This window comes from Nelumbo nucifera, chromosome 2 (assembly GCF_055504915.1).
Source record: "Nelumbo nucifera cultivar China Antique chromosome 2, China Antique-T2T, whole genome shotgun sequence".
Taxonomy (NCBI): domain Eukaryota; kingdom Viridiplantae; phylum Streptophyta; class Magnoliopsida; order Proteales; family Nelumbonaceae; genus Nelumbo; species Nelumbo nucifera.
The window spans coordinates 56,006,598-56,116,154 of record NC_142650.1 but is presented as its reverse complement, the minus strand read 5'-3'; the positions used below and the strand labels follow the sequence as shown (position 1 = coordinate 56,116,154).

Here is a 109,557-nt window from a genome sequence, read left to right as displayed (position 1 = left end):
CCCTATTTATAGCCGCCTTAACCAACCACTGGCAATCTAGATCAAATGGATCCGACGACTCCCAAGGGTGCGACTGTTCGTATTCCAAGGATGAAATTGGTTGAGTGCATTTTTTATGTCCACAGAATTTATAGATCATTTGACGTCCATGTGTACCCAAAATGTGACCTTGCCCCATAAGGTCAAGCCAATTGGTTTGTTTTAGTCTGACCTGATGATGCATAATCTACTCGCTCCCTCGTGTCTAGTGATATGGCTCGAACTGGATTCCAACCTAACAATGTCGAGCTGTATTGTCAAGCTAAGAGTAGCTATAAGGAAAGAAAAGTTAGAGTGCCTGGGTAGGTTTACCTAGGGAGACACTCCGATGCTTAAGTCATTAAGTAGGTCTAAGTGAGAATATGTGAGAGAGTGTGAGAGCTTATATGCACGTACCTTTCATAGTGATCCTGGGGTTTTTTATAGCTATTTGAGGTTTAGTTGCCATCAGGCAAAGTCTCTGAGTCTTCTGCGGAGTTGTTTCCACAGTTTGGGGCGTGTTGGAATATCAATTGGTAGATTCGTGTGGTGGTTATAGGTCGCCCGCGGGTCTTGTGGCGTATGGTTCGGCGAGCTGTTCCCATAGTTACGATAATGGTGCTTATGCGGGTGCAGCCCGCGGGACCGTTTTGGGCAAGCTAGAGTTGTCAACGGACCGAGCTCCCCCTAGCTAAGCCGCATACTTGCTGCTGACTGCCACGTGTCTCCTTGTCAAGCTGTCTTGCTGTGTTGGACGATGTGTTGCCAACAACATCCACATGTCGATAATTGTGTGGGGTGACCAAAATGCCCCTCACCATGACCCATTGGTTGGACCTCGACTAAACCAGAGACAGGGCCAAATAGGAACTAGAGACCAGGCTAAATCCATCCACCTTGTCGAAAACTCCTACCCCGAGTCGATAACCTTGGGCTCAGGAGTGGGGGCAATTGATGAGGGATAATTTGGCCTGACCAATGACATGATGACACATGGAGCAACCCATCGACTTGGTGACATCTCAGCACCCTTGGACACCTTAGCAGCCCAAGTCACCTCAGGCACCTCGGGTCACTTAGCTAGCACCGTGGTCCAAGTAGCTCGCCACACTCACCGACCTGTCGATGTGCCACATAGCCTCCTTCTAGAAGCGAGCCAGTTGTCTCCAATCTCTTCGAGATCACGTTGCAAATCAACGAGTCTTATCTCTATCTCGCCCAAATCAGATGGACCTTGATAAGCCTTATCAGCTTACGTGGATCCATCTTCGGGTGTGGAATGGACTCCAGATTAGACGGGCTGGTGATCTCAGGCACGTCTTGTGAGGCCTACAGTAGATCACCTATATAAAGACGTCACCTTCAGCCTCATAAGGTACGTGCGATTTAGCTCTCGCAATTTGCTATTCTAAGCTATCAACTCTCTCACAAATCTCCCACGCTAACTTAAGCATCAGAGTGCCTACACCGGGTAAAGTACCCAAGGATCTCTGATCTCTCTTTCTTGCAGTTTGACCCGGATATGTAGCAGTCCAACATCCGAGCTGCCTTCTAGTAGGGAGTGACCAGATCGTACTACATCATGAGTGTTTGGTGAAAAAACACTTATTTTAAATAGGGGTAGTATAGATACTTTTAAAATGATGTGATGGGCCAAGATAAGCCAAAAAGGAAATAAGCACTTAAAAATAAGCCCAAAATTTGAGCTTCTCAAATAAGTGTTTATTCTCAAAAGAAGCACTTATTTCGGGGTTATTTCCTAAATGCAAAGAAGTGCTTATTGGTGTGGTCCTGGCCCTTTAAGCACTCCCAACTTAGCCTAAAGATGGGGAAAATAAAATTTTAATTAAAAAATACTTAACAAAATACAAAATGGACAATGAATTGTAAAGAAAATATTAAAAGTTTAATTTCATTTGGATTTAATGAATATAGAATAAAAAAATAAATTTAAAATACAATGGAATATTGAAATTGGAATAAGATACAAAAAAACAATATAGTAAAATTAAAAGTAAAAATTTACAATGGTACTGTTAAAATAACAAATAAGTAACAACTTTTAAATAAAATTGAAAAAGCAAAATTTATAACTGATGTTGCTTGATCCTAGGTAGTGCAAGAATCAAGGTCATAGTCAAATAATCCTTGCCAACTAGGCGGAGCTGAGGTGGAAGGACGAAGCTGCGCAATGAGACCTGAAACCAAGAAAAGGTCAGAGGCCCAAGGAGTTATCCTCGGGTAGATACTCTGACGCTCAAGTTAGTGGAAAGCATTGGGCGATTGGGCCGAGCAGTTAGAGAACGATATTGGTCCGAGCAGAGTAACAGTATGGGAGTCAAAAGTTGGATCCTTTACCTTGAGCGAGAGATACCTTTTAATAGCCGATAATCCGTGTCCTGATCGGATGAGGCTTTTGGGGTTGTTAGGATGAGGTTACCCGCTAAGGTCTTCGGGATAAGACCTAATCCCCAGCGGAGTTGTCCCTAATCACGTGAAGATCTCTTATCTTGGTCGCGCTTACCCACATGGCGTGGCGCCAATGTGGTTGAAGAGATAAGGTGGGGCCGCGGTGACGCGGTGCTGACGTGGTCGAGGAGATAAGCTGGGTCGCAAAGGTGACGCGGCGCTGACGTGGCCGAAGAGATAAGGTGGCCACGTAGGTGACTCGTGCCGTCTGCAGCCAGCTCAACCATAACCCGAACACCACTCCCCCAGTTCCGAAGTCGAGGAGTGAAGTGCTCGGCCACGGTGTGGCATGGAAGAGTTCTTTGGTTCTCGGCTGAGGAACTTGAAGTTGAAGTTTGGTTGAGCATTTAATTCGGACTACGCGGCTCAAGGTCAGACTAGCTTTTTTGGATGAACCGGTTCGTTCAAGGCATGTCCCATTTCTGAAATGGGTTGTCAGATGCGTCATTTTGCTTCCCGAGGTTCTATGTGTGCGAAGGGCGGTAGTGCTAATTGGCCTTCCCGAGCTTGTTAGAGCGGCGCTTGATCTTTGCCATCGATCTTGCTTTGATCTGGATTGTTGAGAATTCTATAAATAGGGAGGAAGAGCATTTCCCCTTTGCCATTTGCAAAAGAAGTCACTTGGAGAGCTCAACGAGGAGTTGTCTTCGGTGCTCGGTGTTTGCTTCAGTTTCGCGACCTTAGCCCACAAAACTCAGTAAGATGTCTTCCCTGTCCTTCCGTTCTTCCTCTTCCTCTATTTCCTCTTCTTCTGATTTCCCTTCTTCCTATTATAAGTCCGAGCTGAGGTCTTTCACTGAGGTTGCCGTTGTCGATGTTCCTGAGGTTGATGACCAGGGGGCCAAGGCCGAAGACTTTGAGGGGGTGGATTCTGCTAGGGTTGCTAAGGCTGAGGAGGCTGAGGCAGGGCTATTGACTATGGAGGTCGAGCTTCCTGCGCGGGCTGGTTGTCGATTTGGGACCACTCCGTGTTGTTTGAACCCTGGGGACATGGCTTGGATCCAGGTTTTGTACTGCATCCCCGAGGAATACGAGCTGAGGTGTCCAAGGGATGGTGAGAGGCCCACACATGCCCGATTGGGCGAGCTCTGTGTGTATGAGAAAAGTCTAGAGTCCAGGCTGAGGTTCCCTTTGCACGGCAGGGTAGTCAGGGTGTTTGAGTGGTACCAAGTATTTCCGGTGCAACTGATGCCGAACTCTTTAAGTTCTTGATTGGCCTTATGTCTTACTATTTTATCTACGATATCGAGCTCACCCTTACAATGGTTACCTACTTCTTGCAACTGAAGCATCACCAGTAAGGGTACTACTACTTCTTGGCTAGGTGGCGCATTAAGGTGCTAGTCGGGACCTCGTCCTCGGTGAAGCATTGGAAGGAGAGATTCTTCTTTGTGTGTTGTCCTGGGGGCTCGCCTTTGCCAACCGCACTCCAGGTGTTGAGGACTAAGGTGTTGCAGCTTGCTTGAGCCCGACTTACTAAGGAGGAGAGGACGGCGATAGGCATGATTGAGGAGATCAACGTGATGCGCTACATGTCCTTCTCGATGTTGATCTACATTGGGCTGATGAGCAAGGAGGCCATTCTGTTTCATCGCTTCGGTTCTTTATTTTCTGATCTCTTTCTTTTTTTGAGCTAATGATTTGTACTAATTGGATGCTTATTTTGGTGTAGGTGCTGAGATGGCAAGTCAAGAGGAGATCCTTTGCCGGATGAGGGCTGGGTAGGACAGGCGCAGCCGAGGTGCTCAGAGGGCCCAACCCTAGTCTGAGGCAGTGCTGCCAAGAGGGCTTCCTGACAGTAGAGGAGAGTTCGGCAACAGTTCGAAGAAGAGGTCGTGGTGGTCGACCCGAAGGAGGGTACCCAGGCCATCCCCCCTTCCCCATGAGTGAACGCCCAAAAGGCAATAATCCTTCTCTCCACATGCCATAGTGGAACAACCGTTCCGAAGATGAGCTCAAAATAGAGGGTGTGCCCGAGCAACTTCTCCACGGCATCTTGACACAAGCCATGAGGCGGGAGGCAGTGGAGTCCACGAGCGGTAAGTCCGTGCTTGTACTTAGTCTCTCATTTGTTTGGTTGAAATTGATTGTGTTGACACCTGGTTTGATAAAATTTTAATCATTTTGTTATCTTGTGTTAATATTTTATCATTCTTATATTAAATTTATTAATATTTTTTAAAATAAATGGCCAAATTTTTTACTAAAGCAAACCAGCCTCATATAGTTCATAAATTATGTTGGTGGCTTTGTCCAAATTACCAGCACATATTCGAGGTCTTATGCATCAAAGGTGCACAAATGTGTTCTATTGTGCTAAAAGATGTACCATTTTAAATTCCAGACTAACAAATGTTACCTTATATCTTGCAGTGCAACAAAGCTACAATAAAGCACCATGCATAGAAGGGATTGTCATTGAGGTATGTTATCCTTGTTTTATCTTTTATGGATGATTTATTTAGAGGTGCAACTAGAGTTAGGGTCAGGTTCAAAGTATCAATATAATACGATATGTCCTTAATGGTGTATTGGACTGTATTATAGACAATCCCATCTATATTATCTATGGAATTCGAACCTGAACTCTATTTGTGATTCATTATTTTTCTCTCATTGGCCTTTCTTATTTCAACATATTGATTTCTCTCTATTCTTATACCTTTTCATAAATGAATTCTGCATATTTTCACATCTAGGATTTACATATACAACACATATCATTGTCAAGAGTGAATCTCATATTACTTAGATCTTTAGATTCAAAAAAGTAAGGGATTAGAAACTTGAAAAATAAGGATTGGGTTGGGCTATACATATGAAAGAGTATACAATAATGATGTATTTGGCGAATCAAATACCATGGTCTAATAACAATTTGCATTAGTTGACTTTTTTATGAAAGGTTTCATTAACACCTAATCCATGTCGAGTAGGCTTTGTTGTTGTGAGAATTCTTAATTCATGAGTTGTTGGTAGGGACTTATGTCACCACAAACAAAGACTAAAGCAAGTGTTGGATTCAAAGCTGGTGTTAAAGATTACAGATTAACTTATTATACTCCTGAATATGAAACCAAAGATGCTGCCAGAGGGGTCAGTTTAAGGCCCGTCTACCCCTAAATCGGGTTAGGCCCTAAAACACCCCTTGTAGGGGGTGTATTGGAAGCCCACGATATGATATGTATCGACTGATATGATTCAATACATATTGAAATTTTGAACCTTGGTTAGGGTAGCTTGAATTAGAGCTAGTGTCAAAACATGGTCAGAATTGGTCATGTTAGAGTTGTGTCATTGAGGAATTCTAGATTAATTGGGTTATGATTGACCTCAACTTAGACTTATTCTGGCTTGACTTGCACTCTTGTTTGGATATGATAGAAAACATCACCGTTTATTTATATAATAGATATAATTTGATATGTTGAAGTGGTACCAGAGTAATATCATTCGGTCCATTTGTGTTGGTAGGAAATAGATCTGTTCATGGGCCGGGTAACCCGATGTGCTGGCCCGGCCTGGCCCGTTAGAAGTCGGACTTGGTTATAATTTTAGGCACCAGGATTAAAGCACCGGGCTCGACTTATTTTTTGGGTTGGGCTCGGGCTTTCTCAAAAAACCTGACTCGAGTGTAAACTTGACTTGATACTATATATAAAACAATAAAAATGTATTTTATTGTATAAAAAATATATATACAATATTTTGTTGTTGTTGTTTTTGTTGTTGTTGTTGTTGTTGTTCTTCTTCTTCTCTTTTTTTCCAAGTAATAGTGATATATTTATTATTTTTCTAGCTCCACCATACAGGTGGAGTAAGTGTCAGTTCGGAATTGATGCCAATTTACGAACAGGTATGGATATTATTGGTGGAGCTGTTTATAATTTTGAATTATTGTAGATCTGCAATTCAAATCAGAATTCTGAGGTAGAGTGCAGTCTAAAAATCCCTTTTTTTAAGGGCACTTGTCAAGTTGTCATCCACGTATAAAAGGGTAACAATGTATTTGTAATGTGATATTTTTGAAATGAAACCAAAGTAAATACGGGTATTTCCAGAGAAGGTTTGACCAATCAAAACCTCCTCTGAATTCTGATGAATACCACCTCATTGTTTATTCATGTGTGTATGCACGCATGGGTGTAGATTTGTTGACATTACGAGTAGAGATATGATCCTTATGCTATGTTTGGTTTGAAGGAAACAGTAGGGAAAAGAAAAAAAAGTTAGGAAAGCCTTGACAAATCTTGTATACGTTTCCCTAACTTTCCTTTCTTTTCCATACCTTTTCCTTCAAACCAAACATAGCCTTAATTTCTTGAAATGATGTACACAAATTTATTGAGGCATGGTTCGGAATAACTCCTAATTTGTAGCCCATGTCATAATATAATAAAAGATAGGGTATATTAATTTAGCAAAATAGCTTTTTTTTTGCTTTGTCATCTTAATGGTTTCATTATCCAAAATGCCCTTAATGCTGGATGCATCCTCTTGCAAGAGGGAGCCTTAGCCTCATATGTCTTAAAATTTCTCACTTATATCAACCCATCTGAAGGTTAATTCTTAGTTTTTGACCCTCACACCCCCCCACCCACCCAAAAAAAAAAAAAAAAAAGATTGAGTTATCATCATCCATATAGACTCATGACCAAGTTGTCTCTACTCTTGACATTGGGTTCTATAGTTGAAGCTACTTCTTAATGGTTTTATTGTTTATGAACTCCTTCATTGTTGAGCTGAATATAACATCTCGACTCAGGTTGATTGCTATTCCAATATTTATTTTGTTATGTGGACCGCCCTTTCCACTAGAAATGGAAAGCCATACGTCATTTGGTTGTACCTGGTTAGTCTCACCTAAATTTCAAAACGTGTCACTTGAGTATTAAAACTTCTGAAAATTGATAATTTAGCTTAAAACTGGTAATTGCTGTTAAGTGGTATATAAAAAGACATAAATACTCTTTAATGCCATTTAATTTTCTTTATCAACTAACTTGTCTTGTTTCTGCGGGGACAACACTCCACAATCACCTCCATAATTGTGGAGGATTCATTGTTTTAGTAAAAGAAAGGAAAGACTGAAATGCAAGCAGAAACTCAAACACCCAGAGAAGAAGACAAATGAACTAGAGAAGGAAAAAACATCAAATGATCTCTGCATTCTCATCATATAAGGCCCTAGTGAAAGTGATAGGCTACATCCGCATCTATGCTCGTAGTGGATTTTGCTGTAAACCCAAACTCATTTGCCCAAAACTAGGACAACTTATTCAGTCTATCCATGAGTCACAAGCTTGCAGTTGCAGTTGCAGTTGCAAAACCAATTCTGCTCCAGTTCCGACAACGATGAGGTGAAGCTGAAACTTGAACCATGAGAGCGCTTTAGTTCCCCCTCAATGCAAGTGTCTGATTTATCAAAACCAACAACCTGAAACGAAGAAATGATATTTATAGTTTGATTTGGATGTGGATGCATTCTCTATTCTCTTATTCAATGGCCAAACTTGAATTAAAACATGAAAAATCCAAACTTTTAATATTTTGAAGTAAATGGTAAAATGATTTAAAAATATTAAAAGGGTAGTTTTGATATTTTCAAAAATTTAAGTCACGCATATCGTTATGTGATGCAAATAACTAATGAGCTGTTAACGGCCGGTACTAAACTGACAGTTATCGAGAATTCAAGTGTTCAAATGGCATGTTTTGAAATTCAGGTACTAAAGTGAGACTAGACCCGAGGTACATATTACTAAGTCGAATATAACATCTTGATTCAAACGTTTGGTTTGAGACGCCTTTGTATCCATTAGAAATACAAAGCCATAAGGCTGCGTTTGGAAACGATGCAAATATATAGAGTATAAAGCGGTTTATATAAATTGTAAAATTGGGTTAATTTTGTATTGACAAATTTAACTTCTTACCAAACAGACTTTTAGCTTTAATGGATGCAAATATGAATTCCAATAAAGCATATGCTTTTTTTTTTTATCAAAAGCCCACTTGAATGCAAATTTACTTTTTTTTTTATTAATGTACTTTTACATCTTATTATCAATATAAATATGCATTGGTTTGTCATTTGTCAATGCATAAATGTAATGTTGCCAAACAATAGCAAAAGTAAACCACAGTGCAAATTTACCTTGAACCGGGATTTACACTCCATTTGCATTGTTTCCAAACGCAGCCTAAGTCATTTGATTAGAGCCATTAAGGTTCTATTTGATATCACTAGTACCATTTTGGGCTCAAACGTTTAAAGAGTCAAGGGCATTTCATGTTAAAATACTTTGACATGATACTTGTTTGATTGGTATTTATGCTAATGCATTGAATAATTGTTTTGAGCAACATTGTATTTGATATTTGCATTAGTACCTAAAACTTTTAAATGAAATGTTTATATTCATTGTGAAACTACTCTATATACTTATTTTCATCATTAATTAAGAATCATCATCAATTCATCATCCATGCTTTATCCCAACTACATGGGATTTGATCAATTATCCTGTTTCATAAGTTTGTTTTGAGTTGGGATTTTCTCCCAACAAAACTTGCCCCAATATGCTTCCAACATAAGGTTGTGTTTGGTACCATTGGCACTTCTATGCTTGCAATGTTTTAGGTTGATTAATATAAATCTTATGAGAATATATATATATATATATTTTTTTTTTCTACTACAAATGCTTTGAGTTATCAATGCAACACTGGTCACCATTGTTTCTTCTAAAGGGAATGTCAAATTTGGTGTTTCTACTATAAATGCCAATACCTAATTCAATTATTAACCTTCATTTGCACATCTCACCATAAGACTAAGACTCACCATGTCTAAAATGTGTGGACACAAATCATGTTGGAACGATTTTTTGTTAGAAACAGATCCAACTTCATTCCTTTTTGCTTAATGTCAAAATGGTTAAAATTTAGAAGATAAATGCTTTATGATGATTATCTCATTATTAACATGTAGGTGCAGATTTGATAGAGCCCGGATCTTTTGCAAGCAAAAGCTAGCTCCACTCACATGGTTCTAGAAGTATAGAATTAGAGAAAAGAACATTTGTTTAAGAGGTGGATTTATCATTATGTTTGGTTTGAAGGAAAGGTTTCCCTACCTTCCCTTCTTTTCCCTACTTTTTCCTTCAAGCCAAACACAGCCTAAAAAAAAAAACAAAAGTGTCTCCATCTTTGCTGCACCAGAATATATCTCTACACCGAAAAACTTTGGCTGTTTAGAAGAAATAGTATAGGGAGTTGGCTGTTTTGAGAGCCTCTGGTGCAATATTTACAATCAATATTTCAATGATGAAAAATAGTCAAAGTTATACTTTTTCGAAGAAAAATCTATAATGCTAAAAAGATATGATATTGGAAAAATTTTAACCAATCAAAATTCATTCATAAATTTTGATAAATACCATCTTCCACATTTATGATATCGGTTGATTGGTGACAAATTTTTCCAATACCATGCCTTTCCAATATCATAGTCGATCTCATCCCCCTTTTTCCAACAGCCAAAGTTTTTCTTCCTCTTTACACCGCCACCAGAGTGATAACTATTCAGGTCATTGGACTATCCTTTCAACTGAGCTGCCATTGGAGGAAACATTTTAGGGACTGTAAATTCAATCAAAATATCTACGTGGAGCTGACGCAGCATTTTAAGGGGCTTTGTAAAAAAAAGGGACTATGTCTCAATCAACCACTGAAGATCAACAGATTCATTAGATTAGAGGTGCAAACTGACCGAACGGTTTATGATCCAATTTATCGGATTTAAATATCCCTATTAGATTTTTCAAATCGGATTATATCACAAATAGAATCAGTTTCAAAATGGATCGAATTTGAACCATCCCTTATCTCATTTGGAAAAAATCCGATCCAAATAAATTGCATATATAGTAACTTGATTTTTATACTATTTATGTTATTTTATGAAAAGACGTGCATATTATTATTTTGTTTTAAAATATATATGATAAAATGGTTATGATTTTGTAAATGTTTGGCATCATTCTGCAACTGCAGCATGGTTTTCTCAGAAAATGGTGCTGATAATGTGTGAGTTGGAATTGTTGCTGCCAACTAGAACGTTTCCTGGAACAATAACAACTTTTTCTGTTTGGTATCAATGTTTCAGGAAACGTTCTCTGCATTTCTACCTATTATCTAGTGCCACATCACTGCCCTGTTGGCAGCAATGAGCTGCAGCTCCAAGAAATGCCAAATTTGGCGTTACTCCAAGTCATGCCTTCCCAATTTCCAAGGTGTGGCTTGGAGCACCATTTTTCCTATGTGGCGCTGATGTGGCATCGTTGCTCCAAGAAACAGCAACGATGCCAAACAGCCGCTTTAAGGGATGTTTGGAACCGTAGCCGTTTTTCAAAAAAAAAAAAAACGGTAGCACGTCGAATCCACATAGGCGTTTCAACAAACACCCATATATATGAATATTTGGTTCATGAATTTATTGAAAAATCAGGCATGCCTCATAAATCAGGACCCCACTGATGCATCTTTGGCATTTCATGCATCAGTGAACCGTTTCCCCCAACGGTTGACTGATGTGTATCCTACGTGGTGCTTACCTGTCAACACATACATGAAAAACGATGATGAAAATCACCTTATCAAACAGCATAATATTATTCACTGCCTACATGAAAAACGTTTTTTTATGAAAAACGGGTCTTAAAAGCATAAATGTTTTTTCTTGAAAATCAATCCTACAAAGCACCCATGCTTCCAAACACCGTCTTATTAATTATATAGTTTTAGTGAGTGATGAAAACTCTTTAACCGAATTGGATACTTATTGGATGTCCCATAATATGATTTGAATCGAATTCAAATAAGGGAAGAGAATACGTCGCATTCAAATTAAAATCACATGCATTTTCTATTGGATTGGGTTCAGTCGTTCGGATATACCTCATTTTAAATCCGATCTGATTCATTTGCATTCCTACATGCATTAAATGGTTAGGATTATGATTTTTGAACTATTATTAATCCAGACCGACAGACCATGCAGCCCAGTTCAGAAAATAGGTCACCAAATGGATGGTTGAACCGTTGATTCAGAAACAGGTCACCAAAACAGTTCCGGTTCTGGGTCGGTCTTAAAACATTGGTTAAGATTTTGACAATACCATATACCAACTCCATCGATCGGAAGTGGGCAAAGACATGTGATGACGCAATTAGTGTGGTGGGTTTTGCCCATAGACCAGATCCGAAATGCCTTCAAAACTGAATCCGGATTTTCCATAAAGTACAAAGATAGATAGAGATATCATAAGAAACTTCAAAAGCAAAACCTAGGCAAACTAGTTTCCTAATCCTCTCCTTTTAAAGTCTTTAACTCTTTTAGTGGGAAAGCGATTGTTTCAGTCGTTTGATTGTCATCCTAAAATTCCACGTGGGTTCATAGAGTTAACATCTGTCCCCATAGAATGCGTCTCAAAAGCGCGCCTTACATACATATCTCAGCGTGCATTGAAAATATCTTTCATACTTTTCATCGGAAGATATTCTTATATACGGTTGAGATGTGTTGCAGGACGTTTTTGAGGCGCATTCTGTGAGGTAGATTTGAACTCCAGTTTATATTTGCCACGTTAGCACCGACGCAGCTCGGACGTAGACCTCCATATTTGATTCCGGTGCCGTTAGAACTCAAGGTTGTGGTCCCCTTGATGATCGACACGTGTAGCAGAAACGACGGGATCACGGTTCCGGGATTGATGAAAAATCGTTCCCTTCGTTGCTGCCAGTACGCTAGACGACAAAAGCTTTTGAATCGTCTATGATACTCGGAGTTGGAGTGGGGCCCACTCCTCGTCAGCAAATCATCAGATCCTATCTGTTTATCTCATTATCTCCCGCGGTCCAACGGCCGCCAGCTGTTTCTCTCATTTTTAATTCTCGGAATTGTCCTTTGTCGTCAATGTACAATTACCAAGGAATCGCACAGCTTTCGGGATAACACAAAGGAAATTATGGTCATTTCATTCTTCTTCGAATACAAGTCGGACCGATAGTCTGATAGAAGCGGTTTTTCCCGCCGTCCCATCGACTCGGTAGTTATAAAACGGATTCCGTCTTTGACGCGGAAAACGCAACTCGCTTTTTTACAGTGTTTCACACGGCACCGGCGAAAAAGGAGGGGAGGAAGAACCCTTTGTTGTGCGAGAGTTTCGGTCCATTGCCGGTACGTAACAACAGATTTTGTTTATTTTCCACTTTTAATTTCATATCTGGTTGAATTTCTCAAGGTTTTCCGGTAAGATCTGATGTGTAGCCTCGTCAAACCTGAGAGGGATCAACGATGACCAAAGAAGGGAATGGAAAGGCCGTAGAGGGGGATTTTGTTTGGTAATTAAAGAAAAATTAAAAGGTGGTTCATTGCTGTTCTTCTCAGGGAGGCTTGTCTTTCCCCAAATACCCTATTCATCTAATCTGAATTGTGGTGTTTGGGGTTATGTAGTATTCGATACCAGTCACAGTCGCCGATTTTCAATGAAGTTCGTGGTTTCGTTGGGTTAGAGTTGTAGCTTTCTTCTAAATTCAGTTGGGGTTTGTTTCGTTTCTCTTTTGGTTTGATGAATTTCTTTTTCCATATTATGGATTTCAGATAAATAGCAACATTAGGTAGAAGAAAAATAAAATTGAAGAAAATGGAGGCCCGACCGTGCAAGGGGTCCGAATATATTGAATCTGCTGAGAAAGATGAGTCACTGATGGAGCTAGGATTTGGGGATTTTGGGTATGTGTAGTTCAATTCATTGCCTTTTTTTTTCCTTAACTGGTGGAGCTGCGATTTCAATGTCTTGGGCTTTCTAAGAATAAAAATGGGTCGCATAGGTGCACGCATTACAGAAGGCGATGCAAGATTAGAGCCCCTTGTTGCAACGAGATCTTCGATTGCAGGCATTGCCACAACGAAGCAAAGGTGATATTTTCGTTTTTCTAATGAAATTATTTTTTAGTTTGCATTTTGATTTCAGTGTTTGATTTTAATTTTGAGGTGACCTTTGAACAGAACTCAATCGATGTTGATCCACTTGATAGGCATGAAATTCCTCGCCATGAAGTTAAAAAGGTGAGCTTTTTTCTTTTTCTTTTTCTTTTCGTCAGTTGTTTTGTTTTTTATTCTTCCACCAGTCAGCAATAAAGCCCTTCACTACCATTGGTGGAAGTGGGTAGGGTTCACAGGGAACCTCTCGTTTTTACCTTTTGCTTTGAAAATGTTGTCTGTGTCTCCCAAAAAGGTTGCCGACTTGTCAAAAGATACCAATCTATGGATAAGGTTTATCTGTATTCTAATATCTTTACTGAAATTCATATTAACTCATTTTCCTTCTTATTTTTCTTTTTACGCTCTCCATCTAAGGCACACATACAGACAAGACGATTTTATGGTCATTTTCTATTCTTGTGGCTGTTAATTTTTATTTATCAAAGAAACCTTGATGCATCGTTTTCTCTATGTTCTTTCATTTTCAGGTCATATGTTCATTGTGTGGCACAGAACAAGATGTAAGCCATCTAAAAATTTACTCATAAACAACTAGAAGAAAAAGAGAACGAAAATTAGGATTGGAGATTGATCTTCATGGTTCTTTATCATTCAGGTTCAACAAAAATGCATCAACTGTGGGGTTTGCATGGGGAAGTACTTCTGTGAGAAATGCAAGTTCTTTGATGATGATGTAAGCTTTTGGAAGAATTTCTCAACACAAATTAAATTCCTTCTCCTTGTTTATACATCTAAATAGTTTTCTTATAGAACAAATTGGTTTCTTATTCCAGGTCTCGAAGCACCAATATCACTGTGAAGAATGTGGGATCTGCAGGTTGAACACCTGGCCTGTTTTGTTTCTTTTTCCCACTTTCCTTTCTAATTCAATTTGAAAAGAATTGTAGGCACAAGTTTTCATGTAATTCATTTCCTTTGTATTTGTCTTTTCAGAACTGGGGGACAGGAAAACTTTTTCCACTGCAGTAAATGTGGTAAGTAATAACATGCTTCTTGTTCCAGCATTAGCTAATTGGGGTTCTTTCTGCAGTTTTCATGTACACCATTTGACACTGCAATTTCAAAATTCCTATTTCAGGATGCTGTTATTCAATATTGTTGAAGGATTCACACCGTTGTGTTGAGAGAGCAATGCACCATAACTGCCCTATCTGCTTTGAGGTAAAGATTGAAATAAGAAAGCAGGACCCATGTTGTTTTTCTTTCAATTGATTGCATTTATAGATTTTACCAGTTCTGTACAATAATGCCCCAGCCTTAAATCATGCTTACCTATTAGAAACGCTTGTGGTATTACCATTGTGCAAGGCACAGGTGCCAAGTAAAAATTGAGCAAGACATTGGAAAATAGAATTGGTGCCTTATTATTGAATGCATACTTTCTCATGGCACCTTATATAGGAGTTTGAAGTGCTAAAAGCTGACTTAAGCTTTGAAGATCATTAACATCATCATTGTCATCTAAGCCTTATCCTAACTATATGGGGTCAGCTACATGAATCCTGTTTCACCACTCTGTTCTGTTTAATGTCTGTCAGCATGGTTAAATCCATTAATTCGGAGGGGGTACCAGTAAAACGAGTTCACTTCTGCTGCAATGCTTTATTGTGATCCCCAATAAAACATAGATATATTACCCTTTTGTTTTAAACTCAAAAATCCAGAGTGATTTGTTTTCTATTTGATTGCTGGCATTTCTGTTGCAAGATGCTGCAACTGTGGTCATAAACATATTAAAGGAATAATATTCTAGAAGGCTTAGATCTTTGATAATCTGGAGGCTCAGTTCTTCCATTTCGTTGTGCAGTACATCTTTGATTCAACTAAAGACATCACTGTCTTGCCATGTGGACACACAATACATTTGGATTGTCTCAATCAGATGAAGCAGCACTTGCAGTAAGTATTTTTAAAGAGAAGATCAGTTAATCTTAACCATGCACAGCTTTCTAAAGAAAAAGAAGTGGCTCATATTGAATGCCACCTTGCAGGTTTTCATGCCCAGTGTGCTCAAGATCAATTTGTAACATGTCCAAAGTGTGGGAAATGCTCGATCAGGAGGTATATTGATCTTATGCCAACTTAATTTGTTATTGTCATATGCATGCTTATATCTCCAATAGCTACTATCTTTTTCTGACTGTTTTTTTTTTAAACACTGAACCCAGATTGCTTCAACGCCTATGCCTGAAATTTACCAAAACAAGATGGTAAGAGGATGACAATAACTTAAGAATGTGCATTGATATTGATGATATATGGTGATCAGTCCCTAAATTTTCTTCTTTCTGTTTTGTAAATAAACAGGTGTGGATCTTGTGCAATGATTGTGGATCATCATCCAATGTAAATTTCCACATTGTGGCACACAAGTGTTTAAGCTGCAAATCTTACAATACCAAGCAGATCCGTGGAGGTCCTGCTTCATGCTCATCAAGCATTTCAGAGATGGTTAGATAAAGGCTGCATTTGCATGATCAGACCTTCCCATTAGGACTGTTCTAAAGATGGGTTTGTCTTCCTTTGACATGGATGGAAAAGCCATGATGAGTGTATTTGAATGGGCAAATATGAAAACAGGGAGGAGAAAATGAAAGTGTCCATTCCTTCAACATTGGCTATTCTTTATTTCACTTGTCGGGGAAGGGGGCAGAATTTGTCTTCTCAAAATGGTAAATTAATATCACTACCGAGTCACCAGGATAGCATATATAGCTTACACCCATTCTTATGTCATTGTGCGTGGTTTAAAAGTGTTCCCATACTGATCCAGATAGTTCACATGAGTTGCTTATTAAATTCTGGGAGGGCAAAATCCAAGGGAATAGAGGTAAATTTAATTTATTTGGTTCACTAGAGTTCATGCTTGGGCTCAAAGGAAAGGACTGATGCAAAAGAAGAAACCAGAGGAGGCTATAGAGCCAAACAACACAAATGGCAGAGAACATCCTATATGATGTTGGTTATCTCATTTATTTCGGGAAGAACCTGTGCATAGTTTACATTTTACCTTCCAAATGCATTCTTTCTTAACCTTCATTTCTTAGTTCTCTATGTTTGTGAATGCTACTTCTAGCACCTCTTTTTTTTTTTGTATCAGACATGAACACAAGCTCAGCATGGGAGTTTGACTTCTTTATTATCCTGTTTTCAACAATGTTTGCAAGCCGTTGTTTACCCAGATGGTTGGAGTAAGTGCTTGATCTGTCACCTGGAGAAAATTATGGGTTTGTTTTACCTGAAACGGGCTAAAAGTTCCTAAAAACCCTCCGACTAGGTAATAAAACCAACCTGAATCTGAATGATCAAATTGGTGAATTCTTTTAACTTCAAACCATTCACATGTCATAGTTAGAACCAATTGATTGAAATTAAAATTATATTTATATATAAGGGTTCGACTATGATAAAGGAAAAAGTGAAAAACTTGTAACCAATTAACCAGTTTCATAAAATTGGTAATCAATCAGGTCAGGTGGACCAATGATCCATCACCTGGAGAGAAAATCAGGTCATCTGTTGGGTTTCAACATCACCTCGAGCCTTATACTACTTTGGTGAGCTGAGCTCGAGCCTCATACTATTCGGCTTGGCTTAGCTTGAATCCACCCCTAATTCTGTCACTGGGTCGGGGGGTCACGAAGTCCATGGATAGACCTAGAATCGGAACCAATTATTAGTCAAGATAATCGGGTCTAACGAGATTATACTTGACAATAACAATTTAAAATTTTATTTATAATAGTGTAAGTGACATTAAAATAGCAAATTGTTTATGTGTTGACAAATAAGTGGTTTTAACCAAAACGATCTCATATGCTATATAAGAAATTTTAAGGTCTCCTGCTTGTAATGGAGACTTGGGATCGAATCCTATCCGCACCTGGGTTGGGGGATGGGCTATCCCTGTTGTGTAGCCCTTGGAGCAGAAAAAAAATACCTGACATAATCCATTTTGTAGGTCATACCTGACCCATTGGCAACCTTATTCAGTCCTACAAAATCCAAGGTCCCATTTGATTTTTGATGAAGGAAGATTTGGCCCGACCTCGCAAATCACGTCACGTGGCAAAAAAGGCAAGCAGCTCGGCACTCAAGACAGCATACCGAGGGTACAAACGCCAAAGGGAAGGGACCAGCAAGAGGCCCAAGCTCCCTATTTAGTGCCCGAGCTCCCTACTTAGAGTTCGAACTCCCTACTTAGTGATCGGACTCCCTGCGAGGAGCCCGAACTCTCCCCTTTTGACCCCGAGTCACACAAAGCAGGGACCCGAACTGGCCTGCCTTATGACAGTTCGGGGCCTCCCCTTATCCGAACTCGAGACTTTGCCTCACGCACCGCTCCAGGCACTTCGCTCCCGGAGCATTGAATTGGACGAACCACGCCGTACCTGACACCGAAGGAGTCCGTATCCAGGGGCGGCGCACCTGACTGACTTGGGATCTGACGCTTGACAGCCGCATTTCCAACGGCCACCTGCCACCGTCACCTGTCACCACTGCCTCCAGTTACAAAGACGGCTCCGACAAAAGGAGTAGTGACGGTTCTGTCCCAGCAGAGGCGATGATGCCCGAACTGGCAGAAGCACGGAAATACTCATTCCCGATCTAACAGGAGTCTAGGAGCGAGTGCGCGAGGTGGTTATAAAAGGCTCTCCACCCCCAAAGAGGATGTACGAAAACTTTGCGCTATCTGGTTTATCTTGCCTTTGAAGGATTCTAACTTAAGCTTCGGAGCCTCTACACCGGGTTCTCCCCGGAGCTTCTTCATCTCCCCCGTTTCAGGTCTCCCGCTACTCGATTCAGAGGCAAGGTCGTTGACAGCTAAGACCGGCCGGATTGCGCATCATCAATTGGCGCCGTCTGTGGGAACGCTTCAAAAAGCCTCCCTCCAAACTCTCATACCCCCTTTTTCTTCTTCAAAAAAGCCAACCCTCATGGCCTCTTCCAGCAATGCCGGACGTGGCACAGAGACAAACACCACCGGGGAACAGCTTCAAGTTCTCGTGGTGTGCGTTGGATAGTTCACCATCCCCCTTTCGGTGGATGGAACCCGCAGTTTGAATGCGCCACAAGCAGTGGCGCCCGTAAACCTTCCTGCCACAAGCATACCCTTTCCTCCCCCTATTGAGACAACCTTTACTGAACCGACTGCCGTCCCCCTGGCAACCAGCCAAAACCGGTTGGACGACATGCAAGCCCAAATGCAACAGTTCTAGCAACACTAGCTTCACCAACACTAAGTGTTGCACAACATCTCCCAATATCACTATCAACAGCAGTTCCCCCAACTGCCACTGAACCAATCACTACTTCCACCTCGCTACCCTGCTCCGAGGCCGGTCAAGGCCTCCCCGCAGGATGGGTGCCCCCACCAAGGAAAGGCCTCCAGGCCCCAGAACCCCCCTAATAGCCAGGCCTCGTCCCCAGGCCGAAGAGAGAAAAAAGTCATCCCCGCCTCGCAACTCGCAGGCGGGTCGGGAACCTCGCCCGCGAGGTCGGCACCTCGGCGCTCCAAGCCCGAGTTCCCACTCACGGAAAACCGATTCAGTGCATTGGCAGCAGCAGACTACCAGCATTCTGGGCCCATCGAGCTCGGCAACACGGAGAACAGCAGCGCCAGTACAAGGCCCACTCAACAGCGAAGGCGCCGGCGAAGTCGCAAAACCGCCACCCGTGTCCTGTCGGAGCTCAGAGGCAAAGAAGAGACTTGCCCAGAGATTTCAAGCTCCCACCTCTGGACAAGTATGACGGGACCTTCGACCCCAACGACCACGTTGGCGCCTTCCAGTCCCAAATGCACCTCGCTAGAGCCAGAGAATCATGCATGTGCGTGGCCTTCACCACCACCCTCAGGGGGGTAGCCCACACTTGGTACAGGAACCTGGCCCCCGGGTCGATAAAGTGCTAGGCTCAGTTCGTGCAGGTCTTCACCGCACATTTTGTCACCAGCAAACGGTGCCCCAGAGCAGAGGAAAGCATCTTCGGAGTAGTCCAAAGGGAAGGAGAATCCATACAGGGCTACATCAAGCGATTCAATGAAGCATGCTTGCAGATACCGCGGTTAGACCCCGCGGTGCAGCTCATGGCGGCAAAAAGAGGGGTAACGCACAAAGAATTCAAATGGCACATGGTAGCTAACCAGCCTGCAACCGTGGCTGAATTCCTCAAGCTCGCGGACAAGTTCATGAGGACAGAGGAAGAAATCAACCAACGAACCGAGGGCGGAAACGAGAAAAGAAAGAGGGAAGGCGAGCCCTCTAACCCAGTCGACTGGAAAAACCCGGCCCGAGAGCCGAAGCCAAACCAGTCGTTCTGAGCTCCCCTAGCAGTTCGGAGGGATTACACGCCACTGAACACAAGGCAGACCGAGATCTTAATGATGATCAAGGACGCCCCATACGTGAAGTGGCCACCTCGCCTAAAGGGAAATCCGAACGAAAGAAATAAGAATTTGTATTGTAGTTTCCATAGGGACCATGGTCACAGTACCGAGCAGTGCAATAATCTTCGGGACGAGATAGAGGGGCTCCTCCGTCGCGGATACTTGAGAAACTTTGTGCAGCACAACAATAATAACAATAAGGCAGATCGGCCAGGGGAGCACGAAAAGGATGCCCCCGAATCTAGCAACAGGCTTGCCGAACCATTGCAGCGACAGCCTCCGGTGGAGAGGCCAGTTCGGGGAACCATCCATGTAATTGTGGGAGGTTCGGTGGTAGCAAGGTGTACCTCAGTAGCAGCCCGGACTTCAGTTCGCAAAGCGACCCTCGAGGAGCGGAACCCTCCAAAGAGACCAAAGACCGGAGAACAAATCTTCTTCACAGAGGACGACACGCGAGGAGTCCGCTACCCCCACGATGACGCGCTTGTCATTAAACTAAGGATCAGCGACTTTGAGGTCAGATGCGTACTCGTAGATTCGGGCAGCTCGGCGAGCATCCTCTTTAAATCAGCGTTTGACCAGCTACAGCTACGGAGGAGCGAACTGAAGCCCGCGAACATTCCCCTGGTGGGTTTCAGCGGAGAGGAAGTCAGGCCCCTCGGAAAAATAACAGTACCTGTGGAAGTCGGTACATGGCCTTGTGCGGTTAGACTCAACCATGACTTCCTGGTGGTCGCGACCCCCTCCCCATACAATGCCATAATAGGGCGGCCTATCACGCATATCCTACGGGCGGTGGTCTCCACCTACTATTTGGCCATGAAGTTCCCTACGGACTTCGGTGTGGGGGTAGCGCGGGGCGACCAACTCGAGTCCCGCAAGTGTTATGTTGCCGCCCTGAAGGGAAAAACCAAGGTAGCCGGCGACCTCGATCTGGAGCGGCTTGCGGAGCAAGGCGAGGAACGAGCTTCGCCCATAAAGGAAACAGTCGCAATCCCGATTTCACCTACGGACCCAGCTCGCACACTCCAGATCGGTGCTTCCGTCGAAGAACCCCTACGGACCGAACTGGTGAGTTTTTTACTTCAAAATTTAGATATTTTTGCATGGTCCACGGCCGATATGCCCAGTATTGACCCTAGCCTTATAACTCACATACTTAACACTAACCCTGTAGTCAGACCCGTTAGACAGAAGAAACGCAACTTAGCCCCAGAACGCTAGAGGGCGGTCGACGAGGAGGTCGAGAAGCTCCTCGCAGCAGACTTCATAAGGGAAGTCCATTACCCGAGCGGGGTGGCCAACCCTGTGCTGGTAAAAACGGCGAGCGACAAGTGGCGCATGTGCATCGACTACACCGACCTGAACCGAGCTTGCCCGAAAGATTGCTTCCCCCACCCCAGAATTGACCGCCTAGTGGACGCGACCTCGGGACATGAGTTGCTAAGCTTCCTGGACGCCTACTCAGGCTACAACCAAATCCGGATGGACCGGTCCGATGAGGAAAAAACCAGCTTCATAACCGAATTCGGTCTGTACTGTTACAAGGTCATGCCCTTCGGATTAAAAAATGCCGGGGCGACCTTCCAAAGACTTGTAAATAAGCTGTTTCAACCCCTGATTGGCACGAAGATAGAGTGCTATGTAGACGACATGGTCGTCAAGACAGTTTTCACAAGAATTAATACAAGACTTAGATTCTGTCTTCCAAATCCTGCGTCAGTTTAGCATGAAATTGAACCCCAACAAATGTGTCTTTTGCGTCACCTCGGGCAAATTCCTAGGCTACATTGTTAATCAGTGCGGTATTGAGGCCAACCCAGACAAGATAAAAGCCATCTTAGATATGAGACCACCTCGAAAAATAAAAGAAGTTCAGAGGCTAAATGGCCGCATAGCCGCTCTAAGCTGCTTCATGTCCAAGTCAGCAGACCGCTGCCTACCTTTCTTCAAAGCAATCAAAGGCAAAGGGTTCGAGTGGACCCAAGACTGCCAGCTCGCGTTTGACGAGCTAAAAGGTTACCTCGCCAGTGTGTCAACCTTAGCTCGGCCCGAGGAGGGCGAGGTCTTAGAACTGTACCTCTCGGCAAGCGACGAGGTGGTCAGTTCGGTACTAATAAAGGAAACAGACCGGGTCTAGCGACCCATATATTATGTTAGTAAAAGTTTGCAAGGAGCAGAGACAAGGTACCCGCAGATAGAAAAGCTAGCATATGCACTGGTGATAGCAGCTCGGAAACTCCGCCCATACTTCCAGGCTCACACCGTCATCGTCCTGACCGACAAACCTCTGAGACAAGTTTTACTCAAACCCGAGGTTTTCGGTCGACTAACGAAATGGGCCATCGAACTCAGTGAGTACGATCTCCAGTACAAGCCAAGAACTGCCATTAAGGCCCAAGCCTTAGCAGATTTTATCGCAGAATGCACGTTTAGCCTCGAAGCCCCTGAGCCGGTCGAGCCCGAGATCCCTAGCTCAAGCGAGCTCGGAGCTCCCAAGCCAATCGAGTCCGAAACCCGTGAAGTAGCAGCTAGTGTAGCATCTCTCCTGGTTAGACCAAGCGCGAACTGGGATGAGGAGCCCTGGATCCTTCACATAGATGGCTCCTCGAACCAGCAAGGCAGCGGGGCTGGAATAGTGCTACGCGGCCCGAGCGGAACAAAGTTGGAATACGCACTACGCTTTGAGTTCGCGGCATCCAACAATGAGACGGAGTACGAGGCACTGATAGCCGGGCTGAACCTAGCGCACAAGGTCGGAGCAAAGCACGTAGTTATCTGCAGTGATTCCCAGCTCGTGGTCAACCAAGTTACAAGCAAATACGAAGCGCACGAGCTCACAATGATTGCATACTTAGCAAAGGTAAAGGAGGCTCTGCTCAACTTCCAATCACACTTCATCAAGCAAATCCCGAGGTCAGAGAACACTGAGGCCGACGCCCTGTCCCGACTAGCCAGCACGAGCCACAACGCCATGAGAACCGTGTACGTAGAGGACTTACCTCGGCCCAGCATTCTCGGTGGGGTAGAAGAGGTCGCTCCCGTCACTGAAGCAGAGCCGAGCTGGATCGACCCACTCGCGAGCTTCCTGCTAGACGGAACCCTCCCTGCGGACCGCAAAGCAGCCAAGAGGGTGCAGCGCCAGGCAGCCAAATACGTCATGATAGACGAACGGTTGTACCGGCAATCCTACACGCTCCCCTACCTGCGATGCTTGCACCCAGCCGAAGCCAAGCTGGTACTCCGCGACACCCATGAAGGCTTGTGCGGCGGACACCTGGGGGGCAGAGCCCTCGCCCAAAAAGCACTTCGACAAGGATACTACTGGCCAACGATGAAGTCAGAGGCCATCGAACTCGTCAGAAGATGCGACAAGTGTCAGAAGCATGCCAATATCCACCATCAGCCCGCTGCCGACCTCAAATACCTCACCAGTCCATGGCCCTTCGCCCAATGGGGCATCGACCTTCTGGGACCATTCCCACCAGCGACAGGCGGGAGAAAATTCCTAGTGGTGGCAGTAGATTATTTCACAAAGTGGATAGAAGCTGAACCTCTGGCAATAGTTACAGCCCGAAACATACAGAACTTCTTTTGGAAGAACATAGTATGTCGCTTCGGGCTACCTCAGGTACTGATCTCCGACAACGGCAAACAGTTCGAGGATATCAAATTCCAAGAATGGTGCCAAAGTATGGGAATTAGTCAGAACTTCACGTCGGTCGCACACCCGCTGGCAAATAGCCAAACAGAAGTAATGAACAAAGCCATCCTCCGCAGACTGAAAGCACGACTAGACCGAGCTAAAGGGTTGTGGGCAGATGAGCTACCAAGTGTTCTATGGGCTCACCGAACCACGAAAAAAACCGCCACTGGAGAGGCCCCCTTTAACCTCACCTACGGTACCGAGGCGGTAATCCAGACGGAAATCGAAGTACCTACGCTGCGACTAGAAGCATACGACAAACAGATAAACGAAGGCGAGTTACACACCAACCTCGACCTACTAGACGAGGTGAGAGACCTCGCGCACATCCGAACTGCGGCCTACCAGCAAAAGGTAGCTCGGTACTATAACGCCAGAGCAAAGAAGAGGAACTTCCGCGTCGGCGACCTGGTTCTCCGTAAGGTCATGGTGCCCGAACCCGGCGTAGGGAAACTTGGACCAAATTGGGAAGGACCCTATAGAGTAAAGAAAGCACTCGGGGGGCATACGAGCTTGAAACCCTAGAGGGAAAACAAGTACCCCAAGCCTGGAACATTGTCAATCTAAGGCGATACTATCTATAGACCACCAAGCGAAATGGGTAAAATCACCACCAAAGCCTACGGGCTAGGATGCCGAGCTAACGAAGGAATCTCAGCACAAGCAAGCAAAGAAAACAGTCCGCGCGAGTGCGGTTAACTCAGGCAGAAAACAGATCGAACAAATGGTCAGTTCGGCAAATATGCTCAGTTCGGGAGAGAATGCTCAGTTCGGCAAATATGCTCAGCACTTAAACAAATCCTTCCATTCCAAAAGGTAGAGCAGTACAAAAAAAAAGGTTTACAAGCCAGGAGCTATTTCATCATCGTCAGAAGGCACTTCGACAAAACCCGAAGGCCCCGCCTCGCCCTCGGAGTCTGGCTTGGCGTCAGCAGCGTTAGCCATCTCCTGAGTTATGCGCGAAGTGGATATGGCGCTAACATCAAGCTCGAGGTACGTATTCCGGATCATCCACCGGCTTAGTTTAAAACCCCTCCTATATGAATCCACCATCAGATCATCAAAACTCGGCGAAGCGATGTACTCTTCGACGACCTTCTTCTTGGCATCTTCGGTACCTTGGGAAAAGATCTGCGTCCTCTCCCTGATGTCCTCCTGAAGATACTTGACCTGATGCTGCAGATCCAGCCTCAAGTCTGCCATGTGCTTCACCACCACTCCCATGGCCTCGGCATCTCTCTGAGACCTCGCCTGCCTGATCCGGGAAAAACGAGCAGTCTCTTCGGCAGCGCGAGTAGTCTCTTCAGCAGCACGAGCAGTCTCTTCAGCAGCACGAGCGGCTTCCTCGGCTGCACGATGAGCCTCTTCGGCAGCTCATCCCTGCCTCGAGCTCCTCTCCACCTGAGCCGCCAAGGCGTGAATGGTAGAATTTACCTGCCAAAAGAGACCGAATGATCAAAAGAACCAACAAAACAAAAGCCAAAGAGCTAAAAAAGGAGAACACTTACCACCATAGCGTGGGTAACGGCACGACAGGCCACTTGATGCAGAGGGAGATCAGTCCATGCCACGACCTCCTCGGGGAAGATGGCCTCTTTACTCTTTTGAAGAGCATGGGTCGGCGTCAACACGCTCATGAAATCCCCCAGGGCCCCCGAGCCCGAGGGACCAGCTCGCGTATGAGCAGACCCGGAGTAAGCAGGAGCACTGGAGTATGTAGGAGCCCTTGTGTATGTTGTCTCAGCATAAGGGCCCCTGCTGGCTCCTACATCGGAGGGACCATCTCGGGCCCCCTAGGCAGATCTTCTGCCTGGTAGCCCGGCACCTCGGTGCGAGTTCGCTTGGCAACCCGCTTTCTCCTCTTCATACCTTGAAACAAGTGTCCACCTCGGGTCCCTCGTGAATCCATCACACCTGCGAAAAGAAGTTCGCCATCAGTAAAAAGCAAGAAAGACAGCAAGATAAGAGTCTCTAAGTGAAGGACCTACCCGAGCTCAGGCCGGCCGCAATGTGCTTGGCCTCCGTCAAATACTGTTCACACTTCAGCCCAAGCCGCGCCCATTGCCGGAGGCCCTTCGCCATCTCCTTGTCAAGCGTAACCCCGGAGTCGGGAGCGTCCATTCCCCACCCGGTCTGAAAAGGCCACCCCAGCACACTTCGCACCCCGAAATAGTCCCGCTTCCATGTTGGGACCTTGTTGGGGAGCTCGTGTAAAAGCTTAAAACCCGGGCGAGGAGACAGGTAGTAAGCCTGCCTACACCCGGGGAGAGGACCCGCTTGCTTCTTGAGCATCAAGATTGAAGAAAAAATCTCCAAGTCCAACGGAAAGCTCTCGTCACAGAAAAGGGAGATTGTCCCCACCAAGTTCCGAATGGAGTTCGGGTGAAGCTGGCCGACTGTCATGCCGAAGTGGTTCAAGACTTCGACGAAGAGGGGGTGGAAAGGCAATCGCAGCCCCGCGGCGAGCTGCTCCCAGAATATTACGATCTCATCAGGACCGTGTTCCCAAGGAAAGCTACCAGAAGGTATGAAATAAGCATACTCCTCGGGCAAGTTATAGTAAGTAATGAGGGATTGGAGCCCCTCGAGCGTCATGGTCGAAGGGCCGAATTTGTCTATCATCCGACCCCGACGAGAGGTGGACGCCAAACTACCCGAAGCGCCACGGCCTACAGGCTCGAACTCTTCCTCGAGCTCTACCTCCGGCTCGCTAAGGTTATCGGGGGATGCAACTTGGTTCATAGAACCTGCATCAGACCCGCTGAAATGACTATATGAGCCATCCGAGCTAGACATGATCCGATTAATTGAACTGAACCAAAAAACTGAATCAGTCAAAAATGGAAACTGATCAACCGGTTGATTCAATTCATTCTCGGTTCGAAGATTTTCGAAAACCAATATATAATATGAGTTTAGTTTCAAATAATACCCCATGTGGTTCGATTAACTGAATCCTGAACACCCTTTCTCATAGTATCTCTCATCTTTAGTAAAAGTGTGCCTTCCATGCAAAGGAATATCTGATGGGGCTATCACGATAATTATAAGAAAATGTTTAAATGGGCATGCCTCATCTCATGTGATGCTTTGTATACTCGTATGGGTTTTAAATGAATTCGGATCTCCTGTTCATGAGAATTCTGTTCATATTTATCACAGTCATATGTGGAAAACATCTCATCCTCTGCATAGTATTATGCAGGGGGAGATATTCCCAATTCACGAGGGGTAGTGTATTATGGGTAGGCGTGGGCAGAGTTCTTGTGGGCTGAAGATCCAGAGTCGTTTTAGACAGGTTGATGAGGACATCAATAGAGGTTTGCCATCTAAGTATGTGTTTGGTTGCAATATAAATAAAAAAGAATGCAAATTCCAGTTAAATTTTTTTTTTGGGGGGTGGGGGGGTTTACTTTATGCTGCTTCAAGTCTTATTTTATTTCATTTGTACTGCAATCCAGAAAAATAATACAAATTTTAAAAACAAAAAAAAAATCAAAATTTGCACCTAAATCATTTGCACTATATATTCAATTTTTGCACTTCAACCAAACACAGCCCTAAATTAGCTTGGGCGTTGGAGGTCTTTGACCTCCTCTAATTAGGGCTTGATATCTAACTAATTACGAGAAGATTACCAGGAAATTAGGTAGGTTAGTTTCTCGTGTGTCAAAACTGAATAGTATTTAATCTGATTTATATGTATCAGTGTTTAGATTGTGAGAAGTGAGATATCTAGGTTGCCTTCGGCTGATTTGCTTTCTGACTTTCTGGGGTTATCGCTATTCTGAATGCTGTTCGCTTTGCTGTGGACATGAAATGTAACTCTACTTTGAACTGCTCTGTACAAATTTGAACCTCTTGAATGGCTGGATTGTAGAAATTCGAACCTCTCTTCTAATATAAAATCTTATATTAGTCTCCAAAACACGGATGGCTTAGGGTTGATTCAGATTCACATATTCATGTAGCACCACTGGGACCCTTTTGCCACGTGTCATCAAATAACAGGAGCAATGTATTAGATGAATTGCACTTCGTGTAATATAGATCAGTTTTCTACCGTCCGGATCGATGATATGGCCAATTGTGGGTGTCGGTAGCCTCGGTGCCTCAGATCTTATTTTATAAAGAAAATCTATGATAGGAAAAGATATGATATAGAAAGAGATTTTAGTCTTTTAATCAATTAAATTTTTTGATAAATAACATTTGACTGATATTACATTTATGATTTTAGTTTATTGGTGAGTTGTTTATTGGATATAATTTTATAGTCAAACCTTATCAAAGAAATATTTATTTGAAAAATGTTATTTTAGACGTTTATTGTTTTTGTTGTTTGGTTGGGCGTTTCATGTAACATCTTATAAAGTTATTTTCCACCTCAGTTTAAAGTGTGCCACATAAGCATTTTGTTTTAAGAAATGCCTAGGTGTGACAGTTCAGCCACCATCAGCGCCATCAACACGCCATCTAAGTGTCTTGGGTTGGGTCCTTGTACTCTTTTTGTAAGGGGGGTATGCCAATGGCAATTATGTAAATAATAGTATGCATGTACAGTATTTTGATGTATCATTTTGTCATTCCCCCAAAAGCTTAACGTACTCTTTGAGGGGAGGTAGGTAGTCGAGTGAGCTCATAAGCGTGTAAAGGTTAAGCACGAGATCCCCTCGACACTGTACTGTGTGCTTGTGCTTACTACTAATTAATGCAATACAAGTTGTCTTTTGTCTAATTTGTGTGCACTCTTGTTTCCTTTTGTGTGTTGTTGCTTGCATTTGTAGGCTTTCTCGACCCCAATCGAGCGTCGCACGGGGCCCCGTCGATTAGCCCCGTGACAATTGATATCAGAGCCTCGTTGACACTAGCGGTTGTCAAGCCCAACGAGTCCATTTCGTGCCCCGCAACAACACCAGCTCGATGAAGAATCGTGACATGCAAGAGGAGATCCATGAAGGGATCTCACGGGTTTATGATGAGGACGAGCCTAGAGGTAGCTCTCCCAAAGACAAAGGCGTCAGCTCAAAGCATAGCAAGCGTGACAAGTCAGTTGACAAGCTTGCGACCACGGACAAGCGCATCATGCGCTGTGAAGCAGTGGTTGGCGAAACTCGTGACCGTGTGGACGAGCTTCAACTCAACCTTGAGACTGTAGCATCGGTCGTGGAAAGATTGGAGGACCAGTTTGGTGACAGCTCCAACAGGCCAGACAACCCACTAGAAGACCTGGTGAAGTGCCTACAGATCCAGCTCGAAGACTTGAAGGGCGAAGTGACCCTTCTGAAGAGGCTGATGGCCAGTACAGCCAGCACACCTACTGCTCCAGCCCCTCCAAAGATCAAAGTCCGCAAGCCTACCTCATATGCAGGGACCCGCGATGCCCGGGAGCTTGACAACTTCCTGTGGCAAATGGAACAATATTTCACCGCCGCCGAACTCGTTGAGGAGGCGGCCAAGGTGCGTATTGTTGTTATGTATCTTACTGATGTTGCTATGTTATGGTGGCGCAGGAGATGTGCCAATGCAGAGCGAGGATTATGCTCCATTAATACCTGGTCCGTGTTCAAGAGCGAGATAAAGCGCCAATTCTATCCAGAGAACGTGGAGTACCAAGCCCGTTGGAAGCTCAAGAACCTAAAACACACGGGCTCATTGCATGAGTACGTGAAGGAGTTCTCCGCACTATCGCTCGAGATCACGAACATGTCAGACAAGGACCTGCTCTTCAACTTTATGGACGGCCTACAACAATGGGCCGAGCTTAAACTCCAGAGACGAGGTGTGAAGGACCTCGCCACAGGCATGGCCGTTGCTGAACAACTGGTAGACAACAGGCGACCAAGCAAAGATGACCCCAAACCCAACTCATATCAGGGCGTAGGGAAGATAGGAGGTGATAGGAAACCTTACTACGCGCCCAAGGGAGACTCTAGGCCAAGTAAACCCAACACTTTTATGTTCTACAGGAGACCCGAAGGAGACTCGGGATACAGGGGTGGCCAGTTTGTGAAGAGAACACCTCCGGCACCATGCTTCATCTGTGAGGGAAAACATTGGACTAAGGATTGTCCTAGTCGGGGGAAGCTCAATGCCTTGCTTGCAAAGCTTAGTGATGATGAGCATAGCGAGGAGGAGAAGGAACTAGGGGAGACAAGAATGGGGGCTCTACGAAGACTCAATGCAATGAAGAAGAAGACGAGCCCGCAAGGAGCATCGAAGTTCAAGTCGAAGGGACTGATGTATGTAGACATTCTCTTGAATGGTAAGCCCACAAGAGCCATGGTGGATACGGGTGCTACCCACAACTTTATCTCTATGGATGAGGCATCCCGAGTAGAATTTGCACCTACCAAGGAAGTCGGATGGTTGAAGGCTATGAACTCTAATGCCAAACCCATACAAGGTGTAGCTCATGGGGTGGTCTTGTAACTTGGTGACTGGGAAGGGATGATAGACCTCTCAGTCGTGCCTATGGATGATTTTCAGGTTGTTCTCGGCATGGACTTCTTAACTCAAGTAAAGGCGGTGCCCATGCCCTTCCTCAACAAAGTGTGCATATTCGAAGATCAGGCTCCTTGCATGGTTCCAGTTGTGCTAGAGACCACGTCCACCCCCAAGATGCTCTCAGCATTGCAACTCAAGGATGGAGTGTGGAAAGGAGAGACCACTTACCTAGCCACATTGGTGGACTCCGACCTGCCTGACCCACCAACCGGGCATATCCCGCCAGCGATTACAATGGCACTAGAAGAATTCCAGGATGTCATGCCTCCCACATTGCCGAAGAAGCCTCCCCCAAGGAGAGAAGTTGATCACAAGATTGAGTTGGAGCCTGGAACCAAACCACCGGCACGTCCACTATACAGAATGTCTCCTCCTGAGCTGGCCGAGCTACGAAAGCAATTGAATGAGTTGTTGGATGCTGGATTAATTCAGCCTTCTAAGGCCCCTTTTGGAGCACCAGTCCTGTTTCAAAAGAAGCATGATAGATCTCTTCGGCTCTGTATTGACTACTGAGCTCTCAACAAGCTCACCATCAAGAACAAATATCCCATACCTTTGGTGGCCGACCTCTTTGACCAGCTCAGCAGGGCCAAGTACTTCACCAAGCTAGACCTGAGGTCGGGGTACTATCAAGTGTGTATAGCCGAAGGAGATGAACACAAAACAGCTTGTGTTACCCGATATGGGTCCTTTGAATTTTGTGTCATGCCCTTTGGGCTCACCAATGTTCCAGCCACCTTTTGTACATTGATGATCAGAATATTTCATCCCTACCTAGACCAATTTGTTGTTGTGTATATGGATGATATTGTAATTTACAGTAGAACCTTGGAGGAACATGTTGACCACCTCCGTACTGTTTTCCAGGTCTTGCGGGACAACAACCTGTTTGTTAAGAAGGAGAAATGTTCTTTCGCCATAGAAGAGGTGGCCTTCCTCGGACATATAATCCGAGCAGGCACAATCAGTATGGATCCAACTAAAGTCAAGGCCATTCAAGATTGGGCACCGCCCACCAGGGTCACCGAACTTCGCTCCTTCCTTGGCCTCGTGAACTACTATCGAAGATTCATCTCTGGATTCTCAGCACGAGCCACTGCCCTCACCAACTTACTGAAGAAGACTAGTATGTGGACCTGGAGTGAATGTTGCCAAACAGCTTTTGATGATTTGAAGAGAGTTGTCTCAGCAGAACCTGTCCTCGACTTACCTGATCCAAGCAAGCCGTATGAGCTACACACATATGCTTCTGTTTTTGCCATTGGTGGGGTCTTGATGCAAGAAGGACATCCCATCGCCTTTGAAAGCCGCAAATTGAATGATACAGAGAGGAGGTACACTGTGCAAGAGAATGAGATGACAGCCGTCGTCCACTGCCTCCGCACATGGCGACACTACCTGCATGGCTCCAAGTTCGTGGTCAAGACTGACAACATAGCTACTAGTTACTTTCAGTCACAGAAGAAGCTGAGCCCTAAGCAAGCTCGATGGCAAGATTTCTTAGCGGAGTTTGACATGACTCTAGAGTACAAGCCAGGGCCGATGAACAGGGTTGCTAATGCACTTAGCAGGAAGGCCGAGCTTGCAGCACTATCCACAGGTGAAGGTCCCTCTCAAAGCCAGATCAGACTGGACCTCATTAAGCTCATCAAGGAAGGACTCCAGAAGGACCCCATTGCTCAGAGCCTATTGACAGCGGCTTGTGAATGGAAGACTAGGCGATTTTGAGTTGAAGAAGGCCTTCTTTTGACAAAGAGAAGGCGGATATTTGTACCCAGAGTTGAAGACTTGAGGAAGACTCTCCTACATGAATGTCATGACAGCTTATGGGCAGGACACCCTGGGTGGCAGTATACCTTGGCACTTCTACAACATGCCTACTATTGGCCTCATATGGAGCAAGATGTTCGAGAATACACAAGGATATGTCTGATTTGCCAGCAAGACAAGCCCGAGCGTGCCAAGCCTCTTGGACTCCTACAACCTCTTCCAATTCCCTCACAACCTTGGGAGAGTGTTTCCATGGACTTCATCAGCGGTCTTCCTAAAGTGGGAGACTATGCATCCATCATTGTTGTTGTTGATAGATTTTCCAAGTATGCCACTTTCACCCCAGCACCAAAGCACCTTTCAGCTGAAGACACGACATACCTTTTCTTCAAGCACGTGGTGAAATATTGGGGAGTCCCACAGAACATTGTTAGTGATTGGGAACCCCAATTCACTAGTGCTTTCTGGACAGAGCTATTCAAGCTTCTTGGCTCGAACTTGAACTTCTCCAGCAGCAGCCATCCAGAGTCAGATGGGCAAACAGAGAGAATGAACTCCCTCCTTGAAGAGTACCTCCGCCATTTTGTATCAGCTACACAAAAGAATTGGGTTCGATTGCTGGACATTGCATAGTTCTCCGTCAACACACAGAAGAGCTCCTCCACCAATCAAAGTCCTTTTGAAGTCATCACCGGCCAACTACCAAGATGTCCGCACAGCATCGTCAACGACCATCAAGGAAGAAGCCCTCGAGCCTTCACTTTCACCACGGAATGGAAAGAATGCCTTGACATCACTCGAGCCTCCCTAGAGAAAGCCTCTAGAAGAATGAAGAAATGGGTCGATTTGGGTAGACGACCCGAGAACTTCCAAGTAGGTGACCTGGCCTTAGTAAAACTCCATACCCATTGCCTTAGGTTCTTTCGAAGAGTACACCCCGGGCTTGTGAGAAAATATGAGGGACCCTGTGAAATCCTAGCCAAAGTAGGAGCTTCAGCCTACAGACTCAAACTACCTCCAGGGCTAAAAGTACACTCTGTCTTTCATATAAGCCAACTTAAACCCTACCATGCCGATAGCTAAGATACCTCTCAAAACCAAAGTCAACGCCCACACCCATCCTACCAACCACCCAAGAACCGATCCCTCGACTCCATCCTCAACCATAGGTTGTCCCAATCCTCCCAAACATCAGAATGGGAGTACCTGGTGAAGTGGAAGGGACTTGCAGAAGAAGACACTTGGGAGCTTGCAGAAGACCCCCTTCCGTTCGCAGTGAAGTTGGACGAGTACCTGAGGAAGAATCTTCGAGGACGAAGATTGAATTGAGTGGGGGAGATTGTGACGGTTCAGCCACCATCAGCGCCATCAGCACACCATCTAAGTGTCTTGGGTTGGGTCCTTGTACTCTTTTTGTAAGGGGGGTATGCCAATGGAAATTATGTAAATAGTAGTATGCATGTACAGTATTTTGATGTATCATTTTGTCACTCCCCCAAAATCTTAACGTACTCTTTGAGGGGAGGTAGGTAGCCAAGTGTGCTCATAAGCGTGTAAAGGTTAAGCACGAGATCCCCTCGACACTGTACTGTGTGCTTGTGCTTACCACTGATTAATGCAATACAAGTTGCCTTTTGTCTAATTTGTTCCTTTTGTGTGTTGTTGCTTGCATTTGTAGGCTTTCTCGACCCCAATCGAGCGCCGCATGGGGCCCCGTCGATTAGCCCCGTGACATAGGTGCACGCGTTTGGGAGAAACAAGAATTTGAAGCTTTCCCAAACATCTCATGCATACAAATCTAAGTGTTTATGTATTACTTATTTGATAAATGTTGAAACCAAACAATGTTTTTATGCACAACAAACGCCAACGCCCATATGATATTGATGTAGCGGAACTTTTTTAATAAACGACAACAAAACCAAACATAGCCAATATTGTCCCTTTAATAATAGATCATTATATAACTTTACCCAAAAATTTAAAAACAAAACACTTTCCCAATAAAAAACATTTATCCAGATAAGTGCATTTATCCAAATAAATAATAAACAAGGCCTTAAAATTAAGAAGAGATTATGCATTCGGATGGTCAAAGTCATACTTAAATAATGGGGCCTTTTCATCTATAGGCTTCGTTCACTTTTCAATAAGTTACTTACCCGAGTAAATGCATTTACCTGGGTAAGTGTTTCCCCATATAGACTTACTCGAATAAGTGTATTTACCCATGTTCTTTTATTTTCCATATAAATAAGGCAATGACCATTGTAACCATAAAACTCCAATATTAAAAGGAACATTTTTGTCCCATTCAAGTGTTGGTAACTTTCCCCTAAGTGGGAAAAATTATTTACCCCAAGGGTATCACTCACCCAAAGTATAGAACATGGGTTTCTTGGTTAACCAACTCCCTTCCCCCCAAATCCAGAAAAAGAACGCCCCCTAAATTCTTTGCTTCATCGCTTCTTAACATGCGGCAAACGTTAAAGCTCTGTTTGTTTGCGATACAAAAGCCTCGCGTTTGTGAGCGTTTGTTTAAAATGTAAAAAAGTAATGATTATTAAAGTAAAATTGTATTTTCTAACATTTTTACTTTTGAATGCAATCTTGTGTTATTTTGATAATTATTTGATCAAAATTAATGCATTGAGCATAAGATAATCGAAGCATTTAATGATAGAACCACACTTTTGCAATTACTTTTGCAATTGCATTCATGAACCGAAATATGAGTAAATATGTAGGGTAGGTACATGTTTGCATTTGCATTGCAAGCAAACGCAGCCTAAACTGTTAAAAGCTTGGGAGACGTTAGAAAATAAAAACTGTTAAGCTTGAATGGTCGAAGCGTTCAGTGCAGTTGAGCTCAGCCGAGCCACCGCCGGACGCCGGCGTGTCTGCACAACTAACGCGGGTAAAATAAATGAGTGAATCCCGACCGCCAATTGAGAATCTACAATGATACCAACCTGAACACGGCATAGCACGGGTTTACGCCCTTCTTATGTGCGAAAATCCTGAACTACCCTCAACTGTAATTCAAGGAGTCTGAAGGGAGATCAACAAGCAAGGGGCGATTTTGCCAAAATCGGAAAGGTAGTTTGGTCAACTATTAAAATATAAACATCAGTGGGGTTGTCAACGTCGGACTTCGTCCGTAAGGGTGATCTCCATGACCTGGTCTCTGATGGCCAGAAGAGGTCACATTTCATTTCCATTTAATTTATCTTCATTTTGATTTTCTCTTAATTTAAACCCCTTTCTTCAATTTCTCTTGCTGTTTGATCTTCTTCTCTTCAATTCAGTCTTCCTACTTTGCTGTGTTGTTTGAGTTTCTTCGTCTTTACCTTCATGGCGATTCTTATGTTTCATGTTTGTTGGGGGTTTTAGAGCAGGGAGTTCTTAACTGGATCCATTCTGTTACTCCCAATTTTGAAGAATCCAGGTCTGTTTTTCGGCTTTTCGATTTTCTAGCTGCGGTGAAGTGGTGTCAATGGAGGAACCGAACGAGGTGGTGGAACAACTCGTTCAGATTGTGAAGGAAGCTTCTGGGTTTCCAGAGTGTCGGAGTACATCGAAGAAGATGTACCATAATCTTCTGAGGAGGGTGAAGCTGTTGAACCCTCTTTTTGAGGAATTGAGGGATAGAGAGGCGCCTCTGGGCGAGGAAGACGCTCGAGCTCTGAATATGTTGAAGGTCGCCTTGGAATCAGCCAAGGAGCTTCTTCAGTCGGTGAACGAAGGAAGCAAGCTCTATCAGGTACTGATACTCATCGCCCATTGTCGATTGATTAAGTTGATTTTATGGATATTTGAAGCCATCATTTTTCTTCTTTACTGAATCGACATTTTTCCCAAATAAATTGAAAGGAGAAAACCCATCAAAGAGTTTGTAGATTAACTATCAAATTTTGGATGTTTTGGATTTTAACTGGAAATAGAAATTTAATTTGCTCTTCAGAGAATCTAACATTGAAACTGTAAAATAAATATCAATTTTGAAGCAAATGGTCTCTTATTAATGTAATCGGATGTATGAATCAGAGAGAAACAACTGCAGTCATGGTTTCTTTTCCGGCTTGCCATTACCAGTAACGATCGTAAAGAAGATAGGAGCTTCTCAAGATGGCAGGAATTGCATTCCCTTAATTATGAAAATGCACTTAAAGGGACTAATGGGAGTTTGTTATTGACTGTTTGCAATGCAAGTTTGTTTAAGTTGGGAAGCATATATCAACATATTACCTGATTACATCCCAGACCCAGATACTGTACAAGTATAATTGAAGTCCCTTGAAATCGGACTGTTTGGTTGGGCAGAATGGGAATCCCATTCACATTCCTGGTGGAATGACATTTCTCCATTTGAGTAAATAGCCATACCCTCCCCCGCCCTTGGGAATGAAATTGCATTCCAGCTTATTCTAATTCCCATTATGAGAAATTTCCATTCTGATTCCAACCGTAAACCAAACACTTTTCTTCTATTCTACATGATGTATTAAAATAAACCAGTTCTTCTCTTTTTGAACGATGGCTTATGGTTCGTGAGAATAAGGGTCTAGAATCGGAATGGATCCTTCCAATTCCAACTGCTTGGTTGGGTGAAATCGGAATCCTTTCTCCATTCCTGTTAGAATGGCATTCCCCCATTTAAGAGAATGGTCATTCCCTCCCTCTCCCTTGGGAATGAAATCCCATTCTAGCTCATTTCAATTTCAATCACGATTCCTGTTTAAACCAAACAGACTAATGAAATTGACCATTCCAATTCCGATTTTAAGAAATTTTGATTCCGATTCCAACTGTAAACCAAACGTACCCTAAGATATTCATCTCTGTGTTCCCATTAGCAGAATTTGACTAGATCAGAAGAGATGTTTTTGATGTAAGCATTAAACTTTGTTTGCAGGCTCTATATGGGGAGATAATTGCAGGTAAATTCCTGAAGGTGACAGAACAAATTGAAAAGGCATTGAGTGAGATTCCTTATGATAAACTCGATTTATCAGAGGAAGTTCATGAGCAGGTACCTTTTGCCAACAATTTGTTATTGAAATCATTTAATTTAATAACTGCTGCTGTACATATAAATGGTGCCAACCCTAATTTTTTATCAGAGAAACACTGTAATAGAATGAAGAGCATTAACATTAAACCGTAGATAAATAAAATATAAACTTCTGACAACCCATACAACTTGATTCATTGCAATCCAGATTGAACTCGTGCATGCTCAATTTAGAAGGGCAAAAGAAAGAATGGAGTCGCCCGATTTCCAACTGAAACCGGATTTGATTACAGCACATAAAGAAAAGAGCTTTGATCCCGCAGTTCTAAGGAAACTTTCAGAAAAGCTGCAGCTCAGGACTATTAACGATATCAAGAAAGAGGCATTTGCTCTGCACAAAATGGCCGACTCAACTGATGGAGATCTAAGAGAATGTCTCGAGGAAATGAAAGGTTTACTCAAAAAACTTAATGGCTACGTACTCACAGGAGATTCAGAAGCAGAAACCTCCAAGGGTGAAAAGAGCTTTAAGCACAGGTCTCCTGTCATTCCAGATGATTTTCGGTGCCCAATATCTCTTGAGTTGATGAAAGATCCTGTCATTGTCGCTACTGGACAGGTTTGTAGCTCCCACCAGCTAAGGAGACTGTATTTGATATTGATATCCCTAATTTAACTGCTAGTTTACTTCTTTTGCAGACTTATGAACGTTCCTGCATTCAGAAATGGCTGGATGCAGGGCACAAGACTTGTCCCAAGACACAGCAGACTCTGTTGCATACATCCCTGACACCAAACTATGCATTGAAGAGTCTCATCACTCAGTGGTGTGAGAGCAATGGCATTAAACTTCCAAAGAAACAAGGAAGTTGCAGAAACAAGAAGTCTGGAAGTTGTGCATCTGATTGTGATCAAACAGCCATCAATGCCCTACTACAGAAATTATCAATTGGGAACACTGAAGAGCAGAGGGCAGCTGCTGGTGAGCTCCGGTTGTTGGCAAAAAGGAATGCAGATAACCGAGTATGTATTGCAGAGGCAGGAGCCATTCCCCTGCTTGTCAATTTACTATCTTCCCAGGATCCTAGGACACAGGAGCATGCAGTCACAGCACTTCTCAACCTCTCCATTAATGAGGCAAACAAGGGAAGAATTGTTAATGCAGGAGCCATACATGATATAGTGGAGGTGCTCAAGAATGGCAGCATGGAAGCAAGGGAAAATGCAGCTGCCACTCTTTTCAGTTTGTCTGTTGTAGATGAGAATAAGGTGGCGATTGGGGCAGCAGGCGCTATCCCTGCTCTTATTGGTTTGCTCTGTGAAGGAAGTCCAAGAGGCAAGAAAGATGCTGCCACTGCTATTTTTAACCTATCAATCTATCAAGGAAACAAGGTGAGGGCCGTGAGGGCTGGGATTGTAGCACCACTGATGAAGCTGATGATGGATGCGAGTGGTGGGATGGTGGATGAGGCACTTGCAATACTGGCAATCCTTGCAAGCCACCAAGAAGGGAAGGTGGCTATAGGTCAGGCTGATCCTATCCCAATCTTAGTTGAGGTAATGAAAACTGGGTCCCCGCGAAACCGGGAGAATGCTGCAGCTGTGTTGTGGTCACTGTGTACATGCGATGCACAGCATATTAAAAATGCTAAGGAACATGGAGCAGAAGAGGCATTGAAGGAATTGACAGAGAATGGTACAGAACGAGCCAAGAGAAAAGCAGGAAATATTCTGGAGCTCATTCATCGGGCAGTTGATGCAGTTGAGGAACCATGAAACTCAACCCATGTCTCTTCTAACCAAACAGAAAGTTCAGGAAATGTCTTCCTCTGCAGTTAGGATGAGGTTTATGTGGATCAATAAACATGAATTCCACATGTAATTTATGTGTACGAGGTAAATTAAAAGGTGGTGTACATTGGTGAATGGAAGTGTTTTGACTGCTTAAAGTGAATTGTTGTTTACGTTTAATCTGTATAAATCATAGTAAGGATCCTTCTGAGTAGCTCTAACCTTGTGAATTATAACTAGTAAGTTTTGATCATAAACTATCTGCTTGAAATGCTATATGCATGAACTAATAAACGAAAATAATTAACATTTGGGTGATTCTTGATTAAACTGGAAGAAGCAGCCTAGGGAAGGTTCAAATAGGTCTCAAGAACTACACAGTGAAAAAAGATCGATCTAAAGTAGAAAGGGGTAATTTCTGCTGCAGAGTTGTTGAATCATTTCAGATGTTTCCATCTTGCTTTACCACATTTGCTGTTACAATTGGAGGAGAAGCACACTCAGATGAAGATATGTATACAGACAATTCAATCTCCTAAGGTGATGATGATTGATGAGATTATAGTTAACACCAACAAGTCACCTACTCTAAAATATATCAAAATTCCCAACTGGGTAATCCAAATTTTGGTGCTTCTGATTGTTTGTGTTGAGCAGCACTGCAACCAGATATTGGCACTGAAGCATATTTGTTGAACAAATCCCACCATTATCTTTATTTATAAATATATAACATAGTTACTACAAAACAGATTTCTTTCGATCATAAGAAGAAATATAAAGGCTACAATCAAAATTTAAGGAATAAAACGAGTCAGAGAGAGAGAGAAAGAGAGAAAGAGAGAGAGAGAGAGAGAATGAGCTGAGGATCATCAGACGGTGGGCCTGCGTTCGAAACCTGGACCAGGGTCATCGTTGGAAGGGAAGACTTGAAGAGAGGTGACCATGGCATCAGGGGGACCACGCCTGCAGCGCTTCTCCATCTCATGGACTGAATCAGGGTCACCGGAGAAGAGAGCCTCCACGGAACCGTCCTTCCTGTTGCGGACCCACCCTTTCAGACCCAACTGTTGGGCGTTCTCTATGGTCCAATTTCGGTAGAAAACCCCCTGCACCCTCCCCTTTATCACAGCCCTAACCTGCACATCACCTCACCACCATCCGTCATCAAATTTGATCGAATGAATCGAGAAAGCACGAGAGAGAGGGAGAGAGAGAGAGAGAAGAGAGACTCACAGTGTTAGATGGAGGTGGGTTTGTCCCAGCCCCAGGAGCAGCGGTGTTGCCGAGTGGACTGCCCTCTCCATTGGAAGTGGTGGTATTACCGTTCATAGCGTGAGACACTACAGAATAACGTCGGAGCAAAGAAGGAATAGGGGAAAATATCGCCGGAACGGAAGGTGAACGGTGGTGGATGGGGCGGCGAACGAGAGCCAGGCGACTAGCCAGAGAAACCCTCAATACCTGTCGATGATTCCGGACTATTGCTGTGAATACACGTATAGAATCGCTCAGGGGTGCGACTGCTGTTGCCATTCACTGTGAATCGGTCGCCTTCTCCTTTTAAATTGTCTTTTGTTACCTGAAACCAAAATAAACGATATTTCAATGACGATAGTACAGTACGGTTCGAGCTGGGCTTTGGCTTGGCCATTATCCCAATATCCCATGGTCCACCCTTCACCGTGTTTGGGCTTCAGATTTACCCTGGGCCGGGAAATGAGGCCTACCCCATCTCTAGTTGGACCTGGGTTGAGGCCTATCTTGTATCCGATGTGGGTCATGGGACTACTGGAACTCTGGAAGTATGCTTGTCTAGTGTCTACCCACCTACCAATATTGAATTATTGATTGTTGAAGACAATATTCTCTCTCACTGGAATTTGGAAGCAGAAATAACCCAAGGATTTACAAGACTGAAATAAACGTCAATACTTGCAGAACATAATATCATATCCAACATGAGCAACTAAGTAAGTCGTTTCTCCTAACAACTGAGTAGGTTTTCTCCTTTCTTCTTCCTCGTCAAGCGTTTTATCCCTCATGTTTTGAATGGCGGATGATTCTACACTACAAGAGCTCTCTCGCCTCCTTCTCCCTTCCTCTTCTTCTCCACTTCTAGAAAACCAAGATGATGTTTCTCCGGCGGATGACTGGCAATGAAGTTTGGTCTGTAGAGTAATAACTGACAGACAATTGTGTGTTACAGGTCTTAAAGAGATGCTGGTTAAATCCTGGAAGGTTCATCCTCACAGTATATTAGATTTCACGGATAACTCATTTCTTGTCCGATTCCCAAGCGGCTATGAGCGTGAATATTAATGCAGTAGGCTATCTGAATACTAATGCGGCCATGCATATTGGTTCTAGTATTGGTCGGCCGTATCGCCCTTCTGGCAACGAGACAAAAAAATGAAGCAGATTTATCAGGTTGAAGATTTCCATCGATATTTCCTCCCCTTTAGTTCAACAGGTTCCTTATACATTTCTGGACGGGAAGACCATTAAGGTTAGGGTGCAATTCGAACGACTTCCTCGTTATTGTATTTTTTGTGCTCGGGTGGGGCATGAGGTCGAAGGGTGCCGTCTAAAGCACCGTCTCGAATGTGCGGTTCAATCCTGTAATGATCCTATTCTGTTGGATCGCTTTACCGCCCTGGCTGTTGACAGGCTGACGGAAGAGATTCGTACGGTCCCTTCTGTTAAATTGAATTCTGATCTCAGAGGTCGTGTACATGTTAAATTCTAGTTTATATACCGCTGCAATTCATCGGGAGACATCGTCGGCGACTTTTTCTGCTCCCATGGTAGTTAATACCTGTATTTTTTTTTTTGTGATCATCCGGTTGCACCCTTGTAGTTTTAAGGTATTGGAATTCGTCATGGACTAGGAAATTCTGGATAAGCATGTATCTAGGCACAAATTCTGGTAGTTCCCTACGCATCTTTAGCTAGGTATGATTAGTAGGTAGGTTATTACTACAAGTGAGTCTCCTGCTCCTAAATTTAAGGCGTCGATTGTATGTGTATATATATGGTTGTGCCTTGCATAATGAAAGAAGAGATTCTCCACAAAGATTATTTTTTCGTGGTATCAGAGCCATAACGAAGTTGCAAACAGCAACACCACATTCGCTTGGCGCCAGCAGAGTCCAAACCTTGCACTCCAGTTTTTCCAGATCGGCACTGTAGCTTGTCCCCTCCATTCGAACCCAACCCAGAAGAGCGGCGGCGAAGCTACTGTTCCTCTTCTCCCTGTTCGAGCGGAACCAGCGGCGGCGAGAACTGTTCCTCCTCTTCTCTCCCATTGGCAACTACGACACTGGCAACTACGACACCGGGGATGTTGCGGAAAGCCTTCACAATCTTGGAACCCTCAGTGCCATAAACAATGAGAGGACCCTTGCGAGAAATGTATCGACGGTTCCTCATCTTACCCTTTCCTGGTCGAATCGCATGGCTATCCAATGAGAGGACCCTGCTTGAGAATCTTGATCGTGGAAGATGTCTTCTCAATGCCCGCGGGTCATCGGTTTCAGATCCACCGCCGCTCTGGTTTTCAAGACGATGAACAGTGTCACGATTTCTGGGAAGAACACAAAGAGGATGAGAGACGCTGCTCCATCATGCGTTCCTTTTTTTGTCGCCATTGCCTCCGGTTTCGGGTTCGATAGAAGATGCTAATGAACAGTGGATTGGCTGTTGTTGCTATTGCCTCTGTTGATGTCTGAAATCGATCGACGGAACAAGAGAACTGGGACCCCTTTTCCCCGAACGGTATCAAAACTCGGGAATCGGAAATTGATATGAAGGACCGATGCTTCATCGAATTCGATGAGAACAAGAGAGAAAGCTTGTCGCTGCAACTCCTCTTCCCGCCGCAGAGTCGAAATTAGAAGGAAGAAGACCTAGTAGAGGTCTGATGGGCGACGTGCTTGCTAACGGCGGTCTTTCCTTTTTTTTGATACGTTAACGTGAACGAAGTTGACAATGTCTGGACGGATTGACGCTTTCATGACGTCAGGGAGGGAAACGGCGACGACCATTTGCAGTAGGAACGGTGAGAGTTCGAGTAAGTATGTTGGACCTTCTGGCGGACGTGACCGAAGTTCAGCAAAAACTCATGCTGCTCAATCATCGGTAAGGCGTGAGGTGGCTGCTAATGCAATCGTAACTGACGGAGACAGGACCGGACTAAACGGGCTTAATGACGAGCAGTGGTAGATTCTCATAAACATGCTTGATGCTTACAAAACCAGGACTAATGAAAAACTCTCTAGTAAGAAAAATTCTACTGATTGGATAATTGATTCCGGGGCGTCGCACCATATGACTGGAGAAATTGACTTATTGATGGATGTATGGAATATTACACCGTGTCCGGTGGGACTTCCCAATGGAAAGCAAACCACTGCAGTGAAGGAAGGGACTTTACATTTGGGTGGAAATATTTATCCACATCATGTGCTTTTTGTACCAAGAATGAACTGCACCCTTATTTCCGTAGCAAAATTATTGCGAGAGATAAATTGTACTGTCACTTTTACTAACAAACTATGTGTGATACAGGACCAAACCTCGAGGAGTCTGATCGGAGTGGGTGAGCAGTGTGATGGGGTCTATCATTTTAGAGGAGCAACACCGGTTCGGGCGAATAGAACAAGAGGTCTGGATGAATGGGAGTTATGGCATCGCAGATTAGGGCATCCATCTAAACAGATATTATCTTTTCTTCCTAAAGCAGATAAATTAAATAGTAGAACTGAAGGAAATAAGCCATGTGATGTTTGTTACAGAGCAAAACAAACACGGGAAATTTTTCCTGAAAGTAAACATAAAGCTGATGATTGTTTCTCTCTAATTCATTGTGATACATGGGGTGTCGATAAAGTACTTGCCTCTTGTGGTGCAGTTTACTTTCTAACCATTGTTGATGATTATTCTCGTGTTGTGTGGGTTTACTTGTTACTGGACAAAAGTGAAGTAGCACATATTATTGAGAAATTTTGTGCCATGGCAGAACGTCAGTTTGGCAAGCAAGTCAGGATTGTTCGAAGTGATAATGGAACAGAATTTAAAAGCTTGAAATCATACTTTGAGACTCATGTCATTCTGCATCAAACTTCATGCGTTGGGACACCGCAACAAAACGGTCGGGTAGAGAGAAAACACATGCATATCTTGAATGTTGCGAGAGCATTGAGATTTCAACCAGGCTTGCCCATTGGTTTTTGGGGGGAGTGTGCCTTAACCGCCGGATACTTGATAAACAGGACACCTTCTTCTGTACTTGGCGGGAAGACTCCGTATGAGGTACTATTCGGGACGCCACCTCAATACGAGCACATGAGAGTATTTGGCTCTCTACTATGCTCATTGGAGTCCTCGAGATAAGGATAAGTTTCGAGAAAGGAGTAGGAAGTGTGTTTTTGTGGGTTATCCCTACGAAAAGAAAGGTTGGCGCATATATGATGTTGAAAGAGGTGAATATTTTGTCTCCCGTGATGTAGTCTTCCATGAAAATATATTTCCATATGTTGTTGGTTCAGAAGCCACTCTGGGAGACAAACCTAGCCCGACCATTGCACCAGTTGATGCCGCAGTCAATGATGATGTTGTACACAGCCACAGAGGGAATAAAGACAGGGGGAGTGATGCAGCCAACATCTGTGATAGGGGGAGCCTTGAGAATAATGATGATGGAAGAGAGGAGGAGCACGGAGAAGAAGAGAGTGTGCAGGAAGTGGGAATTAATGGCAGTGAGGACAGAATTAATGTTGATCCAGCACCACAAACGGCACCAGAAGAGCAACTTGGTAGGGGACATCGGCATCACACGCCATCTGTTTTGTTGAAGCCCTATGTGACCTACACTTCTCGATGTTTGAAAAACCCCATTCACACTCAAGCCAACTCTGAATCAGAGTCCTCATGTACGACTCCCTATCCCATAGCGAATTATGTGACATGTACTAACTTCTCTACTAGACATCAAGCTTTCTTAGCTGCAGTCACTACAGGAGCCGAGCCCACCAGCTTTTCGGAGGCAATGAAAAGTGAGAAATGGAGGGAAGCTATGAGGAAGGAAATCCAGGCTCTAGAGGATAATGGTACTTGGACATTGGAAACTCTACCTCCCGGGAAAAAGGCAATAGGGAGTAAATGGGTTTATAACATCAAATATAATTCATATGGGACGGTTGAACGACATAAGGCTCGGCTAGTTATTCTCGGGAATAGACAGGTTGAGGGGTTAGATTATAATGAGACTTTCGCTCCTGTGGCCAAAATGACGACAGTCCGCACTTTCTTAGCCGTGGCAGCCGCTAAGAACTGGGAGTTGCATCAGATGGATGTACATAATGCATTCTTACATGGGGATTTGGATGAGGAGGTATACATGCAGTTGCCGCCAGGTTTCGCATCTAAGGATCGAACAAAAGTGTGCAAACTGAAAAAATCTCTCTATGGATTACGTCAGGCTCCCAGATGCTGGTTCTCGAAATTAACAGCGGCCTTGATACAGTTCGGGTTTGTTCAATCGTATCCTGACTACTCTTTGTTCACTTATTTCAAACACTATGTTCGTCTGCACGTTCTGATATATGTTGATGATTTGATTGTTGGGGGAAATGATACTGTAGCCATTATGAAATTCAAAGAGTATCTCAGTCGATGCTTCCATATGAAAGATCTGGGTCCACTCAAATATTTCCTAGGTATTGAAGTAGCTCGTGGTCCTGATGGAATATATTTATCTCAACGGAAGTATGCCCTGGACATTATCTCGAAATGTGGACTATTGGGAGCCAAACCAGCATCAGTGCCCATTGAACAGAATCATCATCTTGCGCTGGCCAAGGGTGCTCTAATGCACAATCCGAATCAATATCGAAGACTAGTAGGGAGGTTGATATACTTAACCATCACACGACCTGAGTTGTGTTATTGTGTTCATATTCTGGGCCCAATTCATGCAAAGCCCGCGGCAAGAACATTGGGAGGCAGCTCTGCGTGTAGTACGATATATGAAAGGATATCCTGGACAAGGTATAGTATTGCGTTCCGATAGCGATCTGCGCTTGTATGCTTATTGTGACTCTGATTGGGCAAGCTGCTCGTTGTCACGACGATCGTTGATCGGATATTTTGTTCTGCTGGGACAGTCACCAGTTTCCTGGAAAACGAAAAAACAGCACACTGTGTCACGCTCCTCGGTAGAAGCAGAATATCCTTCGATGGCTGCGACATGCTGTGAATTGAAGTGGATGAAGAAACTCCTATTGTCCTTGGGAGTGGCGCATGACGAACCTGCGCGCTTATATTGTGATAACCAGGCAGCCCTGCATATAGCCGCGAATCCAGTGTTTCATGAGGGGACAAAGCATATTGAAGTCGATCGTCATTTTGTTCGCGATGAGCTGCGGCATGGGAACATTGTTACTCGGCATGTTCGAACCACAGAGCAGCTGGCTAACATCTTGACGAAGGCTCTTGGCAAAGAGAAATTCACCTATTTCCTTGGCAAATTGGGCATTCAGAATCTTCTTGCACCAATTTGAGGGGGAGTATTGGAATTCGTCATGGACTAGGAAATTCTAAATAAGCATGGATAAGCATGTATCTAGGCACAAATTCTGGTAGTTCCCTAGGCGTCTTTAGCTAGGTATGATTAGTAGGTAGGTTACTACTACAAGTGACTCTCCTACTCCTAAATTTCAGGTGCCGATTGTATGTGTATATATGTGGTTGTGCCGTGCATAATGAAAGCAAAGATTATTTTTTCATAAGGCGAATGAACAAGTGGCACGACTCATCCCTCTTTCTCTCAATTCTGCAACACTACACTTCTCTGTAATTATCATTAATTCGCTTGCCAGCTTCGACATATTGGGTTTCAAGGCCCACGATTCACATGGACGAGCAGACGTCAACTTGATTCTCTTATTCTAGAAATAATTGGTCGAGTTTTAGTTACAGATGCCTGGATTCGATTTGTTACCACAGCTTGGGTGAAGCACCTTCGGGCTGCAGGTTCCGATCACAGTCCCATTGTTTTGCACACCTTCCGAAAATTACATCAACGGCAATTACCTGTTCGTTTTGAAGCATATTGGACTCAGCTGGATGGTTTTCGTTGTAAGGTTTCAGATTTCTGGAATCTTTCCTTTCATCATTTCATTTTCATTGAGAAGTGTGTGTCGACAAAGTTTAATCTCAAGGGATGGGCTACTTCCACTCATGATCACTTACAAAAGCAAAGGGAGCAGTTGCTGAATCAAATTTCAGAACTTCAATCATCAATTAATTCCAACTGTTGACAACGATCTCTCCTTAGGGAGTTAGATCGTATAGTGGAGCTAGAGGACATTTACCGGCATCAAAGAGCTCGGTGCAATTGGCTTCAAGCCAGGGACAGAAATAGTAAATTCTTTCATATATGCTTCTAATAGAAAAAGAAAGAACAAATTAATGACCAGTGGACTTCTAATCTGGAAGAGCTAGATTGAAAAGCTTATCCGTAGCTACTATATACTATGATTTATTTTTGTCCACAGAGCATTGTTGTGCTGATAATGATAATGAGGTTCTTTGTGCTGTCCCCACTTTTGAAGAAGCTAGAACTGCCTTATTTTCTATCGGCAATCTTTTATCCATCAACAATGCTGGGAACAAGTCGGTGCTGAGTTGGTTGAGTTTATTCAAAACTTATTTCTCAATCCTCACTTGATCACTTGTAGTAATGGAACCAATATTAATTGTTCTTATTCCAAAAAAAAGAAGGTGCTGATCAAAGGGTGACTGATTTTCGACCAACTGGTCTTATTATAAAACAGTAACGAATTGAAAATGATCACTTCATGGCTGAAGAAACTGCTCCTTCAGTTGATCTCCCCTATGCAAACAACCTTTACTACCACCGGGTGGACTGGGCATTAAACCGGGCCTTACTCATGAAATTATGTTGGAGATTTCTCAGAGGGTAATAATTTATGGGTTCACAGATTTTATCTTCCAAATATTTGGGATCGAGATCATGGTACTCCTTCCGGATGGTCCCTAGCTCTTAGAGCTTCAAGACTTTTTGCGCAAAGGCTGTAGGTAGATGCATGGCTGGTCGGCAACGGGTGGTCCATTATATTGACTCTCTAACAGACCCTTGGCTTGGCTTCCACAAGGAACAACAATACAACACACTAGAACTTTTACCAGGAGCCCCAAGCTCATCTTGAACTACCCATTTCATTGATCCCACTTCACACCTTTGGATACCATTCCAGACTTGCTGAGTATCAGTCACTCCTCTTCTGGAGTTTTCTCATGAGACTGAAGATCTTCTACTTTGGACAGGTGCCCAACTCCAACATGGTTGTTTAACCTCAGCTGAAGCTAGCTAATTACAAATTCCTATCCTCTCAAGAATATCACTCTTCCTCATCGAATTTTGCTTGGAACCAAATTTGGGAGATCAAGCACCTTCCACCTCATGTGCATGTATTGATTCCTTTGGAGATGTTTAGTGGGTGCATTACCTGTTGCAGCATTATTGGCAAAACACCGTCAGCATATCAGTCCCGTTTGTCGCCTACAATAATTTAATAAATCTATAATTCGTGATTATAATTAATAATTATTGTTATCATAAATATTCTTAATAAATAGATATTTACTTTAATTTTACTTTAAATTAAAATTATTAATACTGTTAATAAATTTAGTAATTATTGTTATATTAAAAATCATTAAAAATGTTATTAAAAGTATTGTTATTGATTATTTAATAAAATATTATAATTACTGACTATTATTGATAAATAATGTTAAATTAAATTAATTTTGGTAATTATTAATTTAATCAATATTGTTAATAAATCCTATTCATAAATTTAATATTTACTATTATATTAAAAATAACTAAATAATATTATTAAAACTATCATTCATGATTATTTAATTAAATAGTATAATTACTTACTATTATTGATAAATGTTGTTAATAACGTTCTAACGACCGACGGTTTGACCATCCAATTCGAACGGATGGTCCATTCTGACAACAAAAATTACAAGCAAAAAATTGTGGAATCTTTCGGGCCACCGGTTTTTGGATCATTGGTTCGACCATCCGATTCGAACGGACGGTCCATTCTGACAACAAAAATTATAGGCAAAAAATTGAGTTTGTGAGGTCCATTAAGTAGTATCATACGTGTTATGTCATTCGAGCGTGTGACTCATATAACCCGAAAACAGAACCATTCTGGCCACCATTTTTGAGTCGACGGTTTGACCATTCAGTTTGAACAGATGGCCCATTCTGACAAAAAATTATGGAACCGTTCTATCCACCGATTTTCGGGTCGATAGTTTGATCTTTCGGTTCGAACGAACAACCCATTTTGACAACAAAAATTATAGGCAAAAAAATGAGTGTGAGGTTCATTAAGCAGTATCATACGTGTTATGTCATTCGAGCGTGTGACTCATATGACCCGAAAATGGAACAGGTCAATGGGTTAACGGTTCAACCACTCAGGTCAATGGGTCATTGACCGATTCAACAGTTTTTGGGCAGGGACCAGGATTGGGGTAAAATGGAACTGGTTGCATGGACGGTTCCCAATTAAAAAAATAAAAAAAAATGAACAACCTGTTCTAACAAAAAAAATTACAGGCAAAAAATTGAGTGTGTGAGGTCCATTAAGCAGTACCATATATGTTATGTCATTCGAGCGTGTGACTCATACAACCTGAAAATGGAACCGTTCTGGCCACCGGTTTTCGGTTGATGGTTCGACTGTTCGGTTCAAACAAATAACCCGTTCTGACAACAAAAATAAAAAAAATGACAAAAAACCATTGAACGGGTCAATGGTTCGACTGCCTGAGTCAATGGGTCGTTGACTGATTCAACGATTTTTGGCCAAGGACTGAGATTAGGATAAAATGGAACTGGTTGCATGAATGGTTCCCAATTAAAAAAAAAAAAAAACAAACAAAAAGGCGAAAAACCATTGAACGGGTCAACGGACCCGTTGACAGTTCGACCACTCGGGTCAATGGATCGTTGATGCGATTCAACGATTTTTTATCAGGGACCAGATCAATGGATCAACAGGTCGACGGTTCCATTCCAGCCATTACGAAGCAGGGCCCCAACGCTAGTTTATTCTTTATCTGCCTACTCTCCAGTGGGCCTGGTCTGCCTCTAATTTATCTTTGCGGGTTAATTGTAATTCTCACTGGACGTTGCAAGAATGGTTGAATTGCTGGTATCATTTAAATGTTCAAACATCTTCGGCTGAAGTCTGAACTGTCTATTTTCGCTCAAGCTGCAATCTACATGAAGAACATTTGGAAATCTCGTTACAAAACTGTTATGGAAGGTGAGACTTTTAACCCTCTTTCAATGGTTTTGGCCTCTCAATCCCAAATAAACTTGATCTCGTCCAATCTCCCTTCTGCCTTTGGGTACTGCGTCTCCTCGACTCTCTACAGTTCATTCGAGGTGTTGGAAGCTCCTCCCCCAAACTTTCTCAAGCTTAATTTTGATGGGGCTTCTAATCATTTGGTGGGTGGAGTTGGTTTCATTTTACGGGACCCTCGTTACGCACGTTCATTTTACGGGACTCTGCTGGATTCTTTTGTTACGCACGTTCTGTGAACTTACCTCTTGGTGACCCACTTCTGCTCGAAGCTCAAGCAGTCCGCTTAGCTCTCCTTTTTGCAGTAGAATTGGGAGCTAGGGAGATTCTCTTAAGAGTTTGTTGCACACTGTTCTCTGTCTCCATGGAGGATCAGACATCTTATTGAAGATTGCAAACTCCTTATGTCGAGCATCCCTCACTGTTTGGTTCGTTGGACCCCTCGTGGGGCTAACCATTCAGCGCACAAATTGGCCAACCATGCACTTTCTGTTTTTCTCTTTTTACTTGGTCTTTCCCCCTGAATTTCTTATTGATACTTTGTCTTCAAATTGTAATACCGAGCAGGTTTCTTAATGAAAGTAAGCTGTCATCACTCTGATGACAGGCTTGTTTGCCTTAAAAAATATATATATATATATATATCATTATCCAACAAGTAAAAATCAAACACCGTACAACGATGTGAGTGAACAAATATCATATCCAACAGTGCATCCAGATTTAAATGATTCTGGATGATGACATGATGTTAGTGAACTAATCTTTCAAGACATCAAAAATAACACAACGATTCAATCTGCCATTACAAGTCTCCTGCAAACCTGCAGAAACAAAATAAATAAATAAATAAGGCTAGCTATGCAGAAAATTCAAATTTGAGATGTGCGTTCAGTGCTTCTTTAACCAGTCTTCAATTTCCCCCAGTTGTAAGTGATGGAGCAGATATAACGAAACCAGAAGAGAAAATCTCAGATATCTCGTCGCTTTAGTATTAACTGAAAATCAAATGGAATAAAACATGATAAAACAAAGTACCCATTGACATTTTACTTGTATCTTTTAAAGACAATGTTAATGTTATACATCTCTCTTCCAGCCACCTAAATACTGATGGTGCATATTGAAACCTTCTACTAATACAGCAGAGAAAATTGGACCTGTCAGCTACACACCAACACCAATACCCCTCGCCTCAATTTATTGCCCCGCCATCCACTTAAATTAATAGCATGCAGTTATATTTATAAAGCCGTACATAGATACATAAGATGAAATGGATACCCACTAACTGTCCTCCCTACTCTTCCCCTCTCAATCGGACAATCCAGCCTTGCTCTTTAGGTGCTGCTTGAAATCCATAATGTCACCCTCCCATCGGGTCACAGTCTGATTTTCACATACCCATATCTCTTCAGCCACCTGGTTGATGAGCCTGAAATCATGGCTCACAAGAACCAATCCTCCATCCCACTCGTTGAGTGCCTCTGCCAGAGAGTCAATCGTCTCTATGTCCAGATGGTTTGTAGGCTCATCCAACAATAGCATGTGTGGTTGCCTCCATGCCAACCATGCAAATATCACCCGGCTCCTTTGGCCATCGGAGAGGTTCTTCATTGGCATCACCTGCGCTTTGCCCGTCAATCCAAACTTCCCAATTGCTGCTCTCATCCTCTCCTCCTCATTTCCAGGGTACTCTTTCATCATAAACTGCAGTGCAGACATCTCCAAATCAAGCTTCTCAGTCAAGTGCTGATGAAACTGTGCAATCCTAAGGTGGTTGTGACGTCGGACCATTCCATCAAGAGGAACCAGATCTCCTGTCATCAGCTTCAACAGTGTGCTCTTCCCAGCCCCATTAGGACCCACCAGTGCTATCCTTGAGTCTAGGTCCACCCCAAAGTCAAGGTTCTTGTAGATAAGATTCTCAGGTGTGTACCCAAAGGTAACCTCCACAAATTGGAGTACTGGTGGTGGAAGCTTCCCCACATCTGTAAAACGGAAAACCAAGACCTTGTCCCTCACCACCTTCTCTGTTAGACCACCCCTCTCCATCTTTGCCAGTGTCTTCTCCTTGCTCTGTGCCTGGCGTGCCAGTTTTGCAGAACCATGTCCAAACCGGGCAATGTACTCTTTCATTGATGCAATCTGTTCCTGCTCCCACTTGTATTGTTTCATCTGGTTCTCTTCAAGTTCTGCACGAGTTTGAACATACTGATCGTAGTTACCAGTGTAGAGCTTCAGCTTCTTGTTCTGCATGTGGATAATGTTTGTGCAGACACCATTCAAGAAATCCTGAGAGTGTGACACCACAACTAGGATGCGGTCAAATTTCTTCAGTGTCTCCTCCAACCAGACACAGGCTTCTAGATCTGTATACAAAGCAAACGAGATGGTGACCATCATATTGTTATGGAACTGAGCATAACTCAAACATCAGTCAGCAAAGATGAAAAATTGAAAACAAGCATATTGATTACACATCCCAATGATAAAATGAGCACAAGCCTGTAAGATGTTAAAGAATACCTTGTTTGTAATAATATAAAGTTAATGCATGGTTATTTCTATCTTCCAGAATATTATTGTTAGGCCATTGATCTCTTTTATCAAAAATAGGATTATTCCAAATCATTACCCTCCCCTCCCCCAAAACATAAAATAAAATAAACCAACTAAGTAGTAGATGCCAACTAGATCGAGCAACAAAGGCCGACAAAGAAATGTGAATGGGTTATAATTTTACCCTCTTGATTGCAGTAACAGAAACTAAGGCCCTGCTTGATTCAATGTAAAGGGGCAGAAAACAATTAGAAATATCTAGCTATATTTCTGCAACTCCAACAGTGAAAATGAAATCACCGTTTTCCACTTCTTTAAATCAAAACAAGCACAGCCTAAAAATTACCACATATACTGCCACACTACCTAAGCATGCCACAAAACAGCCAAAAAATTTGAACACATTGTGCAGGTTACTCTTCAGATTATCAGAACCAATTAAGTTTCTCTTTACCCATAGTGAAAAATCTTGTCAATTAGGTTGCTAATTTCCTCACAGTAACTATTGAAAATTATAAAGAATTGAATACTAAACACTGAAACCCCAGGATGTTGATCATGCCAAGCAACATGTACTCCCCATAACCTATATATAAAACTTCAATCATAACTTACCAAGATGGTTTGTTGGTTCATCAAGTAAAAGGATTGTTGGGTTCATGAACAAGGCCCTTGCTAATGCAATCCTCATTCTCCAACCACCAGAGAAATCCCGAGTTTTCTTTGCTTGCATCTTTTTGTTGAAACCAAGACCGTATAAGATCTCTGCAGCACGCTTCTCAGCAGTTGATGCATCCAATGCTTCCAAACGCTCATAAATGCGTTCCAGGGTATCTCCACCACCACCATCCTGAAATAGCACAAGTGGAAAGAAACATTTAGTAAAATCTCAAGCTTTTAAATCGGGGATACTAAAACCACCAAGTTCTCAAAAGACACCTCTGCTGCCAGGGCTTCAGCTTCTTTCTCCAATCTCAGCCTCTCCTCATCACAGCTTATAACCGCCCCAAGCGCAGACATGTCAGAAGCTTCAATCTCCCTGGTGAGGTGATAGATATCCATGTGCTCTGGAATAGGAAGTTCTCTGCACCCTATTGCTGTAAGGAGGGTAGACTTCCCACAGCCATTCAATCCGAGTAAGCCATAGCGCCTGCAAGCAATAAAAAGGTAACAAGTATCAAAAAGAAGTTCTGCATGAAAAGGAATTATATGAATGTGGATGGTAATTAAGTCGTAGAGTTATCTAGACCTTCCATAGTTGAGCTCCAGTTCAGAATCCACTATCAGATCATGACCATGGAAAGTAACCGATAAAGACTCTATCTGCAAATGAACATAAACCAGTAGGCATCAGTTCCCGACCCACTTCAGAACACAAAATCCCATAATATCCTAAGAGATCCAAACGGAATTAAAAAAAGAATCAAGTTGAACAACTAAGAAAGATCTAAGGAGAGCAATAACCATTTCTAACAATCCAGGTGACGATCATCTTCCGGTATCAACGTTGCACTTAAATATACAAAAACGAAGTGGCATTGATCAAACGTACATGGATATCTCTAGAAAGAGGATGAGAACACAGAACGCCGGTGCACGTCCGATCCGATATCCGGAGAGAACCAACCCCGTTGGCTAACTTATCAACGCTGCCTCCATTCTGCACTCCGATCGCGGTTCCGGCAGACTTAGAGGAAGCAGCTGCCGCGGCAGCAGCCTTCCCTCCTCTCTTGGCAGCCGCAGCAGCCTTCTTAGCCGCGGCCTTCTTCTTACTGGCGTCAGAAACCATATTTCTGCTTGAAACAAACGCAAAACCGATCCTTCAAAAAGCCCCAAATAAACAGCACACACAAGATCGAATTTTTCACAAAGAAGAGAACACCCAGAAGGAAAATCTAAACGAAATCAAAACAAGAAAAAAAAGCAAGGAAAATCGGATCTTTCATATACACACCTTCGGCGGAATCGGAGACTTGGATATGCGAAGAGTGAAGCAAGGACCGTTCTAGGGTTTTGCAGCAGCTCTTCAGAGTGTCTCTTTCTCCTTTTGTAGTGTTCTTTTCTAACTGTGAAGGTCTCTGCTGCTGAGAGAGAGAGAGAGAGAGAGAGAGAGAGGAAGCGAAAGGAGACCCGATAACGAGGGCGGTTGGACCGTTCGAGGGCTGTGGCAGTGGCAGTGGCAGTGGCAGTGGGAGGAAGCTCCCCTTCACTATTTATAAGAGAGGGATTCTAGGGGTCCACGTGTCGGAAAGTGAGATGGGGCGGCTAATGTCATGCTGAGATATATAATATCGTATCGTATAGCAAGAAATTGGCAGTGAAGCAATATAATATCGTTGGAAGAGAGTGACACGAGGTAATGTTTTATTCTGATCGGACGGCTTGAAACACAGCTATCCAGTTGATTTGGAGAGCTGGGATTTGGTCGGCTGAACCATTGGGTCCCACTCTTTCTATTGAAGTGGGGCCACGTATGCGAAAAGATTATATATGAATTTTCAAAGAAAAGGTCATGTTATTCACTTTGTCATTTGTGTACGGGGGATGTAGATGGGAAAATGGCGGTGTTGAGTGATGTTTTCGAACCGTGGTTGATCCGACCGGTCGGACCGTTCAACTCAAGTGTATTCAAACCTGGATTTATTAAAAGGCAAAAAAGGATAAACTATATAAAAAGCTCACATCCAATAATTCCTAAATTCCAACCACTTAACTAGTAAACCTAGCTATATTCTTCCCCGAACCTAGAATTTCTGTAGATTTTACAAAAAAAAAATTATATTTTTAAAATATTTAAAAGAACTGAAATTTTAGTTATTTTGAGCCAAAATGAAAATGCAACCATTAGAGGTCTATTACTTGAGATAGTGCAATTTACTTCAGTGTAACCTATGCCAATTGTGATTTTACCCCATCATCTATCTAATGAGGATAGCATACCAAATAGGGATAGTTCAGCCACAAAAACAACCAAAAAGGTATGAACATTAACGGCACTTCATATTGACCATCACTTATAATGCACAATAAATACATTATCAAACCAAACGCCTCCTTACAATTTTTCTCTCACAATAAAAAAGGGGGCAAATTAACAAATAAGAGTATCAGTCCAAAATTTCAAAGGCATATTCACATTTATAAATATATGTATATAGGTGTGCGTGCATCCATACTTGATTTATAGTTCTCACATTTTATTAACTATGAAGTCTAATGATTTTTATTAATACACAGCTTGAGAAGTGTCAATCCAACTCTTTTAACTTGAAAATGTAGGGGATAATGACTATGAACATTCTCAAGTCCCAACAAATAGGGGAGGGAATGAAATAGAAAGTGGCCCATTATCTGCCACTTTGAAGGAACATTAGAACAACTCCAAAGATCTATATGCCAATTACCAACTTAGCTTTCATTACAACACTAGCTAGTAAATACATGCAACACATGGGTTAATATAGAATTTCAGTTAGGTTTGAGTTTGGGAATTTAGATTTTGACAACAGCTTGGATCCAAGCTAGGTTCTATATTTAAGGAGGTAACTACCATCTGAATATCAAAATAAATAAATAAGAGTGGTTATTTCCACTCTCAAATAGAAGCATTTTTTTAAGGTTAGGTTCTATATTTGAGGATTATAAGCAAAAATTATTATACTATCCTGTAATCGTATACTATAGTAAAATTAATCATTCAATTTATGATGGTCAATCCATCATGTCTATCATATCAAACATTAAAAGCCTTTTTTATTAGAATTTACACCAAGAGAGTATATTGGTGAAGGGTAGGACCGTAAATGTCTTGGTTGTTATGGTCAATAAGCAAGATTGTATGTGCTCTCCAACTCTAATGTTAGAACTTAGAAGAATGCTTTTCAAGTCAATCTCCACCAGCCTCTCATAGTTAATCTGTATTTGTTAGATCTATTACCATAATACTTTCTAGGAGAAGAATTCAATAAGAAATTGCCAATAAAGTAAAAACTTGGGAAAACTTTTCCTGGATACTGGTTTATTAGAAAGAACAAAAGCTAATAAAGCTTATATTCGATTTGTGAGTGCCCAAGATTGTCACATATTAGCAAATTTCATTTCATGAGCAGCACTCATAACTATTGTCTTCATTGCAACAGTCAAAGTTTATAGCTTTTCGAAACAAAAAAAAAAAATCAAAGACAAAAAACTGCTTGGACAACCTTACTTTTTTTGGGGTAATAACTTTCCCCTTGACCCCTTTTTCCTCAAAGTTCTGGTTGCAGGATTAGATTCCACGTCAACACTGGATCAAACCAGCTAACGCACCAACAAGCCAGCCCTCGGTTGATTTGACAATCTTACTTTAATATATAAATACAAGATTTAAGATTTCCTAGGGCGAGAAGATGTTAAAACATAAACTATTGGAGAGAGAGAGAGAGAGAGAATGATCTTGTTGGCAAGAGTAATAATGAATTTTATTGGGCTCGGTTTGGAAAGAGTACAAATGCAAATTTGCACAGTATAAATACATAGAAAATAAAATAAAACAAAATGCAAATATTTGCACCATACATATTTGTATTTGTACTCTTTCCAAGCTGAGCCTTAGAAACAATTAAGACCTAAAAAGGTTTTTATTTTAGGCTGTGTTTGGTTTGAAGGAAAAATTAGAGAAATGAAAGAAAAGATAGGGAAAACTTTACAAATCTTCTATGGATTCGCTACCTTTCCCTTCCTTTTCCTTCAAACCAAGCATAGCCTTAGTGGATGGATTTTCTTAAAGACAATTAAAAGTGGAGAGGGTTCTTTATTTTGCCTTCGTATGTTTTTGATGATTTAATATTTAAAAAAAAAAATTAACCACGTGTAAGATTCATGTTGGTTTCCCACTCATATCCATGTGTTTTCAAAATTATTCCATTAAATCCTAAACTTTTACGAATTAATCCTAGCTCATCTCTAAAAATTGCCTCTCCAAAACTTTTCACATTATCCAATAGTTTGAGTTTTTATTATCATTAAAGTAGTAACCAAACACGACCAATGCAAAAAAAGAGGTACAATTACAGTTGTAAATAATAATAATAATAATAATAATAATAAGATAAAATAATGGATAATCTTTGAAAACTGGTATGGATAAACCTGAATCTGTACTTGAGAATTATTAGTTGTAAAATTTAAAACATTAAAAATAAGGTATGAGAAATGTAAAAACTTTTAGTTTCCTTATTAAGAATAAAAACTTGGGAAAATCCCAATTAGTACCATGTACTTTGGGTCTAGTATCACTTTGGTCCCCGAACTTTAAAATGCGATAATTCAGTACCCAAACTTTCAAAGCGTGACAATGTTGTACCTACCGTTAACTAGCTGTTAATCAACTGTTAAGTGACATTTTAAAAAGACATAAATGCCCTTTGTGTGTCATCTAATTTACTTTATCAACTATCCAAGCATTGACAAAAAAAATTAATAGCCCCAAATCCTTACCTCTTCTATTTAAGAAAGTTGGAATCACCAAAATGTTCATTCAAACTTAACCCCAACTTTCTTGAATGGAAGAAGAAAGGATTTGGGACTGTTAATTTTTTATCAACGTTTAGATGGTTGATAAAGAAAATTAAATGACACTCGAAGGGCATTTGTATCTTTTTCAAATGCCACTTAATAGCAAATTAACTGCTGATTAATGACAGGCACTGGATTGTCACATTTTAAAAGTTTGAATACTGAATTGTCACATTTTAAAATTCGGAGACCAAAGTGACACTAGACATAAAGTAAAGGGTACTAATAGGGAATTTTCCCTTTTGCATGTTCACTAACATAACAAAATTGTATTTTTCTAGGCCTTGTACGAAGCCATTTGATTGAAAATTTTGCACTTGGCTGAAATTATAACAAACTTGTCTCTTTCTAGGCCTTATAGAAATCCATTTGATTGGAATATTTTGTACTTAACTGAAAATATATATTAAATATACCACGTTGAATGAAAATTTTCAATATAACATTTTTGCTCTAATCCTAACAAACTCTTTCAAGACCCCAGCTACATCATACAAAGAGGACACACACACACAAAACAAAACAAAACCCATCACCACGAAACAAGTGAAAATGGATTTAAAGAAATAAATGATGAAAGAAAACAAAACACAAAGAAAAAGCCATTCCTTCCTGCAAAAAATAAAAGCTTAAATAATACAGAGGCATTTTTGGCCTTTTAATGGGTTAAAAGTTGTTTCTCCTTAAGCCTTTTACTTAACCAAGGTTATCCATGAATGTCTCGACCAAGGTGCGCCCATTAACCATTTTCGTGGTGCCAACAATTACATCATATGCCATTCCTTCCTGCAAAACACAGAAGATATATTTAATATCAGCAAATAAGGAAGAGACATATCGAAGGTAGGATGACATAAGAATGGAAATACTGATTCAGTAGTCAGATTACTGCATTGACAGACGATTTTAATTTGCACAACAGCTCTGTTGTATTAACTAATATCTATCCAAAACTGGAAGAAGTTAAAACTCACCTGAGCAGTAAGAAAACGAAGGGCAGATATCTCTGCAAATGTTACTCCACCAATAAAGACAACAAGTACTAGAGAGCGGTGTCCATCTGTTACCCTGCATGTACCAGAAAGATCTGGAAAATCAACAGGGGGTCCAAAAACCTATAACTTCAAACTCAGATGAAATTAATTGAGCCAAGTTGACTCAAGACAAACCATCTTCATTGGGTATTTACTATATATGTTCAGTTATACACACGTAGAAAGCATCAAAAAATTAGAAGGATCTTTTCCGGTTCAAAGGTTAAAAAGAAAATCCTGCTTAATCAGAGCAAAGTTAGGTAAACATCAAAATGAGAAATTATAATAGCCTAATACTCCAATCGTTAGAAATTTCTGTAGATATGATTCTTCAAATACTCATCCAACTTGTTATAATTGCTTGCTATAAATCAGTTACTTTGATAGCTGAAACTTTCATTTGCTTAGTAACATTGAGACTAAGGTCCTTTGTTTCACTGTATATTGTCTCTTCACTGCTGGTCAGTAATGGTGCATATTTAAAATTTCAACCATGTGAGTCTTAAGAAGTGACAACTACGAATCTACATGTTTAAAGCAAATATTCAGGCATACTTGTCCAAACTAGTTGGCATCCCCGGTCGAGCATCAATTGGTGAACTCTTCACATGACCACCCTATGAAAGGAAAACAATATTGGAAATGGCATTAGGTAAAAACAAAGGGTGAAGGGGGAGGAAGAGGGAGAAGAAAGAATATGAAAAATATGTACTCACTCTCTTTGATTCCAGATGAGGTCCAGGCAGGAGCTTCAAGATTTCTTCAATTGGACGCCTGACATGTCATTTTTATATATTTCACAACAAATACAAACCATATACAAGTTCTAAAAATGAAGGACATTGTTCTTACTATATCTATGAATATGAAATTTGATTAAAAATGTTAGTCTCACCATCCGGATCGAATTGCATGCTGTACAAGGCGAATGCTAAGAGGCGCATATCCAGCAAAAACATAATCAATGTCATGCGAGCTATATAAACACAAGATTCAAATATAAGTAATATATCAATTGAACAGCAATTAATTGCTAAGAGTTAACATTTAAGACCATATATTTATTTCCATGCAACAGACATCAAAACTACTTAACATGACAATTTGAGATGCAAGAAAATGGTTGAAAACACCCAATGGTTGTCTCAATCCATTACAGGCAGTCCACCCATTAAGGAGTAGCTTTAATTTGTTTTGGATAATTAAAGAAAGACTTTATTCAAAGAGAAAGAGAGCTCCTAAACAGCAGCAACTCTCCACCTATGTTCAAAAATGATGCAAGTCATATCACAAAAATTGGAAGAAGTGAGCCCACCAAAATCTCTCAATATCAACACCCAAGAGACAAAGGTTCTCTTAATGACCACAATAACAGCCTCAAAGCCCCAACTCTTCCCGTCAAACAGATCTTTTTGTTCCTTTATTTCCATGGACACCAGCATATGGTGAAGGGCCTAGATTCCATAAAATTTTCCCTCTTCTTCTGTTATAATAACATTTCACCAGCCAAGATTCAATTAGGCTTGCCTGGTCACACGGAAGGACCCATTTACCTTTGTCACCCAAAGAGCTTGAGAAGTGCCACCAAATGAGAGAAGCTACAATGGTTGAGAATATGCTTAACCAATTACAATGATGAAATTACAAAAAACACACTGATTTTCTAACATTCTGCCTTCACAAGGTTATTGATGATTAGAATTTTGTTAAAATATGCAGTCACATGAAAAAACATACTTTGGAAGGAATATGAGGGACCAAATCCAATGCCAAGGAAAAGTACCATTTGAACCTCCCACCAAAGCTTTGCAATATGAGGTGTATCTTTAAATAATGAATCCATCAAAGTCATATGGGCATTCTATAAAAAATATAAATACAGTCCACAACAAACATCATTTTAAACATCTTCTGCATATGGGGATTCCATCTACCATTCAACAGATTCTATCTAGGAGATAAAGAAACATTAATTGAATGGTACCATCTCATCTATGATTTTGCCAAGATCATTTATCATTGTGTTTCACATTTGATTTTGTGGTCATCCAATAACAGTATTTTTTTAGAGAGAAAAAAAAAAACAAAGAAAAGGAAAAATGGGACAACAGACAGTACAATCATCATTACCCCCAAATGAGGGGCAGTAAGATGAGGACAAGGCCTCATAAAAGGAAAGCAAACAATAGTGCATGATCATTTATCATCTTTTTCCCAACAGTCTAAGAATTCTATTATCAGTATGTTATGGTCAAAGCTCTAATTGCTTTTCTAATAGAGATTTATGTAGTAGAATTGAGGGTGTCACATGGTTCACATAGTATGCATGTACAGATCATTGTTTTTGTTAGCATACTTATCAGAATTCATTGCTGGGCCAGACCTCATGTATCTGATGGACCTCATGAGTAAGATACTTGTTTGACACCCAGGCTTTCTCTATACATCACATTATATGATAAATAAATGAACAGAAAGAATCAATACCTGGTAGTCTCATCCTGAGCTACAAGCTGCAATGCACGTTTAATTGTTACCCAGTTACTTTTGGACTCCTGCAAGGCCCAGGTGATGTAGATTAATCTAAGACATCATGATGTAGGACCAGCTTAGTTCTAGTCCGTAGAGAATGTTGAATGGTCTTCTTGATCAAAGTTTTATGGCTGTAATGGCTTCTTGAAGGAATAAAAGAGAAAATAGGGAGAAAATACCTGGAATCACTCACAGGGTGCCTAGAATCACTCTAGGGCATGGGAATCACTCACCATAGCTAGCATAAGCTGAAGAAAACTCAATATATTTCATTGCCTTTGTGTAAAACGTCCATACATATTTATAGACTCTAAACTCATAATAATCCTAGGAGCCAAACTGTTAGACTCATAATAGTCTTAGGAGAAAAACTGTTAGGCTGCGTTTGGAAACGATGCAAATGGAGTGTAAATCCCGGTTCAGGGTAAATTTGCACTCTGGTTCACTTTTGCCTGTGTTTGGCAACATTACATTTATGCATTGACAAATGACAGACCAATGCATATTTACATTGATAATAAGATGTAAAAGTACATCAATAAAAAACAAGTAAATTTGCATTCAAGTGGGCTTTTGATAAAAAAAAAAAAGCATATGCTTTATTGAAATTCATGTTTGCATCCATTACAGCTAAAAGTCCATTTGGTAAGAATATAAATTTGTCAGTGCAAAACTAACCCAACTTTGCAATTTATGTGAACCGTTTTACACTCTACATATTTGCACTCACTTATTTGCATCGTTTCAAAACGCAGCCTTAGACTCAATAATCCTAGTAGGATTCAAACTAAGTTGCCATATCCAATTTCAATTCAAAGAAGACTCAATAACTCTAATCCTACTTATGCAATGACTCTGAAATTTTAAACATAAACAAACTATAACTAGACAATTTAAACCCTATCATTGAACCCCACAGAAAATTGCAAAAATGACAAAAATACCCTTGGTACTCAATTCGGTCCAAATCCCAAGTACCATCACTATGCCATATCAGGACCTGTTGTAAGGCCTTTTTCTTTCTAGAATAAGTCTTCAAGGGTGCTGATCGATTCCTATCACATCAGTAACAAATTAAACTGTCTTAGATCATAAGCTAAATAAATGTACCTGTTTCTTAAGAAATCCGGCTCTCTCCAAATTATTCAGTGTAGACATGTGCTCAAATCCATAACTGTGTAGTAATTCTCTCCTGAAACAAGAGAATAAACATACAGTAGAGGTTTTAAAAAAATTACAAAATGGAATGACTTTCTTATAGATTAAAAAATTTTAGAGCATCAAACAACAACAGCCAATGACATCAAAACATGAAGATATCAAACCTGAAGAATGGAAACATTACCTTAGATAGTCAAAGTTTTTCTTATATAACCCTGAATTTGTAGTGGAAAATAATACAAGAAGACGAAGGACATTAACAAGTGGCTCCTGCTTATTGATCATTTCTTCAATATAGTCAATGCATCTGCATACATTGGCCATGTCAAGTATATATTGATATAGGTAAACTAAAAAAAAAAAAAAAAGAGTTTGAGACCATATCACCGTGATTGAAGATCAGTATCATGCATTAGTTGACAAGAAGGAATAGAATATACAAGAAAACCCAGATTTCGTGATCACATTCAAAACTCAACAATTTACATTTCCAAATGAATTACAAAAAAAAAAAAAAAGCAAATAAGAAATCCTAATTATCAACTAACACTGGAGACCAAAAATTCAATCTAAAGGAAGATCTTCACATGGCTTTGCATTCCAGATCAGTCATTACCCAATCTAAAATAAGAGAAGTGAAATCAATACATACAGTCCTATTACCTCATTTTTTTTAGGAATAACTATTAACTTCATTGAATTTAAAAGAAAGTGTACAAGAGAAAGTGGGAGAGAGACAAGCCCTCTTATCTCTCTCCTTGAAAATAAGACAAGCCCTATTACCTCACTTTTTATCGATCAAAAATCCTTCTATTTCTTACTCTAAATCCTCCCAACCAATTGTGAATGGAAAATTACTCTAGAAATTTTTGCCTTCTTACAACCTTGCACAATATCTTCTTTGATCATCTTACGCATGAAATGTGTGATATTTATCCAGGATCCCCTACTTTTCAAATAATATACCGGAAAGAGAAGGAATCTAAGAGAATGCTTCCACCTAGGAAGGATGGAGTAAACCCAAATTACTTTAACGAAAAATACCCAGTACTGCATTCTCCCCACCATCTTGCATCTGACATCAGACACCTTAGGGAGAACTATTATGCCCCCAATCTCAACTCAACTTAAAAAAGCCTGGTCCCAACCATGTTTTCAAAACCAACCTGGAGGTTGAACCATACGTACATACACACATACATAGAATAAATAATATATAATTGCATTCTACATGTAATATATATATACATATATATACATATATATATGTTTTATTTTAGATCAAATTTATATTTTTGCTTCAGTTTTTAAGTTTTTATAATAAATAAAAAAAAATCTAGAAATTAAGATTTGAGGCCAAGAAAGGAATTTTTGACAAAAATAGTAGGGCAAGGCACTTGGGATGCATAGATCACAAAAATTTACCTAAAATCAAAAAAGAAAAGAAAATCACCTCAATTTGACAACTAAGCGCAAAGTTATGACCATTGGAAGTTTGCATATAAATTTAACTTGTAACCCATGACCCGTTGGCTGGGCCAAGCAGGTCAATGGTTAGTCATCCAGGTCGAATGGCTTTTGACCATGTCGATAGTTTTTAAGTTGCTGGCGGGTTTGAGGTTGACCCAAAACGGAATTATGGCCAGGTGACAGTTTTACCAATCTGGCCAGCCAGGTCAACAGTGGTTTGCAAACTATGGCTCCAACTATCTAATGCATGGTTTTAAAAACTGGACTGGAAATGGAACCGTTTTGGCCACCAGTTCCCAGGTCAAATGGTCTGACCATCTGGTCCAATGCCCGGTTGGACAGTTTTGGGGTCCAAAACCGGACCCGGAGCCATGACCAGTTCCCAGGTCAACCAATCCAACCATCCAGTCTGGTCCAGTTTTCAGAACCATGATATGATGTCAAATACATGGATCATGTTCTTCCATTCCACTCTGTTCAGTTCCATATTCATTGTTACATTATGAACCCTCAAATCATTTCTTACTACCTCACCCAATGTTCCTTTTGGCCTGCTCCTAGCTCTTCTAGACCCTTCAGTTGTTCTATAATTGTGTTTCTCCTGTCTCAATTCAACTCAACTAAGACTTGTCCCAGCTATATGGGATTAGCTACATGAATTTCTGCTATTCCACTATTCAGTGTCAAATCCATTGTTAAATTATGAGCCCTCAAATCATTTCTCACTACTTCAACCCATGTCCATTTTTCCCTGCCCCAAGCTCCTCTAGACCCTTTAATTTGCAATAGATCACTTTCTCACTGGTGTTGTAAATGTTCTCCAAACATAACCAAACCATCTTAGAGCCTGTTCATTTGATTTGATGTTTGACATCTGAAAGTGCAATAATTACATTAAGAGGTATATTGGTATTGGTGAACTTTTCTTTCCTCTGAACTTTGAATGCAGAGAATGTCGTTTTGAATTCTGAAAATTGTCAAATATCCATTTTAACCTCATATATGAGAATTTTTGTTTGTGCTTTGGAGGTATCATTGGAAAACAAAAAGTTGTAAGATTCCTTTTTAAGAGATAAGAAATAAGAGGAACCGAACGCCCACTTTCCTCTTAAAGTTATAAGATTCCTCTTAAGAGATAAGAGTTAAGAGGAAATGGACAAGCCCTTAGTCCACTTTCCCTCGTTTTATCAATTGCCCATTTCAACATTCAACATTCACATTTTTTCCCACACTCATATTTTGGACATGTTTCTTGACTGCACAACACTGAGTCCCACATAATATTATTGGCCTTACAACCGTTTTATAAAATTTACCTTTTACTCTAAATGGAATTATCCTTTCTATCCAAAGCCCAAAGGCAAACAACATACACAATTAGACCTCCATATTCTTTAATATGTTTAGTCAACTCATCCATTAGTACAAACAAAGAAGGACAAAATGTTAGTCTTGGTGAAATCCCATTAAACTGGAAATTTGGTTGTCTCTCCAACAGGTCCTTATACATGTCCTTAATCAAGTTTGTATGCCTATTTGGTAATTGGTACCCATCTTTTCCAAAACCCACCATATTATCATTTTAGGAACTTCATCATACGCTTTCTCCAAATCAATGGATACCATGCGAAGATCTATCTTCTCACTGAAACTTTCTATAAATCATCTCAATAGAAGGATAGCTTCCATGGCTGATCTTCCTAGTATAAAACCAAATTGGTTTTCTAATATACCAGCTTCCTGTCATAACCTTTCCTCAATAGCTCTCAAAGTTTAATAATGTTGCTTACAAGTTCAACCCCACAATAATTATTGCAACTTTGTATATCACCTTTTTGTTAAATATAAGCACTACAGTGCCTCTTTCTCTGTTCATCTAGAATTTCTGCTGTTTCCATTATCTTATTAAATGATTTAAATAGCCATAATAAGTCTACATCTCCCATATCTTTTCAGGCTTCTATTAAATACCATCAAGTCCTAATGTCTTCACCTTCTTCACAGTTAGTCAAAAATGTACTCCTCCAATCTAGGATTCCAAAAAGTCATTACTCCATCTGAGAGAACTTCCACTTGAACATCAGCCCACTCCACAATATCTAAACCCCAAAGTTATCTACTTAAATATCTAATAAACCATCCATGCCACTATAGTAGAAACGAATCTTCATATTCTTGAACCAGTGGCAATTTTGTAATTTTTTGGTGATTTAGATTTTGTTATTTTTTGAGTTTTTCAAATTTATACTCTAGCCTTTGTGGTTGGCCCCCTCTTGTATTTATACTTGTGTGCTCAAAGCTTAAGTCTTTTTCTGAATTTAACTTACACCACGATAAATCAACCAACAAGACATTTTTGGAGGCAGGGGGTAGGGGTGTCAATGGACCGGTTTTGGGTTGGATTCCGTCCAAATCAAAATCCATTTGGACGGATTGGACAGACCAATAAGACATATTGAATTTGGATGGACTGGACAGACCAATATGACATATTGATTGGACCTGGTCCGTCCATAATGAATTTATATCGGATTGAGCCAATATCTGGTCCATTGATAGAAGACAAAAAAATAGGTGTCAATGGACCAGATTTGAGTTGAAACCAATCTAAATTAACAGAAATTTGAACAGATTGGAGAGTCTCTGGACCGGTCCAAAATGGTCCAAAATATTCATTGGACTGGATTGGACCAGGTCCATTTGTAATGGACTCACATTGGACTGGACCGGATTGGACCAAATCCAGTCCAATTGACACCCCTAGCAGGGGGTGCATGGGTGAGTTAAGGGTTCCCCTTTTTTTATTGTTAACGGTTCTCCATTCACCCTTCTCCGTTTTTCTTCTTACTGTTTCTAATAGAAATTCTTTTCTAAATGTCAAATACCCCAATACTGTATCACTCATCATTGGTGTACCATTATGTAGATTATGAATTTACAATATAATATTATACAGAAAAGTCCCATCTCACCATGTAATTCCCTTTTTTGGACTATCTAAAAGTATTTCATGATAATCTAAGAAGTGCAGTGAGAAGCATATAATAATCTGATATATGATTAAAAAGTTCCCAAGGATGAAAACAAAGTACAAATTAAGCTTACACTTCATAATTATCACCCTCCACCAATGTCTGCTCTATATCAAGCTGCCCTTGAAACGATGGCTTTGATGTAAATGTAGACAAATGCTGAGCAAGATTTATGTGCCTCTGTACAACAAATCAGCAGAAAATACAAACCTAGCTTATAAAGGCTTCAGTTTGAAGAAAAAACGTGGAAGTATCAAAGCTTATACTTACAGTGATTTCTGGTAATGAGTTAAGCTTCTTGACAAAGTCCTTTAACTCAGATACAGTTTGAGTCTGCAAATGTGCATGGTACTCGAATTAAAATTCTTCTTAACACCACTAATCTATGTCAAATCAAAAGCACATTAAATATTGTTTGTAATTAAAATAACATTATTTTAAAGCTTGGTACAAATTCAAATTCTGACTTTACATAACTGATGGCCCTCCTTTGACTTGGGATGAAAGTCAGGTTGCCCAAGTTGAAGAATCTCAATCACCTCAGGCTCGGTTTCAAACTCAGCTCCATTTAAAATTTAACAAATACTCAACACTCATTGCAACCCAAGTTTCACCCTTACCTTTGACTATTTCAATAATCAAGTACAAATTACATATTCTAAATTTATATGTAATTACTAACAATTCTTTGTGAACAAATAACAACCAAAGTATCGTATTAATATAATAGAATGAGAAAGGTACCAAAAAAATTATGCATAAGGCATACATTAATCAAAACAAGTAGGCAGAGTCCATCCAAAGCTACATAAGCATGTAACTGTAAAAAACTTCATAACATAGTGCAGAGAACAGACCCACCACATCTTCTTCCAATTTCCTCTGAATCCATTTCAAAACAAAAGATCATGACCATAAATATGCCTAGTTTCATTAAGAAAATTAGAAAGCCCAAAAACCCTCACGCAAACTCCTTTCCCAATCTGATGGCATTTCCTCAGCCTCCTTCAATCCAAAGAGAAGATGGCTCAGGAAGTGGAACACCAAAGACCAAAAAGTTACCATATTCAATTTAGTAGCTTACACTTCCACTATAGGTCCACAGGAAGTCCAAATGGAATAAAACCACTAAACACCTGAGGGCCTTCGGTTTTTTATTGGTAACCATGAACTTTTATTAATTTCAGTAAAGGAATATTATATACAATATGCCTTGCATCCTGTGATATAGGCTGGAAATCTCTACCTAACCGCTTTTAGTTGTATACATTACATTAAAGTCCAGAATAGTTTTTTTCTATTTTAGCTTGGGGCAAGGTGGGTTATCCTCTCCTGTACTTTTATATCTTCCTTTTAAAACATGTTAATAAAATTTTAAGTTGGCTACCCCTCCATCTGGAATAAAGTTTCAGGTTAACTGATAAAAAGGAAATGGACTGACAGACTAGTTACATCTTGGAGAACCGTACACCCACAACCAAAGAGAGAAGAGAAGCACTCCCAAATACAAAATACAAATTAATAGGAGATTAGTAAGTGGTAAGTAGTTCTCCATTTGCATCACAAAAGGCATTTATAACACCAATTTGATCTTCTTTTCTAAAGCTTGCCACAAGTGTTAATTTTCTCAAGAGAAACCTCCTAGAAAGAAGCCCATATTTTTAAGGGAGCACAGGTCTGCTCCAAATTTATTTCATTGGAAAAGACTGGAGAAAGGAGTGAGAATGTAAAAGGCAATTCACATTGGAGTTTTTTTTTTGGGAAAGGTAAAGTAATTTTATTAAAACCAAAAAAAGAATACAACAGGGCCTTCACCAACAGGGGGCTGGTCCAGGAAAAAAAACAGAGCACAGACTGCCTGAAAATTGGATTTTGAAGGACTGATCGGATTCCAGATCTGCCTGAAAGGGAAGCTTGTAAGGCCTGAACTGCTAAGCTTGAGGGCCACAGATTTAACTGAAAAGCAACCATCACTATTCCACTTCCAGCACCACTCGTCCTCCATGTTAGTATCAATCCCTTGTCCCTGTAAGAGCTCCAGCAGATGGACAATTTCGTCCAATTCCCAGTCAAACAGTTTCCTTCTAAATTGAGAGGTCCAGGTCAGACCATTTTCAGAAACAGAGTAAGAGTCAGCCACCGAAGCATCAGCATCAGGACTAGCAGCACAGTGAAACAGTAGGGGGAATGCCTCAGCCAAGGAACCCTCCAAGACAGTAGGCAAATTTTTGATTATGCCTTTCCACAAGGAGCATCCCCAACCTGAAGGGGGATCACAGGATCTCCAATTACCCCACTCCACCCCATTTTTGCAGCCAAAAGATTTCTCCACCAAGCTGTTCTTCATAAGGCAAATCTCCAGATCCATTTACTGAGAAGTACAGCAGAGTTGAACAGTTTCAACTTCCTCAATGGAGAGGCAAACCTGGTCCCAACTAACTAGGTGAATTTTCTTCTCTTCATCCCAATCTTTCCACAGAAAATTTCTCTGCAATTGTTCCAATCTTTTTTCTGTTTTAGTTGGGATAGGAAACAAAGACATAAAGTATGTCGGCAGATTGGATAGTGTGCTTCTAATTAGTGTCACTCTGCCCCAAGCAGAAAGGTACTTGGCTTTCCAAGAAGACAACTTTTCTCCATCCTTTCAATGACTGGAACCCAAATAGAAGAGGAGGAACATTTAGCCCCGAGAAGTAAGCCCATGTATTTAGCAGGGAGTGGAAGGAAATTAATCTGGCAAGCCAACATCCTAGCACACTCCTCCAAATTGGACACTTGGCCCACCGGAATAATCAGACTTTTACTCAAATTTACTTTTAACCCAGAAACAACTTCAAACCAACTCAGAATCCCCAGAAGGAACTCCAACTCATCAGGGGAATCATCCACAAAACAAAGAGTATCATCACAAAATTGAAGGATGTTCACCCTTTCATTCCCAGGAGCAATCACAAAGCCTTCCCAATAGCCAGAAAGAGCAGCCTTCTTACTGAACAGAGAAATAATTTCCATAATACAGGTGAATAAAGGGAGAGAGAGAGAGAGGGTCTCCCTGTCTTAAACCCCTAGAACTTTCAAAGAAACCTGCAGACTGCCCATTTATCAGCACAGAGAATTCACATTGGAGTTTCTTTTATTGATGATTTCAATTGGGGTATTTCTACATAAATTCTCCAAGTTTTCTTTTCCAAAGGAAATTCTCTTATTATAATTTTTTGAGAAAAGATAACTTGTATTATAAATTTATATTTTCCCTCTTTTTCTTTTCTTGATCTTTTATGGAATCCAGTTGTCAATTTAAAAAAAAGGTGGAACTCAAATTAGAAACCCCCTTGCATTTCAAGGGGACTTCAACACTCAATTCTCTCACCTATATGTACTAAAAGCACAAGCACCCTCAAGGAGAAACAATAGCTTCCCCCCAAGAAACTCAAAGCATTAAAAATCTTGTAGTTTATTTAAGTTTCAATGAAGTTCCTTTTTTTAAGAGGTAAAAGTAATTTTGTATCAAGTATAGAGGGTGAGGACTCAAAATAAGTAACACACCCCATGTTATGGGCCCGCGCGTAGGATCTCGTCACGGGTCGGTCCACGGGGAGAAAGCCCTGCTTTCCCTTGCGCCTTCCCTTGCGTGCAGACCCTATTGTGGAACCGAATGGGTGATTTGTCCAAGAGACCACCCGAACTCTCCTTACTCTTTTCTTAACTGGAAAACTGAATACCTTTACTTCAACTCGTAGCTCCTTAAATAGGAGCTTACAAAAGGGAATTCCTTGTTGGATTCGGCTAGGCTAGGGTAATCCAACTCAAACTCAAACTCCTAATTACCTACTCCTAATAGTACCACAACTCTTACTTAGGATAAGATAAGATAAGGATAAGAATAAGGGATGAGGAATGGTGTAGCTGGCGGCGAGTTGGCGAGCAGAGCTGATGTGGTAAGATAAGTGTGGACCCACCTTGATGAGTTGTCGTGTGGGCCCCGCCCAACTGCTGCTGTCGGGCGGTGCATGCGTCTCGCAGTGCTGCTGCCGTGAGGTGTGTGCTGCTGCTGTGCGGTGCGTGCTGCTGCCTAGTGCTGTTGCCAAGCAGTGCGTGCTACTGTGCGGCCCGCTGTGCATGCTGCTGCCTATGACTGCGCCGCAGTGCGCTGCCGGGCAGTGTGTCCATAACATCACACCCCTCTTGGACTACGAGCTTGTCCTCAAGCTCGAATTGGGTGTTGAAAACACCGTCGAAGGAATCCTGGATGGCTTTGCCCTCCTGGATCGGGTTCCCATGGAGGGGGTTCCTCTTCATCTTCCTCTTGTTTCACCAGGAGGCAGAAAAGTCTCTTGCACTTGTGCCCTGCTGAGTAGAGTTCCTCGCAATTAAAACATTTCCCCCTCGCCCTGCGTTCTGCCATCTCAACCCTGGACAAGTGCTTAATGGAGGGTGTAACGACGTTGCTCCCTACACTGGATACTGATCTGGGATTGGTGCTTGTCTCTGGCTTCCGTTCTTGGCTGGCTGTTGAGTATGGAGCCATTCCGAGTGGTTCCGGGGATGCCCATGCTGATGGAGGCCGCCCCATACTGACGGTTCCGTGGCTGAGCTGTAGTTTGCGTTCGAAGGCGCGTGCTAGGTTCATGGCTGTGACCAGGTTGGGAGGGTGTTGCATCTCCACGTCCACCCTTAGGGGTTCTGCTAGCCCCGCGGTGAACATGTCGACTTGTTGATCTGCGCGAACCGAGGTTGCTCTGGCGAGAAGGGTTTGGAACTGGCGTTGGTATTCTGCCACGGTTCCAGTTTGCTTGAGGTTGATTAACTCACCCAACGGTTTGCTTGTCAACGGTGGTCCGAACCTGAGGAGACAATATGACTTGAACTGATCCCAACTAAGTCCTGGTTCTTCCTATCCACTCGGTAGAACCAGAACTGCGCTTCGTCTGCCAGATGGAACGCGGCCAGGCTGACTTTGTCCTTCTCCTCCGTGCGCTGATTACTGAAGAATTGCTCGCAGCGGTACAGCCACCCTAGTGGGTCGCCGCTTCCGCTGCATGAGGGAAACTCCAAACGGCTATACTTGGGAATAACTGCGGCTGTCGGGGCAGCGATCTGTTGTTCGCTGGATGCCTCTGCCCAGTCTGGACGGCGACTGTTTGTGTTGGCGGTTCCCTCCGAACTCCTTTCTTTGTTGGAGAGGAATGCTTCTAGTAGGCGTCGCAGCTCCCGGACATCTTCCTTGACTTCACAAACCTCCATGCTGGTTTCTGCTAGCCTATGTTCCAGTTCGTGGACCCTGGAAGACAGCGGCTCCTGTTCCCCCATGACGGAAGGCTCTGATACCAGAATGTAATGGGCCCGCGCGTAGGATCTCGTCACGGGTCGGTCCACGGGGAGAAAGCCCTGCTTTTCCTTGCGCCTTCCCTTGCGTGTAGACCCTATTGTGGAACCGAATGGGTGATTTGTCCAAGAGACCACCCGAACACTCCGAATGGGTGATTTGTCCAAGAGACCACCCGAGCTCTCCTTACTCTTTTCTTAACTAGAAAATTGAATACCTTTACTTCAACTCGTAGCTCCTTAAATAGGAGCTTACAGAAGGGAATTCCTTGTTGGATTCGGCTAGGCTAGGGTAATCCAACTCAAACTCAAACTCCTAATTACCTACTCCTAATAGTAACACAACTCTTACTTAAGATAAGATAAGATAAGGATAAGAATAAGGGATGAGGAATGGTGTAGCTGGCGGCGAATTGGCGAGCAGAGCTGATGTGGTAAGATAAGTGTGGACCTACCTTGATGAGCTGTCGTGTGGGCCCCGCCCTACTGCTGCTGCCGGGCGGTGTGCGCGTCTCGCAGTGCTGCTGCCGTGAGGTGCGTGCTGCTGCCGTGCGGTGCGTGCTGCGCGCTGCCGAGCGGTGCGTGCTGCGCGCTGCCGGGCGGTGCGTGCTGCGCGTTGCCGGGCGGTGCGTGCTGCGCACTGCTAGGCGGTGCGTGCGGCGCACTGCCGGGCTGCTGTGCAGCGCTGCCGGGCAGTGTGTCCATAACACCCCATGAGGGGATCTAGGCATCTAGCCTTTACATATATACATGTATCAGCCCCAAATCATCTCATTGTAAGTATTTGTATATACAATAATACAAAATTGCAAAAATTAAGGATAGTCATTAACCCAAATGATTTGACTCCACCCATCGCTGAAATCTTGCCGTTTAACACCTGCAGATTCTTTTTGAAGGCACACCCAGCTGACTATATCTTTTTTAACTCGCCCCACTACAGTTTCAAAACTGGATTCCTTTTATTCAAGAATACACTTGTTTCTTTCCAGCCATGTTTCCAATATATGGTTAGATGTATAAGGGTCCAAATGAGCTTGCCCCTTTTACTAAATCCTTGAGATGGTCAATAGGCCATCAGCTGCTGCAGGTACTTGGGAGCACCCAAGTTCTGTCAAAAAGTTGTAGGAAGTCAGTCCAGATCCTGAATGTGAAGGGGCAATGAACTATCAAATGCCCCACTGATTCTGTACTTCCACAAGCAGCACAGATTCTCAATCTACAAACTTCTCACCCAGAGATTATTAATTGTTAGGATATTGTCCCTTATGGCTGTCCAAAGGAAGACCACCTCCGATGGGGCCCCTAAACTCCAAATCCATTTCCATGGAACATCAGAATCATCCCCCCCACCGGTTTATTGTAGGACAACTTAACAGAGAAGATTCCATCTTTGCTAACATTCCATCACCTGCTATACTGCTTGGACATTGATAATAACTAAGCTGCTGGAGCAGAGCATTTAGCTGATAAGCCTCCAAATAAAAAATGTGCCTCCTCAAACGAGGGAGCCAAATGGTTTGGTCTCCCATAATTTCATAGCTTTCCTTAATGGTGGAATCCCGATCCTGTGCTATCTCAAAGATGTGTGATAGCCGGATAGGATGCATGGAGAGGTGATGACCACACCAAGTGTCCTTCCAGAATCACATGTTCTCCCCATTATCCAATTTAAAGATCAATTTTTGTTTGCTTCATCATGTTGAATTCTATACGACTTTTTAATAAAAAATGATGTTTCTATTCAACTAATTAATTAGAATTGAGTTCTTCAAAGATTTTACTTTATTTTATTTTTATTTTGCTTTCTTCTTTCTAGTAGTATAGGTCCCAACCTATGCTTTTTAAATTGATTTACCAATTCTACTTTTTGATCAGTATTGCTTTAATCATTATTCCAGGTTTGCATACTCTGGTTTCTAAATTTTGATACTTCTGAACTAGTTTTGGTTGACATTTTATTAAATCTGAATGTTTGCTTTTTCTTAAAGCTGATAACTTTTAGATTCAATTCTGAGCATGTTCTAGTTGGAATTTTCTCTGGTAAAGGTCTGGTTTCTTGCATGTTTAGAATTTAGTTCCTATCCGAATAATTTTGCATGCTCATGATATTTTGCTTCAATTTCTGTTAGGCAATTTCTATGACAGTTTTGTGGAGAACTATTGAGCGGAATAATCTTAGCAGAGACCAATTTTTACATGGGAAACTGGTGCCTAACACCTTTTGGTTCTATCACCAGATAATTGGTTCCAGTACCCAGTTCATGACCGGCTTGCCTTATTTTTGTTGAACCCTCATTGAGATAGGTTCCAAGATCTGACATTTTCACCACCAACATTCTAGCAACAGGGGGTGTGAGGAATGTTTTTTCTTTTGGGCCCTAACGTCCAATTTAGATGAACTTCTGTTATGAGGAGCCCCTTTGGTGACTTGTATGCTGCACTTGGATTTTTTTGGAAGCCAATGGATCTTATTTATTTTACTTTCTTACTAATATAATTTCATCCATGATGAAGATTCAAAAGGCAGGCAAAATTTATGGCAGTTCTATACAATTTAAGATTGGGCAAAAACCTCAATTATATAGTATCATGGTGGAAAGTGACTCTAAAGTAGTGGTTATCTAGTTCATATGTAATACAATGGGTACATGGAGATACAGATATATTATGCATGAAATTAGAAAAGTGGCAGCTTAACTGAATGCTACATTTCATTGGACACTTTGATGTGTCAATAGTATGGCCGATGCCTTGTCTAGACAAGGAGCCTATAGAAATCAACTATTTTGGGGGTGGCTCCAAAACATAAGGGGTAGATAGGAAGCAAACCTACAAAAAGGGATGCAAGGCACAACTTTGATTGATCATCAATCAAAAAGAAAGATCTACAGGCTAAAAAATGCAGGCAGTAGGTATTTATCTTTTCCTTGAAACTTAAAAAACAAAATAAATGAAAATAAGTTTCCCAGTGCTGCCCTAATCACTTACAGTAGTTGTCATCTCTGTATAATCCTGTTTCATAGACGTTGCTTTTTGACGCAGAACCTGCAATCATACTGCATATAGGCACACATAGAACTCCCAAGAAGGAAATGAAAGCTAACATGATCATAAGGAAAAAAACAGGAAACTAAAAAGTACATATGTCAAAAGAGTAAGAGATGATATCATTTAAAGACAAGTGGGTTGGTAAAAATCAATCAACCTGAATAACAACTTCAAAGCTGAGGTCCCTTGTCTCCTTGTACAATTTATCACTGAAATAAATATACAAAAGAGAACAATTCAACATCAATTATGTATTTCTCAAAAAAATAAGAACAAAATATTTGCAAAAAAAATGCAGAGATAATAAATGGCAAACATTTAAGAAAGTTCCAGAAGAAAAGGAAAGAGTAAGGTATGTCATGTTTGTAGGACAAGCACAAAGGAGAAGAGACAGATTTACTATCAGAGAGGCAAAAAAAACTTCATTTGTAGTTATTCTAACAGAAAATTGAAAAAAGAGGTTATATGCCATTGGAAAGAGTTCTTTGGGATCTTCTGTTGATTGACCCCATGTTTTATATGCTTCTTTATTAAACCAGGTAAAAGAATGAAAAAAAAAAAGAAAAGAAAGAGGTAAAATGTAGATGAACAGAAGGATTTCCTAAAGAAATAGAAGTGGAGCATCTCCTAATTGAAGGAGATTCTAAGGTGGTTGTGGGCTGGTTAACAGACCCAAGCTCAGTAATTTGGTGCTACAAGGATTTCCTAAAGAAGGCAAGCTGGTTAACAAGCAACATGAATGTTAGTTCATGTTGGGTGAGAAGGTCATCAAATGCTATGGCTGATAGCCTCGCTAAACAGGGGGTCTTGAGGGAACATCTGTATTGGGCAACCTTGTAATGATTTGATTATAGTGTATTGTGGTCTCTTACACTTACTTTTACTTTCAAGAGAGGTAGCACCTCGTGCCTCTCTTTGGGATGCTGTAAATTTAATTACATTTTGGTAATGAAGTAACTTTTCAATTATCAAAAAAATGTAGATGAACAGAAGGCAAATATAGACCTTTATTTTTGCATGTAAAAAAACAAAATATTTTGAAGAACAAGTAAAACAAAAATGATGCATACAATTCATGGAAAAAACAGTAAAGTGCAAACAAGAAGACAGAATAATAGAAACAAACAGTATATTAAAAACCTAAAATATATTACAGAACATACACGTAGTTTCTTACCTTGAATTAAGAGGAACCTTCACCTTTTTACCTTCTTGTTGAACACCCATGATAGATGCATCAAGCTCCACAGAACCATTGTTGACACGCAAAAACTGCACTGGAACAGCCAGAGAAAGCTCATGACACATCTAGAATGATAAGCAAAATTTATCCCTCTGGTAGAAACTACACAGTCAAGTTCACCCATGACCCATACAAGCAAAATTTTCAATTTAAAAGAAGAGAGAGGGGAGCATTAAGAGGGAAAAAGGTATTATACAGCAGAAACAAATGTAATAAGTTCCATCTTAATTTGCCTTTCGGGTTTTGAAAGTTCACTAAGGCAAGGTAACTAGTTATCCGATGATTTTATGGTGAGAGATGAACATTGTTATTTGATTTAATGGTAACATAACTGTGCAAGAGTTACAGCATGCTTATAAGTGATAACTTCAACATTCACAAAAATGTACCTCATCCAGCAACCCTTCATATGTTAATTGAGAACACATAGGTGTAACCATGTCCACCTGAAACCAGTGACAGAATATATGAAGCCATAAAAATCTTGAACAAATTTCAGCAACAATAATATTTACAATTAATAAATAGTAAGCAAATGCCAATTAAGACCTAGTTGGACAATGCATTCACAATGGAAAAAAACTATGCTTCGTGAAAAGACAATTGAAAAAATGTAAAAGAGAACAACTGAGAAAAATTCTTCGCTCAAGCACAATGTAAGTCTGTTTTATTTACAGGAATCCATACTTCTCCCTGTTGCATTCTATACTGTGCCTTTGCTAGCAATCCATATCATTAGAAACTTTTGAATGTTATCAAGTCAGAGATGGTTCTGAATTCATTGACTCTGAGAATTTGAGATTTGGGCATCCTTTTGGAGTTCCACTTCTTTGCAAAATTGAAACATCAAGAACTCTATTGAATCCTTCTGGCAATTACAAATATGGTTATAGACTACAAGATGAGATTTTCTTGATGTGTTAGTGTCATCAGTTGTTTCAATGTAATTCTTTAACTTTTATCTAATTTCTCTCCCTTAAACAACATGGTTGGTTTTGTTTTTGAAAATAAAAACAACTGCAACATCAGCGAAGTTGTATTGTTTTCACTGACACGGCAGTTACTTTTGTTTTCAAAAACAAAAACAACCATATTGTTGAACACCCCATCAGTTTAATCATGTATGGACTTTGAGAAAACCATTGTGGTGATTGCACTCTTCTAGCCATGGAAGTAGATGCCACTTGATGCCAATTCCTTATTATATCATCAGCTGTATAATGTTCAAAGGCATCCATCATCTTAACCCAATCGGCTGTTTTGATCTCCACGTTCTCAATGATAGCTTCAATACTTTAATTCTTGTCTCTAAACAGCCTTGCATTTCCTTTCCTCGCAAATCACCACAAGATTGTTGCCCTGATGCACCTCTACATAATCTTGCTCCTCTTATTTGGCTGTAAGAAAAAGGGTAAACCAAACAAACTTGCCAATTGCCATTTTCCCAAGGATGCCACCTGCATCCAAACAAAGAGAAGAAAAAGCTCCCAAATACAAGATACAAAATGGCAGAACATTAGCATGTGGAAAGAACCTACATCACTTGCTACAAAGAAGGCATATGATGTGAGAGGCACCAATAGTGTCCTTCTTTGGGCCATTACATAGATATTAATTTTTTCATGATATACTTCCCAGTTGAAAGCCCTAATTTTGAGTGGTACAGGACCTCTTTACAAAGCCTTCACAAGAAAGCCCATTAGAGAGGAAAGAGTAAGGCTGAGCGCCATAAAAAGGAAGCACAGAAGAAAGGATCATTAGAGTTCAAAGTCTAAACCCTACAATCTTGGTTAGAGTCCAGAAGAGAAACCTCTTTTAGAAGGTCAAGGACTGACATAATCTCAAAAACCTCAAAATCTCTAATGCCTTGCCTAAGACCAAAATCCCAAGCCAGTCCTTGATCTGAGAAGAGGACATGATGAGAAATTGGTTTCTCTGTTTGAGCAGTGGTGGAGTAAAGAGATGGGAATCTATCCTTTACAGGTCAACTCCCAACCAAAGGTCTTTGCAGAAACTCTCCAACAGTAACTGCAAGTCTGAACTTTTCATATTCAAATCATTTTAATGTATGATATTGAGTTCAGGCAATATAAGTAGCACAGAGAAGTCAAATGAAATGATTTCTGTAAGAGCTTGTCATGATAAGTAGCTTTGTCCTTCAACCACAGTTTAACAAGAAACTTACCTCTCTATCTAACAGGATGAGTGTATTTATCTCCGGGGCTCCCATCTGAAGAGAGAAGTAATTTATTAGCAATCACTCTGTTAATCCATCAAAAAAGCAATAATCAAATAAAACAAGATAAAGAGCCACATATAGTTACATCTGACAAGATAACAGGCTCTTCCACTTGCATGTGGTTTAGGAGATCAGCAACTCGTGCTGATGCTTTCCCTTTAGCCCTCACATTAGGTATTACCCCAAACAAAAACTGCAATATAACAAAAGAAAAGGTTAGTGCAGAGGAATTATTGAACTACATGATTACAAATAGATGGAATCAAGTAAACCACCCTAGTGAAGTAATGATCAAATATCATATGCTGATATGCATGTTTTATTAGATATGCCACCAACAATATAAGTCAGGCAAATGAATCTCTTATTTTTATAGTAAACAAAATATTTATTAAAAAGGAAAAAAGAGAGTCTCTTTGTCACCATTCCTCAAAGAGGTAACTAGAACTTTCTAGAAATCCTTTCTGAAGCTTTGCTTTTACTTTCTGAAGACTAAGAAGTTAAATATTACAAATATTTGAAGATAACATGAATCTCCATGACATTATATCATAAAAAGACCAAGTTGTGCCCCGTTGAAGGCTAATCCTAATATCTTATGCTGTCCGTTGTAGTATTCAAGAGCCCATTTTGGGAATAAAGTAATTAACACCCCTTGGCATCTGAATCATTTTCTTCAAATTAGAGAACTTACCTCTTCCCTTGAATCAGTGGATGGAACTTCAGATGGATTCCTAGAGAAATCAATCAAAGAGCTGATATGTTAGCGAATCTGGTACAGAGAGGAATGTTTTGTATAGTGCAGATAGTCTTCCTCATTTTTTAGTTGGCTTAGTTGTTTTTTTGTTTTAGCCCCTCCTTTTGTACACCAACTCATCTACTTCCTTTTTTTGCTCTTAATGAAATAGTTACCTTTCTAAAAAAAAAAAAAAGTAATTTATCGAAAAAAAAAAGTGATTAAGAAAACGAGCTTAACTGCTTACAGGTTCTTGGTATTAAATTTGAGAATTTCACCCAATCCGTGTTGAACATTAAACTAGGAAGGTGAACAATAAGAAAAAATGAATCTAAAAAATATCAAATTTTAAGTACAAATAAGTCTTGCTATTATTTTATCTTGGGACCTAAGTCCTAACTCCTAATACATACGCTTCATGCCACCTTGAGAATGAAGCTATTCCAAAGACCTTGTTCATATGTCTTGGTTTTGGTATATTAGAAAGGATTTTCAATAACCTGCCAACCGAATGCAACATCTTGCAAATCTGATGTGATTTCTGTAAGTAATGACCAAATTATTTTGAATTTTTATAAGTTGTATCTTAATACATAACTCAAAACAAAGATGAGGGAATTTTGTGGAGGGGGCAGAAGAAGGAAGACAAATGTCATTTGGTGAAATAGAAGACAGTTTGCAGGTCCACAGATCAAGGGGGCCTGGGCATCAGAAAATTAAAGGAAGTCAACATCACTTTGCTAGAAAAATGGCTATGGAAGCTCAATGATCAGCCGGCTAGTCCTTGGAGGCTAACCTTAGCCAAGTATGGGCCTAGCACAAGAGATTGGGAGATAGAGAACATAAGATCTTCATATGGTTGCTCAATTTGGAAGGCAATCCAAAAATTAGAATTGCTTTTCTTGAAGGGAATAAAGTACGAAATTGGTAATGGTCAAACGGTCCTTTTTTGGAAGGATCATTGGTGTAACGATGGACCTCTTAAGGACAGATATCCTGATCTCTTTGAGACCGCAGTGGACAAGAATGCAACAGTGGCAGACTACTTGGAAAGGAAGATGGGGGCTGTGTTTGGAATCCTCAATTCCAGAGGAATCTGAATGATTGGGAGGTGAATTCTCTAATAAAATTGTTGCAGACTCTGTATAGTGTTAGATTATGGAGCTCTAGAGGACAAAAGGAAATGGATTTTTGAGAATTCAGGGGTCTTCTTTGTCAAATCCTTCTACAACAACCTACGAAGGAAGGAAGACGCTGAGTTCCCAGACAAGAAGATATGGATCAGGAATGTATCATCAAAGTTGGCTTTCTTTGTGTGGTCATCAGTGCTGGATAAAACCCTTACAAGACAAAACCTAGTTAGAAGAGATATACAGGTGAAGGATTTTGTGTAACAAAAGTGTGGAAACCACAAGCCATCTTCTGATCCACTACAAGTTCACTAAATGGATTTGGGGAAAAATATTGAAAATTTTTTGGGGCAAAGATGTTCTTTCCGGCTGATGTGAAGAGCTTCATTTTGCTTGGTGGCTAAAGGGGTTAAGTAAGGCTGGCAGAGTAGTCTGGAACATTATACCTGCGGCAGTGTTCTGGGCAGTTTGGTGTGAAAGGAACGTTAGAATTTTTGAAGTGGGTCAAAACTCAAAAGAGGAGGTTCTCATTTTTTTTTTTTTTGTAAAAGGTAATGTAAATTTATTCAAACCAAACTCAATTACAGACTGAAATCAGACCCAGGAAGGCAGTCTGAAAACAGCCAGAATTACAACCTCCACCAGGAGCAAGACTGAAAAAAATAAGACAAATTTAGATTTCTGAACTCCTCAGAAGTAGAAATCCAAGAAATCAACTTGCCCACTGCTCTCTGAATTACAAAAAATTCTACTATTCCTTTCTGCCCAAATGGACCACAAGACAGCAGCAGGGATTGTCTTCCACATCAAATTCCCTTTCTTACCTAGGCCTTTAGTTTTCCAGCTGCAGAGATGCTCCTTAACCGACCTAGGCATGACCCAACTGATACCCATTGATTTGAGAAAATGCATCCAAACATGAGAGGAGAACGGACAGTGAAGACACAGATGATCTGTAGTTTCTGTAGCAAATCCACAAAGACCACAAGATAAATCCAAAATTTCAATGCCCCGCCTCACAAGATTGGATCTGGAAAGGCATTTGTCAAGGACCATCGTCCAAACCAGAACATTGGACTTAGAAGGACTTGTAGGTTCTCAAAAAAATTTTGGGCATGTTATATTCATGGTTGGCTAATCACTCTCTATTCAAAGCTAGACACAAAAGCTCCTTTTTTGATAGGGATTTTCTTTTGAATAGTTTTATGTATCTTCTTGCTGGTTGGGTTTGTTTTGGGGACATTGGGCCTCCTCTAGTACAAATTCTCATTGTACAGGGGTCGGGGCTGATCGTATATTTGATACATAATACAATACTCTACCTTTTAAAAAATAAAAAATAATTTAAAAAACAAGTGATAATACCACTTATATCCAGCATTGTCATATTTCACCTCCAAGAAGAATGGTATCATTGTCAAACTGCAAACACACTGTTACCTGATAGCACCCAACCAACTAACCAAATTAAGCCCCTATTCCTTTACCACAAAAACAAAAACAAAAAACTGAGAATATCTACCAGCAAAGTGAAAAAGGATAAAAAACTGACAACCCTAGCAAAATCTCCTCAAGGAGTTGAATAAGCCTATAGAAAGCCAATTCAGTGGTACTGAAAAGTAGGCAGAAGCTACACAGCCCTTGATCCCTCTTCCCAATCATTGCAAAGACCACTAATTTCATAACATGCTGAAGTAGATCTTAATGTTCTATCATATGCCTTCTCCCAGTCAACCTTACAATTCTCAATCCCCCACCATGCCTTATCTCTTCTATCCTTCTAGGTACTCATTTGACACAAGCATTTGTTGACCCTTTATTGAAGCCTCTTACCCAAATGTCTAACTAATTTGACATGATAAAACCTTTGCACTAAACATACACAAGCTTCCCACAAGGCTAGTAAGTCATAATCCTTTACCTCCACCACCCTTCCTTTTTCAGGTTCAGGATGAATATGTCACTTTCTTTATCTATCTTCACAGAACGGTTCTGCTCCAGCAAATTTCCAACCTTACAAGGACTCAGAATCTCCCTATGTTCATGTTTGCGCTAGATTAAGCAACAGCTCCCTGAAGATTCCTAGATTCCTCAATTCCATTAGTGTCACAAATTTAACACAAAAGCAAATCTTCCTTTCACCCAAAAACCCAAATTTGACACTTTTCCTTATTCCACACCTTGGAATTGGTTTCCACGGTCTCAATCTTCTCCATTGATAATTCAATCCAGCCTTCCACATTAAGCACCTCCCACAACATCAGAATGTTTTCTTTCAGTTAAGGATGGGACAAGCACAGACACTCAAAACAAACAAAGAGGATATGGATGACTTCTATTTCATCCAATAACAATTAAATGGGTCAACAATCCATAAGGTAAAAGCCCATTAAATTAAAAACTTTATGAGAATTAAGGTTGAAATGAATCTTCACAAAATAATTTTACCAATTCAATGATATCAATAATTAATCTCACCAAACCTATGCAACAGTTAACATGTAACCATAAGGAAGTTGGTCAAGCCCAAAAGAATTGCCAAATCAGATGGTCGTTCACAGAACCATAAGTATGAACTTCACCCAATTGTCAGAGATAAATTGGAAACAGATGTAGAACTACAACAAGCTTCAAAGATCCTAAAGTGTTGCACTTCAGGCACAAACCTATGTTTGTCGGTCTACTTAACACCAAAAAGTACTTCGCATAAAAGTAGCACAAACCTCAAGCTTATGAATGGCTTTAGCAATATGCCAAAGGGAGCTTGTATCACCACCAACAAGGCATTCCTATTAAGTGCAAAGAATCAAAGGCCAGAAGTTAGATATTCTTAAGACAATAAGCCCATAATGAATCCAGAAGCATAATACCAGCATACCCTCAAAGCCATATCGAGTTCAAAAGAAAGAACATCCTCGTCCAGTGGAACTATGTACAAAGGGTACTCCCCAATATTTACCAATTGATGAACCTTCTCCTCCTCGAGTATCTGCAAGATTAGTGAAACTTCCTTTCTTAGGAGATTAAAAAATTAACTCTAGGGGAATTACCCGTAACAAGATGTTTTTTTCTTTTCAGGAAAAAAAAAAAAAAAAAAAAAATCTTCCAATGCACAATTGCCTGCTATAAGTGAGACATTAAGATTCCAAGAAATTCCAGATTACAACAAGAATATAATGACTCATAGAATCATATATTCAGTCACATCGTCTGATCAAACCAGATTAAAGCTGACCTTCTCACAAGCAACAGTCCGACGGGGGACAAAATAAAGATGGTACTCCCTCTGAAGTCCCTTTGAGATATCACTCTGAATGTTCGAACAAACCAATTTCATTAAATCGATCTGACAACGAACCAGATAGATTACTTTCGTGCATTCAGTTTGAACTGGTTCTGCCGAAAGATGTCTCAGCTCCGCCCCGTTTTCCTATTCCATACCCACACAAATCACAAACCATGAAAAGAAATAACAACTAAATAGAAAATAAACAAACCAACCTTAAGGACAGATGTTGGTACGATCAATGAAAGTGATCCACTCAACTTGGGATCGAGAACCAGACATTTCTTCCCACGAATCTGCATATCAAAAAAAAAAGAAACTTGAAATTCGGGAAAAATAAACCATTTGAGCAGAAGAAACGAGTTTGAGTGAAATGGGTCTCACATTCTTCAGAATGTTGAGGAGCTCTTTCTGAGATTGATCTCTGAATTACGACAAAAAACAATACCAGTAAATTATTATACTCATGAGTTTGGTTGAAAAACTGATTAAGTTCAAGTCAGCTACCTGAGTGCTGTGAGATTAATAGGAGAATTTTCCAAGTTGGGAATTTGAGCCATCGAAGAAGAGAACTGAGAGAATTTCTTCTCTCCGTTTTTCCCTCTACCTCTGTGTTGCCGGGAATAGAATAAACAGGTAAGTCGAAGGGCCGAGAAGGGCTTAATTATTTAGGGTTCTTAATGGGCCTTTTTTCTAGCAAAAAAATTGGGCCCTTTTGTGGCCATATCCATGATAGCAATTGGACCTCAGACAGGCACATTGCCCATTATCACGTTTGAGAAAACTTTGGCCACGTTCGTTCCGCAGCCTGTGTCTGTGTTGATGTCCGCGTTCACATCAGCTACGGACTAACGCTCACAACTGTGTCCCAACAAGCAATGGCACATCGGGATTCGGGAACATCTCTCATAATGACAAGAGAGATGCTCCCAATATGCGGTTGCTGTAAAAATAGCAATTTGACCCATCATCGGGCTCCGCCCGGCGGGTTTTTCTTACGAGATCGGCTTCCAGCAAACTTGTGCCCACACCCTTCTAACACCCTTTTGCAATCTTCATTGAGAATATCTCCGCATGAAATAAAGTACACAACTGGAGAGATATTCTCAATGCAAGGCAGTAAAGACTGCTTGAACGGGCTTTGCCCTGGCTGAAGCCGAACTCTTTTTTTACCACTGGCTGTGGATCCAATGATACGTTAATATTTAAATATGGTGACGGTTCAGCGGGTTAGAATTTTTAGGGCCAAAGTACAATTGGGGTGGGTGTCAAACTGGCAGCTTGGAATTGAGGCCAATTTAGGGTGGGCATTGGTATATAGAGTGGGGGTTTTTGACATTTTGAATGTTTATAACGCTGCAGTGGAAATCAAAAATCTGCATTGAGTTTGTCTGTACTTCTCTGTTAAATATATGGGGCTTGCACTTTTTACGTGGAACCTCATCATTGGTTCCACAACCTGTTGAACAACCATTGCATTCAGCTAATCTGAATTCTCACTGATCGAGATTTGTGGTGAGTCTTAGCAAAATCCGAAACTTTGGGAGTCGAGTATTGATAGCTGATCTAAATGCATATATAGATATATATATATAGGAATGTGAGTGTGTGGAGTTAAATGGAAAACCTACATTGACCCAACCCCATCAAGTTAGCATTGGATTGGCCTTAGTTGGGTTTAGGTGACCATGTTGGATCTGACCCATTGCCATTACAACAATAGAATATCTTGTATGAGTTCAAATCAGCCCCCCACAAGACCCCCCCCCCCCCCCTAGCACATCCCACCATGTATTGGGAACATTTCCCGATGATGACATCATCATTTCTAGTATTATCATCAAGAGATGTTCCCAATACACGATGTTCCCAATACACGACAAGGATGTGCTATGGGATGTTATGGCAGCAATCTTGTGGGGGGCTGATTTGATCTCATCTTGTATACCCAAGATAACAGGTCGTGGGACCAATGGTAATGCTACACTGCTATAGTGATAAAATAGATGAAACCCACACTGAGAGGTTAAATAGTTATGGGTCTCATGTATTTTATGACTGTTGTGGAGTGTTATAATTGATTGCACGGCCTGCTGAATAGGCATTTTGTTCAATTAATCCTATCTCTAGTTCCATGAACTTTAGGCAATATAAAGCTGGCAACCCTCTCCTTTTATCCTTCATCGGAACCAACGGTACAAGGCAAGCTCACAACGGCAAGAATTTAACATGTTTGGTTAAGTGGGACCATGGTTTTAAAAAAATGAACTATTTTGGCCACCGGTTTTTGGGTCAACGGTTTGACCATCTAGTTTGAACGGATGGCCCGTTCTAACAACAAAAATAAAAATAAAAAATGGCCAAAACCATTGAATGGGTCGACGGTTCGACCACTCAAGTCAATGGGTCGTTGACTGATTCAACAGTTTTTTTCTAGGGATTAGGTTTGGGGTAAAACGGAACCGGTTGCCTGGACGGTTCCCGGGCCAAATGGTCTGACAGTTCGGGTCAACAGCGGTTCGAAAACCATGAGTGGAACAGATCAGTTTAGGTTTGATGCCCCTCCCCTTTTTGTTGGGGTAGGTCGGGTTCTAAGGTGAAGTTGTATTGGGTCAAGTTTGGGTTCGGCAAGATTCATACCAAACCTGCACAAAACCAAACTCGGCCTAACATGCAATTATTTATAAATTATATATATTGTATGGGGATAATATTATAGCATGACACATATGGTGCATATTTTTTAAAATACAAATAATACATATCATATATGGTATAGGTTTAAACTATGATACACCAATTGGTGATGGCTCAGTTGGTTGGTGGGATCCTTGACTGGCTAATTCTAGTTAGGGCTGGCAAACTGGACCCCAATCCATTTGACCCACTAAACCCACCGACCTTGGAACCCACCCATATGCACCCAATCTATTGGTGGGTCAATATGGGTCAAAGTAACCCATTAGGGTCAATGGAAAACAGTTAGGGTGGGTTGGGTCGAGGGTATCCATTAGGGTCAGGACAGGTTGGGTCGCGCGGGTCAAGATGGGTTGGGTCAAAGGCAATTCTATCTATACTTGCCAAATCTCAAAAAAATAAAAGTTATAGTGATTTGAACACAAGCCTCCTATGTACTCACATCTCATTACACTTCCAAACCACCATGCTACAATTTATTGTAAGATTAAAAGTGAAATAAAATAAATTTTATTAACTTTCGTGTTCATATGCAATTTTATACAAAACCACTTTTACAAAAGCAATTTTATAAAGTAATTTTATGAAAATGACTTTTACGGAAGCACTTTTACAAAAGCACTTTATGAAAGTACTTTTATGAAAAGACTTATATGAAAGCCTAAAAGTACTTTTATGAAAGCACTTTTACACGAAAGCACTTTTATTAAAGTACTTTTATGAAGACAATTTTATGAAAGCCTAAAAGCACTTTTACAAAAGTACTTTGTAAAAGCATAAAAGCGTAATATCATTTTTTATAAAAGTGCTTTTACAAAAGTACTTTTATAAAAACACTTTTATAGAAGTACTTTCATAAAAGTACTTTTGCGAAAGCACTTTTATAAAAGATGCATTTTATGTAATTTTTTTTGTTATTTTCTACATTTTTTGGTAGTTTTCTGCATTTTTTACATTTTTGGGGTATTTTTCTACATTTTCTAAAATCTTCTGGTATTTTCCTAAATTTTCTACAATTTTTTTGGTATTTTTTGCATATTTTCTAATTTTTTTGCAAAAATTCTGAGTTTTTTGTAATTTTTAGCCTTTTGTATTTTTCTACAATTTTTTGTTTTTTTTTGTATTTTCTGCACTTTTTCTACTATTTTCTGTATTTATCTACAATTTTTGCATTTTCGGGCATACGAGTTGACCTGACTTGTTTTTGTCACGTGATAGTCTTGAGAGAGATTATTCTCTCAAAATTTATTATTTTGGGTATACGGGTCGTCCTAACCCATTTTTGTATTTGTAAGTGATGGTAGGTGTGTTAGTATGGGTCAAGGTGGTTAAGGGTCAAAATAGATGGGTCAAGTGGGTCAATATGGGTGGATCATGGTGGGCTACGACCCTCTAACATGGAATGATGATGAATCATGGTGGGTTGGTGGGTCAATATGAGTGGGTTGGTATATTCAACCCTTACCCAACCCAACCCACCCATTTGCCACCCCTAATTCTAGTAGGGGCTCATGATCAAATCCTGATGCCCCTAGGGTTGGGAGTTAAAGGGTATGGGAATAAGCTACCCCTAATCAAACCCTTTCACATTTGTTGCAGCTTCATGGGCCAACCACTCAAAAGCTTGATTTGCCTCTTGGTGCACATGCTCGTAATCCAAACCCCTCTCTAATTGCTCCTTCAGCTCCCAGCAGTCTTGGATGATGTTCCTTAGCCTCCAAGATGGGTCGAGGTTGTGTTGCAAACAAGATATCACTAGCTTTGAGTCACCCTCGATAATAATGGGATGGTCCTTGAAGTTTAGAGCCAAGTTGTGAGCTTCCTAGGTAGCAGGGGCAGAGCCAAGGGACCTAGGGGTGAGCCATCCCCCCTCCCCCCCCCCCCCCCCTCCCCCCCCCCCCTCCCCCCCGCCCCCACTCCCCACCCCAATGGTTGGTCCCCCCCAATGGCCATCCATATTTATTCTACCCCTCCCCCTCCCCCCCAAAATCCACTTAGACTTTGCCCCCCTCATAAAAATTCCCGGCTCCACCCCTCAATACACGATGCATCAGAATTCATCTTGAGTTTTGATTGGTCAAAGACCTTCTGATATCATGTCTTTCCATCAACATAGTTTTCTCTATGAATAGGGGCTGTTGCTTTTTTTCTATGAAGAGTACAACACCAAATCATTAAAGCACTTTGGTATTTACAAAACTATTTCTTTCAAAGACGATGGTAGTGGGGCTCAAAGTTGCACCTTTTTTTATATATATAAACCAGGTATCCAAAACCAAAGCTACACACAACTGGGGGTAGCCCATCCCCAAATGTCAGCACAAGAAAGACACTTAAGAAAGAAAGGCAAATAAGAAATCGAACTAAGATTTGAATTAGCACAATTAGCAAGCCAATCAGCAATTCGGTTCCCTTCCTAGAATGTGTGTCTATACTCCAACGCACCGACCATCCTCTCGACCAAAGACTTGCAACTTTCAATGATCCTTCTCAGTCTCCATGGAGGCTCCATCTGGTTCTTTAGACAATCAATAACAAGTTTTAAATCACCTTCAATGACAATGGAATTTTCGTTGATTGTGAACTTCCCAAGCCGCCCACGCTTCAGCAAAATTGATAGTTGAGGATCCTATACCATAGGCTTTGAAATCCACAATCTGGCCAAGGTGGTTTCTGGCCACACAAGCAATGGTGCATTTGATGTTTATATAAGAAGCATCAAAGTTTATTTTGATTTCATTCACTTTTGGCTTAATCTACCTAATAGGGATGACCATCTTATTTGGAGCCATCAATGAATCACTATCACAACTTGGTTTTACTTCCAAAAAGGAGCTTTTAGCTCTATTAGTGATAATTGGAGGAGGGACTGCCTTGTTATTGAAAGTTTTATTATTTTGATTCTTCCAAATTTTCCACACCAAAATAGCATTTTTTTCTTTTGCAAAAGGAATCTTTGGATGATGAGAAATATCATCCAGAGATGCCCACCATTCAAGCACCGAATTGCTATTCCCCTGAGGAGTCGGAATAGTATCCTTTGTTATGCTCCAAATTTGCTTAGTGAAATAACATTTTAAAAAGATATGAGCGTTAAGACAAATCATCTAATGTACCAAGTACCAACTGAACTACCCCTCAATTAATGTTTTATAATATCTATCCAACGTTTCGTGTTTAAAATTCTATGTCCATAACTTGGCTCGACCTAGACCTAAGCTCATATTTCAAGCTCATGGTCTAGTCCCCTTATCATAGATCCTAAGCTTTGCCCGGGTCCAGCCAACCTAATCCATGATCACTCCTAGCCTTTGCCTTCGACATTGTTTTCATTGCATGGACTTCATATGGACTAACATGTCACACATAGCCATATGAATGTGATGTAAGTTGTCAAACGTAGACACAAATAATAGACTTGTTACTTCTAGGTCAACCGGTTAGAGGCTCAAGGCTCATTCATAAATAAGGATGGAAATTTTCCACATCCCTATACGTACCCTGACTTCCCCAACCCAATGGGGTCGGGGATAGGGATTGCTTTGGTGGGGTGGGGGCGGGGATGGGGATTAATAAGGATCCTCGATCGGGGTCGAGGTTGGGGGTGGGAAATGAGGTCCCTGCCCCAACCCCGATTATATATATATATATATATATATATTATTCATATTATATATATCAAATTATATTTAAAAATTTAATTTATTATAAATAAATTTATTTTTCAAAAAATATTGTTAACTAAAAACATAGGGGACTGGGTCACCGTGGGGAACCCGTCCTGAGATCGGGGATAGAGGACAACTTGTATCCCCAATGGGGATTGGAGTCGGGGATGGGAATTTATTCCAAAATTAGGGTCGAGGACGGGGAATATCATCCTTGCCTCGAACCTACGCCATTGTCGTTCCTATTCATGAACTTAGCTTGGTTCAATTGGTTTTAAACATGAAGAAGCAAGTCCAATCCAATTATTAATTGGGACACGTGCTATAGAACCAAAACCAACATAATCGCTTTGGTCAATCTGGTTCAATTGGGCAAACCTAATCCATTGACAACTCTAAACTAAAGGTACTTTAGGGTTTCCTGGGTTTTCATAAACACTGTATATAGGAGTTTGGATATGCTCTTCACAGAGCACTCCTCACACCGTCCTCATAGTATCTCTTGGTCGCACATCGGGAATATCTCCTGTATTTTTATTTAATATTCATGGGGAGATGTTCCCAATACACAGGTGGGATGTGGCTATGAGGTCAATGTGAGAAGCAGATCCCACTTCTATATATAGGCTATTCGGTCGGGACCCACCTCATAAAGCCATAAACCACCACATGAAATTCTCCAAACAAACACTAAAATTGGGGCTTTATGTTTTTGGATTTGAAAAGTAAACATATTGAAGCATATCCAAACAAACACAACCTAATTTATTACACAAGTAGGGCATGCAATCAACGGGTTAGGTCTGGGTTAGAACCAGTTAGAGCCGGAATCAACCCAATATGAAATTTTAAAGACACGAAACTGAACCAGACCTAATAGGATCTGCAATTTTTAGACCTAGAACCAAACTGATCGATTCTTAGGACAATTGGGCCTGACCCGGAAGGCCCAATTATAATATATATTAAATATTATACATTATATATTATATGTATATTATATATAATTTATTTAATATTATATACATATAATATATGTATATAACTCGGGCCAAGTCTAAATCGATTCGGGATTGGATGAAACCAATTTCGAATCAATAATAATTAGGACACTATATCAGAACCCAAACCTACCTGTCGGTTCCAGTTATTGGAACCAAAACCGACCCAATATATTTGGGTACGTTGGGTCGGACCCGACCCATTGACAGCCCTATACACAAGTGATAAGTGATAATTTCTTTCCATGGAGTGTTTGTCTCGCATAAAAGCTACGATAAGTTTATCCACGGCGATCCAAATGCCTCCTTATTGACCCATAGAATTAAATAGATTAGGCGGGAGTTTCAGACCACCATCTGGGCTGGGCCCAGTGCCCAAACCAAGCTCTCTCTCTCTCTCTTTCTTCACTCTTTTTCTCTATTTTGGGCTTCACTACACCATGAAATATCTAATCACTGAAATGAAAGGTTAAGTGGGCTCAATTCCAATCCAACATACCATCCATGTTTGGCTTTACATGTTTGGATATTCCTTGCTTGCATGAACAAGGAAAACAAGGTTATAAAGAAGAAGACAGGAAGTTTGAGTAGGAAAGGTAATAAGATTTAACAAAGATGGCACCAGCCCGGTTTCATTGTATATAGTCGGCCTTACCCTTCCACCCAAACTTACCGTTAAAAGCCAATTGAAATCAGTCCGGGTCTAGGCTTATAAGGGAAGCCTCACAGCAGTTATGAACACGTCTACATGTGAATAGGGCTGCAAATGGTATTTTAAACCCATGAAGGGTGATTCAAAATTGTTCTATTTATAATTGAATTGAATATGAATCCACATCTAATTGATTCCATCGATTTAATTCAATTTAAATATATATGTTCATTTTTTTTAATGAAACCGAAAGATACAAGAAAGTCTACACAGCTCTGGGGCGTAACCCGACCCCAAAAATCTAAACAACTGATAAAACCTAAAATCCTAGGAATCACACCAGAGGGCACTCCATTAAGGTGGGCTTGATTAGTTAGCATATCCGTATATATGTTAATATATGCTAAACTTATAATGTATCTACCAGTAAAATTGGTTTGAATGTTGTGATTTTATTAAAATTGCCATAGGTTCAAGTTCATGCAACTAACTTTCAATTCAGTTTGTCTTAATTTAGACACACATATATATATATAGAGGTGCATGATGAATAGGTAATATGCGTTTGTGCATGTGTTTGTAAATTCGATAAGTAAACTAATTCACCTAACCCAAGTGCCCAACCAACCCCATTTGAAGATCTGATTTGGTTAATGTTGAGAATTTTTGGAAGGAGTATAAATATAAATATATACAATATAAATATAAATAAAATAATATAAAATACAAAGTTTTGTATTTTACATATTTGTATTTGTACTCCTTCCAAACTAAGTTCTAGTGAAAAAACAATTTAGTGTTAGAAATAATCTCTTATCTTGCTGCTTTATTCTTTCAATGAATATAGTCACAGGTCTCACATTTAACACTGGATCTGCTACCTAAGGGTGCAACTTGGATAAAATCATGTTGGGCTTGTGTCAAACTTTGAATGGACCCAACCCAAAGCTTAAGCCGAAAAGAGCAACAAATATTAACTTGGGCCAACCTAAGTTACACCCTTACTGTTGCTACTCACAAAAGGCTATGCAACCACATATACATTCAAACTGTATTTTGTTGGATAGTTTTTGTATGCCCTTAGTTTCAATCCGTTTTGATGTACTTTTGATATTTAGTGTAAATAAATGAAGTACATATTTGATTCACGTTGTGTGGTATACTTCTGTGTAAGACCCTAAAACTGGACACTTAATGAGACTTGTGTTAGTTTTAAATGTTCACAGTCGTCGGATGAGTCTGGTGAGATTTATCCTGCTAAGGCTGACACTGGTGTGCTGCCAACTGTTGGGGTGGCTTGTCTCACCCCCTAGGGTGAGACCCAAGGTACACACAGTGTATGATTTCTTGCACCCTTGAACCGGACCAGATTTCCAGTATTGCCCTAGACCTTGGAGATTGATGGGCAAAACTGGAAAATTACACCTGACCCCTATACCCGATTATGGTACTGCACTAGGTGTCGGATTTGGCTATCTTTGATATGCCAATCAGTGAGATCCTTAGCGGGGGTCAAAACCTAGGTATGTTGGGACAGTCTGAGAATTCATCTGAGTAGGTGATCATTGTGACGAGATCAGCCCCTTTGTCGGACAAAGGTAATGATCGGGGATGCACTATCTCTAATGGAAACCAAACTGCTGGCAGTTGATTTCAATCGTTGGTAACCTCTATTGTGGTTCAGTAGGCCCATAAAACGCTGGGTAGCTCGTCTGCCCACAGTCCATTAGCTCGATTTAGGCGCGCTTTCAGACCGCAAAGAATAGCTCTGTTCGTAACCTTTGCTTGACCGTTCACTTGAGGGTGTGCGACCGAAGTGAAGTTCTGTCATATCCCCATGTCTTTGCACCAGTTTTGGAATTTTATGTCCTCGAACTGCTTGCCATTGTCAGATATTAGCACCTGAGGTAAACCAAAGCGGCACACTATGTTCTTCCAAAAGAGTTCTAGACGTTTCGGGTTGTAATTGTTACAAGAGGTTCAGCTTCTACCCACTTGGTGAAATAATCCACTACTACCACTAGGAACTTCATTTGGCCTGTCGCTGGTGGGAACGACCGAAGTATGTTGATACCCCATTGTGCAAAAGGCCACGGGCTGGTGAGGTATTTGAGGTCGGTAGCAGGCTGATGATGGATGTTGGCGTGCTTCTAGCACTTGTCGCATTTTCTGACGAGTTCGGTGGCGTCTGCTTTCATTGTTGGCCAGTAGTACCCTTGTCGTAGTGCTTTTTGGGCAAGGACCCTGCCCCAACAACCGAGCTAAAAGCTAAAAGCACTATGACTTCCGGATGTTTCGGGTTGTAATTGTTACAAGAGATTCAACTTCTACCCACTTGGTGAAATAATCCACTGCTATCACTAGGAACTTCCTCTGGCCTGTTGCTGGTGGGAACGACCCAAGTATGTCGATACCCCATTGTGCAAAAGGTCACGGGCTGGTGAGGTATTTGAGGTCGACAGCGGGTTGATGATGGATGTTGGCGTGCTTCTGGCACTTGTCACATTTTCTGACGAGTTCGGTGGCGTCTGCTTTCATTGTTGGCCAGTAGTACCTTGTCGTAATGCTTTTTGGGCGAGGGCCCTGCCTCCCAAGTGTCCGCCGCACAAACCTTCATGAGTGTCGCGGAGTACAAGCTCGGCTTCGGAAGGTCGTAGGCAGCGCAGGTAGGGGAGCGTGTAGGATCTTCGGTATAGTCGTTCGTCTATTATGACGTATTTGGCCACCTAACGCTCTACCCTTCTGGCGGCATTGCGGTTCGCAGGGAGGGTCCCATGTAGCAGGAAGCTCGAGAGCGGGTCGATCCAGCTCGGCTCTGCATGAACGACGGGAGCGACCTCCTCTGCCCCCTGAGAATGCTAGGCCGAGGCAGGTCCTCTATGTACACGGTCCTCATGGTGTTATCACTGGTGCTGGCCAACCGGGACAGGGCGTCGGCCTCAGCGTTCTCCGACCTTGGGATTTGCCTAATGAAGTATGACTGGAAGTTGAGCAGGGCCTCCTGTACTTTGGCTAAGTAAGCAATCATAGTCAGTTCACAAGCTTTGTATTCTCTTGTGACCTGATTGACGACGAGCTGGGAGTCGTTGCAGATGATAATGAGCTTGGCTTTCATTTCTTTGGCTAGAGCTAGCCCGGCTATCAACGCTTTGTACTCTGCTTCATTGTTGGATGTCGCAAACTCGAAGCGCAGTGCGTACTCCAACTTTGTGCCACTTGGGCCATGCAGGACTATTCCGGCTCCTCGTCCGCTGCCCTGCTGGTTTGAGGAGCCATCTACGTTAAGGATCCATGGCTCCTCATCCCAGTTCGTGCTCGGCCTAACTAGGAAATATGCTGCACTGGCTGCAACCTCACGGTGGTCAGACTCGACCGGCCTGGGTTCTTCGGGCTCGCCCGAGTTGGGGGCCTCGTGCTCAACTGGCCTGGGGACTTCGAATCCGAAAGTGCATTCTACAACAAAATCTGCTAAGGCTTGGGCTTCGATAGCAGTTCGCGGCTTATATTGGAGATCGTACTCGCTAAGCTCTACGGACCACTTCGTGAGTCGACCGGAGACCTCGGGCTTGAGTAAGACTTGCCTTAGAGGTTTGTTGGTGAGAATGACAACAGTATGAGATTGGAAGTACAGGCGGAGCTTTCTGGCTACGATAACCAGTGCGTAGGCCAATTTTTCTATCTCTGGATATCTTGTCTCTGCTCCCTACAACACTTTACTAACGTAGTAGATAGGCCGTTGGACCCGTTCTACTTCTATTATTAGTACCGAGTTGACCACTTCGTCGCTGGCCGAGAGGTACAAATCTAAAACGTCGCCCTCTTCGGGCCGGGTTAAAACCGGAATACTAGCAAGGTACCTTCTGAGCTCGTCAAACGCGAGCTGACAATCTTGGGTCCATTCGAACCCTTTGCTTTTCATTGCCTTAAAGAAAGGTAGGCAGCAGTCTGCTGATTTGGACCTGAAGCGGCTCAGAGCGGCTATCCTAATGTTCAACCTCTGAACCTCTTTCACTTTCCGAGGTGGTCTCATATCTAAGATGGCCTTTATCTTGTCCGGGTTGGCCTCGATGTCGCGCCGGTTCACAATATACCCTAAGAATTTACCCGAAGCAACTCCAAAGACACACTTATTCGGGTTCAACTTCATACTGAATTTACGCAGAATTTCAAAAACTAAGTTCAAGTCTTGTATTAAATCACATGAAAGTTGGGTTTTGACGACCATGTCATCTACATAACATTCCACTTTTTGGTCAATTAATGGCTCAAACAATTTATTTACAAGTATTTGGAAGGTCGCCCCGGCATTTTTTAACCCGAAGGGCATGACCTTGTAACAGTACAGGCCGAGCTCGGTTATGAAGGTAGTTTTCTCCTCGTCTGCTGGGTCCATCCTAATCTGATTGTAGCCCGAGTAGGCGTTTAGAAAGCTCAACAACTCATGCCCCGAGGTCGCGTCCACTAGGTGGTCAATCCTGGGAAGTGGGAAGCAGTCCTTTGGGCAAACTTGGTTCAGGTCGGTGTAGTCGACGCACATGCACCATTTACCGTTAGCCTTTTTCACCAGAACGGGGTTGGCCACCCAGCTCGGGTAATGGACTTCCTTGATAAAATCGGCTACAAGGAGCTTCCCAACCTCCTCGTTGACTACCCCCCACCGCTCTGGGGCTAGGTTGCGTTTCTTTTGCTTAACAGGCCTAACTACAGGATCAGTATTAAGCTTATGAGTTATAATGCCGGGCATTTCTGTCGCGGACCAAGCAAAAACATCTAAATTCTTAAGTAAAAAGCGTACCAGTTTGGACCGCAGGGGCTCCTCGACGGAAGCGCCGATCTGAAGCGTTTGGGTAGGGTCCTCTACCGAGGTCGGAATGGAGATAGTTTCCTCCGTGGGCACAGCTCGCTCCTCGCTTTACTCCGCAGGTCGCTCCAGCACGAGGTCATCGGCCACCTTAGCTTTTCCCTTAAGGGCGACAAAATAGCACTTGCGGGACTCAAGCTGGTCACCCCGCGCTACCCCGATACCGAAGTCGGTGGGGAACTTCATGGCCAAGTAGTAGGTGGACACCACAGCCCGTAAGGCATGGGTAATCGGCCGACCTACTATGGCGTTGTATGGGGAGGGGGTCGCGACAACCAAGAAGTCGTGGTTGAGCCTTACAATGCTAGGCCAGGTGTCGACTTCCACAGGTACTGTTACTCTTCCTAGGGGCCGAACTTCCTCTCCGCTGAAGCCAACTAAGGGAGTGTTTGTGGGCTTTAGGTCGCTCTCCTGAATCTGGAGTTTGTCGAAGGCCGCTTTGAAGAGGATATCTGCGGAACTGCTTGGATCAATGAGGACTCGCTTGACTTCGAAGTCGTTGACCCTCATCTTTATGGCGAGCGCGTCATCATGGGGGTAGTGGACCCCGCGTGCATCGTCCTCTGTGAAGAAGATGGAGTCTTCTGTCCTTGGCCATTTTGGGGGGTTCTGCTCTTCCCTACCGGATTCACGAGCTGACGCGCGAGTTGCTGCTGAAGTGCAACCCGCCACAATCGATCCTCCAACTATGACGTGGATGATCCCCCGAACTGGTCTCTCTTCGGGGGGCTGCTTCTGCGGTTGCTCCGCTTGTCGGCTGGATTCGGGGGCGTCTCTGCCTTGCTCCCCCTGTCAACCTGTTTTATTATTACTACTATTTTGTACAAAATTCCTTAAATATCCGCGACGGATAAGCTCTTCTATCTCATCGCGGAGGTTTTTACAACTTTCGGTACTATGACCATGGTCTTTATGAAAGATACAGTACAAATTTTTATTCCAGGTGTTGGGGTCGACCTTCAATAGAGGCGGCCACTTAACGTATGGGGCGTCCTTGATCGCCATGAGGATCTCGGCCCGCTTTGTGTTGAGGGGTGTGTGGTCCCTTTCTGCCGCTGGGGCCCGGGAGGGCTGGACTGGCCTTGCCCCCCAAGTTATATCCTTCTTCTTCCTGCTGTCGCTTTGAGACGGGGGCTCTGACTCCCTCTTTCTTTTTTCTGGGGCCTGCTCGCCCCTCTGGTTGATTTCTTCTTCCGTCCCAATGAACCGATCCGCGAGCTTAAGGAACTCGGTCACGAATTTGGGTTGGTTGACAACCACATGCCACTTGAACTCCTTATGAGTGATACCTCGCTTGGCTGCCGCGAGGCGAACTGCAGGATCCAGGTCGGGTATCTGCAAACAAGCGTCATTGAACCGCTTGATGTAGCTCCGGATGGACTCCCCTTCCTTCTTTACTATGCTGAGGAGGCTCTCTTGGGTTCGCAGACACCTCTTGCTGGTGACGAAGTGAGAGGTGAAAACTTGCACGAACTGCGCCCAACTTCTTATCGAGCCGGGCGCGAGGTTTCGGTACCAGGTGCGGGCGACTCCCTTGAAGGTAGTGGAAAAGGCCACACACATGCAAGGCTCGCTAGCTCTTGCTAGGTGCATCTGGGACTGAAAGGCGTCCACATGGTCGTTTGGATCAAAAGACCCATCATACTTATCCAGATGAGGGAGCTTGAAGTCCCTTGGCATGGGGACAACAAGGAGTTCTAGAGATAACGAGGAATAAACCGAGAGGAGGGGGGTAGCTTTCACCTCAGCCGAGCATACCTCCTCCTTTCCTTTGAGCTCAGGAGAGGCCCTAGAAGTAGTTTGGTGAGCTCGCCAGCACCTTTGCTGTTGCTTTGCTGGTTCGGCGTTGGTGCTCGATGCCTCGGTGTTGTCGAGCTCGATAGGCTCGGACTGCTAGTGACGACTCTGGACCGAAGGGCCCTGTTTGTAGCCCGCTGCTAGGACCTCGAACGGGTTGTCTGCTAAGGGGAGCTCGAACTGTGAAGGTTGTGGCGACACGGGCTTTGTTGGGTGAGAGGCCCCTGACCCGCCCACAGGCTGCGAGGCGGGTGCCGAGGTGGCAGCCAGACTCTCTTTCTTGCCACGGGAGGCTTCTTCCCGACGAGGCCGCTCACTCCGGCGGGTTGGCTTGGCCTGCTTCGTGGGCGGGTGCCGAGGTGTAAGCGACATCTGGGCCTGAGGCAGAGAGGGAAACTGCTGCTGGTACTGGTACTAGGAAACCTGGTGCAACACTTGTTGTTGGTAGAGTTGAAACTGTTGGAATTGTTGCATTTGAGCTTGCATGGCCCGCATGCATTACACTAAGTCCTCTAGTTGGTTTGGGTTGGCCGCTGGGGGCACAGCCGATGGTTCAGTAGAGGTTGCTCCTACAGTAGAAGGGAGCGGAGCAATGGCGGGTGCCACTATAAGAGGCACATTCAGACTGGGGACTCCGTCCACGGTGGAGGGGACGGTAAACTGTCCAATGCAGATAGTAGGAAGCTGGGGCTGCTCCCCACTAGCGTTCTGGTTGTTGCCACGTTCGGCATTGCTGGAAGAAGCCATGAAGAATGCTAAGTTTTTTTTTTAGAATAAGGAACTTGTGAAAGCTCAGAGGAAGGCTTTTAGAAGCGTTTCCCATAAACGGCGCCAAATGATGCGGCACGATCCGGGCACTCCTAGCTGGCTGCTAATTGGCTCCTTGTTGACAACGGACGACACCTAAGAAGATGGAAAAGAAGGATTTCCGAGGATTTACTCGATGGGAATACTCCGAAGCTTAAGTCAGAACGTTGGGGAAGGAGAAAAAAGAGTGCGAAAGCTAAGAGTGTAGGTCGCGTTTTATCATTGTGCTCGAGAGATTAGCTCGCGAGCAAGTAAAGACTCAGGTTGAGAATATGAGAGTGCAGAAGTATTCAAAAGTCTTAAAAAATCCCTTTTCTCCTTTGCCTCAAGGGCTTTTATAGGGGAGTTCTTGTCAAATCGGGCGTTACCGCCACTGGGCCCCTGCCACAGCCCTTACCTGTCAGGGCTGCGCAGGTGATCGTTGCAACGTACCTCTTGCTCGGATGAGTGACACGTCTTAAAGGGGCAGGAACGCCTCCGCCTGCTGTGAGACATGGGTGCAGACTGTCGAAAGGATAGGGATTGCGCTGTCAATCAAGAGACGTGGCGCAGTCTGGTCGGTACGGTTTGTGAGGTAGAAGATTCCTCGGTAACGTCCGCATTGCTCATTCGTGAGCTACTTTGTAGCGAACTTAGGAATACTTCGGGGTTACCCTTACTAGGGTTGTTCTTTGGGGTGACTTATCCGCTTAGGGGCTGGAGCGAGCTGGTTTCCCTAGCTCGCGAGCTGAAGCAGTCTTGGAGTATCCCCTTCTGAGTAGCTCGAGGGACCCGAAGCTCGTTGTAGCGAGCTCCTCCTACGGTGAACTATGATATAGCGAGTTGCTCTATGGGCTCGTTACTTAGCCGTGTACTGAGTGAGGTCCACGTGTCATCATTTCATAAGTCCGGTCAAATCATCCTTCATGAGACCTGCTTCGCTCTCGTCGCTGTCTTCTTCGTCGGTATTAGGTTCAGCTTCCCGTGCGTCCGCTTCACTGTGCTCGTCGTCTTCGTTGCCGTCAGCGGCAGGGTAAGGTATTCGAATCAGAGCATATGACAGGTGCGCACGGGGCATGAAACACCGCTGCGATAATGGCTTATGGAAAGGGAAAGGCAGGGAGCTTTCTGGTTTTCTATTTGACCACTAAAAATATTTCGATTTTTGATTTACGGGTGGTAAAAAGGACGGCCTGCGTCGTCGGAGGCAGCGGTTTTGTTGCCTCTCTTCTTGTCAAATTATTTCTTGAGAAGGGCTATTCTGTCAACACCGCTGTTAGGGACGCTAGTTCGTCTCTTCCTTTCTCCGAAGTTTCGATACCTTTCTCCTCATCTGTTTCTGGCTTTTTCTCTTTTGTCTTGATCACAAGAGTGACTAGGAAGTTCCAAGCTCTTGTGGTCTCTTGGCTGTCTCGGCCGGTGGAATCCATTTTAGGTTTAACGTTGACTACAGATACGTACACTTAACTAATGTTTTCTGTTTAATTTCGGGGTTACTGTGTAAATAACCTGAAGAAGGTCTCGCACCTTCTGGAGCTCCAAAGTTTGGGAAAACTCTTTCGAGTAGATCTAACTGATGAAGGGAGCTTCGATGCCGATGTCTCTGGATGCGAAGCTGCTCTGTCTCAACAAGAATGATGAAACGATATTGCTTTTCTATTTTTTTTTTTCAAAGTTAATAACAAGTTAAGGATTAATTTTAGAGTGAATTGTTTAAAACTCCTAAATTAATGTTGTTGATTGAAACAGAATGACATGATCAATCCAGCAATTCAAGGAAGGTTAAGTTTTGCCAAAGACAATAATTCAGCGCGGGACGAAGTGATTCGCTCTTAGAAACATGTCAAGGACAAAACCGGATCTGATGCTGAGGAAAGATTGAGAGACACGATGAACAAACTGAGGGAAAAATATTGCAAGGTAGAGAACAGTAGCGGCGGTAATTTCCACTGTGTATCGTGAGATTCGGGAAGATGAATAGTATTTCTCTTATTATAAGGGTAAGGTAGGGATTAAAAACTATTGTAACGGTGGATTTCAAACGGAAAATTAAGAGAAGGGGTTTTTGTCTTACAGTCATACTAAAGGGGTCTTTGTCACAAAACAAAATACAGTGGGTCTTTATAATTTATCCATCTTTTTATGTTGTTCATTAGTTTCCATTTTATACTTCAAATATTCATGGTTTTCGATAAATTTTCCTTGATCTACTGTACTGTTTTGGTCCTTTTGTCCCCAAATCTTAAGCTTTTACTCTACAATTTATAAAGTAAATTACAAGTTTAGTGTCCTTCCAAGATCAAACCCGTGTGACTGTATGCTCTCCGTGGTAAATCTGTGGGCCTCATGTTCATCGTTCTCTGTCCCCACCAGTTAAAGGCCTTAATTGCATAAATACTCGAATTGCATTATCAAACCCCTTTCATAAAATGGCTTATTTGAAGACATAATTAGGGGTGTCTGTAGACCAAATCTGGTGCAACATGAGTCAATTACAGATGGATTAGACCAGTCCAAATCAATGTCTGAATTGTCCAATCTATTTAAATTTGTTTTAATTTAGATTGGTTTCAACTTAAAACTGGTCCATTAACACCTATATTCTTATCTTCTATGATTATATCAACGGATCAGATATTGGTTCAAACCAACCGAATCCAATATAAATCCATAAGGCTGCGTTTTGAAATGATGCAAATGAAGTATAAATCTCGATTCAGGATAAATTTACACTTTGGTTCATTTTTGCATGCATTTGGCAACACTATATTTATGCATTGACAAATGACAGATCAATGTAAAAGTATATGAATAAAAAAGAAGTAAATTTGTATTCAAGTGGGCTTTTGATAAATATATATATATATATTGGAATTCATGTTTGCATTCATTACAACTAAAAGTCTGTTTAGTAAGAAGGTAAATTTGTTAGTATAAAACTAACTCAATTTTCCAATTTATATGAACCGTTCAACACTCTACATATTTGCATTTACGCTTATTTGTATCTTTTCCAAACGCAGTCTAATGGATGGATCAGGTCCAATCCAATCCAATAAATACTTTGGACAGTCTGGTCCGTCCAATTCAACATGTCTGATTGGTCTGCCCAATTCATCAAAATTGATTTTGATTTGGACAGGATCCAACGCAAAACTGGTCCGTTGACATCCCATTGCATAATTGATGCACGGATTAGTTAAAATTATCTATTCTTGAATCCTTGTATGACCACCATACAAATCTTCATTGAGTATGTTCTTAAGGCTGTGTTTGGTTGCAATGCAAATAAATTTGCACTTGTTTGATTATAAATTCTGACCCATTTTTGTTTCAAATTTTAGTTTATTTTGTTTGATTACAATAAAAATGAAGTAAATTAAGACATGAATTAGAATAAAGTAAAATCCAAAACAAAATTAAATGGAAATTTACATTTTCTTCATTTGCATTCCCATGCATTTGTCCTAGTACAAGTGAAATTGAATTGCAACCAAATACAGCCTAAAGTTAGCATTCTTTATGCAATACGAAGACAAACAACAATTTTGGCCAAATTACTGAATTAGACGTCAAACCTCACTATTGATTTTACATGTGTCTAGTCTAGCATAATTACTAAAATAGTAGTATGTGAAAAGACAGAAACACCCTTTTAGCAATTTGTGAGATCACATTTTCTTTTTTAAAATCCCCCTCAAGGAAAAAGATATATTGTAAAGTTAAAGATGGGGAGAGAAAAGAGAAACAAACAAATGATGAAAACTCCAAAAAACTTTTTCGAGATGATTATGCTTTAATTTTTTTGGCACATTTTGGAGAGTTTTATCTGTTTGGCCTACATTTTCATTCTTACAAAATGTACACGACAACAACGGTTACAGTGCTTTTCTTTGTACATATAACCTCAGTTATTCATTTATTCTCTTCCTGCTTTATGTATCAGTCAGACATATGTATTGCAGAAGATTACTGCCTGATTTGGTTTTTTGCGAGTGCACTTGTCGGAGGAATCGGCTGTTGTACCAAAAGATCGGATAGCCAACACTTGCTGCATCAGGAAGATTTTTTTGAAGCAGCGCAAAAATTTTATTTTCTGCTTATTGATAAAGATTTAAAATTTCGTATGGTTACTGAACACAGGTTACATGATGATAGAGTATCATCATCATGTAACAATGATGAGTATCATCCATAACAAGAAATTCTTCTTAACATTTTTATTTGCGACACATCAATCTTAAGAAAATTAGAAAAATGGTAGACTATCACCCTTTAGAAATTGTGTTTTATGGGTATTGATACTTGGAACCATGCTCATAGATTATCCATGGATGGTCCCCATTATTGAGAAAGGTGTTTGGTATAGTTGCATTCTATTGCTCTTGTGTTTTGGGCTGATCGATACAATTTTGTATGAGAAAGACTTTTCTACCTGAAACGTTTTGAAAATGTTTTGAGTTGATCAATAGAAATTATTGTTTCCATCGAAAAATATCAAATTTGATGTTTCTTAGATACATACATTTTTTATTTTTTCTAGTCGGAGTGACACTTATACATGATGTGGCAATACATATTTTTCACAAATTTATATTGATCAACCCAAAATGCAACCATAACAAAACACTACTGTACCAAACACCCCCTGAATTTGTCTTAATTTTTTTTTTATATAACAAGAATTTGCCTTAATTTAGTGCTTGCTATGTGGTACTAGTCATTAATACATACCATTTACTATAGCAGGTGATGTGGTTTTATGGTTTTTTATACTTAAAAAGAAATTCTAAAACTTGGTTCACATTTTATGCAATTCATGTATTATCTGCCCTATAGAGATGGTGGGATCCATAGATAAGACAAACCATGAGATTATGCAAGAATTCCATAAACCTATTGTTTATTGTTTAGTAGAATTTCTCTAATTTAGACAGAATTCAAAACTTGAATAGTAGAGAACCTTCTTTCTTTTTCTTTTCTCTTCCTTTTTTGGAAAGAACTCTAGAAACCCAGCTAACCTGACTAATTAAAATGGAGATGGTTGAAGTCAGATCCCACCAAGATTAGAAAGCACAACCAGTTAAAATTGTCTATTATAACTATTAACAATATGACAAAATATTGGGTAATGGCCTGTATTGTCATTGTATATGACAAAATAGTTCTAGAAATGCTTCCTCATTGCTTCAAATGAGGAAGCTTCCTAGATGACCCTGCAGTCCAACCATTATCTGGTTGTAGAGCTCTAGATCTACCCTTTCTTTCACTATTTTATTCGGATTGGATTGTGGGGTCTTTTCCTTAACTTGTTTCTTTCTTGTTTGCAAGTTTCAAAACAAAACAAAACCAGTTGCTTTGAAATTCTAGGTGATGTTTGGCATCTATGATGATTCCTTGTTACCGATTTTTCTATAATCGGTGATCTTTGAAATTAGTATTTTTTTTTAAATTGGTAAATTTTTTTATTTGGTATTATTTCTTTCATTTAAGTCGATTGTTTGTATTAGAGTTATTATTCAATACCACATTGTATGTCATGTCATCCTCAAAAAAAAAAGGAATTAGCTAGAAATTAGCTGGAAATTAGGAAATTACAAAAAAAAGGTGACCCTTGAAAAGGGCTGATTTCAAGAATCTATTTTTGGCCAACCAAACAGAAACTTCAATGCTGACTTCGCTCTAACATGGTAGTGATTTTCAAGAAATCATCATCAATGCCAAACATTACCCTCAGTTTAAAGAACACATTTGAGTTTGTCATAAATCTGTTATATATGCTTTTGAATTTCCAGTTTAAAAACATATTTTCATATGGAGTAAAAAAATCACACACTATACATGCTTCAAACTTTGTTTTCATTTTAGAAATATCTGAACTACCGCCATTTGAAAGAGTCCTGATCACATGCCAACAAAATACATTCCAATTGCTACCAACATCATATGACACCACACATCTCATACATGACAGGTCCCATTTTTATGGTGGATCCCAGTTCTATGGTGAGAAGTGGGGTGTTAGACAAAATTGGTAGGGGGCTGGAATGTGTTTGATTGACAGGAGATCCCAACTCCATTTGCAAGCATTGGCATTATATGATGCTATATTAGGCGGCTATATCTGGTTTGAATGAAAAAGTAAGGAAGGTAGGGAAATCTTGTATGGGTTTCCGCATCTTTCCCTACCTTTTCCTTCAAACCAAACATAGCCTTAAAATATCGCGATTTAACTTTGATGGCTGGGATGTAAAGCCAAGTCAATTAACTGCAATGCATACGGTAAAGATTATTTTGGGGGACTCAAAAGCATGCCATGGCCATGCATATACATAAATGATACTGATGTACGATACAAGACTCCGGTGTTCCAGTCCTGCTGACTCAGAGGCATGAATCGTCGATGTGATTACTCCACCTTCAAACTGACGTATCACTGTATGAAATTCTTTTTTTAATTTATTCTCCAATCTTCTTTAATCCATTCATTCTAAACAAGATTATTTCATGCTATGATGCTAACACATACCCATCTTATCGTACGCCAAACCACATGTTTTAGTATTTTTAATATGTGACTCTGCTCTACCAACTACAGTGATACCCAACCCATCATGATAGTCCATCAACTACGAGGTGATGACAAACTAGTCTGGGCGGCATTAGGTATTTGTGGGGCGTTGTTTTCAAAATCGGATCAGACCGGACGGTTGGACCGGAAAATCAAGAATCAGTCATCTGATCAGTTCTGTTTCATTAAAAACTGTTTTTTGACCAAAAATCATTGATTTGATCAATAAATCATTGACCCAAGTGATTAAATAGTTGACTCAAACAATGATTTTAGTCTTTTTCTAATTAATTTTTTTTTGTTAGAGTGAGCCGTTCGTTCAGATCGGATGATTGGACCGTTCAACCTAAAACCGATCCCCATAACAAAACACTACTTCCGTGCATTATAAACATCTCGCAAGCATAATAAACGTCTTATGCTTGGGTGTATAGTCATCATGGGTAGGTGTGGGTGTATAGTCATCATGGGTAGGGAATCCCAGACTCTAATTAATGTACAATTAATAATTTCTGAAACGAATATCTAATTAATTATCTGATAAAATATTTTAATCTGATTTTTTTTCATAATAATAATAATAATAATAATAAATGTATAGGGCCCATATGTCTTTGCTGCATTGGAGTAGTCAAACTTGGTAAATGCAGGTGACTAGAAGAAAAAGAGGGTACTAATAGTAGCTGGAAATATTTAATTTTCATTGGTTAAGAATCAATAAGTATCGGTCCATATCTGCTGATATGTATTGTGCTAGTGGTTTTTCGATACACCCCTATAGGGATTGTATCGGGTCAGCCACTAGTTCAGAGGATAGCCGAGCCTTAAACTGATTTCGAAAAAAAATAAAACATTAAAAAAAAAAGCATCAACAGGTTCGTATCGATATTTAGAACCTTGGTTTCAAGTTCCAACTTCTAAAGAGAATGGACATAATTTTGGCATAGTTTGGGGAAATAAATTTATTTATTTTTTTTAAATCTTGGCCTTAAGAGTTTTGATTTTTTTCAAGCCTCCTAGTGGAGAAATGTGCTCTGTGAGGAGAAGATCCATCATCCTAATTCCTTTGTGTAAGAAAAATCTTTGAAGTTGTGAAATTCGATTTGATCCTTATAGAACCGTTCTCATAATTCTTTTACAGTCGTGCATAGGGCTGTTCATAAGAAACCCAACCCAACCAAATCGACCAACCCGATTTGGCCGGGTTTTCTTCAATACCTATCGGTTTCGGGTTGTAAAAAATTATAAACCGATGGTTCAGGTCGATTTCGGTTTTCACTTAGTACTTAGTTCCTAGTTAGTAGTTACAACCTACTTAGTTCTTACTTAATTAAATTGTTTCTATCCTACTTACAACCTAACTTAATTTCTAGTCTTCTAATTAGGAATGACATTAATGGCAAGTATTGTAAGACAACTAGACAATGAATTTTTTTGGAAAAATTTAAAGAAAAGAATCAAAGGATCCTAGTTTCTATGGTCTTTTACACCATAGGTGTCCTTTTTTACTTAGATTAGAAGGTTTCTTGAAATATACAAATTTCAGTATTCTTTCTCTAATACAGTTTGACTTTCTATTTTCTTGATAACTTCTATTCTAACTTGGTCCGCCCCCCTTGGCCCCTCAACTCAAGCACAATCTCTAATACAATTTGATTCTCAAGCATGGTTGAACTTAGAGACGAAACTGGCCCAAACCGACCTAACCCGACTCAAACCGATCAGGTCGGTTTTGCTTAGCACAGGATCGATTTCGATTTCAATTTTAGGTAACCTGACCAGAGGGTCGGTTGGAAAAATCTCAATAAACCGACCCAACCCGACCCGTGAACAGCCCTAGTCGTACATGCAAAGTAGCCGTGAGGACCAAATCAGATTTCAAAGCTGTGAAAATTGTTCTACCTCAACCGGTTTATGGCTTTAATTATGGTGAGGGAGGTGTAGTGGGTCTTTTTTTTTGTATCGTTTGATAGGCTAGACGGGGGTAATCCATCCCCAACCCATAAACCTCCCCTAATTTGATCCCAAATTCCACTACGACTAGCAGAAGACACCCGCTGTTTGCCACCTTGTAGGTGTAGTGGGCCCAAACTGTCCATTCAGCAAGGAAAACCTGCTAGGCTTGTGACGGGATCTGCTCCTGACAAATGGGTGCCTCACAGGCACATCCACCATGCATTGTGAACATCTCCCGTGAATATTTACTAATAAATATGAGAGATGTTCTCAATGCATAGTAAGATGTGCTTGTGAGGCGCTAATGAAACGCCAGGTGTGAGGAGCAGATCCGGTCTCGCTAGGCTGCTACTGCAAACCTGGCCTATGATGTCCAGTAATGTAATTTGAATTTTGGGACTGAATTGGACACCACGTGGTAAGTGAAAAGACAAAAGGTACCGTTGATTGCTGATTGTGGTGACCATCAAATATATAAGGAGGACACTTTTGTCATGTTATTTTTTGTTATTAGTACAACCAGTAATAGGAATGTTGGGTACAAGTTTGTCTTTTCCCTAATCCAACCCTTCTTTGCTTCCACCCTAACTTGACCCGGTCCTATAAGAAATCACATCTCTGCCCCACAATGCCCCATAGCACATCCCCGCTGTGTATTGGGAGCATCTCCCAATCATAGTACTAGTCCCAATGATATCATCATCGGGAGATGTTCCCAATACATGATAGGGATATGCTGTGGGACATCGTGGGGTGGAGATGTGAACTTGTCCTATAGGGTTTAACCCAATATCAATCCAATTCAATCCCTGCAGTTTATCAATTATATTTTCTATAGCACATTTTGAAAATATAAAGCCATTAGTTTAGGGGGGCGTTCTGCAATATGAAATATGTTTTTGTTTTTATTTGTTTTCAAAATGGCCAAATCATCAAATAAACAAAACATGTTCTCAAAATCTATTTTTATTTTTAAAGGGAAAAACAAATTGGTTTTATTTCAAAACACAATACTTTTTCTTTGCTTCATGGGGCTACACAACGGGGGTAACCC

General features: G+C 41.3%; 6 protein-coding genes and 1 long non-coding RNA gene across 14 annotated transcripts; 4 read left to right on the top strand and 3 right to left on the bottom strand.

Annotated features, from left to right (window-relative positions):
* The first annotated feature begins 12,498 nt into the window (after positions 1–12,498).
* On the top strand, positions 12,499–16,739 carry LOC104586319 (E3 ubiquitin-protein ligase RZFP34). 4 transcript variants are annotated; one of them, XM_010243498.3, is made up of 13 exons: positions 12,499–12,730; positions 13,154–13,285; positions 13,384–13,471; positions 13,562–13,621; positions 14,026–14,058; positions 14,154–14,231; positions 14,332–14,375; positions 14,492–14,532; positions 14,637–14,719; positions 15,366–15,457; positions 15,550–15,619; positions 15,727–15,768; positions 15,866–16,739. In XM_010243498.3, the coding sequence occupies exons 2-13, from the start codon at positions 13,197–13,199 to the stop codon at positions 16,016–16,018; spliced, it is 873 nt and encodes a 290-aa protein (XP_010241800.1). In that variant the 5' UTR covers positions 12,499–12,730; positions 13,154–13,196; the 3' UTR covers positions 16,019–16,739. The 4 variants fall into 4 exon arrangements, with proteins under 4 accessions (XP_010241800.1, XP_010241803.1, XP_010241802.1 ...); XM_010243501.3 differs by lacking the exon at positions 12,499–12,730 and adding an exon at positions 12,821–13,043; XM_010243500.3 differs by lacking the exon at positions 12,499–12,730 and adding an exon at positions 12,821–13,060.
* Positions 16,740–19,786: 3,047 nt separating this feature from the next.
* On the top strand, positions 19,787–21,282 carry LOC148802239 (uncharacterized). Its single transcript, XM_088897470.1, has 2 exons — positions 19,787–21,014; positions 21,121–21,282. Exons 1-2 carry the CDS (start codon positions 19,938–19,940, stop codon positions 21,151–21,153), a joined length of 1,110 nt encoding a protein of 369 aa, XP_088753596.1. The 5' UTR covers positions 19,787–19,937; the 3' UTR covers positions 21,154–21,282.
* Positions 21,283–35,002: 13,720 nt separating this feature from the next.
* LOC104586320 (U-box domain-containing protein 14) lies at positions 35,003–38,945 on the top strand. The gene is made up of 5 exons (XM_010243503.3): positions 35,003–35,129; positions 35,320–35,689; positions 36,842–36,958; positions 37,149–37,559; positions 37,640–38,945. The coding sequence occupies exons 2-5, from the start codon at positions 35,423–35,425 to the stop codon at positions 38,714–38,716; spliced, it is 1,872 nt and encodes a 623-aa protein (XP_010241805.1). The 5' UTR covers positions 35,003–35,129; positions 35,320–35,422; the 3' UTR covers positions 38,717–38,945.
* Positions 38,946–39,419: 474 nt separating this feature from the next.
* LOC104586321 (acylphosphatase family) lies at positions 39,420–40,577 on the bottom strand. 2 transcript variants are annotated; one of them, XM_088899408.1, is made up of 3 exons: positions 40,562–40,577; positions 39,968–40,313; positions 39,420–39,870 (listed from the first exon to the last, which is right to left on the bottom strand). In XM_088899408.1, the coding sequence occupies exons 2-3, from the start codon at positions 40,265–40,267 to the stop codon at positions 39,604–39,606; spliced, it is 567 nt and encodes a 188-aa protein (XP_088755534.1). In that variant the 5' UTR covers positions 40,268–40,313; positions 40,562–40,577; the 3' UTR covers positions 39,420–39,603. The 2 variants fall into 2 exon arrangements, with proteins under 2 accessions (XP_088755534.1, XP_088755535.1); XM_088899409.1 differs by lacking the exon at positions 40,562–40,577 and adding an exon at positions 40,387–40,398 and having other exon boundaries at positions 39,968–40,268.
* Positions 40,578–51,182: 10,605 nt separating this feature from the next.
* LOC104586322 (ABC transporter F family member 1) lies at positions 51,183–54,906 on the bottom strand. Of its 4 annotated transcripts, none has more exons than XM_088897469.1 (6): positions 54,674–54,906; positions 54,184–54,539; positions 53,969–54,042; positions 53,659–53,869; positions 53,335–53,569; positions 51,183–52,529 (listed from the first exon to the last, which is right to left on the bottom strand). In XM_088897469.1, the coding sequence occupies exons 2-6, from the start codon at positions 54,184–54,186 to the stop codon at positions 51,472–51,474; spliced, it is 1,581 nt and encodes a 526-aa protein (XP_088753595.1). In that variant the 5' UTR covers positions 54,187–54,539; positions 54,674–54,906; the 3' UTR covers positions 51,183–51,471. The 4 variants fall into 4 exon arrangements, with proteins under 4 accessions (XP_088753595.1, XP_010241808.1, XP_010241807.1 ...); XM_010243506.3 differs by having other exon boundaries at positions 54,272–54,539; XM_010243505.3 differs by having other exon boundaries at positions 54,272–54,512.
* Positions 54,907–58,643: 3,737 nt separating this feature from the next.
* ATVPS33 (Sec1/munc18-like (SM) proteins superfamily) lies at positions 58,644–85,178 on the bottom strand. Its single transcript, XM_010243508.3, has 22 exons — positions 85,022–85,178; positions 84,899–84,938; positions 84,730–84,810; positions 84,464–84,658; positions 84,107–84,217; positions 83,952–84,017; positions 79,448–79,555; positions 79,309–79,353; positions 77,513–77,569; positions 77,058–77,152; positions 76,038–76,089; positions 75,821–75,877; positions 67,775–67,837; positions 67,578–67,684; positions 63,187–63,309; positions 62,952–63,033; positions 61,797–61,864; positions 60,205–60,285; positions 60,026–60,083; positions 59,865–59,926; positions 59,250–59,343; positions 58,644–59,061 (listed from the first exon to the last, which is right to left on the bottom strand). The coding sequence occupies exons 1-22, from the start codon at positions 85,072–85,074 to the stop codon at positions 58,972–58,974; spliced, it is 1,788 nt and encodes a 595-aa protein (XP_010241810.1). The 5' UTR covers positions 85,075–85,178; the 3' UTR covers positions 58,644–58,971.
* A 15,693-nt stretch (positions 85,179–100,871) lies between these two features.
* Positions 100,872–102,172, top strand: LOC148802238 (uncharacterized). Its single transcript, XR_016083092.1, has 2 exons — positions 100,872–101,092; positions 101,726–102,172. It is a non-coding gene; the product is annotated as an uncharacterized LOC148802238 (long non-coding RNA).
* Positions 102,173–109,557: the final 7,385 nt, after the last annotated feature.

What these genes read in the sequence shown, in the direction of transcription:
- LOC104586319 (XM_010243498.3), top strand. Translation starts at nt 13,197, where the DNA reads ATGGAGGCCCGACCGTGCAAGGGGTCCGAATATATTGAATCTGCTGAG. An exon ending in GCAAGTTCTTTGATGATGAT is followed by an intron (nt 14,232 to 14,331) that starts GTAAGCTTTTGG and finishes TTCTTATTCCAG; the next exon opens with GTCTCGAAGCACCAATATCA. An exon ending in GAAGAATGTGGGATCTGCAG is followed by an intron (nt 14,376 to 14,491) that starts GTTGAACACCTG and finishes TTGTCTTTTCAG; the next exon opens with AACTGGGGGACAGGAAAACT.
- LOC104586320 (XM_010243503.3), top strand. Translation starts at nt 35,423, where the DNA reads ATGGAGGAACCGAACGAGGTGGTGGAACAACTCGTTCAGATTGTGAAG. An exon ending in CAGAGGAAGTTCATGAGCAG is followed by an intron (nt 36,959 to 37,148) that starts GTACCTTTTGCC and finishes ATTGCAATCCAG; the next exon opens with ATTGAACTCGTGCATGCTCA. An exon ending in TCATTGTCGCTACTGGACAG is followed by an intron (nt 37,560 to 37,639) that starts GTTTGTAGCTCC and finishes CTTCTTTTGCAG; the next exon opens with ACTTATGAACGTTCCTGCAT.
- LOC104586321 (XM_088899408.1), bottom strand. Translation starts at nt 40,267, where the DNA reads ATGGCAACAGCAGTCGCACCCCTGAGCGATTCTATACGTGTATTCACA. An exon ending in ACCCACCTCCATCTAACACT is followed by an intron (nt 39,871 to 39,967) that starts GTGAGTCTCTCT and finishes GGTGATGTGCAG; the next exon opens with GTTAGGGCTGTGATAAAGGG.
- LOC104586322 (XM_010243506.3), bottom strand. Translation starts at nt 54,508, where the DNA reads ATGGTTTCTGACGCCAGTAAGAAGAAGGCCGCGGCTAAGAAGGCTGCT. An exon ending in CTGGAGCTCAACTATGGAAG is followed by an intron (nt 53,870 to 53,968) that starts GTCTAGATAACT and finishes TATTGCTTGCAG; the next exon opens with GCGCTATGGCTTACTCGGAT. An exon ending in CTGAAGCCCTGGCAGCAGAG is followed by an intron (nt 53,570 to 53,658) that starts GTGTCTTTTGAG and finishes GTGCTATTTCAG; the next exon opens with GATGGTGGTGGTGGAGATAC.
- LOC148802239 (XM_088897470.1), top strand. Translation starts at nt 19,938, where the DNA reads ATGATGATCAAGGACGCCCCATACGTGAAGTGGCCACCTCGCCTAAAG. An exon ending in AACCCCTACGGACCGAACTG is followed by an intron (nt 21,015 to 21,120) that starts GTGAGTTTTTTA and finishes CTAACCCTGTAG; the next exon opens with TCAGACCCGTTAGACAGAAG.
- ATVPS33 (XM_010243508.3), bottom strand. Translation starts at nt 85,074, where the DNA reads ATGGCTCAAATTCCCAACTTGGAAAATTCTCCTATTAATCTCACAGCA. An exon ending in TACCAACATCTGTCCTTAAG is followed by an intron (nt 84,659 to 84,729) that starts GTTGGTTTGTTT and finishes GGTATGGAATAG; the next exon opens with GAAAACGGGGCGGAGCTGAG. An exon ending in TCATCCTGTTAGATAGAGAG is followed by an intron (nt 77,570 to 79,308) that starts GTAAGTTTCTTG and finishes CACTGGTTTCAG; the next exon opens with GTGGACATGGTTACACCTAT.